Raw genomic sequence first — 121896 nt, 5'->3', positions numbered from 1 at the left:
CTACAATGTAACTAACTTAAGGATACAACAGCGTCTAGCTTATAACATATACAAATCTAATTTAAATTAGGGTGATCACTTAAATTCATTCTCTGCAGTTCCTTCCTTTTTACCGATCTAGAATCGAACATTAGATTATATGCATTTTAATTCTACTTGCAGCATCGCACTTACTAAATTGGTTTTAGCACTATTGCTTTGCTGATTGCTATGAATCCTACCGTGTTCTTTCCTTTAGTCATGGTAAAAACACGATCTTTTTGTTTTTCCACCCTTACTGGTAATTGTTAATTACTAGTAATTGTTAATTAGTGGTAATTGAGAATTCGTGGTAATTGTTAATTAGTTGTAATTGTTAATTAGTGGTAATTGAGAATTAATGGTAATTGTTAATTAGTGGTAATTGTTAATTAGTGGTAATTGAGAATTAGTTGTAATTGAGAATTAGTGGCAATTGAGAATTAGTGGTAATTGAGAATTAGTGGTAATTGTTAATAAATTGTAATTGAGAATTAGTTGTAATTGCTAATTAGTGGTAATTGTTAATTAGTAGTAATTGAGAATTAGTGGTAATTGAGAATTAGTGGTAATTGAGAATTAGTGGTAATTGAGAATTAGTGGTAAGTGTTAATTAGTTGTAATTGAGAATTAGTGGTAATTGTTAATTAGTTGCAATTGAGAATTAGTTGCAATTGAGAATTAGTGGTAATTGTTAATTAGTTGTAATTGTTAATTAGTTGTAATTGAGAATTAGTGGTAATTGTTAATTGTAATTGAGAATTAGTTGTAATTGAGAATTAGTGGTAATTGTTAAGTAGTGGTAATTGAGAATTAGTGGTAATTGTTAATTAGTGGTAAATGAGAATTAGTGGTAATTGTTAATTAGTAGTAATTGAGAATTAGTGGTAATTGAGAATTAGTGGTAATTGTTAATTAGTTGTAATTGAGTATTAGTGGTAATTGAGAATTAGTGGTAATTGTTAATTAGTGGTAATTGAGAATTAGTGGTAATTGAGAATTAGTGGTAATTGTTAATTAGTTGTAATTGAGAATTAGTGGTAATTGTTAATTAGTTGTTAATCAAAGTGTGCTAACTAAAGCTGACAGATCCATTACATCCGACACACCAGCATGGAATGGAAGTCAGTGCTGCAATATAATGAGTGTTGCTTTTCCCATAGTCTCATTGCCAGGTTTCTTTCTTATTTGTAGGAGGCTTGAATCATGGCTTGTGTGCAGGTAACAATAGAGATTGATACACCATAGTCAACATCATAGTCGGGGCAGTTAATGGAAATATGGCAGCAAATGGTTGCACTAGATGTGCCACAATACAAGCTATATTAGTTTTTGGAACTGATTACTGCTGTCACTCTACTTTAATATCAACAAGTCCTGTAGAAATAAATGTGACATTTTGTTTCTTATTCTTCAGAGTTCGATATTGTTGGAATGGCAGAATATAGATGGTTTGCCATGTTGTCTGACTACGTGGGCTCATTTTCTTCTTTCTGGTCAAATGGTCCAAAAACTGCTCGCAAAACGTTTCAGTTGCACTAAAATTCAGATTTACCTGAACATTTTGTTGATTGCCAATTCCAAATGTACGCTGAATTATCTCATTAAATTTGCATATTACCAAGAAAATTAGGCTTTCTTCAGCACGGGCAATTACCGGCAGAACAAATTAGAGTTATCATATACTATAAGCCCACTAAATTTAAACTGAAGAGTATGACGTATTCATATATAATTATGGCAATGCAATTTCTTTATAACATATATCCGAAGTAAAATTGTATATAAACAATTTCAGGTAAACGACCATAATAACGCACAACGTGGGATTCGAACTCGCACATATGACGTGGCGCCTCTCCAATGTAGGTCACCGAGAGAATCACTAAACTATATGAATACCAAAAATCAGCGTATAAATAAAAAAGAAATACAGTCTCTTATTATGGATTATGTTATACTAAACATTTGTTATAAAATTATATCATATATATAATTGAAAATTGCGAATTTATTGCGAATGATTTTATTAAAATAACATGACAATGTATTTGTTTATGATAAATCACTTATTTATTTAATTATTTTGAACCACACTTATATTACGTACATATAATATTCTAAATCAATAAATTACTTGTAGATTAATTAGAGGTAATTGAAAGTGTGACGCAAAAGCATAAATATAATTGTTGTTTACGCCTTGTCGATGAGCTATTTGTCTTTGAGACTTGTTAGATTTTCACATTGATGGACGACCTTTATATTGCTAGCAATTTTGGAGAACGAGTATACGAATATTCTCGTTATAACATAATTCAGGGTGACTGCGAATAACGAATATAATTGTTGATAACCCTGTATTATAATGTAATTTGAGTAGTCAGCGTAGCGATCTTTCACCAGATGTGAGCCTGTCACCTCCGCGAACAAATGCATCTGTTGGAAGGAGCTTGACTGTATGGGAAACTCTGCATACATTGAATAGCACTAAGTGTAAGTATAGTTAAGTGTAGTCAAACTGAGAATTAATTAGGAAAAAGTGAAAAAAGGAGACTTAAGCTGGAGGCGACTTAAGTTAGACTTTTTGCGACACTTCAGATTAATAGCAGTTTATGAGTAGTTCTTGTATTTGTGTATGTTACAATTCCATTGACTTAAAGACTCACTTAAAGTTAGACTGTTCTACCGTTGGTGAAAGTAACATAGCAATGCTGTGGATATCCCTGGGAACAATTCACTACGAGCTATCAAACAGCAAGAAGGAAGGAAGGAAGAAAGAAAGAAAGAAAGAAGAGAGAAGGCCATAAAACCATTATGGACCAGTAACGACAGAAGTGAACTCTGCGTTGGATCTATACAGTGGACATTGACGCTCATTGATCTGAGACTTGTATTGTAAATAAAATACACGTTTTGTTATAGAAACAGAATGCCATTATGTGTTATGTAGGTGATACAACCATTGACATTGATTATATTGTCTCATCATTAAAAGTGTTTATACATATGTTTACTTTATTACGAGTATATCGCTTGAATGACCTTACAATATCGGATTTATAAAACGAGTGTAATATTTTTCATTTGTTTTGAGCCTTTGACCCTATAAAATCAAAGATGGCGCTCATGATAGCCATATAACCTATACACACCCTTGTACCTACCCAATACTTTTTATATTGATTAAAGTATAACATATGTGTTATTAAATCAATTAACATTTTACAATTTATATTGAATAACAAAATTATATTTGGCAAAAATACAAAATAAATACTATATAAAACTAACTAGACAAACATGTTTCAACAAACAGCTGAAATTAAACAGCTGAAGTTAAATCAGCTTTATTTTGATATATAACACTCTGTGCTCCTATTACAAACTAAAGGTTTAAACCAATAATACAGACACCATGTTTCTGTGAGTGCAGAACACATATGCCAGTTTGCTTGACAATCAAACATGTGTATTATTTTCAGGTGTTTGTACGTGTTGTCTGGCAGCAATTTCACCAAAGCCAGAGCGGTCTATCTGGGTGCAGTATCTCGGTGCGCCGTCTTTCAAAAGTGTCCTATTTCTGCGATTTGCATAGTCAATGACGTACCTTCCTTTATCTAAACACTCCAAAAGCACTTTCTGTAACATATCTCGAAATATCTTCAAGTCTTCATAAAAATTATCACCGTACGCCTTAACCTTATGCCAGAATGTTTCGTTGAAGTGTTGATACAGTTTATAATCAGCGCTGTTTATTTCTAATATTCGTTGTCGTTTCCAGTCGTCAATTTTAAATCGTAGTTTGTCGCTTCTCGTATTCTGATGTACATATAAAATGTCTCCAAATTCCCAGCATAAAAGCTGCTTCAACAAAATTAGAGATTCATCAAAATACTCAGCAATCATCACCAAATCAAAATCCTTTGCTGCTTGTTGTATCACGTGATCCACGAGTGTTTCATTGTCATAGTTTTTAGGTTCAAGTCCGATGTCAAACATTTGTCTATTTTTCAGTAATGTCATGTAGTATGGATTCTTAGTAAGTTTAACATACATGTCTGTATCTGACAGAAACATTTTGAATGGATCTTCATTGGCAGCGTAATGTATGTGAAGAATGCGAGGAATTTTAAAAAATCCAAAAATAGACTCATATGCAGCTACAGGATGACGTAATATTGTTATAAACGTAGCATTTGGAATCACGTTGTTGATTGCCGTTTTGTTGAATGGAACATGGCTAACTAACATACTGTATCGGGAGCCTGGAAGTGGTGGGGACAGGTGTTTTTGCATTTCACTGTTGAAGCGTTCTGTTCTCGAGAAATAACCTGGATTATGGTGTGCGGGAATGACAAACGACAGGTTGTGACTGAGTCCAAAACGTATTAATATTGATGAAACTGTTGTACTCCCTGTCTTGTATGTCTTCAAGAATACCACCTTTGTTATAGGGGCTTTACACGCTTCATACTTCTGGCAACTGGACACTCGGGAGCCTTCTATTGAAGTGGTGTTGATATTTAACCTGTGTACAAAATGAAAGAAATTCACCAATATATAATATCTTTTTATATGACGACTTCACTTAAAGCATAAACGCTATGTAGGTGTCTAGAGGGTTCCGTCTATTGAAATCTAATTTTGTCAACTAAACCTCGTGTTTATAGAATAAGATGAAAACTTATCGGATACCAAGGGTGAAATCATGTAAAGTATCGGCTTCTCACCGACGATTTTATGTGTCACTTGCCATGATAGTGTACGATGGCGACTACTAGACCGTTAGTTTTCACACCGCATTGTATCTGATATAGCCCTGTATAGGGTCTATTTTGTTCAAGCGTCAGAAGGGAAGATGTATCAGGTGAAGACATCCATACATGGCATTCTCCCTAAACCAAATACAAAAACAAAATGATTGACATTTCCTAAAGTTTAATAGGCTAGTAGACTGAATGAGTAAAAGTTGAAAATAGTTATTTTAGTCGTATCGCCATCACTGAAACCAGCAAAAGTGAAAAAATGCACCCCCAAAATAGTTACTCTTATTATGCAGGTATATAATACAATTCTGCTATACCTCCATGCTTGCATTGACAAATAGAAAATTAATTAGATGATGTTACATTTACTTTCTTTTTTTAATACCTAATATTTGTAATCAGTTACCCCTGGAAAACGTAGATTACGTTATCTCAGTGGTGTTTGAAACCTTTTTGTTAACAAAACTTTGGAAAACTATTATAACATTGGTGGAGGCATGCATGTACGTATGTGGCTAGTCCCTGGGACAGACAGTGGTGGTTATTATCTAAGTATGTGATACGCTCATTGTATATTAGATACTAACGAAAAACTCAACACTGTAACACAATTGTAAACATTCAATTCACTTGTATTCTGTTAAACATATTCCTACACAGATTACACGTGTGTTGTTGATTTGAAGATAGTTCTTTTCAAGTTTACTTCCTCTGCCCCACGAAAAAAAATTAACGATAAAGTCTGTAAAACATGATTTTTTATGACAATAAGTATATATTAATAATTGAATTGGGCGGTTTATTGTATCACCGTAATATAATATTTCCATAAATAAATTTGTAGCTAGTACTGCGGGTACCTTATTACAAACAGCTACCCACGGCATACGAGTTATTATCAGTTTGTTGTAAAACCGGCTGTATGCACAAAAGAAAGTGAGTGAACAACTGTTTCTATCTACACGAATTGTCTGGATGCGTCTTATCGGAGGCGATTCCAGGCATACGTATGCCTATTCATGCCCGGGCAGTAGTCAAATTGTCCAGAAAGTACCAGAGGCAATACCTGCGTCGATGTTACTTGTACAGTTTCACTTCAAGTCGTTGAGACGTATACGTGCACCAGTTAGTGTATTGTTAGGCAATTAAACAGGTGGTAGAAATGTAAAAAAATATTTACTATATACTCACCGAAAATTGGTCGAGTTAGTCGCCTCCAATTTTGCCCAACCCTTTATAGGATATGTTTCGATTAAGTTTCCATATTTCAAAACTGTTACAACTAAAACAAAAACAAAAACAGTAGATATTACGTGACATAATCGTTTCATAGTTGAGTTTGCCACATCGACTGCCAGTGTATGTAGCTGTTAAGGTGTACATGAATGCATGTGCTAATAATAGTCAAACACGTGAGAACAAAAGTGTTCAATAGCGGGCGTGTTCCAAACCATCGTGTAACTTGCAACTTTGTTTTTGAGACAGCAAACTGTGTTGAAAGTAACTATACGTTTTTTCTTTAACGTGGATAATGTAGAGGCACGTTGATATTTAACTATATTACTATTGCTCAAAATTGTACGAGAAGTCTGGTAGGCGGTGTGTCAGAAAAAATGCACTGTGTCATACCCGTCTTTTTTATAGTTCTTTAGCGAAATTTCTCATTTATAGCGGAAAAAACGCAACCGTGAAGCGGAAACGCAATCATTTTTCGTCGGTGGTGGCGTTGTTAAATATTTCTTACAAATCCAATGTTTACGTATCTTATTTTATTAATTATTATTACTAATATCTAGTTACAGATAGTAAAGCGGGCGTGTAACTTGCACATTTATATCACATTTACATTATTTCACAAATTTTCAAAGCAGAATTTATACCTGATGTAACAGTTTTGCCTAACGCCCTCAATCGATCGCAATAGCAGTTCAAATAGAAAATATAACAACGAAGTAGACAATAGTATTCTTTCTTTCAAATATCATCTGCATATTATGAAAATATGGTAGTTTCTAATTGGTTTAGTCTGGTTATTGCAGAAATAGATCCTAGTTACGCGAATTAAGTCACTGGTTAGTCCATGAGCATGCAAGGAATACAAGTATTTTTTTTCCGATCTACACATTATTTCCTATTTTTGGCTATTTTCAGTCATTTTTTTTATTTTTATTTAATTTAACTTTATTCATTTTTTTTATTTTCAAATAAACCAAAAAAAGGCTTGTAAGCAAATTCATATCATGAATTACCTGTAAAAGGAAACCATACTTGAGTTTAAAAAACGAAATACTTTTACGCAACGACCTACTTTCCTCTGAGGGCGCTTTACCTTACAAAACAGCTGATGGGACAACGCTCAGGGCATGGGATCCTATCATATATGATAGGTATCTAGACTCTCCGATAATGGGACACGATCAAACATAGATCTGTGGACCAAAGTGCAAACGCAGTGCACGTTGTCTACAACCGGTAACACCTTTGTGGACAACATCAGACAGGAGCAATGATTTCCGTGGACGCGATGGAGTGGTTTGCGCTAATCGAACACGTTATTTTGACGGTGTTTATGATCAGTCTAGTCAGTGTATTTGTATCCGAAGGATGGCCAGGAATTGCGAGAATAACGTTGATATTTCTGAAGACCTTACCTGGCTTTCAACACACGGTCGACATGTTTGTTAAGCGCGAAGTGAATGATTTCGTTAAGCAGTTACGCGAAGAAGGCGGCAAGTCAAAAAAAGAACTCGAGAAGACACCGCCAAGAGTTACTCTGCCCGAGAAAGGTACGTGTTGAACTGTACAAGGTGGACAGTTTTCAGAGATCGTGTAAAGAAACAGAAACGTATCTTCCGGCATTGTTGCGTTACGATAGTTTGTTAACAGGTCGGTTGGCTGCCGAAGTCCACCAGGAAATGATGACATAAATGGTTACATATGTGAGTTTGCTACTACGATTCATGAAATTAACCTGACACAGTTTCAACAATATTTCCTGCCACGTCGGCAGCCAACCGAATACTTGAAACGTTAAGTCTCTATAGCCCTTGCCGTTTCCTAGTAGAACACGTTCGTTGACCTCCATTTTGATTATCATTCAGTCATCGTCTGACGTGTTGCTTACTTGGACTCGTGGGCAAGGTCAATCACAGCAGGAATGTACATGACTGTTATCTCTGGATGGGATATACCAATCAGCGAAATAGGAGCTTGACTCGTTGACCTTTGAACCCTAGTCGACTTACATTAAAAAAAATCGAGGTGGTGAGGAAAATTGCAGCAGGAAGAATTGGGAACAAAATTGTTAATTAAATAGCAAAATATAATAAAATAGAAGACCATTTTTTATTGCCCCACTGTAACATCTTTAAGGGACGACGTCAAAAGATCGATGTCGGATAAAAAACTTATTTCCTTTAGTTTGGGGGTGGGGGGTTTTAACCTCAAAAAGTTTCCATCCTACAAAAACGATTTTATTTTTTAATGAAGTGTAAAAAATCTTGGAGTATTTGTAGTTCGTTTTTTTTTTTCTATCCAATCATTGACAGAAATAACCGAAAAGGGAAAAAATGGTTTGGTTCGAGTGTAAATCTGTGCGCCAAATGAGGTGCATTTGTAAAATCTTTTTACACCCACCCGACAACCAACTGCTATGCAATACTACTGTCAGATTATCAATTTGTATTTAGTGGTGAATGTAGTCTGACGCCATGACCAATATTTATCAATTAAGTTTCAGTGGGGGGTAGGGGGGTTTGGAAAAAAACTAAAGGAATTAAGTTTTTTATCCGACATCGATCTTTTGATATCGTCCCTAAATAAGTAAACCTTCATGACTGGACATTTTGAAATGCTATTATAGAAGGTATGTAATGGTAATCTTTAGTGTCAAACTGCTCAGCTCCAACCTAATTGGTTCAAAAGTTGTGACGATTCGATACTGGTAGTACATGTAGTGGTACATTGTGAAGTATAACATTTAGTTTTTGATGTTTTTTCTAAAGAAGTTTCTCTGTTAGCAGGTTGAACGCATATGTACCTTGCCAATCGATATATTTACCGGTACCACTATTTACGCAGTTTGTTTATTTCAGGGCTGCATACTTGACAATACATACGAGTCTCGTACGCCAAACAAATTCAAATTCAAACAGAGGTTGTTCAGAGATTTTGTCGATGTAGTACTAAAATAAAATTATTATGTGGTTGCCGAGTCCCCCGAAATACCATGCCAAGTGAATTCAAATAATATTAATATTGACGCAATAAATTCTAACTTATATCAAGGACTTGGCATAAACTGTTATGATCAATGATTATTACCTTCACAATATTTTTACAGGGTGACACTTATCTGACCTGATGTTACTTTGCATCATGGGGTTTGGCTGACATAAAGTGATAATATAGAAATTAAAGATCTGAAACCTGCATTTATAAATAAAACACAGAGCAGGATTGAATAGCGCCACCAATATCATGAGAAAATCTGTCTCCTATTACTGTAAAATACTTTATTTTAGCTGGAATTTATTTTCACTGAAAAGACTTTTTGTGTATTTTGTGCAGAATTTATTTTCACTGATTTTTGACAAGTTGATTGTAAAATAAAGGAAAAAAAGGTATATTCCCTGGATCTTATTTTCACTAAATTGATCCTTCAGCAAAAATAGTGAAAAATAATTCCAAGCGAAAATATGGTATTTTACAGTAACCTACTATCCCAACTAGATTGAGTGAGCAATAGAACTGAATTTTCAGAAGCCCTCCCCCATTTAATATCATTCACTAAAATTTTTATTTTACATTAATACAGGGCACTTGTTTTAGCTACTTTTTTAAAGTGGCCGATTCGACAGGCTGAACATGAAAAACGTTTATTGAGCGTAAACTACATAGGTGAATTATTGATGTACATTTTTGTGATTATTCCAGGTATCTCAGCTGATATACTTCGCGAGGAGATGACAAAAATAAACAAAAACAAAATAAAAACCGATGCAGGGAAAATATTTGCTTTGGTTTACACAATGGATGATGATAACTTCAAACTACAAAAAGACGCTTATGATATGTTTACTCAGAAGTCTGGTGTGTCGGTGAAGCACGATGCCTTAGTTAAGGAGTTCCACCATGCGTTCATGCATGAAAACGCACTTAATCCGATGATGTTTCCAAGTCTTAGGTAGGCAACACGACAGATTATTATTATTCATTTTTCCTTCAAATGAAATCCTGAATTTCATTTCAGCAATAATATCAACGAATATAGACTTGCTTGCAAAATAAATATAAATTGCGTAAACGAGGGGTGAACGCGAAAGTCATGTGACCACGAAATCCCAACAGACTTGCCATCAGTGTAAGGGCCCTCACATTACCGGCCAGATTGGGGCTTGTAATGATTTACATGTCTAATATGTTTCAACCAATTAGAAGACAGGCTAATTAACATATCAACTGAGACCCCGGAAACCATACACACTTTCTTGGATAAACTTAGATCCCGAAAACTTTACCTACTTTCTCATATCGGAATCGAATATGCCATTTTATTTTAGATTGAATTTGAAAAAAAAAACGTGCAATGTTATCAGGAGATGTCCGGTGTATGTTATGATCCGTGGTTCAGCTGCTCCACCCACCGTATGACGTATATGCAAATTTACAAGCCCGAATCTGGCCGGTAATATGAGGGGGCTCACACTGATGGCAAGTCTGTTGGGATTTCGCGGTCACATGACTTTCGCGTTCACCCCTAGTTTACACAATTTATATTTATTTTTCAAGAATTTGTCATCGAAATCGCAACAGACTGCAAGCAAGTCTACAATGAATATAAAATACATTGTTTATTTAACTGCAACCATTGCTCTTTAATACCAGTAATATATTGATTAATCAGAGTAGGAAATATACAACAACCTTGAACCCATTTTCATCATAGACGTTTTGAAACTGAAATCGTCAGTATGTGTGCGGATATGCTAAACGGTGATGAGAAAGTTGTGGGATCATTGACTTCTGGCGGGACTGAAAGTATTCTGATGGCAGTGAAAACTTACAGAGACAGAGCGAGAAAGTTGTATCCTGATATAGTACATCCTGAAATGGTTAGTATCATTTGCATATTGGTGAATTAGCCAATCAAGTAGGTGTTAATGCAGCATTTAAATATTATTAGCCAGTCTGAATTGTCTGATGAGGTCGTCTGGCGAATCAGAATATCTGTCATTGGCTCATTTGCATATTATTATATGAGGTCATCTGTCCAATAAAGAATAACTGTCATTGTCTCATTTGCATATTATTATATTATCATCTGCCCAAAAAGTATTGTTGGGGCAATCAGACTCATTATCAATTACCACACATGATAATTTGACACATTTTAATACACTCATGAAATTCACAAACATGTTTAAAATTAAACTTCTTTACAGAAACAGTAACAGTATTACAAATGTTACTCAGTACAAAAGGTTTATTATATTTCAAGTACATAATGTAGTCTGTATAATCTGAACTAACTAGTTGTTAATAAAAGGTAATTTTATATAAAAAAAACTGAATAATCCAAAAAAGTAGACAGATAAATACAAAATAATAATAAATAATAAATGGAAATGGTACCTATACCTACACAATCTAATTGTTCTTAGTGACATCATTGTATATTTCCAGGTTGCACCAATCACTATTCACCCAGCGTTTGAAAAAGCAGCGCATTACTTTAACTTGACGATTGTTCATGTACCAATTGATGATGATTTTAGAGTCAATGTAGATAAGTATAAGCAGGTAAGTTTATTTATGATGGATATAGGCCTTTGCACTTCTTAACGTTTTGTGTGCTTACATGTGCACAGTGACAGGTTAAGGATAATTCCTTTGCACTTGAAGATGAAATATCGATGTTGTTTGCTGCTGTTGTTATTACATATTACATATACATGTAATGCTACATTTACACGACAGCATTTTATTGGAGCCCTATGACTTGAGCTGGCTCAAGCTAAGTTTGGCTATAATAAGAGTGGGGTTGGGCCCCGACATGGCCCAGATCATGTATATGCATCAGGGCTAAACTATCGGGCCGAAATCACACCCTCAATCGTCTTCTTCAGGTAACCTCTCATTTCAATTATGGCGGAAACATCGTTTGTAATTTTGTGCAATTTCTGGCTTGACAAAGAGTTACAAGCCCTAATATCTATCTAAGAATAAAGAAATACTGCGATAGATTGATAGCTCAACAGCAAACAAAAAAAAACTTGAAAGAACAACTCAACAGATCCAATGAAAATTGAAGACATTTTTTAAAGACACCAAATAAAAATCGTAGAAGCAGTCACGGTACGGCGACGTGTTCCTACTAGGTTTAGGTTGACAATTGTTCATAATTACAAGATGGTAATTTTGCATGACAATTTAATAGCTTAAGCATATAGGCTGTAAAACATGTAGCGTATTTTAGCTGCAGTGTATTCTATTCATATCTAAAATATAACACTAATGCATTGTCTCAGACTCATGACTGTTTTTTCTCCCAGCTTAACAACATCGTGCCATGTGAAGAAACAACAACATAAGCATGACATGAAAATCGTTTTCATACTAAGTATTTGAGGGTGCTCTGATCGGCTGAATTGAACTCGGACAGATCTTGGCTTTGTTCACTCCCCAACCATGTAAATGCATTGGAGATAATTTCCTGTTAAGCGATGAGAGGAACAGTAGTTCGGCTCCGACAGTATACTGCCGTGTAAACGTAGCAAATGTTACTAAAACATTTTTATTAGCAATGTTGTCACAGCAGATCCTCTGTTAACTTGAGTGACATTCGCATGCTGATTGCCAACAACTGAATTCTGATATAATGATATGCTTTAATTGTTTTGCTGTAATGAAATAACAAATAAGCATACTAACATGATGCAAATAAATAAAATGAAGTGGTATAGGATTATTATTGCTTACTGAATGGGAGTCTACAAGGGTCACAAGTCCCTTGTTTATTTCATGCCATTTATACACTCCCATATTTTATTTTTAATTGAAAAAAACAACAACAAAATAAAAAAAGAGACTGCATGCAAGACTAGTACTGATTGTGAATGATGTTTATTTCTCACAGGCTGTTACAAAGAACACTGTAGCATTATTAGCCTCTGCAACCCAGTACTGTCATGGTGTTGTGGATCCTATAGAAGAAATTGCTGCCATAGCAACGGAAACGGGAATTCCCTTCCATGTGGATGCATGCTTTGGAGGATTCATGTTGCCATGGTAATGAGATTATATTAACTATTTTTTTTTTTTGAGTGACATATAGTTTAAGTTAGTGAGATTAAATATTTTTATTTAATACTTGTATTTACATCTGTATTTAATTTTTATTATTTTTATTCTAGAACTGTTTTATAGAAGTACATACTAGAATTTATGGTTGGCAAAACGGGAAAGATAAACTCAGATCAAACTGCATACAGTGTCTGAGTTACCATAGCAATTGGAAACTATCAGGGATTGTATAAAATAATTTATTTGATTTTCAACAGGGTAGAGAAACTTGGATATCCGGTTCCTAAGTTTGATTTCAGACTTGATGGGGTCACGTCTATGTCAGCTGATTTACATAAATATGGGTATACTTCTAAAGTAAGTTTAAACCGTCACAATCGGCATGAAGCACGTATTCAAATATTTTGTAAACAAACAATGTATTTTGGACATGTTTTATACAGTACAGTCTTATACTCCCATGCTGGTTATGCCTTTTCATAGAAACCTTCAGTTTGTAGTCCCCGTTCAGGCTTCGCCTGAACGGGGAATACTAGTTTTACTTTCTTTCTCATTTTCAAGTTGCTGCAAGTTATCTCTCACATTTTCTCAGAGACTCTGCAGCAGATGTCAATGAAACGTGGCAGGTTGATGAACAAGTCTGTGTTACATATGCACGTAATTTTTTTTTCCAGATCTGAAAATCCTAAGTGGGTCTTTTCCATGATTTTCATCCAAAATTACCTCTCTCTACTACACTGACAGAGCAACTGAGCATGCTCAGAATAATTGATTCTGTTAAATTCAGATTCAGATTCATAAAATCCTGATTTCTGATTCACAAGTTTTTAACCAAATGTATTTAATCGATAGTGTATACTTTTCAGAACTCAGAACCAACTTTGCAGAACCTCAGAACCCAATTTCTAAATAGCTTCCTTATCATCGGAAGTCATCTTTTAGGTTATTATTAATATGACCACACCCTACCAAAAAAATATGCAAATTAGCTAAATCCAGTTATTTCCTTTGATCTCAGCAACCATTGAGCCGATTTTGTTCATATTTGGTAGGATTGAGTAGATGTGCTTCTGACAGTAATGGCCACCCCCTCCCAAAAATATGCAAATTAGATCAATGCAGTTATTTGCTGCTACAAACCATGTTGATTTTATTTATATTTGGTATGGTTACACCTTGACACAAGTAGATGTGCTTCTGACAGTAATGACCACATCCTCCCAAAATTATGCAAATTAGATCAATGCAGTTATTTGCTCTTATCCCAGCAACCATTGGGCCAATTTATTTCATATGTTGTAGGATCTCACCTTGAAATGAGTAGATGTGCTTTTGGCACTAATGACCACTGCCTCCCAAAAATATGCAAATTAGATCAATGCAGTTATTTGCTGCTATCTCCACCACTATGCTGTCAATTTTATTCGTATTTGGTACATCTTATCCCAGCAACCATTGGGCCAATTTTGTTCATACTTGGTAGGATTACACCTTGGCACGAGTAGATGTGCTTTTAGCAATAATGACCACATCCTCCCAAAAATATGCAAATTAAAACAATGCAGTTATTTGATCATTGATTTGACCCAGGTCCTGGTAATATACTAAGACCTTAATTAACAAAGAAGTCATGTACATCAAGGTTCACTCAGATTTATGAATGCAGTTTCTTGAGCAAGTATATATGTATGACGAATAGTTTTGTTGCACTTAGTAGATTCTGAAAATGGGTCAGTGGAAGTTTTTAGTTGTCAGTACAAAACTAGATTATGGGAAATCACTTCATGATGAGTTGTACCCACATAGAGTACATATTCATTCATCTGTTTGCAGATGTCCCTTGTACTACTTTATAATCAAATAACGAGGACTGTGACATTCATGTCTTGTTAATAAGTATCATTGTCAAAAGTAATCATCAGTAAGCCTATGCTATTTAGCAGAAAGCTTATGCTAAGAACATTATAGTTCTGCTAATTCAGACTTTGAAACCTGGCTTTCTCTATAAATTTCCTATATGAAATTAATGCATTATTTCTGTGTTTATTAAATGTTTTGTTTAATTCATTAGGGATCTAGTGTTGTTCTGTATAGAAATGCAGAGATACGCAAGTACCAGATATTTGCATATGGTGGTTGGCCTGGGGGGCTTTTTGGTTCCCCTAGTATGGCAGGAACAAGACCAGGTAACTTTTAGCATCAGAATGATATGTTTAAAGTATATTTAAGCTGGTGTTAATGAATTGTCCTGTAATGTGATTTTTCACCAATTTTGTTTAGATATTTTTCCCGCCCAAATTTCATTGCATTATTTTTAAATATTTTTAATTTTTTGTAAAATTGTCACTAAATTTCATCATCATTTGAGTCCATAAGGACAGTTTCAGATATTGTTTTTAGTTTTTGACCAAAATATTTGTGAATTTATATCAACATTTTATATGGGGAGGAGAAGACTGTATACAAACATTTTGCCAAAAGTTGACAACGGCGCACAAAGGGTTAACTCAATTTGTTGTTTGTGTTGCCTAGGTGGAAACATTGCGGCATCCTGGGTTGCCTTGAGACATCTTGGCAAAGATGGTTATTTAAAGATGGCAAAATCTTTAATGAAGATTACAAAGAAACTAACGGATGGAATCAAAAAAATTCCAGTAAGATAATTTACCTTTCCAATGAGGTGACCTTTTTGTAAGAGACAAGTTTTGAGTTATAGCACCATCAGTTAATTTCCATGCAGGAATTGGGACCTGTTTTCTCAGTTTTCTGATGAGTTACTAAATCAACCCCCCCTATGCCGAAAACATTTTTTCACCAGAGCAGGAGAACTCAAAACTTGTCGTTTAATTAAAATGTTCCCAATTTGTTTCGACAGTAGTATAGAAGTGTCTAAAATTATTTATTAAACCGGTTAGATGGATTTTGAAATTTCCCATTGCAAGACTATTTTTTCCACACAAATTTGTAATTTAATTTTTTTTTTAAATTTACTGTTATTTTTGACATATAGGTTTCCAAGGGGTTGATGAACATATTTAATAATGTAGTAAACGTGATAATGTTCTCAAAATAGTAATTACTTGATTTGACTAAGGGTGGATTTTTTTTTACTACTGTAAAATACTTTATTTTTGCTGAAATGAATTTTTGCTGAGAAGACATTTTTGGTGCTTTGTATGGAATTTATTTTCACTGATTTTTGACATAGGAATGTAAAATATAGGAAAAAAGGTACCGGTATATTCGCAGGATTTTATTTTTACTGAATCATTCCTTCAGTAAAAATTAATTCCAAGCGAAAATAAAGTATTCTACAGTATTTACATAAATATATAAAATGGTATTTTATTTGTTGTGGACAACATATTATTAATTTTTCAAGAAATTGCAAACTATTTTGTTTATCACTAGGGTTTGAAAATTCTTGGCGACCCTTCTATGACGTGCTTTGCCATTGCTGCTTCTGATCCATCACTTGACCTTTTGGCCGTAGCTGATGTCATGGAAACCAAAGGTTAGTAAAACCAACAGAATATTAATTTATGTTATTATACATCTGTCACCGTAACACCATAAGTTACAGCATGTCGTAATTTTGCAGTATTTTACGAGGTATTTTCATCCTACCATATAAGGAAATGCAAATTCCAAATATGGAATGATTTGGCGCGTCGTCCTCCAATAAAAAAAGAAAGAAAAAACGGCTGCCACCAGGGTTTGACGGACTCCACACAAGGAAATTCACTGATTCTGTTCTAAACTTTTTGGATTTCGGCATTCCCATGATGTATCCTTTGAAGGATAAGATGTATATAATAAGACAGTACAGCAGAAGTATCGGCTGACGTGCAGTAGACGTCCATGCGATGGTGTACTGTCTGAGTGTATACTTTGAGGTATCCTCGTAATAGCCTCATATTCATACTAGTTTTAATGATGCACCGAGTACCTATATCTTCAGGTCTATCATACACAGAATATTTGAAGCTAATGCACGTTAGACGTAAATTGCCGCTGAGAACTTACTGAAAGCAAGAGAACAGTGCTGCTCAACTAACGTTTCATTTTCTTTCATCTTATCACCGCTGTTACCATGGTTACCCAAGACATTAAAACTGTAGTAATAAATGGGGGAGAATATTTGAGAGGCAAAAACAAGTCACTTGGCTTTCCTGCTTCCAACAAATCTTCGTAGATATTTCTGCGTCTATTATCGTTATGATTCAGTATTCAAAATTCCGAGGCAATCATTGTTATCATTGTAAAGGTAACATTTTGCACACCCACTTAAAGATTAGCATTTGCAATTCATCTGAGGTTCTCGCTGATTTGCACAACTCCTAATTAATGTCATCTCACCATGTCCTGTTTTGGCATGCTCCTTGTTGTACTTATCAAAACAGTCAAAGTGTTTCAGCCAATGACATACTAATTAAACCTCTCAATTTTTTTTAATGATGTATTTATACATAATCAGTTGCTAGGGGTTGCTGAGTACCACTTTGTGCATAGATTCCAATGTTATAAAACACTGTAATCATAGGCAAGTTTTATAGCAAATATTAAAGGTGAAGGGATCAGTGCTTAGACCTATATGTACTGAGACACCAGTGACTAAATTTACCATGCCATACATGTACACTACATTTTTTTTGTGACTGGTTAACTAGACTAGACTAGACTAGACTAGACTAGACTAGACTAGACTAGACTAGACTAGACTAGACTAGACTAGACTAGACTAGAATAGAATAGAATAGAATAGACTAGAATAGACTAGAATAGAATAGAATAGAATAGAATAGAATAGAATAGAATAGAATAGAATAGAATCACTTTGTACATGTTATTTGCATACAGGCTGGAAGATGGAGAGACAACAGTTTCCTACCAGTATACATTGTACAATTCTGCCACAACATTTATCGATAGCCGACCAACTATTGGCGGACTTTGCTGATGCAACTAAGAAGGTCTTGGTAAGATTATGTACATTGTTCGTACTGTCGCTTAGATTTTCAATTTCTTTTGTTTTACCTGGTGATGCCCTCTAGTAAAATTGTGCGTATTGTCTTTTGTTTTATCCGATCAAGTTGATAATGCCCTCCAGTGAAATTGTGCGTATTGTTTTTTGTTTTACCCGGTCAAGTTGATGATGCCCTCTAGTGAAATTCCGTGTATTTACTTTTGTTTTACCCGGTCAAGTTGATGATGCCCTTTAGTGAAATTGTCCGTATTGTTTTTTGTTTTACCCGGCCAAGTTGATGATGCCCTCTAGTGAAATTGTGCATATTGTCTTTTGTTTTACCCGGTCAAGTTGATGATGCCCTTTAGTGAAATTGTGTGTATTTACTTTTGTTTTACCCGGTCAAGTTGATGATGCCCTTTAGTGAAATTGTCCGTATTGTTTTTTGTTTTACCCGGTCAAGTTGATAATGCCCTCTAGTGAAATTGTGCTTATTGTCTTTTGTTTTACCCGGTCAAGTTGATAATGCCCTCTAGTGAAATTGTGCTTATTGTCTTTTGTTTTACCCGGTCAAGTTGATAATGCCCTCTAGTGAAATTGTGCTTATTGTCTTTTGTTTTACCCGGTCAAGTTGATAATGCCCTCTAGTGAAATTGTGCTTATTGTCTTTTGTTTTACCCGGTCAAGTTGATGATGCCCTCTAGTGAAATTGTGCGTATTGTCTTTTGTTTTACCCGGTCAAGTTGATAATGCCCTCTAGTGAAATTGTGCTTATTGTCTTTTGTTTTACCCGGTCAAGTTGATAATGCCCTCTAGTGAAATTGTGCTTATTGTCTTTTGTTTTACCCGGTCAAGTTGATAATGCCCTCTAGTGAAATTGCGCATATTGTTTTTTGTTTTACCCGGTCAAGTTGATAATGCCCTCTAGTGAAATTGTGCTTATTGTCTTTTGTTTTACCCGGTCAAGTTGATAATGCCCTCTAGTGAAATTGTGCTTATTGTCTTTTGTTTTACCCGGTCAAGTTGATAATGCCCTCTAGTGAAATTGTGCTTATTGTCTTTTGTTTTACCCGGTCAAGTTGATAATGCCCTCTAGTGAAATTGTGCTTATTGTCTTTTGTTTTACCCGGTCAAGTTGATAATGCCCTCTAGTGAAATTGCGCATATTGTCTTTTGTTTTACCCGGTCAAGTTGATGATGCCCTCTAGTGAAATTGTGTGTATTTACTTTTGTTTTTTCCGGCCAAGTTGATGATGCCCTCTAGTGAAATTGTCCATATTGTCTTTTGTTTTACCCGGTCAAGTTTATGTTGCCCTCTAGTGAAATTGTGCGTATTGTCTTTTGTTTTACTCAGTAAAGTTGATAATGCCCTCTAGTGAAATTGTGCTTATTGTCTTTTGTTTTACCCGGTCAAGTTGATAATGCCCTCTAGTGAAATTGCGCATATTGTCTTTTGTTTTACCCGGTCAAGTTGATGATGCCCTCTAGTGAAATTGTGTGTATTTACTTTTGTTTTTTCCGGCCAAGTTGATGATGCCCTCTAGTGAAATTGTCCATATTGTCTTTTGTTTTACCCGGTCAAGTTTATGTTGCCCTCTAGTGAAATTGTGCGTATTGTCTTTTGTTTTACTCAGTAAAGTTGATGATGCCCTCTAGTGAAATTGTGTGTATTTACTTTTGTTTTTTCCGGCCAAGTTGATGATGCCCTCTAGTGAAATTGTCCATATTGTCTTTTGTTTTACCCGGTCAAGTTTATGTTGCCCTCTAGTGAAATTGTGCGTATTGTCTTTTGTTTTTTCCGGCCAAGTTGATGATGCCCTCTAGTGAAATTGTCCATATTGTCTTTTGTTTTACCCGGTCAAGTTTATGTTGCCCTCTAGTGAAATTGTGCGTATTGTCTTTTGTTTTACTCAGTAAAGTTGATAATGTTCTCTAGTGAAATTGTGTATATTTTTTTGGTTCTACCAGGTCAACTGTATGTTTGCCTCTAGTGAAATCATGTCTGTTTACTTCTTAGAATATCATAGAAATGAATTTTGTTAACTGCTGATACACATGTTGACTCTTCAAATCGTTTTTCCAACCACTTTTTGTTTTCTAGAATGGAGAAGTTAAAAGCTTACCAAGTGCTTCTTCAATGTATGGTATGCTGGCTAAGATTCCTGATAAAGCCATCGTCAATGACGTCATTGTCGAATTCTTCAGTGAAATTTACAAGCAGTAGGTGGCAATGCCAGCAGCAGATGAAAGCTTCACACTAATTGGCCATTGACATTGCATGTTGACAACGAATAAACATACTCTTTGATTTATTTAGATATTCTCGTATACTGCTTTGCCATGGTACACTCTGGTCTAAGATTTAATTTCTTCCATTGAATCAGAATACGAGTAAGAACGCCATAGATGGGCTAAACTTTTCACCACCAGATTTTCCCATCCAAATTTGTCTGCACCGTTTTCTTATGTTCTTCAATATTTCTGGAAATGAACCATAATTTTTTTGAGCCAACAGACAAATTTTCAGTTTTTGGCTATTTTTGTCCCAATGTTCTGAAGGAAAGTCTGACTATTTTGTAAATTTGTTTTGAAAAGAAGGAACTGGTGGGGAAAAAGCTAAACTTATTCATGTTGTTTATATTTTCATTGACTTGGCTTACTACAAGTATAAACTATATTGTTGATAGAATTTTATGGGTGTGAACAAAAATATTGTTTTGAAAATAATTTGTTTGGACATAATAATTTTTTTGAGGGTGCAGTGTAATTAGAAATATTATAAATCTAACACCAAAAACAATAGAATTGACTGTATCTGACCTCCTAAAAACGTTCTTTTTTGTGTTTTTTATAAACTACGTCACCAACATGGTCATCTATGGAAATCAGATGAGCAGTACAATACCTACTCTAGTAATTTTTTCAAATTGAAAACTGGTCAAACTATGTACAACTAAGGTTAATTCAAGATCAAGTTCTGTTTCCAAATGTTTTTTTTTTTTTTTTCACTAATCACATGTAATAATGTTGTAAGGTTTCAGGAAATTCCTGCCAAGACTGATAGGCCCCACAGAGTTAGAATTTAGTTTCTCCTAAATGTAAAATCATAATCTTAAAATCCTGGGGCACATGTTAGTTATGATAAAGTGTGGCTCCATTGTAGCAATCTTACGAATTCACCAACCAATGCACCTCCTTTCCTTTACTTGGAACCGATCAATCTACTTGTAAAAGCAGACATCCCTCTTGTCCAAATCTGAGCGATGTTTTGACGACACTGTCTCGATTTCATGCATAATACGGAATCTCAAGAAGCTTGGAAAGTGGTGTATTGGCCATTTTTCACAACATTCACTGATTAACACTTTAAATCATAGTTCTACAGCCACTGTCGATGTACTGTAAAACATGTTGAAAAAGTGACATGCAATTTAAGCAAATTGTGGTGAAATGACGTAATAGCGAAATGTTGATTTAGCGAATATCTTGCCAAAACCAATACGCAATTATCACCTCCATACAAGCAAAGAAAAACTGTCAAGTGTAATAAGGAAGCGCTCAAGATTACGTTTTCTGTGTTGCTTACAAAGTGTGTGTGAAGAAAAAGAAGTTGTTTGGAGCCATTTTGAATTTTAATAAAGTCATTAGCAACATCTTGAATTAGCGAATCAGTTCTCTCACTAAAAAGAGGTGCTCACGAAAAAGACATGTTTTACTGTATTTTGCCAGAGTATGCAGCTGAACAAATGACTAGAATAATGCAATAGATAATATTTATTAATTGTTAACACAGATATTGTACAACAGAATAACACATTAAACCCTGACCCCCACTTTTGTTTCACTGTAAATGCTTTTACACTGAAGGGAATCATGCGACTGGAAGTTCGCTGTTAAGAACACCGAAAAGTTTCAAAATAACCACAGTAAACATTAAATTTAAAACAAAATAATTTTAGAAAAAAAAACACCATCGAAGGCATCATATTTTAAGTTATTGTACAATTACCAGTACAGAAGAAAAAAAACATGTATAAGCAAAAGTAAAAGTAAATTCAGAGAAAAATTATAAACGTAAAGTAAATCAGACTACAAGTTTTTTTTTGTATTTTTATCACAGGTAAAAAAAAGTCACCTGTACAGATTGCACGAAGCACCCATAAGACCAAATTTAGTCTTATTTGTTACGATAAAAAAATTGTCTTAACAGCTGATGACAGAAATGATTCAATGAAACACCATATTATTTCACTTATAAAACAATTTTATGAAAATTATGCATGTAAGCACACATGCTTCCAATTTTGAGACACAGAAAGACTTTCACCGAGTGCGCAGGAGTGCAAGAGAATGGATGTAAATTTCACATCATATTTGTAATCAACTGACGTCTGCTTAAAACAAAACAGATTAAATACATAAAGTTCTAATGATTTTGTTAAAATGAATTCCAGTGAAATGAGAATACCCCTTTGACGTAAAAAGCCGTCAAAATCATGCCAAGTGTGACGGCCACAGGACTTTTTTTTTACCCTTCAAATAATGTTCCCTCTCTGCGTCATCGCATCCACTTTTATTCGAAACGTTGCACGCGATGACAGGAAAGAATGGAACATGATTTGAATTGCAAAAACAAGTCTCGTGGATGACGCTCTTGACAAGATTTCATCGGCCAATTCATGCAGAGTCTCTTAATTTTATACTGTATTGATTCAAGTAAAGAAAAGATCATTTATATTTGCTGTATTAGAAGCACATCTCCAACATGCAACCTCAAGAATGCAGTTTTGGTTGAGTTTAAAGTTCAACGAACTCTTAGTCATGCATTCACCACCTGAAATTATGGTACTGTGTTTGCATGCACAATTGAGAAGTTCTATTGTAATGATGTAGCATACGATAAAGTTTTCGGCCATGCATGTTTCTATTAGAAATGCACTCAATAATAGAGAAAATATATTTTTGAAAATTTCAAGATGATAACTACTGATGAAAATTGCAAAACAAATAACTGGATAACTGTTTCGGCAAAAAATTACAATGGCCCAAATCACTAAGGAAACACGAAAGTGATCTTACCAAATTTCTAGAAAAAAAGTAAAATAAACGTGTAAACAATTCCACAACATTTGGTAGATAGACATATATATTAAGTTTGTTATAAAAACTTCAAATATTAAAGATATTTTGCTTGGTTGAAGCTCACTTTGGTCACAGACCAAATCAGACCCAAGGGACAAACGAATCTTCGTATTTTGGGAAGAAACTGTATTCATCGTAAGCTGAGAGGCACTGTGAAAAAAAAAAGCTCACAAACTGGACAATCACAACAACAAAATATATACAAGCAATGCAACAAAAGTTTTGTTTTGACCAAGACTATCATTTATATGTTTCATATCTTCAAAGATAGACATATCTTGGTTTTTTGGCACATTGGCGAATCAATCGCACAGCAAAGTATTTTGATTACCTTGAAATTAATAATCAGGAAAAGCAAATAACATGGTTCAATACCTATATGTATAATACTAATCTAAGGGTGTTGGGTGGAGAATATTTCAAATATTCGTTCTGTGGATACATATATAGGACCTTTAAATGATGCACAATACAACTGTAAAAAATATAGTCAATAAAAAACGAAAGATATCAAAATTCTGGTAACCATAGTGACCAGCTGTCTTAGTTTTCAACATAATTAATTTTAGGTGTGTGCAATTGAAAAATTAATTGTTGTACATGCCAGGTTAGGCAAAAAAAATGATGTGTGGCTGGGCAGTTCATGAATTGATTCAAAAGGTGCTGCTCACAACTTTTTTTCTTTGGTTTCTGCCTAAAATATTGTAAAAAAACGAAAAAAACTGCACCACTTGTGTTATCAGTAGTAAATAGAATCAAGGGTGGATAATGATAAGGGTTGTTGTTTGTCAACGATTGCATTGATCTCATGTGTATTGTTGAATACTACAATGTTTTGTTTTACTCTGATGCTGGCTGGCAGGCATGAGTGATTACCGCTAAAGTTAAGTGCCAATCTGAGTTGTCACAAATACTGTATGCCGTGTTTAATTTCAGTGTTTTTGATATTTTGAGCACATTCACTGGGTTTTGAAATTTATTGAATTGCAAAATAAGCTGCGAGTTATATTCTACATGTTCAAAGGAATTGAATTGAAGTGCTTCGATCATTTGAATTTCATGTAAACAAACCATGTTATGTACATTATGGGTTCTATATCAAACATGCGTTGCACGACGACTCAAACGATTTAAGTGCATGTATTAATTGGTAATATGATTTTGTGAGTTGGTGTTAGTGACTTTTGTGAAATCCTGTTTTGGTAACTGCCATAAAATCCTGAAATCGCAAAATTTCAATATCAAGAAGATGCACACAACGGTCATTTGCGTCCAATAGAACACAATCACGTGAACAAAATTTGCATACAAACAACATGCAAGATATATTTCAAATCTCTGGCAGTAATCACATATGCCCGGGTCAAGAAATATATTTGGTGGAACTCTCCAGCAGTAAATCATCACTGAGGTATACATGGGTACAGAAGCTGCCATTTTATAAATGGGACTTTGTCAATTGCTAAATACCGGTATCTTTATCCACAAACATGAAACAGTCAACTGTCCTAAAAAGACTTCAAAAGCAACAAAAATATATATTTTTTATAAGCTCACAAAAAAAATTAATATTAATAAGAGCAATCATGCTCAGTCAGGCACAGCCATCAAATCAAATATCACCCGCCCCCTCCTCCTCACCAACTTCCTCTAAGGAATTACTTTCATGAAAATGACAACACTATACATGTATTAACATTTGTGCCCAAGAAAGAAGAACATTAAACCCAACACACAAACGGGTAAATATGTTCTTTGAGCGATGGTGAATATTAACGCCCATATTTTGGATGTAATATTTTTATAACATGCCGCTCAACATGACATTAAAACAATCACTGCCATCAAGAGTTAACAACATACAAGCGAATACACCGCCATCTTGAACAACAAATTCACCGCGTAGCAACAGTTCATACAACAATCAATACAAGCAGTACTGGACGGCGATGTTCTAATAACCCATGCATCGAATTTGTGTGAAAGTGAAGGCATGTAAATCCATTGGTACATTAAGCATACTCCAGGCAGGTGTTAATTTGAAGTATTTATTTTTTATCTTTAGAAGCATTTAGTTTATTTTTCTTCGATTTACTGTTAGGTTGCATGGCACTTTGTGGGCGATCGTTTTCAACCTCCGTGAGTGAATTACTACCAGTTGTGCTGCTATCGCTGAAACTACGTATCGACGTACTGTCCCCACACGGCTTTCTCAGCGAGCCTTCGATTACGTGCTCATTAATCGTTACATTTCCTTTTCTTGAGAAACTAGTTTTCTTAAATAATCTGTTTGTATGTACTCTTGTTTCCTTGCTGCCTGTAGATTCCACACTGTTTTGGCGTTCCTCCTGTAGTTTATTTTCTTCTATATTGTGGTGTTGGGGTTCTACCACGCTACTAGTCCCACTGCTATGTCGAGATTTGCTTACAACATCAACGTTAACTTCTAATGGAGTAGGCACAATGTTTCCTTGACTACTAGCACCTGAAAAGAAAAAAGTGAAGTTACAGTATTTGCTTGAGAGTTTTCACCACCAGACTTTCTTGCTCAAATTTTTCTGCCCTTTTTTTCTTATATTCTTCAATATTTCTGGAAATGAACCCTAATTTTGGATCCAACAGACAAAATTTGAGTAAATTTTCAGGTTTCACTCAAAAAATTTGTCTGTTTTTTTCTCAATCGTCTGAAGGGAAGTGCAGACTATTCACCACCAGAATTTGGTGCTGAAATTTTTTAGCATTTTTTTTCTTATATTCTTCAATATTTCTGGAAATGAACCCTGATTTTGGAGCCAACAGACAAAATTTGAGTGAATTTTCAGGTTTCACTCAAAAAATTTGGCTTATTTTATCCCAATCTTCTGAAGGAAAGTGCAGACTATAAATGAGACTATTTTGTGAATTTCTGAGAAAAGAGAACTGATGGTGTAAAGGTTAAACAATTTTGTTAGGAAGGAAAATAATTTGTGACATAATTACTTCCTTTCGACTTGCAAGATAATTTCCTAACTTAAATTAGCTTAACGTATCTTGTACTAAATTTGACATATATCAGTAAGTTGATTGCTTTTGAGTGAAAAGCAACAATCCTATGGTATCAGGTTTGAATTTCATGAAAAATTATTCACATAATGAAGTACTGTCAATGATTTAATTATTCACTACCTTTTTAATTTCACTGTTGAGTGGAATTCCCTAAATTAAATTCATGCAAACATGTACAATAGCAATAGAATTTAGTGTTTCACTGTCAAATTCCTGAACCTAGTAACAACGCTGAAAATATAAAAAAGTGGAATTAAATAGTCATTAAAAATTAAAGCGAGGGAGTCATCACCTGCACCGGTGTCAGATGGCCATAGCGCGTTTATTGTTTACAAACAAGCATCTACCCATGAGCCTCTGCATTTTTAGCACGTGTTATCATCGCTTGGGACTCAGTGTGTGTGTGCAGGTGATGACCTTCTCGCTTTAATGCTTTTACAATAATTAGCGTGGTAAAATAAATACATAGTTATGGTAGTCATAAGAAATCCACATCAGAAGTGACTTGCTAATAGCTGGAAAGTACCAAGCATTTCCTTAGATTCACCAAATCGCAGGCATGATGCTTTGTTTCACAATCGAAGATGAACCAAATCACAAAACCAATATTCAATGTGAAGCAAATTCCATTAATGTTAGTCTAAGATGCACACCAGACTCTTGGATTGATTTCTGTACAGCCATTTGTCCCACCCCTCAGAATTACTGTATATAAAAGTACTGTACTTGTATTGCCAATGCATTTCAGTCAACTTCAAACTTTGAAGGTTAGTTATGTTTAAAGTGGAAGGGTCATCTGCGCATACTTTAAATGGTCGTAGCCTGTCATTGTTTACTAACAAGCGTCTACACATGAGCCTTCGTGGTTTAGCACGAGTTGCGCTTGGGACTCAGTTCCTGCGTGTGTGCAGGCGACGACGAACCCGCTTTTAAATACACACCCAACGCAGAAACGAAATAGCCATGCATAACAGAATTTATCATAGTGATGACAATAACTTGGTCAATAAGCAATGAAATACGTTAGATTTCAAACATAACTCACAAATGCCATGATAACTTTCAGATTGTTTTTTTGCAAAGTTACTAAAAATTAAAAAGGGGTTTCATTTCAAGTAAATTTTCCAAATACATGTAATGTCACAAGACAAATTTGTTGAGGTCAGGAATTTTTTAGCAGAGAACTAGGGAGTCTTTATTAACCCACTGGGTGGCATCATTTTTCAAACCAAAGTTAGTATGCAGCAGTTTACCTAATTGGTTTGATAATTTTGGATCAACTGGCATAAAATATTGTGAAATGTTGTTATACTATAATCTTAAAATCTTTCAAGATATGTAATAACTAAACTTCAGGATGTTGCATCACTCTTATTAAAAGGATCCGATGAAAAAGAGCTTGGCTGTTAATTAAGAAAGAGCTTTTTTGATTTTATAGAACCCCTAGGTATATCTTATTTTTCAATGAAAAATCATAAATTGAAGATACTTAAAAACAGTGGTCAAAATTAACAACATGCTATGTCATGATGACTCAATTTGCATATTTTCATTTTTTTAATCAATATATCACAGTCAAGTATGAAATAATTTTAGAACATCTTTAGATGCTTAATAGTCATCTACATAATACTGAACACCAAAATAATGGTCACAGAAGATTTCATGATCAATTAAATATTCAAAGCACCATATCATCTATTGATATGCAAATTAGTGTACATCTGACATCAAACTGATTAATCAAACTACTCAGGCACTCATCAGATCCTTTCACTTTTTTCAGAGATTGTAAATGTGGTATACATGGAAAATCAGTGATTTTTATTAAATTTATCCATTCTAAAGATTTCACTATCTGAATGTAAAACAACATTCTGGTGGAAATGCTGAAATAGACATTAAAAAAAAGTTTCTGTAAAATTACTAATTTTCACTGTATTAAAATTTTACTGGTTTAGCATTTCAGCCATATTTAGTGTGTTTTAAATTCATGGTTTTATCATTTAGATAATGTGTTCTATGCTTAATTTTACATATTCACTGGGTTTTAATTTAGCGCATTTTCCAGTCAGTGAAATAAGCAAAATTAAAACATAGTGAATATGTAAAATTAAGCATAGAACACATTATCTAAATGATAAAACCATGAATTTAAAACACACTAAATATGGCTGAAATGCTAAACCAGTAAAATTTAAACACAGTGAAAATTAGTAATTTTACAGTAACTTTTATTTTAATGTCTATTTCAGCATTTCCACCAGAATGTTGTTTTACATTGCACTGTTATATTTCTCATGTTTTATTCTACATTTTCCAAGAAAAGAAAATTGTAGTATCCCTTTTAATTTCTTCACAGTACTCATTTGAAATTTTTTTTTTAACCGGGGAACAGGGGCGCAGTACCCTGACACTCTCGGCTGGCGCCCTCTTACTGATTGAACTTTCAAGTCATAAATATATTTCTTGAGCACTTCCATACAACATGAAATCTTTCTCAAATATATTTTTCTCCATGAAAACTTCCCAGCAACACCAGCTGAAATACACTAAAATTACTCGAAAAATATTTCAATTGCGATAGATACACCATTAAAACAACGCAAAAAAATTCCGATTGCTTGGAATTTATTGTCACTGATTTTTCATGAGTTTAATGTGGAATATAAGGAAAAAAGTATATTCGCTGGATTTTATTTTCACAGAATCATCCCTTCAGCGAAAATAAATTCCAAGCGAAAATGAAGTATTTTACAGTATATAGATAACTAAGGAAATCCCCAGAACCTGGTTGTGTCGTTGAAGGAAATATGCATATTACCTATCAGGTAAGTAATTAAGTTGGTGGTTGGTGTCCCTTAAAGACTGGCATTCGTAGCCGTAGCAACCGTATAAATTGTCTTTTGATCATTCATTGCAAAACATACTTTTGAAAAACAAATACAGCAGGTTCAAAACTGTAAGCCAGTGAAAAATTCTGGGTAATTTACAGTATTGCGCACATCTCATGATGTGCTTTGTATGTGTGATTTTTATACAATTGGTCATAGTATGTTATATAGAGACATTTAAAAAAAAAAAGATATTGGACTTGAAGTGATGGTTGTCACATTGTCAGTTCTTTTAAACTTTCAAAGGTAATGTGCTTGTCAACAAAACAGAATCAATCTGCTCTGAAGTGAATAAATGTCAATCAACCAGTCAAAAAAAACAACAGTAAAGTCTATGCATAAAGTACAGTCCCATCCTAGGCAACCAAACAGACAAGTCTTTTGTATGTACACTTTTCTGTGTATCCACAGTAGATTTCAGCTTTATTGCTGTCCATGTCCATTTATTATAAACATGTTAAGATGTTTGTTTCATTGTCTCTTCCCAGTGAAAAAGAACAACACGAGTGTTTTAGTTTTGTTTTACTTCCACTGTCAAATGTATGACGGACAGCAAATCACAGTGGACGTCATTTATTATCTTTATTCAAGTTTATAAATATATTTCTTATTTCTTCTTAAGAGTTATTCAATTACAGTATTATTACACCTTGATATCTTGTTACCTCAAACCCCTGAGCACCACCGTCAACTCCAGCCACATAATAGTTTTAATTATTGGTATAGGCTGTTTGTTTTTTCCACAGAAAATGTTGACGAAAATTTTATTTTATTTTTATTGAAAACTGGAAGCAATGTGGTATTTTGGGTCCAAAATTAAGATTGAATTCTGTAAAAATTCTAAAAAATGAGAAATTTACTCAATTTTGAGCAGGGAAAAATTAGGCACTACAAGGTTGCATGTAATCACCATTAGTCCAGTAAACTAGTTTTAAATGTTTCAGCTCCAAACCCCCTCATAAATATAGTTTTATATTACAATTTATGCTTAAAAAAAGTAATAACATGTTATAATATTAGTTTATCATTTCTTTTATATAAAGCAATGCGATAAAGGGTTAATAATGGTGGTTTTACAACAACACAGCAACTTGGTAAAGAAACAAAGGTAGGACTATACATTGTTAAAATGAATTAGGTGCAGAAGGTGGCAACATTAAAGACTAAGAAAACTGGAAAAGTGCAGGATTTACATAATATATACAAACAATAGTAAAAAGGATATTACAATTTATCCAGACAAATGTACCATCACAATGAAGTTGACAAATTCTCACACGACCGTACTTGCTCTATTGGAAGGCATCTCCAAAAAAGTTCACAATCAATTTTTATCTTTTAAAGTTGCCCTCTTAGAGTATTCATAGGGATTTATTAGGGTTTAAAAAGTATATTGGGGGGGGGGGGGGGGTAGGATTCAACAGGATTCTATTTTTTTTTTAAATCAATACTACCAGGTAACAGTAATTTGGAACAGAAATAATTTAAAGTCAACTACATAAATTACTTTGTAAGTTCTCTTTATTTTTTTTTATTAAATTGGTAATTATATCAGACACAGTGAAAACATTTCAATTTGAAGGTTTATTTTATATTTCCCACAATTCGCACAATAAACACTCGCTGGCGAGCATTTCGGCCTTCTATTTGATTGTGGGCTCAAATATGTATTATTTTGCTAACACTTTTGAATTAGTGTTCAAACACATACAAATTCACAAAAATTCGTTTCTGTTCTGAATAACCACAAGGTAATAATTCAAAACAAGACATAATACATGTAGTGGTGAATCCTATTGTTTTCCCACTAATGATCCCTCATCCAATAATACTCTATGAATGCTTTCAGACTGCAACATTAACCTGTGACCCATTTTGACCATCGACGCAAGGGCAAGCACTACTAACAGAGAAAATATGGTAGATGAAACTTTTTCAACTAACTAAAACATGACAGCACACTTCACTTTCATTTCACCAAAAAACTTGATTTTGTTTTGATTCTTAAAAACCCAGTAGATAACCATTTGGACATTGCTGCTATGCCTTATGATACTTTGTGAATTGGAATTGTTTTCAATTCCAAATACTAATTGTTCAATCTATAAAGATTTAGAACGGTTTTCTTCAAACCCACTGCTGGTATCTGTATGAAAAATCTTTCCTAGAAGTATTTATGCTAGGGTTGCAGTTTATTTTGCTACAAAAGTAGATGCAAATGCAAATATGTGAATTGTCAAAATTGTTTACAATCAATCCTTGATATTAATTTGATATTACCGGTAATTAAAAAATTGATCATATAATTTATAAAAAAATATCCTTTGTGAAGTGTAGTATGATCTTAAACCAGGCCAAGCATAAAAAGGGGTCCCAAGTTGGGATATTAAAAGGCTAGGGAGTCAAGGTACATGAAGGATGGTATGCTAGGGAGTTTTTTGGGGTTCCAGACAAGCATAAGAGATTTAAAAAAGCAAACTTTACTGAGATTAGGATGAAGATAAAATTAGGGAAGTACAGCATGTCAGGGAATTGTGATGGTACAACTTTTACATCGTGCAAAAAAGGAGAAACTTCATGCATATTATAGAAACTGAATATTACACAAAAAAATACATAAGTTAATGACATAGATACAAAGCGGGAGAGTCTTTAACTGCAATTAGTTCTTTATTTCCTCATCAAAAGCGACAAATCATACAAAAGAGCATTGTAGTTATTGCACAGAACACAGAGTGCATAACAGAGCAGTGCATGGATTGGTGAAGGTGGTTTTAAACAGGATGGGGAGAAGGAACATGCTGTCTACGTTTGCGTCTCTTCCGTCTCAATCCCCACCTACCAGTAGTTGTACTTGTGTTATCACCAAGTGAGGCACATTCACTGCTCATGCTGTTACGATTGTTATCAATGTGGGCTTCCATCCTGAACAAAAGAAAAGAAAAATAAAGTTGATTTACAGGTAACTCAAATAGATTGATATGTGATTGATAAAGTGATGAAAGTCATACAGTGTCACGTTAAACTTGGATATGCATTATTTCTCTTCAGCTGACAAAACTGTATCACAGAAAGCAGCAATACAACTGCATCACAGAAAGCAGCGATACAACTGCATCACAGAAAGCAGCGATCCAACTGCATCACAGAAAGCAGCGATCCAACTGCATCACAGAAAGCGGCAATCCAACTGCATCACAGAAAGCGGCAATCCAACAGCATCACAGAAAGCAATGATCCAACTGCATCACAGAAAGCAGCAGTCCAACTGCATCTAAGAAAGCAGCAGTCCAACTGCATCACAGAAAGCAGCAGTCCAACTGCATCACAGAAAGCAGCAGTCCAACTGCATCACATAAAAGCAACAGTCCAACTGCATCACATAAAAGCAACAGTCCAACTGCATCACAGAAAGCGGCAATCCAACAGCATCACAGAAAGCAGTGATCCAACTGCATCACAGAAATCAGCAGTCCAACAGCATCACAGAAAGCAGCAATCCAGCTGCATCACAGAAAGCAGCGATCCAACTGCATCACAGAAATCAGCAGTCCAACAGCATCACAGAAATCAGCAGTCCAGCTGCATCACAGAAAGCAGCGATCCAACTGCATCACAGAAAGCACCAATCCAACTGCATCACAGAAAGCAATGATCCAACTGCATCACAGAAAGCAGCAGTCCAACTGCATCACAGAAAGCAGCAGTTCAACTGCATCACAGAAAGCAGCAGTCCAACTGCATCACAGAAAGCAGCAGTCCAACTGCATCACAGAAAGCAGCAGTCAAACTGCATCACAGAAAGCAGCAATCCAACAGCATTGAGTTAGCTATTACATTCGTGGTGGACATTTCAAACAGTTGCCGGGAAAGCCAAGAGACTTATTTTTGTCCATTAAATAGCGTTCCATTCTTAACTATGAGTGCATTCATGACATTAGGAACAGAGAACACAATGGCAGCAGAGAATGGAACACAATTTGAGAGACAAAAAACAAGTCTTGCAGCTCTCTCGCTCTGAATGAGATCTTTGACCATTTACGTCTATAAAGTCAATTCAATATTTTAAGTATGTAAATCAATCAGCACCTCAGAGCAAAAAACAATCAAACCAATAAATATTTCTAAAACAGATGACAAGAACTCACCTGTTCTGACCGATACCTGATGGACCAGCCACAACACTTCCAGAAAGACTACCAGTAATACTAGCACCAGCAATGGCTCTGGTGCTGGCGTTATCACTGACTGCATCGCTGTCACGTATAACACCAGCCCTATCAATGTGACTTCCACTAGCACTGAGGCCTCCGGTTAGACCACCCACACTAGCCTCGCCAATACTGGGGTTGACTACAGCCGAGTTCACCTCTGCAGCACTGGCATCACCTGTATATGTAAGAAGATAAGAAGGGTTTAGATATGAAACGAGTACATAATCTATGCTAGTATCGTATTTGTTCTATTAAGCTCACATGAATCAAAAACTGTATTTTAGGTACATACGAATAAAATATAACTCATTTTGATCCCAATGGTCATTTAAATACTATTATTAACAGGAAATATGGTAGGTTTCATTTGAGACCTCTAAAGGTGTGTGGTCTTTTTTTAAAGTGTTGTCTTAAAACAGCAATATTATACAATATATGGAGGCTAAAAAATGATTCTGGTCAATTTGTTTTTTAAAATTGATGCACACAGGTCTACTTAAATTTTCATAGAATTTCCGTTAAAAACTTGATGTTTTTTGTTATTGAATTTTTCAAAAATTCTTTTCACTTCACACACGAACAATGTGCCTTTAATGAACTCTACATAAATGGTGTGCTTTTAATAAACTCCACATAAATGAGGTACCTTGCCGTACACAAATATCATTAAGTTACATCATTTTTTTTTCATAAGAAAATTATTTCACCTGTAAATATTCCAGTGATTCCAACGGTAACATCAGTCTCGTCATCAAATTCGATTCTTACACCACCACCATCACTTGTAGTCACTCCGCATCCACCGCTGCGGCAGAGTGAAATTGGTACAACCCCATAGACATACGCTAACATGATTGGTACACCGATTCCTGTAGAATAAAAGTAGAAAACTTAGCGTTTGACTTTTTACTATTAGTATTGATATATGATTTTCTGTTTACTGCGAGATCTTGTGTATTGCGTGAAAAACGTGGACTCAACGTTTGTCGCAAAAATTGAACTTGAATTTCTTATTTTATAGCTCAGTGTTGAAATGTGGATCTTTCAACGAGGAATATGACGTCCAGATACAATTGTCTGTTATCACTCAGTATATAGCACATCCTTAAGCATGAAAGTTTGCTAAACTTTGCTAAATCCCACAGAATCTTTTACACCACTGCTATGCTATGACCTTTGCCCTGTTTTTTTTACGTTCCTTTTCATGCAGAATGCAGGATCTTGCAGTCAGGCAGTAAAACTATAATCGCTCATCTCAACAAAAGGCTCTGGCTGCATTAAATTAGCAGTCATCAGTGTAAGCCCCCCCCCCCCATGCGCAAGTGTACACTCCTACATTTGGCTAACTACCACTGTAAATCACATTTGGCAGCTCTCCTGTCTGCAAGTTTACCAACCAATTGGGATGTACATAATTAACAAGCAGCCTATCGGCTGAGATAGCTCCGCTGTTAGCAATGCACATTTCAATTAAAGAACTGAAGACATCATTAGAAAATGAACAATATGTATAGTATCAAAGCAATCGAACTTACAGTTTTTAACAAGAAGTCGAAAATATCACTTTCTACCAAAAATGACCAAAATACTCACCAAAATTAGAGAATTGAAGATATCATCACGAAATGAACAAATCTAAGAAAGGTCTACATGTAGTATCTATATAGTAATATCAAAGCAATTGAACTTTGGGTTTTTAACAAGTCGAAAATATCACTTTTTACCAAAAATTACAAAAATATTCACCAAAATTAGAGAATTGAAGATACCATCACAAAATGAACAAATGTGAGAGAGGTCCACATGTAGTACCTATATATGTAATATCAAAGCAATCAGACTATTGGTTTTTTACAAGAAGTCGAAAATATCACTTTTTACCAAAAATTACAAAAATATTCACCAAAATTAGAGAATTGAAGACATCATCACAAAATGAACAAATCTGAGAGAGGTCCACATGTAGTACCTATATATGTAATATCAAAGCAATCGGACTTGTGGTTTTTAACAAGAAATCGAAAATATCACTTTTTACCAAAAATTACAAAAATATTCACCAAAATTAGAGAATTGAAGATATCATCACGAAATGAACAAATCTGAGAGAGGTTCACATGTAGTACCTATATATGTAGTATCAAAGCAATTGGACTTGCGGTTTTTAACAAGAAGTCGAAAATATCACTTTTTACCAAAAATGATAAAAAATATTCACCAAAATTAGAGAATTAAAGATATCATTACAAAATGAACAAATCTGAGAGAGGTCCACATGTAGTACCTATATATGTAATATCAAAGCAATTGCACTTGCGGTTTTTAACAAGAAGTCGAAAATATCACTTTTTACCAAAAATGACAAAAATATTCACCAAAATTAGAGAATTGAAGATATCAACATGAAATGAACAAACCTAAGAGAGGTCTACCCAAGGTACATATACACCAAGTATCAAAGCATTCAGGCTTGTAGTTTTCAAGAAGAAGTCGAAAAAGTAAAACATTGACATGGACGACGACGACGGACAATCACTCATATGATAAGCTCTGCTCGACAAAGTGGACAGCGGAGCTAATAAACTTTACTCTTTGTTCTATTGGTATTGGTACTTGCAGATATGTCCAGGCTCTCTTTAATGCAACCAGAGACCCTCTATTTACATCAAACTGACGTCATGTGAGACCCGCATCAAACATGACAACACTACACCCGTGTCATTTTATCTCAAAATGGTATCATTCTCACTGATAAAGAAAGATACTCTCGATAAACTACACTTACCAACTGTGAGGGCAGCCAACACTGGAGAAACTATCACAGATAGAGTCACACCACCAGTGATTGCTAGATTACGTTTGTGTTTAGAAACTGATTTGCCTTCATACTTGCTGTGGATCTACAAAAACAAATAGTATTACATACATACATTCATTATTTGTGCTAGAAAAGGAAGCTATCAATTTTTTCACATTTTTCCAATTTACAGAACTGTTTAGGATGCATGTTATGACAGTACTGACGCAAAAAAGTCAACAACAAGACTAGTGGGTGTGTACCACAAATGCGATTCTGAAATAGAAATTCACATTTATTCAATGCAAGATGAAACACTAAACATGTAATTTCTCCACCATACACTAACCTTCCTTCCAACGTACACAGGAATACCTATAATCATAGCAGGGATGGCTATGCCAGCAACTAGGGCTATTCCAACGGGTGCACCAACTAAAGTTCCTAACTGCCATAAAATCTTTTTTTTACGACTCCATGGCTTCTTACCCCAGAAGGTACATCCAGATGGGCTGTTAGAAAAGAGAAAACAATCAGAATATCATTCCAAGATATCCCTTCTTCAACTCATTCTTCGTTTAAAAAAAAATTTCCTATCCCCCAGCTCACAAAATTTTAGACCTTTCTATGGACTTTTAAGACAATTTTGGGAGGATTTAAGAACTTCTTAAGGGAAAAACTGAATGACCTTTGCCAAGTATTACAAACTTAATTTCATTAAACAATGACTACCCACACTACCGGCAACCTACCGCTACTATGGCAACCAAGTATTATTGTAGTTACAAAAAAATGAGGACACAGCATAACAGCTTTAAGAGGCATGCAACTTAAAGCGTTGAAGACTTAGTGTCAGGAGAACAATGAGATTTGCTGAACTGGAGGGTGGGAGTGGTTTTTAGTGGTATTTATAAGCTCCAATAAACATTTGAAACAGACTCCATCATATATCAAAGTAAATATTTTATACATAGTAATAAATAATATCATATAGGCATTTATAGTAGGATATATCCAGAAAAAAAGCACTTCACAAAACAGTAGTTAACAGTAAGCTTGAGTAAAAAAAAAAAGAGTTTTCTATTTATTTTTTAAAGAGTCTACTGTAGTGTACGTCTTTAAATCTAGTGACAAACTGTTCCATAGTTGTGATGCAGTTTTTTTAAAAGCATGGTTTTTGTTTGTTTGGGTAACATAAGTTGATTTTGTGGATGGAGACTATGTTTTGGTTTATTTAATGTCACAAGATCACATATATATGACGATGCAGTATAATGAATAGCATGATGTGTAACAAGTGTTAAATGCAAGTTGTTTTATGGGCAACCAGTGGAGTTTGTGTGGAATGTTAGTGATGTAATCATGTTTTTTGATCTTATTTATCAGACGAGCAGCTGTGTTTTGTAGAAGTTGCAGTTTATTTATGTTGATATTAGTGACGCCACAGAGTAGACTGTTTGCATAATCAATTCTCGATGTAACAAAGGCATGAATAAGTATGTGAACACTTTGTTGCCAGTCAGTAAAGTAACATCTAAACCAACTCAGAACAATTCCACTAACACCCATAGTATTTGACATGTAGTTGAGTAGTAATGAATGATTAAGTTTAGTAGTGAATGGTTAAGTTTAGTAGTGAATGGTTAAATTTAGTAGTGAATGGTTAAGTGTAGTAGTGAATGATTAATGTCAGTAGTGATTGGGTAATTGTAGTTGTGAACGGTTAGGTGTAGTAGTAAATGGTTAAGCATAGTAGTGAATGGTTAAGTGTAGTAGTGAATAGTTAAGCGTGGTAGTGATTGATTAAGTGTAGTAGTGAATGGTTAAGTGTCATAGTGAATGGTTAAGCGTAGTAGTGATTGGTTAAGCGTAGTAGTGATTGGTTAAGTGTAATAGTGAATGGTTAAGTGTAGGAGAGAATGTTTAAGTAAAGTACATCACCATACTTTATCTGACACGTCAATGATGGTGCATAAAGGCAAAACATTTTTGCTACACTGAGAGATTCTATAGACTCGTATCATGTTGCCTAACTGCAAGACTATCTTTACTGTTAGCCCGGCATGTAAGCTGAACTAGTCTCCTGTTTTCTATTGAATTTTAAATCTTGAAAGTTTAACAGTTCGATATTCCATTTGGAAAATGACATGGCATCCAGATACGCCAAACTCACATTATAACTTATTTATGCTAATGGAATACTAGTTACAAGCATATGCACTTTTAAACTGTGGTACATAGGTACTTATTATAAGAAGATTATATCTAATGAGATATTCAACCTAGTTACATGTAAAAATTGTAAAGCTTCCAACCGATAAAAAGGACAGCTTCTGATCTGCTCTAAGCAATTATAACCTGATGCGTAGAATCCTTTATGCAAGTGCATGTCTACTTTCCACTCTGTTTTCCAAAATGTCAATGCATATCACGAATAATTATAATAGCAATGAACACGCCTCAGAATGGACCAGTCATTCTAATTTCGCATTGGACCACGATTTAGAAGAAGGACAAACATTATAAAAATGCCACGGCTGGGCCAGTTCAGATGATACTGAAAACTCAATTACAAATAAATTTACAGAAACATTCAGTACTGTAAAGAGATTAATTATTCACTTGGTTTTAATTTTGCTTATTTCACTGACTGGAAAATGCGCTAAATTAAAACCCAGTGAATATGTAAAATTCAGCATAAAACACATTATCTAAATGATAAAATCGTGAATTTAAATAATCAAAAAATCAGCAAAATTTAAACCAAGTGAAAATTAGTCATTTAACAGTAATTTGGATTCAGATATTTTGCAACTGCTACATTTATTATATTAAACATATTTCTCACGTGCCAGTGGCTTCAAATAGAATGTACATGCCAGAGTTAAAAACCAATGATAGTGATTTTAGCAATCAGAATAAATATTCTCTTACCTCAAGTAATGTAAATCAGATATTTCCTTCATACACAGCCAGCAAAACTCAGCACCGCACACTGCACAAGTCATGTGATTACATGATCCATCATCCATTTTCACAATAAATGCTGAGCATCGTGGACATGGTTTGATGTCATCACCTGTTAGTTAAAAAAAAAGAATGTAGTTATATATATATTTTTAAAAAAATACTTCCAATTTCACACACTAATATTAACCGGATGGCACTTGACAGTCTGATTGAGGCCATTTTATGATGTGTGTTGAGTGTGATGTGTTGTGTGTGTGTGTGTGTGTGTGTGTGTGTGTGTGTGTGTGTGTGTGTGTGTGTGTGTGTGTGTGTGTGTTGTGTGTTGTGTGTTGATAGTGCAATTCGTCATTATTGAAATCAAATAATATCGAGTTTGTCGAAAAACAAGACAGATGTTAAATTTTTACTTTCACATTTAAGGTAAAAATAAACAAAATTGTGAAATTAAAGTTTATGCATGAAGGACGAGATTTTGGAGTATAACAGAAATTGCAATTTCTGTAATTTTCACTGTTCATGCTGTCTATGAAAACTGGGTGCATAAATTAAACAAGATTATATGGTACACAAACATTAGTGTTCATGATGTATGATGTACGTCATGTAAATGCAAAATACAACAGAAATTTCAAAACGAGATTCAACTCCAACCTTGTCATAATAAAGCATCTTGTGAGGAGAAGTATAGATTATTTTTTAGATTTTTTTCTAGAAAAAAAAAACTGTAAGAGGGAGGAACTGCAATTCAGCAGCGCACGAAGTGGGAGAGATAGTTTTCTCCCTACCAGGGTGTGGAGTTTTTGATAATTCCAAGTTAAAATAGAGCATTCTATGGCTTCCATGGGGCCAAAATTACTATCAGACAGGTCACAGTTGAAGACTGTGGCCACATGTGATCCCTGGTCAATCAGAATTTTATGGTTGCCAGAGGATCTGTCCCCCAGTGTAAGGGGGCGCATGGCCATGGCATGAGGGCGCTGCACCCCTGTTCCCTTGTTTAAACAAATCCCTGATCAATTCACCCAATGATTGAACAAATTCAATACATGTCTGTTCCAATTGACAACCAACTTACCTAACCCGGAAGTGATGCTATGTCTAGCACTCATAGAAGTTCTGTTTTTAGATAACCGTTGTTGCCGTGCCATGTCACACGTTTGATTCGGATGCCATAACTGCTTACAATGGTAGCAAAAATCAGTTTCACATCCTGGTCTTTCACAGTGTAATTTAGGACAGCTTGCACAGCCTGAGGCTATCAAAACATACCTATGTGCAAATATACAAACAGTTGTCATTAATAATCAGGTTCTATTTTCTCTTTTGAAAGATCGATATTTCAAAACTGAACTATAAAATATGGCATTCAAGTTAAAAATCAAATCATTTTTGCAGCAGACACTCAGTCAACACTGTTCTTGTATAATGCAAGACGTCATAGAATCCCCTATTGTACATACGCTTAAGTGGCATACCAGAACAGATGAGATCACATGTACCAGAAATTCAGATATATACATGGTATTACCAGTAATAGATTATAGCTTGAACCAAAAATATTCTGAAGGCTGGATGAAGTGAACTTCTGAAGGCATGAAGTAAATACATAAAGTAAACTCATACGTGAAGTGAACTTACCCACAATCTGGCGCTGGGCACCATCTTACATCAGGGTCGGTAACTAACAATCTACGTAATGTGAACTCTTCATATTTTCCATACAAGGTACTATCATTGACTACCATGCGAATATCATTGGGATGGAAATGTTCCGCACACTCTGGACATGCGATGTTCACTCGACTTTCAGTGATTTCAATTTTTAAGTACTGACGAAGGCACTCTTGACATGATCGGTGGTGGCACGTCATTATATCGGGAAACTGGTCCTTAGGTCTTTCCATCAAACACAGTGGACATTCCATTTTCCCGTTCAGGGATTTCTTCTTAGATTTCTTTTCCACCTGGAAATTGGGCACAATTTCAGGTTCACCTCCACCGATGCTCCCAGCGATGGACATATCATCTTCCTTTGGCGTCTTTTTACGTTTCGGCCTGTGCAGCAGTCTTCGTATTGAGAAACGAGACTCTTGTTTAACAGATTTTTTAGGAGTCGCTGAAGGCAAGGAGGTCACTGAGCAGGCAGAATATGTTTCCATTTCTGCAGCTGCCATGGTTACTATAATTCCCTAAAAAGATACAAGAAAAGAAATTTACACACTGACCAATAAATAAACCTTTGAACTTGCACTACATGAATGTGAAATTGTACAACTGAAGCATCAGTGTTCTCCCTAGCACTTGACTTCCGAGATTTCAAGGCAAAATTTACTAATAAGTGTATACATGTGGGTACAGGGAAATCTGTATGGGGACACCAGGGAAACTCATTAGGCGTTGAGGCAATTGCTATTGATGTCTCAGTGAAGTTTTAGCCCTGAATTTTGATTAATACAATATGGCTAGTTTGCAACATGTTACAATATAAATAATATATCAGTGACTGCTATTGGTTTCTTGAAAGTTTAAACATGGCAATTCAGTGGCAAAGATTGGTAAAATTGCTGTGATGAGAGAACAAAACAAGGGAGGGAAGATTTATCAGCCATTTAAGCTCACGTCCGAATTCATATGGGACCTGTATTCCGAACAAGATGCGATGTGATGACTATGACACATTAACAGGTGCAAACCCTTTATAGATACGATAGAAAACACGTGGATTGCCAGTAAAGCTAACAAATGTCATACTCAATGTCAAATTAACAACGCTTCATAAATCATAATTTACATATTACATATATGCTATACCATAATACTGTGAAATACTTTATTTTAGCTGGAATTAATTTTCGCTGAAAAGAAACTTTTTGGGTGTTTTGTGTGAATTTTATTTTTACTGATTTTTGACGAGTTGAATGGGGGCTCGTCCGGGAGTTGTTTTGATCCCATCCATCCTGACCACATAACCATCATATTTATTGATACATTTGTTTGTTAAGGCTTTGTTCTTGATTATTTCCCTACAGTGCGAACTCCACATGCATAGCAAAGAGTTTATCTGGACATCTCGTCTGGTACATAGAAACAGATGATTTGGCGCCGAGTGGTAAGTTGAGCTCGTCCTATTTTGTGTGGTTTTTGCCAGATATCAATATCCCGTAATTTGGTCGACATACGGGGATGTAGGCACTACCTAGCTACTCCGTGGACTACAGCTTTATTTTAATCAGAAATTATATCGGCTATAAAGTCCTTTATTGGTACAGCTCGGTCTACTGTCATCACTTGTCATTTGGGTGAGCATGGCTGCCAGTCAATTAGAGCTCGAAAAATTAATTGAATTAGGTCAAAAGCTTGATTTAAGGGGACCCGAATTAAAGACATGGGTAGAGAAGGAGCAAATTGCTTTGCGGAAACAACGAGCAGAGGAGAGAGAACGGAGGGTTGAGGAAAGAGTAGAAACAGAAAAAGCCAGACAATTTGAGCTGGAATCTCGAAAAAAAATAGAAACAGAAAAAGCTAGACAACTCGAGCTCCAGCTTCAGATCGAACAGGCTAAGCAAGTTAAGGCAGAGAATAGAGTAGATGCCCAAAATTATTTAAATAAAGGTAAGGCTCCCAAACTACCCCCCTTTAATCAGGAAAGGGACGACATTGATGCATATCTCCATAGGTTTGAATTGTACGCTACTGCTCAAAACTGGGACAAGGTCACTGAATGGGGTACAAATTTAGGGGCTCTTTTGGAGGGAGAGGCATTATTCGAGTATTCTACTTTGTCGCTTGAAGATGCCTCTCACTATGACAAGGTTAAGAGAGCAGTGTTGGCTGCTTACCATCTTACAGGCGAAGGATTTCGACAGAAGTTTAGAAATATTAGACCAATGAAAAATGAAACTGGAACTAAATTTGTCACAAGGCTCGACAATTATTTACAAAGATGGTTAGAGATAGAACAGGTAAATGATTTTAAACAATTACAGGATATCATACTTCGGGAACAATTCGTACAGTGTTGCACTAAAGATCATGCTACTTTTTTGAAAGAGAGAAAGCCTACTAGCATCAAAGAGATGGCTAAATATGCCGATAGATATGTGGAAGCGCATGGGGGTTGGCATCCAGGGCATTTTAAAGGTACAAGTATTAAGGCCAAATCTCACAGTCATCAGAAAGGTGTAGATAAGCCCAAGCCACCGCAGAGTGATAAGGCAACACCGTCAAAAAGCTATGTGAACCAGAACAAAGGTAACTATAACTGTTATATATGTAACAAACGAGGTCACTTTGCACGAGATTGTAGACAGAAGAAAACTTATGCTTTTCTAGCAGGGATGGATCGAACACTAGGCAACATAGTCAAAATTGTTGGCATCTAGTATGCATGACAATTGTTTTTTTCAATGAATCATTCCTTCAGCAAAAATAGCAAAAATTAATTCCACGTGAAAATAAAGTATTTTACATTACAAAATAAGGGGTATATCATTAGAAACTTGATGGCAGATAAACTATGCAAAATGTGTTTTTACTTCACATTTGTGCTATTATTTTCAGTGATGAATTCACAGTATTTTTTTAATTCCTTTGAGTGTAATATCTTTTCCCTAATAAATAGGCATGCTGATGAATTTTTGCATGTGTTATTGATCCCTGCAGAATTGTTTTTCTATGAGTATTTCAAACACTGGATGAATTGCATACATCTGAATGTGTTTATACATAGATTCATCATTGTACTATTTCACAATGTGTGCTAATTACCAAATGCAAAATCATATTTTCATCAATATCTCCAATCAAATTTTTCAATAAAAATAATCCTAAATTTGAGGCTTATACACAATCCAAGACTCGCTATCACCTTGAGGACATGCAATAATTCATATTGTATGAATATATAAAAAATATACCATTATTAATAATAATGCATTCCAATTCGCAGAAAATCCTAGAGTCAATCAAGACAAGACGGACATCAATAAAAACATGGGCATGGACATTTTTGTAACTGAAATGTTTTGCAACTTGAGAGTTCATAACTTGATGTCCATAACTCAAAGAATTCAGAATCTTGTTCAAGACGGACATGTTTTTATCTACAGTATTGCACATATGTATTACTAGTACATGTGATAATGATGATGAAAGAAATAAGCCTAATGTTACAGATGGTAGCGGTGGCCATTTAATAATCATGTATAGAAAGTAGAAAACCAATTATCTGAATTTTTGATTATTTTCTCGTTGAATGGTTGAATCACTCAATCATCTCAACTATTAATTTCTTAACAAATTAGCCCTTGACAAAGAATTGAAATTGTAACAGATATTTTAATATTGTAATATAACAATCTCAATTGCCTTTGTAGGATTCAGCTGTTGCTTTTCAGTGAATTTTAAATCCTTAATTTTTAACTTAAACTTAGCATCTATCTCTTAAGTAAATTCGCTGAATCAAAAAAAAAATGGCCATTATGCCATTTCAATCATGTATTGGTAAACAAGCATGCTGTTGCAGATACAGACAAATAAAAGTGATCCAAACATCCTCTTAAAGTCACAAAGCATGCTGCATGTATTATTGGAAATTAAACTGGGGAGAAGGAGAAAACCTAAACTACCAGCAGTAGAAAGAGTTTGTAAAAAATGTGATCAAGGCGATATTGAAGATGAAAAACATTTTCTTTTGAGCTGCTCACATTTTGAAAACAAAAGAAAAATCTTATTGAAAAATTACCTCCAGTGAAGTTAACAAAGACGTAATTGTTCTTAAAAACTATGAAAAATAACATTGCTCTTTCACTATATCTAAAAAATACCATATACAAAGCACCGCCTGTGTAAACCCCCGGGTAGGGAAAACCTTTACTTTTTATTTACTGTATTTTTATTACTTTTCGATTTTTGATTTATTTGTAGTTATAAGACCGCTTACATTTTTAGTTGTACCGGTATGTCTTTTATTTTTATTTTACACCATTTTTAGCTCACTGTATCCACAGCCAATTACAGTTGCGTAATGAACTATTATTATTACAACCTACATACATCATCTGAAATCTTTGATATTTGCTATAACGGTAATGTATACGCTCTACAAATGTTTGTCCAACACCCAATTTCGCTATTGTGAACTACACGGTCGTTCATAACACTGTAGACTGGACCCTGCATCTCGTTTTTTTTTCTTTACATGTATCTGCCTATTTTCTAGCTATGACCAACTACCGACAATCAATTTTCAACTCAATGTTAATTTCTTATCATGTACTTTGTACAACGTGTATGCATGTACAACTGTACAGTACAGTACAGTACAGGTCAATGACCATCATGCATACATTAAAGTTTATGGTTTCCCACACTCTGTCATCACTATAATTACTTGTACATGTTAATATGTACCCAAGTTTCTTGTATTTTTCCAGAAAAATATTCAGTTAGTATATGTAAGTTGACTAATTATATACAAGTATCAATATTTATTTTTTCTCAGTAAATCCAAATACCTACTTGGGATAATTAAAAACAGATGTATTGAATTTCACTGAATAAACAGTGTACACATAATAGTATTTTTTCTGCATTTTGATTATATATATACATTTTATAGTGATCATATCACTTGCATGTACATGTATAACTGAAAATATATTACGTCTTTTCAAATATTTGTCAATAAGATAACAATAAATGTAAAGAATGCCGCTCTTCATAACATAAGCTGTGACGAAAATTCACTTTTAAAATGTCATTAATATATAATGGAACAGGTAAAGTATGTGAATTTGTTTCATGTTATATTTTTGGTACATGCAGACAGGGATTGAACTTTGGTATACTAGGGTCTGCCTGCACGTACTTATAGACAAAACACCTCTACTAAAATGCCGTAGACTATTGAAGTGAAATCGTGTAGGAAGCATCTGACTAGGAATTTTACATTGATGACAGTTCAGGGTTTGTGAAAATTGCCAAAAAAAATAAATCAATTTAAAGTGATTAAACTAGAGTAGGATGTGATTGGGAGGTCACCAGAATGTACTATTTGTGATGAGCAGCAAGTTTTACAGTTCTCTGGCTGGGTTGGAAATTAAATAATTTCCTTAAAAGCCTGGCTTGGTAAATTGGAAAGCCGTTTTTTTTTACCAAGTTTAATTTGTATTAAACAAAGTAAATACAGCCATGCGGAAAAAGTGGAGTAAATGTGATGCTACTTTACAAGGTTGTCCTTGATTGGCTACCTAACCCTAACACCTAACAGTCAGACCAATCAGAGAGCTGCTTATTTGTTGACTGGCTTTTTTTCAATATTTCAAATTCTGCCATACATACATGTTATGACAATTTGTCTAGGACAACCATAGCGTTGATGGTGCAGTACTCCAAGTTGCAAAGAAAGAACTATTTTTTTGCTTATTTTTTAGCAGTTCAGTTCAGTTCAGCTCAGCTACAACAATTTGAAAATGGTAGTTTGTAGTGAGTGCATCTCGAGCTGCTGTTGATTTGAAGCCATGTCTGTTGGTTTTTAACAACAACATCAAGCATACTAACGTTTCAGGTTCAATATACATGTACTAATAACATTTCATTTGGTAGGCCAAATTTCTACAAACCTGTCTATTTTTCATTGAAAAATTACCTGTAAATTACAAAATAAGCATAAATAATCACCAAAAAAATAGACTACAAGTCTACGACTACAGACTAGCAACTGTTTTATTCTGATAAAATTTTTAAACAAGCATTTTCAATTTTCTGGCTATAAATGTAACCCAGTCTAGCAAAAGCGACACATATACACATACTATAGCTCAGTAGTATCTAGTACTATCATCGATACCAATGACACTTGCACTAACCAAAGGCAAGCAAACAATTAGCTTTTTTTAAATGCTTTTTTGGAAATATACACAGTTTTTTGAGCAGTTGTTTGTTGGTGTGTATTATTGTGATTTCACTTTTTGAAAAAAAAGTATTGAATTGTTTTGCCGAATGAATGAATGAATAAATAAATAAATAAATAAATACAACGTAAACATTGAGTCAGTCTTTGCAAGTTTTCAACTCATAGTAAGAGTCGATACATTATTGATGAAGCACCTCAGGAGACGCATGTATTATGCAGATAGCAAATTGTATATACCGTACTTCTCGTCTTCTGACGTGATATACCGATACACTGCGTCAATTTGTGTGACATCATTGACGTCATACAACCTTACACGCAGTACTTGCTTATACAAGTGATGACGAAAAAAGGTTTAGCTGTCATCAACAGGAAGTAAACACTTGAATATACAGTGTATTTAAATAGATTAACGAGTTTACTTGATTTTTTGGACAAGGTACTTGGACATAAAATGAAAGTATTCATTTTCTATGTTAGATAATCACCTAATTTTATGAAACATTTAGAAAATACGAGAACTGAGTGTTAGTTGATTATTGGATAAAATACAATTTGTGACATATCCAAACACACGGATCGTATTTCAGGCATTTACAGAGCAGTGGTTGCCAATGAATATATAAATGTTGACAACAGTGGAGTTTCTTTACCTGGAAATCAAAATATGACATGCAAGAAAACTACTGTAAAATGCTTTAATTTCACGAGACAAATTGTTACAAACTCACGAATAAACTGCAAAATGCTTGTTACCAATATAACGTATCACCGATTTCCCTAATTTTACAATATAGTTTTACCTTACGCTGTTGGTCACAGAATCTAGATAAAAGACATTAAACTAATTTTTTTTAACAAAATTGGTTAAACATCAATGAAAATGGCCTTGTTGAGCCACTCACCATTGGTCTTTATGGGGGGAGGGGGGTTCCGTCATATCACAAAAGTTTTGTTTATACATGTATACATATGGTGTAGTTATGATGAAGATGATACATGTACGGTTTTTCTGAAATTTTGATAAATACTATTTATTTTTATAAAATAATCCTTAAACAGTTTTCCTCCATGAAATAATAGTTCAAAAAGCCTCTTGCCTAAACACTTTTAAAAAAAACACACGCCAGACCATTTGTTGCATTCAGTGTCGTATGAAATTCATTATTAACCAGACGAATCAATATGAATTAACACCTCTTTCGTATGCAAATTAGTCTTGATGCTGAAGCATGTTTTCTCAGAGAATACTGATTTACTGAAGAATCATTTTATTTCTTGAGTCGTTTATTTTGCAAGTTTGCATAGTTTCCCTGGTACATATTATATTTCATGCTTTTGCATTATCCTAAAAAAAAAACAAATAAATAATGGCCTAGACAACACAAACTGTTTGTATAAGGTTGAAATTAAAAAAGATGCAATTATTTAATAGTTTTACAGTAATTTTAAGCTTTTAACAGTTATTAATAACCAGGATCTAGAGTGAAGATGTATTTACACAGTTGAAATGGTTTGACACAATTAAGGTTATTTCCATGCACTGTGTATCAGGCATCCAGGTGCCTGAATTATGTGACATTAAATGAAGGGTGAACAGATGTTACAAAACTATACTCATATTACAGGCTTATATTAAGATACCGAGTATGAGTGGAGGAGATTCAAAACACAAGTTGAAATAAACACAGCTCACGCTCCTTGACACTGAAGTTTGATATTTGATTTTCCAAAAAGCCATAAAAAATGTGAAGAATAAATGCTTCTAATAATGGAGACAACATATGCTTAGTAATTTGCATAGTAATTACACATAGGCTTTTCTCTCAAGTAAATGATCATGCATGGTGGCTTATTTACATATAACAATGTCATTTGCATATTTAAGAAAACAGTGGTGCATATTATTCACAGTTGTTCAGTTTGGTGGGAAACATCTTTAAATGTCACAATATTCATGGATAAATGTCAGGTTAGGCACATTACAAGGATGAAAACAAACCAAGCAGCGATAATGCAGGAGTGCAATGATATTAACTCGTAATAATAGCGATAGATTTTAATAGAAGAAGAATATTTCAGTTGACTATCATTAAGCGTGCTGAGATTTAACGCCGTATCAGCTTATAATAGTATACGATTTATAAGCGCAATTATGATTACGACACTCAGTGTAGGTTATGTGATAAAAAGGTCATCACTGGATATATCATCACCTGATACATGTACCTATCAGGTGATAACCACATTAAATATTGTCAGAAATAAATCAACATATCTATAACCTTGTTTCTAGAAAGTTCAATCTTGGCATTTCAAATGACTAAGAGTGTACACACAGTGTACATGTATGGATCGTCAAGTTTAGACTTATACTGTTACACTCATGTACAGGGTTCTCCCCAGCAGTCAGAGAGTGCTGGACGGTATGAATATTCATGAGATCATTAATATGCACGATTAATTAATATTCAAAATGGCCACAGGGAATGGGTACTTCTTTCGACAGGAGTCAAAATACTAACAGAAGACAGGTCATATGTAATGATATATATTATACAGTATGGAAGATTACAACACAACACAGGATAAATAATACACAAACAAATCATCTTTGAAAACTTAAATCGTTTTTTAAAATTAATGTTTTATGAAGTCAGCCAAAATAAAATAATGTTTCAAAAAAGTACTATAACTTATTTTCTGTATTTTTGTTTTGAGAAAAGTCAATAGCTACTGGAAATTTAATGTTTCTATATTTTGTTTATTTGGACGTGGCAATATAAAATTTAGTTGTCGTAATGTATTGGTTCATTAAAAACTTGCATGAATGTGCATCATCGACGCCAAAAAGCAAGATGATATAAAACGAAATAAAATCTACACAATAGAAGATTTTCGATCTGCAGTTAACAGTTTCTAGCAAAAATAATAGCATTATGTATAAAAAAAAATACACAAAATACATACTTAAAAGAATAATTTTCATTCGAATCGAAAGTTTGTTGATGTCTGCTTCGTTGAAAACAGCTATGACTGCATGTACCCTGATACTATGTAACGATGCTTTTGATTGGACAAAGCCACGCATTGACGCGAAAAACAACCAATCAGAATATTTGATCCAATAAGAACACAAGTAAATTTATTTTCTCCACTTATGACGCGAGTTAAAAGCATGGCCGTTTTACTGGGGTTTTTAAATCGTGATTTAAAGAAAATTTAACTTTAAATAGTCCAAATATAAACATTTACATCTTTAATCAAGCATTTGTCTGCACCTTTTGGTGATCAACTATGTTTGTGATGGTACGTCAGCTGCGCTGGTCGTTTACCGATCATGCTGCTTTTGTTCCACTTGGCGGTGACGATGTTGCCGCTACAAGTTATGACGTGAACTGGGTTTTAACCATAGACCTTATGTTTTAACGAATGGTTTTACCGATATCGATTTTATATATTTGACGTCACCCTGACAGTAAAAATATGGGTACGGTAATCCTCTTTTCTATGCGTTACCGCCGTGCAAAGTAGGGTTTCAGGGTAGGGTTTCACCCACACTCGATTGCCACTGGGCCGCTTACGTCGCCAACCTGTTGAGTTGAGTTTCACGCCTATTGTTGTTTTTTTAATTGGTGACAACCCAAGCTTTGATTATCCACCCTCTCAAACATTCTTTTGTCTTCCAGCGCGTTCGTTGCATCATGGACAAAAACATTAGTGCCGGACGGCAGCCATATGTGCCGGTCACTAATTCTGAGTGCCGGACGGCGCCGTCCACCGGCGTCCAGCATGGGGAGAACCCTGCATGTACCTTAGAAAATTAGCATATTTTGAAAATCCCTTTATCTTCCACGAGTTAATCTCTAATCATATTTTCTCAGTAGATTTTTTTTTCATAAAGGTTCAAAATCAAACAGTGACCATTTAATTCAAACACAGTGCCATCATTGTCAGAAATTTGATGAAGAATGACTGCTTTGACAACTGTAAAATACTTAATTTTCGTATGTAAATTATTTTCGCTATTTTCGCTGAAGGGATTATTTAGTGAAAATAAAATCCAGCAAATATACATTTTTTCCTATATGTTACAATCAACTCATCAAAGTCAGAGAAATTAAATTCTATACAAAACACCCAAAAAGACTTTTCAGCGAAAATTAATTTCAGCTAAAATAAAGTATTTCACTTAGTTATCTATATGAACTGGACTCTACACCATATGCAATATAGAAGTGTACATCAGAAATTGCATTTCCTGGATCATTAAAATACAACACACCTGTTATTTGAGAAAGTGCATGCACTTTTAAATACAGAACATCAGGAGAAAACTCACCTACATGTTAACTTTTTTTATTGATTGCAGAAGTGAACATGAGAAAATAAAATAAAGAAACTGACCTTTGAAATACCCATGGCAATTTGTAGTATTAAACATTTTAAGGGTCGTGGATAATTAAAACAAGTGCACAGGCAATTTAATTTCTTCATTTAGGAGGTGGAGTATTGAACGTGATTTCAATTACTGGTACCGTGAAATACTTTATTTTCGCTTAGAACTAAATTTCGTTATTTTCAGTGAAAATAAAATACCTATACCATTTTTCCCTATATTTTACATCCAACTTGTCAAATGTCAGTCAAAATATATTCTATACAGACTGCGCAATAAACGCAATGAGTTGTTTTTGATGTGGCTGTTTTTGCGAGCGTGTGGGTGAGTTTATTGTTTGCTGTGCATGATGAAATTATCCTAATAACACAGTTTTCTGAGAACAACCCATCTCATAGTCACAAGGGTTTGACAAGTATTTCCTTTACTGGAGAATGCATACAACAAATCTCCTAAAAAAGAGATGCATGCACTTCTACAAAAACAAATATTGTTATTAAATCTAACAAAAATGCATTCATTGTATGCAGGAATAATGAAATCATCTTCTACGGCTTTATTCCAAGTTGCTGGGGTTGCCGGTACGAATAATATCTCCCGTCATATTTTGTGAGGCATGGGGTTTTACTGCCTGCCGGATGCCCTTACTGCTGCAAACCACTGTTATCGGCCATGAGCCTAGCCTTGCCTGAAGAGGCGGACTAGCTGCCAACCAAGGCTATGAGTCCAGTCAACTTTGCATTCGTTAATGAATGAATCTCGGCCAGTGGAATTAGCCTTCCCATTGAGTCTGTGGCACACTCACCCAGGGTAGGGGTCGACCCTTTCGATCCTGTCTAAGGTATCGGTAGGTAGGATTTGAACTTGTGTCTACCGGTCATGAGTCTGATTTGACAATCACTACGCTACAAGTGACTGGAATATTGAAATATATACTACTAGTCTTGTACCTGGTACTTATTTTGACCATACGCATGTAATAAATGTAAGCGCATGTGCTACTAATAGAGCAAATACAATGTTAGTAAATTGTAAACACTTACATGTAGTACATTACTAAAAAATGCAACATTTTAATGATTAATTATACAATACCTGTCATTTTTAGTTTATATGCACATACATATACCGTACACGATTCAAAATTGAGATTTTGGTGAACATCTTGACAAGTCCACATAACCACGAGGCCACAAAATGAAAGTCTTTCGAACATTTTCTGCTCATGTACACATCAGGAAAGTGTGAACTACAGAAAGGTAAATTTAATTGTCTAAGTGGAAATAGACCACAGACCACTTCCTGAATCTTTATCATCAAACAGTAGTTTCCCCAGACTAACTGAAGGAAGGAAGAATTTCCTGTAACCTTCATAGGTAATTTAATGATACAGCTATATATAATAAAACAAGTCCCAGTGGTTCTGAGCGAGGGCAGACTGTCTAATGAAGGATCATCTTTTACTGTAAACCCTTGTATTAAAAAGGTCTTCACTCCTAAAGAATTTCCTATTTTTATTTGTGCGATTCCAAATAACACACAGGTGTAATTGCATGAAATGCCGACGTGCGCTAATTAACAATTGAACTATTCACCAAATAAAATGTACATACAGTCAAACCGATGTTAGTGATCACCTCTATATAATGACCACCTATCTACAGTGACCATGTTTTGACAGTATCAAGGAACGTTTGAGCAACCTGTTCAAAAAGACTATCTGTCATCAGCATTATTTTTTGCATATTTACCTTTTCTAGAGACCAAAATAAAAATTAGTACTGCAAAATCTGTATTAGAAACCACGGCTTCTATTAAAATGGTACAATGCAATAGAGGGGATGGGGATGCGGCTTCTATTAGAGCACCTACACATTATGAGAAATGATGATTTTTTGGTTCTCAATTATTCAAAAAGAATGTGTGCGGCTTGTAATACGGATTTTACAATATTCTGTTTATATAACAATTTTGAATTTCCTTAGATAAACTTATTTAATTTTGATCAATTCAAATAAATGTGTTGTTGTTGCAACAATACAATCTCATTATGTTTTTGACAAATATTATGCAGGGTTTTTCCCAAGGCTTTTTAGCGCCGAGGTCCGCGGGGCTATACTTGTGAATCTTGGCGTTTTACTTGGGACCTCAACGCTATGTGTTCCGACCTCGGTGCTTGATTTCATATTTAACATGCCAATATCAGATGTGGATAAGCTTTGTTCGCCACGCTAGTCGGCCCGACCGTCACTCAAAATTAGTGAACACCACGGAAACGCTTCCGACCAGGACTATTGTCCGATTGTTATTATAATTACGTACCGACAGACACGCATCCTGCCAGTCGTGGATTATAATTTGTAAATAATAGTAGACCTAGTCACACGATACGTAGCGGCTAGTCAAATTTGTGAAATTAGCACCTCTTTGTTTGTAAGTAAATACATTCTGCGATAGACACAGTCTTTAGATTGAAGGCTAAAATTCTTTCAAAATCAATTCCACCTCGATATAACATGGTCAAAGCGGAGTTCACGATCAGTTTACGCTACTCAAGAAAAAAACGTGTTTATTGCGTGATTTGGTAAAATACATTTGAACTATTATCATCGCGAATCATGTAAAAACTCTTCTTTCAAGACCTATTTTACCTTTTAAAAATTGCAAATCACCACTTTCGAAAGCCATCATGCAGTTTTCTATTGAAATCGGTGCAAACACATCGTGCTATGACATCGCTTAACTTCCGCAATGTAATTTTAATGATCACTACCATTCGGAAAACTTCGGATTCAACCGATATTACCATTTTGATTGGTTAATGGCATTCTTGACCCATCGGGTCAAAGGACACATGCTAATGTTTCACAAACATCATGGCGGGTCTGTTTTTTATTACCGAAGCTATCGAGTGATCAAAAATAATCGCTGCCGATAAAAAATAAGTCGAATTTTACTTACATTTCATATCTAAATAAAAAGAAGTAACATTTGTTGAGGAATTATTGGTATAACCGGTGTATAACATCGCCAAGTACGTTATGTCACGTCTTAACTTTGATGATCGTTTTGAAGTTTTATTTGTTCGCTCATTACTGTAAATGTAAATGTTTTAGAAGTTGATGGTACGAATAATAAATTACAACAATACGGCAATTAACTACGTGATCGAATTTTTGAAGGAGAATGTTTTTGGAGTGAATAAAATTATGAGATTCGTGAACATAACTCTGGCTTAACGTTATGAATGCGTTTCATTCAACGTTTTACAATACAATTAAATTGCAACAATAATTTATTTGCGTTTGTTTTTTGTCTGCAGCATTTGTATTTCAAGAATGTTTCAAACTCTTCTAAATTGCGAAACATAATGTGTTGATTCCATTAAAAAAATATTTGCACTGTGACTGAGCTCACTAATATTCATAATTGTAAATGAATTATGTTAATCAATGAAAGAAAGTTATGTAAATGATATGCAAATTATTATGCAAATTAATATGCAAATTAGCTGCGGCTATGCGTTTTTTTGGGGGGAGAACCCTGTTATGTCAAATTCAACCTCCATATAAAGGCCACCTACCTATTTGATGTCTTTTTTAAGTGGTTTGACAAGTTGGACTTTATTATATACTGTGGAATACTTTATTTTCGCTGGAATTAATTTTCACCAAAAAGGCTTTTTGGGAGTTTTGCTTGTAATTTATTTTCACTGATTTTTGATGAGTTTAATGTGAAATATAGGGAAAAAAGTATATTCGCTGGATTTTATGTTCACGGTAATAAATTCCAAGCGAAAATAAAGTATTCTACATTACTATGAATAGGTGATTTTCCGTTCAACTGCGAGTTGCATGAAAGATGGACGGCGAACATCTGCCACAAAAAACGATTTGATTTTGAACCCGATTTTTTTTATTTTGTCGCTCACATGTAAAGGCCGATCCTTTGACAGGAGAATATTGCATTTGAATTCTCTTACTTCATTGAAATTGACCATCAACAAATATGTATACATGTAGCACATTTATAAAGCATAGAAATACCCCCCAAAATACAAAATGTTTATTAAATCCCATGCGATGTTTGTCCTAGTACAATGACCTTCGCTTGTCCTGTTTTTAAGTTCGATTAAACGCATAACACAGGATCTCGCAGTAACAGAAAATGGTCTATTGAATCTATGTATATATTATTGTTACAATGTTTAGTTAGAAGCACACAGCATTATATATTAAATTAAAAATTACATAATTGTTAATGCATCACTTTCAGTATCATGGATTGCAATGTCACACTGACTCAGTAAGGTACCCTGCCACAGTGATACAACAAGACTGATTTCTAATGTCTGGCTTTTCCTCTTTCTATATTTTACAGTAATTCCAAAATATGAAGCAACTTTTATGGTTACTCATGTAATGAACATGTAGAATGGAATGTACATTGTAGTTTGATTTAGTGACCAGTCAACACTTTTGTGATTTATTGAAAAGTCTATGCTTAATTGTACCATTTAACATGTACCTAAACTGACTTTCTACATAATCCAACTGGTCAACTGTTTCTATGAAATTGATCTTGACACTTTATTTTTTAATTTTTCTAGTTTTATTTTTTTAATTTGTGGTTATGACTGTTACCTCTGATAAATTTGACAACTGTTTATATTTATTGATTTCAATGTGAAACATACGCGATCTCAACACTACTACACAGCTACCACCATTGCCAGAGACTGCACACCTTGAGTTAAAAAAAAAGTTTATGTGACAAGATTTTCTGGATGCAAACATTAACAAGAAACATGATTTTAAATATTACCCGGTACTATGTCTTTTTAGCCATTCATGTTTGTGATCAATTTGCAAAATGTATCTTTTTTTATTTCAAATTTAGCAATCAGGCTGGAACAATAAATTGTCAAACAATTTCTAATGTAAAAATTAATCAATGTGCACCTATTAATAACATTTATTTATTATTACAATCGAGAGGATAACATAACATATTGTATGTACATGTACAGTGTGCTTGGACACGTTTGCAGGTTTGTGTCCCATATAAATTAGTTTTTCTAAGGTCTATTGGTCAAACTTTCATTCTGACTGTATAGAACCAAGGAAATAAAGGCACTCATCACTGTAACTAAGGCTAAATAAAAAATATGCTTGGCTTTGATAACTATACCCCACTAAAACTAAAAACTAATTTTTTAAAACTAATAAAACTAAATTTTACTGTTAACCGGTTTTGTTAGGTAAGTAACACATTTATCGGGGGGGGGGGGGGGGGGGGGGGGCTGAACAAATAATACTTTCGGATAAAAGAGCTCCATTAGTTTTCATTTTATAGATATTCAACTTTTGATCAGTATTATGTTGTCTACCATCTTGATTCTTCAGCAATGGATTATGGGTAAAGTATGATACAATAGCTACTGTTGTAAAAATTTGAGAAAATTGAACACCTGACATATTATGTTTCTGATTATATGTCAAAATTATTCTCAAAGACGGACCGGTCAGTGGAAGACAAACAAAGTTTTCGTAAGCATAGAGGAAATTTGGTTAGTGTGGGCGAAAATAGAGGTGTTAATCCAAAAATTCATCGTCTATTCTTGGCTGTGATTGTTCCTGGCAACATTTTGGGGATCGCGACGTGGCTCTGTCGGTGAGAATAGCTTGTCAAGACTTCTTCAAAAACTAATCATATTCAAGGGCAAAGAAGAAAAAAGGTCTTGTGGTGAATAAACTCTTGTCAATTAATGTTACATAACAGTGGCAGTCATCAGCCCCCCCCCCCCTCCCCTGTTATCAGGCCAAATAAAAAAAATGCATGCAATTCCAACAACCCAACCCTGCATAAGTTTTATGACCAGCTCACCTACTCTAAACTTTCTGGCCAAATAAGAAAAATTATGCAAACTACACAAAACAAGACTCCAACAAAGCTCTATTGTCAAAAATTTAGGTCAAATTGAAAGGTCTTTTACTGTAAACATCATTAGTATGGGATTTGTTAACCAAGCAGCAGGCTAGATCAAAGAAAATGATGGCATGATGGAGAAAGGAAGTTTAAATCCTACCCACCCTAGCTATTTTTAAAGTGCATGTTTATTTATGTTTGGTCTCCACAGGCTTTCTGTAGTTATACACAGTCTTGTCTCTTAAGCAGACAGTCAAGTTAACACCCTCGCTAAAACTGAATAGCCACCTTATAATACTGCCACAACAGCAGTTCATTTAAAGGCCAGTATTTTAACAATTGCCCAATAATTAACAGAGAATTACTGTCGAATGTAAAAGAGAAGCAGCTCTGTGTGTTTTTACTAGCAGAAGTGTTCATACTGTCAATTCATTTTACTATTTATTTAGAACATAAAGGGCAAAGTATCGTCCATCACAGAATAAGAAAATGTCAAGGATTCTTTGGCGTAAAAATTGAGCAAGCACGGGCAAAAACAGAATGTTAGTTAGCATCTTTAAACGATACCGGGTAGACCATCTTTACTCAACGAATTCTCGTTTTTAATTTTCAAGCAATTTTACCACAAAGTTATAAAAGTGAAAAATCTGTTCAATGTCTTTGACACTTGGGTCAACGGAAATCAAATTCTGCAAACTGCTGTAATTTAACGAGAGATAAATGTTTGTGAATTTTGGGGATCAGTGAATAAAAAAAAGTTTGTAGCAGTGAAATATTCTATGGGGTCCTACGCACAAAGGGAGAATTAATTTTTTATCCACAAACGCCATAAAATCATCAAATTAGAAAATTTTGAGGAGGGAAAATTAAAAAATTGACAGTATTCTATTCAGTTATCAAGATAATGTAGAGAATGGCTTACTGTAAAATACTTTATTTTAGCTGGAATTAATGTTTGCTGAAAAAACATTTTGGGCATTTTGTATGGAATTTATTTTTACTGATGTTTGACAAGTTGAATGTAAAATATAGGAAAAAAAGTATATTCGCTGGATGTTATTTTCACTGTATCATTCCTTCAGCGAAAATTAATTCCAAGAAAAAAATGAAACATTTTACAGTAGACAAGATTTTAACATGGGCAGAGTTGATTATATAACTCCATAAACGAAGTGAAAATACATTATACATGTAGGATTATTACAGATTTATCAGTAAATTGCAAAAAACCTACACGAACGTAGCCTTATGTTTATACCATGTCTAACAAGAGTATTAGTCATTAAAACAAAAAATCTAGTACGTCATCGTGCTTTTTTTTGTTTATTAATCATTAAAACGATAGACATGTTGGGACTGTTTATAGATTCTATAATTCGCCGATTTCTTCTTTGATTTTTGTGCTTTGACAGGAAGTCTGCGGGAGCAGGATGGCCTTCAGTCGAATATTAAATGTAGTCTTAGATTATTAACTGGTCAGAAATTGTGTACACTTGTTGTTTGAACAACTGAGAATACGTAATATTCTTGGTGGATTAAAGTCACTAATCAAGTTGCATTGAATACTAGTACGAAGCGAGAGTAAACTGTCACGATTTGGAATCAACCAAAACGTTCGACTAAAATAACACACAGTGAATCAGCGAATGATACAACACCGACTAGGTCTAAACGCCATATTATGGCAGTACACGAATTATTATAACTATGGATATCGATCGTATTCAAAGATCACAAATGAGGGATGACAATCAACAATAAACTAATTATTTTATTTATCATGGAGACGACGTTGTTTTTGACTCACCTGTGCCGTTGTGTTTGGCTTCCCCTAGCCAGCCGCGACAAATCACCGCTTCTAGGCGTAAAATTTGCCGCTATTTTCAGTACCAAATGTTCCACTGATACATTAACTATTAAAAATTTCCCCAAATTGTTGACAAGTATCCTTCGGTGTTGAGTAGAAACACCCTTTAAAGTCACGTTCGGGTGGAAATAGAACTGTATGTAACTCTGTTTCCGTTCTTCATTGATGACGCCACGAAAATACCCGGCATGCCCGCGGACTACACCACTTCTTCTTCCTGTGGAGGGGTGGCAGGGAGATCGACAGTGGATTTTTTAAACAGATCAACAACTTGGGGGAACACCTGATATCACTTGTTCATAAGGCTGGGAGATGTTTGTGACGTCGTAGCCTAGTATTTTAATATCCACGAACCAAATGTGAATTGGAAATCTGGGGTGGATAATTAACACATTAGCCCACATTACATATGAAGGTCATTCATTCGTTTGAATACAACTCTCCGAATCATGAATATAGTTTTCCATTCATATTCATTACGTAAAGTCTCGATATACTGGCAATATAAAGCATGTTTCCCTGCATGTGTTTGATGTCCATTTCGTCAATAATGCTTGGAAAAGGAAGACTCACTTCGAATCATTCCTTCATCGAATTTGAGGAAGTTGTTACCGTAAAAAAGAATCCAAGCAAAAGAGAATAAAGAACGAAGATATCAAATAAACGACCAAGTTTCGCCCAATATTCTGTGAATAAACCGCTTTAGTGACGAAATTTCTGTGAATGTGTGACGGGGTACATTTGAAAAATATATTTTGTATTTACGATAGGGACAACGGATAACCATAGTCCCTCTATCTTTGCATGACGGTAAATTTGTCGATTTAATGAATAATCATAAATATTCAGATGGTATAGTAAGCTATTTCCTGACTCCCTCGGGCCAGGTGTGAACGGTTTGTTTACTGGCAACGCGGTTCGAGACAAAAAAACGCTAGTCGTTTCCATACCGAGGATAGAGGGACTGTGGGATAGCGCTTATCTCGGGCCTTCTCAGCTGTATCTTGATAAAAACAGGTAGAATTTTGTCTTGGTAGCAGACATATCAGTATTCTTTAGATTGAATACGCGGATATATGACTGTTTGAAGTCGTTTGTGAAATAACTAGAATACTAGTAGTTACAGGCACAGATTGTTACTTTCATGACTATGAATCACAGTTTTAATGCTTTCCCCGGTCATAGGGGTGTTAAAGTTCCATCTTGGTATTATTTGCAGAGATTCATAGAGGTATCGGAACTATTATTTGAAATATTTGAAAGACTGAACCTGTGGCGAATTGCGGGAAATATTTTAATGATGATTCGAAAATATTGATGTGAATCAAAAGTGCTAACACAGAATCGAATAAGAAATCAAATCGATGGCCAACGCTCGGAATGGAAGCCAACTTATTAAATTTGCCGTGAAAATTTATTGTGTACAGGTAGTAAATTGTCGTACAAATTCTGGCCATCAATATTGTACACATATTTATAGTCCTAAGCGGGGTCCCAAGACCCCAAAAAGTAGGTAAACTCATAACGTTGAGGGCGTAAGTGCCAGACAGTTCTCGCATGATGTCTTTTTTTTGTTATTTAACGTACGCGTCGATACTATAAACAACAAAACAAACCCATTTTCTTTCATCGGCCAAGTAAAAACCTCTAGTTTCTGTTTAAATTGTGATATTTATAGAAATGAAAGGAATGGGTGTGTGTCGATCGGTTTGATGTAGACATGTTAATGCTGGCACTTTTATCCATAGATCAAAATAATCGATGACCGTCTCTAAGCAACCAGCCGTTAACCATGGCAGTACGTGACCAGACAATCGATCATACCTTCGCTTCAAAGTCGCTATAGGCTACATGTTGCTGGTTTTGATTCGATGAAATCAGAATAAAAAAGAAAGGAATTGCAAGATGACGTTGAACTCTAGTAGTTTAAGTTGGACTATAGGGACGACCATGAGGGCGCTGTTCATAATCGGATGCGATGACGTCATACGAACAGCGCCCTCATGGTCGTCCCTATAGTCCAGCTTTAGCATAAATAATGACGTCACAATGGGAATTCGTGCATAAATTAGCATAAATGAGGAGCAATGCCTTAAAGGGGATCATTTGAATGAGGATGACGTCACAATGGGATATTGTGAATACATTTGCATACATAAAATTGATGTGAATACGAGGTCGTGTCGAGGTCATCGTGAATACATTTGCATAAATTACCATCATTTTTTTTTAATTATTTTTTAATTATTTTTAATTATTTTTAATTATTTTTTAATTGGACAGGCGTGGACGAAATATTTTTCAAAATGTGTCGTAGAGGGCGCTCACACACACGCACACACACACACACACGCTAATAAATACACATCATTTTGAAAACTAACAGAGTTTATTACACAAAGAAGGGAAATCTACTAATGAGTAAATAATCAAAAAGAATGGATTAAAAACTGAGTAATTGAAATTGAGTATATAGAAAGTATACATTTTGTTTTTGTTTTGTTTTTGTTTTTTGTTTTTTTTTGTTTAAGTAAATAATCAAAAAGAATGGATTAAAAACTGAGTAATTGAAATTGAGTATATAGAAAGTATACATTTTGTTTTTGTTTTTTGTTTTTTTTGTTTAAGTAAATAATCAAAAAGAATGGATTAAAAACTGAGTAATTGAAATTGAGTATATAGAAAGTATACAATTTGTTTTTGTTTTGTTTTGTTTCTTGTTTGAGTAAATAAACAAAAAGAATGGATTAAAACAGTAATATAAGAAATATTCGATTATAATAAAAAACAAGAGAAAAACGAAAAACATCGAAAAGTCAATACACACTTTTTTTCTAATCAGAATCGCTCATCTGTGATAAAAAGAAAAAAATAATATGAAATCGATTTTTGTTTTGTTTTGTTTCTTGTTTGAGTAAATAAACAAAAAGAATGGATTAAAAACAGTAATATAAGAAATATTCGATTATAATAAAAACATCGAAAAGTCAATACACACTTTTTTCTAATCAGAATCGCTCATCTGTGATAAAAAGAAAAAATAATATGAAATCGATATATATATATATATATACATGTGAAATTTCAAAAGCATAAGTCATCTAGTAAAACTGCGTGGGAAAAATATTTGTCATAAATAGGGAGGTTGAGTCCGGTCACGTTTTCGATATATCTGTTCACATAAAGGTCATTCAAATGTCTATCACGCGTAAAAGAGTCGGCTACGGAGTTCACAGGTTTCCCCTCGTCATCTGCGCAACAAATAGGGTTAGGGATCAGTAGAAAACTCACCGAGTGTCTTTCACTGTACTACGGAGAATGATTGACATTCTTATTATTCTATATATGTTGTTGTATAATGTCAAGGAGTTGGGAATCCATTTCACGAGTTGATAGCGTAATTTCACAGGAATCTAAACACAGTTCAGGGTTAGATTTATACCTTTGAAACAGAATACGTGTATAACGCTTGGAAAATTTTCCAACCAAATCTGGGTAAATGCGTTGAAATGCGTCATAACACATGGAAATTTTACCAATATCAATCTCAGATAAAGCTTGGTCAATAAAAAACCGGATTTCACCGATCCGGCTATTTTTATCGACGAATCCATAGGATAGACACCAATGTTGACGTTGTGACGGGTGGTCTATTTCACATCCGAGACAATTAGTTTGGATGATGCTACGTACGTGTCTACAAATGAATTCAGCGATGAGTTTTTTGGAAACAAGTTTATCCAGTGGCTTCCTCAGACTGTTGGCTGTGAAAAAAAAAAAAAACAAAAAACAAACTGTAAATGACTATTTCTCTGATTTACCATTTTCAGGCATATTCAGTGGGTTTTAAATTCACGGTTTTATCGTTTTAATACATAAAATGTTCTATGCATTAGAAGTCGGGAAATGAGCAACGAATATTTGGATTTTTAAATGAAAACTAACATACCTGACAGCCCGGTTGATTTGCGGGATAATATCATTCAATATTCTGAACTGGTTAGCCCGTAAGGATACACCACGTTTTGTTGGATGACCATTATAGTGCTCGCGAATGTGAACATAAGTTTGTCCGCGAAAAGTATTCACTGTGACAAACAATTGCTTGACAGGGCAAAGCAAATATGTAAAAATGTCTGTCTCACCTCTTGGTGGAGCTGGTGACGGACGCATTGTGCCACTTATAGCTAGTGCATTCGTGACTTTGCGTCGTTTAATACGGCGAGTTGAATTTTCAGAAACATCGGGCTGTTCTGTAACCGGAGTGGACATTCCAGGAGTGGACATTCCTGCATTCGTGACTTTGCGTCGATTAATACGGCGAGTTGAATTTTCAGAAACATCGGGCTGTGCTGTAACTGGAGTGGACATTCCAGGAGTGGACATTCCAGCACTCGCGTCCTGTAGGAGACTGCCTGAGAATTCATTGAGGTAGGTGCTGAGCTGGTTCGAAGCCATGTTGCGAGTACGCTCGTCAGTGATAAAATGATTCGCAATACTATCGTCGCGTGTTAAAAAATTCCCTTTCTGTTACCCCGGATGTTTACATCATGTCAGCATTTTTCCCAACCAAGTCAAATATATTTATAGATTCATCACACACTCACACACACATGTTTATGGTAAAATAAACAGGTTTCTTCCGTTCAAAACAATTCATGAATCCAGGGGGGAAATCAAAGTCGAGTTCGCTATAGTGTTGAGCGATGAATGTCAGACCTATGTCGTCATAATCCATTTTTATCACACAAACCACGGTTACTAGTTTGTAACTGTGCACAAACGGGCCACACAGACACAAAGATGTTTATAGTAAAATAAACAAATTCACATCTGTTCCTGAATCCAGGGGGTAGGGGTTTATGAATGTCTGTTATCTAGGGCATTTCAGGGTGTCAGATCTGATATCAAAACACAAATCGTTGGAGTGTATTATCCCAGTGACTTCATAGCTTAGCCAGTATTTTTAATCGAGCCACACTCGTTACACGGAATGAAATGGCGTCCACAGATAATATAAGGTAGGGAATTCATTGTTTACTTTTTGTTTTCATGTTGTAAACACTACCTAATAATTCGGGATATGTGAAAAACTGTCAGTTGAAACCAGGGGAAAGCTTCTACCATGAGTCTTTACGTCTTTAAAGAATACTTATCTTTTTATGCTATGAGAGACATTGTTATAAATTGGCACAGAAAATAGAAAGTCTGAGTAGGTAGAAAATGTATAATTAATGAAGACTTGTTTACTAAAAACGAAAACTACAATATTTTCAAATGATGTCATACCGCGGTCATTCGCAAAGAATGCTTTGACACAGCGAATCAAGACTTGCTTGGACTCATTCATCGAGCATACCCCTCAGCTTTAAAACAATGATTATGTGCGGTATTTTCCCAATTAGTTAGGGTGTCTTTTCACTAGACTTGACCTTTTATTTTGTCATGAAGGTCAACATAATGTATAGCGTTACCCGCCAACATGTTTGAACATACCGGTAGCAACGTTATTTTCCAACCTTAGCTCGTTCAAAATCTTTTGTTTTTTAATCGGAGCATGAATGCACGCCCTCTATATCTGAGTAAGTTTTTTTGAACTGACCACAAAGTTGTAGCTGATTCAAAACTCTTGTCATTTTCAGACAAACAGAAGAAAGCGACAATTCAGATGAAGGGTGATTTATTTATTTATTTATTTATTTATTTATTTATTTATTTATTTATTTATTTATTTATTTATTTATTTATTTATTTATTTCAAATTTTACCTGAGGAAAAAATAAAACAGGATAAAACATGTTTTTAACTTTTTGAATTTACAGGGAAAGCAATTCACAGCTTAAAACTTTGTCAGACCTAGAACATGAATATGGTTTTATAAGCAGGTGTGTATTCGATATTATATAAATAACTCGTTCGATATGCGTATGAAGATTTAGTAAACAATATGAATAATAACAATAATATAACTCTTATTTTTTCAGTGAAGACGACGCATCTGAGAAATCACCTACGAAAGATAGTGTTTCGTAAGTTGTTTGTTTGTTTGTTTGTTTGTTTGTTTGTTTGTTTGTTTGTTTGTTTGTTTGTTTGTTTGTTTGTTTGTTTGTTTGTTTGTTTGTTTGTTTGTTTGTTTGTTTGTTTGTTTGTTTGTTTGTTTATTTATTTATTTATTTATTTATTTATACATAGTTCATGGTCTCCAGTCAGCAGTATAGATACTCCAGATTTCAATCAGAAGTTGAAATGTCTTATTAAATCTGGTTCCTGCTCACATGTAACGTAAGTATACAAAAAACAAAAACAAAAAAAACAAAAAACATGTGAGGTAAGTTGAAATTTGTTTTTTCGTCTTTAATCTTTGTTGTTGTTGTTGTTGTTTTTATAGTTCTACAAGTACTGGATTTGCAACACCCAAGTCCGCTAAGAAAAATTTGTACTCTATATATGGAGAAACGAACACGCCTTCCCACCCTCCGAGTCCAATAGGGCCTGTTAACCATCCATCTACCTCGGGATATCAACGTGGGGGTCGTAAAGACTATGTAAGGTATGTTTATTTATTTATTTATTTGTTTATTTATTTATTTGTTTATTTATATATTTGTTTGTTTGTTTGTTTATTTGATTATTTATTCATATATTTGTGTATTTATTTATTTAATTTGAAATTTTATTACAGTGATACTGACACAGATGATAGTGACGAGAATATCACCGACAAGATTAATTTCAATCTTGTCAGTAAGAGAAAACGTTTTGTCAAAAAATTTAAGGTGAGTGGAACGGACTGGGTTGTAAAAGTTTCGCATCCAAATGCCAATACGTTTGATGAAGTGCATAGCGTATTACACGCTACTTTTCATCAACTGCTCGAGCTGGTCACCTCTGACCTTGACGGACGTGACCAAATTCGCATTTCCATAAACGTACCCAACTTGAACAACGAAATTTGGTTACCATTTATACCGGTTGAGGACATGAATGTTGACAAGGTGATGTCAAAAGTGGAGAGGATTCTACAATCTTACCAAGATATATCCCTTGAGGAAAACATCACCATCAGGACAGTATCTGTTGAAATGCCTCTTGGTGCCGGCAAAACACGTGGGAGGAAGCGACAGTTTGATACAAAGATCGCAGACAGGTTGAGAAATTCCAAATCTGTCATTGAAATCGTTTCCGATGACCAGATGTGTTGCGCCAGAGCGATCGTGGTCGCCATGGCACATGCCACAAAAGAGGAAAATCCACCATCGGTGTGGGATTCTATAAAGAGGAAAAAAACGGCAAACTACTCTATGCAAACCGTCCGAGCTAGAGAACTTTTACGGAAGGCCAGAGTCGAACAGGGACCATGTGGCATCGAGGAGATTAAAAAATTCCAGAGCGTGTTACCCGATTTCAGAATACACGTATTGTCGCACGATCATTTTGACTCCATCATCTTTGTGGGCGATGCCGCAGAAGGTTCTAAAGACATATATCTGTTTCTGAAAGATAAACACTACAACGTCATCACAAAAATGACTGGTTTTCTGGGAAAGGACTACTATTGCACTCGATGTGACAAGTCTTATTCCAAACGTTACGAGCATGTGTGTCCTACTGGGTGTTTGAGTTGTGGAAATCAACTGGACTGCGTGGTTACACGATGGCAAAAATGCGGAAATTGTCACAGATTTTTCAAGAACGAAGAATGTTTCGAAAAGCATCAAAAGTCAGTTAATGGGAAAAAAACTCTTTGCCAGTCAGTTCAACGTTGCGAAAAATGTCACAAACTCCTCAAATATCGTGATGGGTCTCACAAATGTAACGAAGTTTACTGCAAAACCTGCAAGTCTTTTCAGACGTACGACCACCTGTGTTACATTCAACCACTCACCGATAGAAAAAAGAACCAAGAATCTGACGATTCGATGGAAGAATTGGAGGAGGATAACTCTGACAGCCATGGTAACTACGTCTTTTACGATTTTGAATGCACGACCGACGAACATTGCACTCATATTCCAGATCTGTGCGTAGCGCGAATTCCACCGAATACGGAGAAAGTGTTCAATGGTTCACGTACCTTGGAAGATTTCTGCGAGTGGGCATTAGAAAAAGAGCATAATGGGATGATTTTCATCGCGCATAATTCAAAGGGGTATGATGGAATTATGATTCTGAAATACTGTCACGATCACAAGATACTACCCGAAGTCATCATGAATGGTTCGAAAGTCATGCAACTATACATTCGTCGTGCAGATATCAAATTCATTGATAGCTTGAATTTCCTGCCCATGGCTCTATCTAAACTTCCTAAGACCTTCGGCATAGACGAGTTACACAAGGGTTTTTTTCCTCACCTGTTTCCGAGATCCACTGGAGACAATTACAGAGGACCGATACCCGGGGCTCGTTATTTTGACCCAGATGGTATGAAGGAGGTGGCTAGAAAGACATTCTACACATGGTACAATGGAGAAGTAGAAAAGAATTCCGTTTATGATTTACGTAAAGAACTGCTCAAGTACTGTCGGAGCGACGTGCGCATACTCGAGGAGTGTTGTTTGGCATTTAGATCGATGATGATGGATCTCACCAAAGTTGACCCCTTCAGCCATTGCATCACGATCGCTTCTGTGTGCAACGTCATATTTCGAAAGCATTTCCTGACTCCTGACACAATCGGGGTTGTGCCTGAGAAAGGATACCTCAGCGCCCAGAATCAATCTGCAGATGCTATAAGATGGATGGAATACGAGGCACACGTCAATAACACGCATATTCAACATGTTCGTAATTCCAGAAGGGAGATGAAAATTGGACCTTATTACGTAGACGGATATGATGCTTCTACCGAAACCTTGTATGAGTACTACGGTTGTTACTTCCACGGTTGTCCAAAGTGTTTTCCCAGAAGGAATGAGACGAATCGCAAGAATGAACTCAGTATGACATCCCTCTACGAAAGACTACTGGCGAGGGAAGAGTGGTTGAAATCGAAAGGATACTCGCTAGTCACCATGTGGGAATGCGATTTCAAAAACCTGATGAAGAACAATCACAAAGTCGAGAGGTTTGTCGGAAGCTTAGATATCTCAAAACCTATCAGAGGTAGGGAGGCTTTTCTCGGGGGTCGTACCAACGCCCTGAGTCTGTATTACGAGGTCAAGGAAGGCGAAAAGATAGAATATGTTGACTTTTGCAGCCTCTACCCGTACATCAATAAGACCTCGCGATATCCAGTTGGCCACCCGACAGTCGTAACTAAAGACTTTATCGCCAAACCCACAGACTATTTCGGTATTATCAAGTGCGATGTTTTACCTCCGAGGAGATTGTATATACCAGTTCTACCTTTCAGGGTGAACAACAAACTGATGTTCCCACTCTGTTCCAAATGCGCGGAAACCATGAATCAAGACGAATGTCACCATGGTGTCAATGAACGTCAGCTGACGGGTGTTTGGTGCACTCCGGAATTGGAAAAGGCTGAAGAAGTAGGGTATCGCATCACCAAGGTATACGAAGTTTGGCATTATGATGAGTCGGCAACATACAACCCTGAAACTGGAGAAGGAGGGCTGTTCACCGATTACATCAACATGTTTCTGAAAATTAAACAAGAGTCTTCCGGTTTTCCAGAGTGGTGTCGCACTGAGGAAGACCGAACCATGTACATCCAAAGGTACCGCGAAAGAGAAGGTATCGTCTTGGACAGAAGCAAGATAACCACCAATCCAGGTCTCAGAGCTCTCGCCAAGCTAAATCTCAACTCGTTCTGGGGAAAGCTGGGACAGAGATCAAACTTTGGACAGAGTACATATGTAGAAACATCCACCAAACTGTTGGAAATGTTGATGGATAATACAAAGGACGTCACAGATCTTTCTTTTGTCTCTGACGAAATGGTTCTTGTCCAGCACTGCGATAAAGAAGACAACATTACCGAAGCACCCAATACGAACGTTGTACTGGCTGCCATGACGACAAGCTATGCCCGACTTAAACTCTACAGTGTTCTGGAGAAATTAGGTAGTAGAGTCTTGTACTTTGACACAGATTCCATCATTTACATCCAACGAGCTGGAGAATGGGATCCACCGACAGGTGATTATCTCGGAGATTTGACGAGAGAAATAACTCCGACGGATAATTACATCACACATTTCGTATCGGGAGGACCGAAGAATTACGCGTACCGACTACACAAACCGGACAAAAGTGGGAACCAAACGGTGTGTAAAGTGAGAGGGTTCACCCTCAATTACAGAAATCAACTGGAAATTAATTTTGACTCCATGAATCGACTTGTTCGGAGAACAAGCGGTCCTCTACACGTCAAAGACCCTCGAAAAATAACGCGCAAGAGAGATAGAATATTCAATAGAGAAGAAGTTAAAACGTACAGTTTAGTGTATGACAAACGGGTGATACAAGATGATTACTGTACCCTCCCATACGGCTTCTAAAAACAAAGAATATATAAATAGAAGCTAGATCGTCGGTTACCCATCATTCATCCATTTGAACCTTGAACAATCACATTGGCATGGGCTCTACCAAATCGGACTTGGTTCTATCACTCGTCTATTCTGGCTTATGTACACTACCTTATTTTGTTTTAAACTGGATGTTGAAAAAGTACATTGAAGAACGTAAAAGGAGACGCGATAACCAGCGAGGTCCTATGATATCGTCATGGATGCAAGATTGAAACACCCATTTACCTCTCTCGTGTGCGGTCCCACGCAGTCTGGGAAGACGTTTTTAGTCAAACTGATATTAGAACAATGTGACAGCATCATATCTCCAACACCAGATGTTATCTATTGGTGCTACGGCGAGTTTCAGCCAGCCTATTTGGAAATGATGAAGACAGTGCCTCAAATTCGCTTTATCGAAGGGATACCTCCAGATATTGGTAGAATAATCGTCCCGGCTAAAAGAAACTTGTTGGTGATAGATGATCTGATGACAGAAACGGGTAACGATAAACAAATCGCCCAGTTCTTCACGAAGGGATCTCACCATCGAAATTTATCCGTGATACTGATTTTGCAAAATCTCTTTCATCAGGGCAGACAATCGAGAACCATCAGTCTCAACACGCACTACATTTTCCTGTTTAAAAATCCAAGGGACGCATCACAAGTCAACGTTCTGGCAAAGCAAATGTACCCCGGAAACATTAAGTTTCTTCAGGAGGCATTCACCGATGCCACCCAAGAACCTCACGGTTACCTCCTCGTGGATCTGATGCCAGACACCCCTGAGGAAATACGCATTCGAACGAACATACTTTCATCTCAAGTACCGATAGTGTATGTGAGAAAGGTATAAAAAAAGACAGTCTTTCATCGTCAGTCATTTCACCATGTCATCCCGCATGCGAAAGAACGCTGATTTTCTCTCTGTATTGCACAAGGCCAACTCGAAACAACAAAAGGGGATAATTGATGGAGCCTCTAGTGACTTGATACAGTGTCTGTGTGAATGCTCGCTCAATGTGTTGAAAGGGAACGTCCAGCTATCACCTAGTCAGAAAAGAAAATTGGCGTTGTACGTGAATCATCTCCGAGCACTGTCCAATAAGAAAACTCCAGTCAAGAAAAAGAAAAAAATTCTGGTTCAGAAAGGAGGTTTCCTGGCCGCCTTGATTGCTCCCTTAATTTCGAGCATACTCCCTCCCCTACTAGGTCTTAAATAGATGGAATCCGTGAAGAAGATGGCTTTAGTCCCTGCTGAGCTATTATCTACCATCCAAAGCCAGAATGCTCAAATGACGAGACCTGTGGTGAAATCATTGACTTCGCTGGATAGAGACATGAATGACATAACGCAAATGGAAGAGTTGCCTGAAGATGAAAAAGTCAAACTGTACCAACAGGTTCTACGCAAGTACTTGTTGTTGCGGGAGAAGAAAAACGAACCGATTCCAATCTCCGTTACGCAGCAATTACCCAACACTGATGCTGTAGCCGATCAGGAATCTCAACCCGACAAAGATGGTGTGCCAGATCAAATTACATCCGAAGTCTTACAAAGTGTTCCCAAGAGCATGCAGAGAAAAGCGAAGCTTCTACTACAGAAAGTTAAACAGAACCAACGGGTCGACTGGGGTGAAAATGGTGAATTAATCATTGATGGACAATCCGTGCCAGGCACGCACATCATCGATTTAGTCAATGATTTCTTGCGTAAAAGGAAGAATTTCACCCCCACAGGTTGGAGAGAATTTGCCGAAGTTATGAAAATGTCAAATGTACCTCAAGACCTTGTTGGCAATACAGATCGGTGGTCTTACATGCATACCAACACACTCAAGGGGAGAGTTCCGAAGAGACGTGGACCCCATGTGGTTTCCACTCCCATTCATCCTCGACACACGTGGGTGACGTATTAAATAGAACCTCATCGCAACCGCTAGATCTCACTTTGGTTCAGTCGGTCGTGATGGATCCACGCTGTCCTGCTTTGCTTTCGTTTATCGAACGTATCCACTGCCTCTGCGCGTGTGAAATAACCACACCCGTAAACAATGACGAAGAAGATGGACACCGTCCTAGACGAACTGTTTTACGATGTCCAAAGTCCTGGAAGTTACGGGGGTTTGAATTCCCTTTATGCTGCCGTAAAAAAAACAAAGAGAGGAAAAAAGATAACCAAGTCGGACGTGAAGAAGTGGTTGAGTAAACAGGATACATATACTCTGCACAAACCTTCTAGACGGTCCTTTAAAAGAAGGAGGGTGGTGGTTTTCCAAGTGGACGAGCAGTGGGAGGCTGATCTATGCGATCTCTCCTCGATATCCAGATACAACAGTGGATACAAGTTCTTATTGACGTGTATCGATGTTTTTTCAAAATATGCTTTCGTCGTACCTCTGAAAGACAAGAGAGGGGCGAGTTTGGTCGAGGCATTTCGGAAAATACTCGGGAAGGGGCGTCGCCCTGACGTTTTGCACACGGACAGAGGAACTGAATTCACCAACAGACTTTTTCAGAACTACCTCAAGAGCGAAGACATTAAGTTCTTTACTACAGGCAATGAGACTAAAGCCAGCATTGTGGAGAGATACAACAGAACCATCAAGGGAAAAATGTTCAGATATTTCACGAAGAACAACACGTTGACTTATCTACCTGTATTAGACGACATGGTACGTTCTTACAACAATACCCATCACAGAAGTATAAATACCAAACCCTCACTCGTTACCTACGCGAACCAGAAAAAGGTCAGAGACATATTGTACGGTGATCTAAACACAGAGAAAAATGGGGTGAAGAAGAGGAAGATTTATAAACTCGGTGACAGAGTCAGAATCAGTAAAACCAAACACGTTTTCAAAAAAGGTTACTTACCCAATTGGACCGAAGAGGTATTCACGATTGTTGGACGTCTCAACACACAACCACCTGTTTACAAAATTTCAGATTACAACGGCGAAATGTTGGAAGGTACTTTCTACGAAGAAGAACTTCAGAAAATAGTAAAAGACGACGATGCATTGTACATTGTGGAGAATGTGTTGCGCAAGAGAAAACGTAAAGGTCACGTGGAATATTTCGTTAAGTGGCGTGGGTATGATGATTCGTTTAATTCTTGGATCAGGGACTTGCAACGTTTATAAATACCATTCACACACACGATGACCCGATTCATTTCAAAAGATCATCATGTCTGGAAAGGATTTTTTTTTGACGCTCCCTAGTAATGCCTCGCTCGATGTGTTCCCGAACAACACATTGACAAAATACACTGTCAAACTACCGAGAACGCTTTCGCTAGATGGCGATTGGGAAGTAGCATTGGCCGACATCCACTACCCAAATTCGTGGTACAACGTCGTACATGACGAAAATAGGATCTTTTACGATGCCTCACCCAATATGAGAGATCACGGAGAACTGAAATTGAATCCGGGCTACTACAACTCGATCGAAATGATTTTAGATGCGATTCGAGAAAAAGGTCTACCAGATGAAATACTGATGACATATAATTCGAGGTCAAGGAGAGTGACCGTGGCGGTTGAAGAAGGAGCTCGTGTAATCTTGATGGGTGGATTGGCTGAACTGTTAGGATTTCCCTCAAATACAACAATTACAAACGAAAGACGCACTAGTCCCTACCTTGCCGACATTAGAAGTTTGTATTCCCTCTACGTGTATTGCAATATGGTCGAACACCAAATGGTCGGTGACGTTTCCGTACCTCTCTTGAGAATAGTCAATGTTGAAGGAACCCACGGTGATAGCGTCAATCACACTTACAACAAACCTTACTTCCTGCCGATTCGAACGTCAACATTTGAGACTGTGGAGATTGATATAAGGTCTGATACGGGGGAGAAGGTGCCATTTCAACGCGGACGAGTGATCGTGACGCTGAGTTTTCGCAAAGCTCGTCCTTCGCTAGTGTGAAGAAAAAATGAACAGACATCGACCTTACACTCCTCACGTGGGGGTTTATAGAAATTACTACATGAATCAGATTGGACGAGGATCTGTATTTTCTGGCACGAGACTGCAACGCGGATATGGAATCGGAAGTATGTTTTCTGGATTGGCGAGATCGGCCGCACCTCTGTTAACACAAGGTCTGAAAGCAGTGGCAAAACCAGCGCTCGATGCCGGTTTGGGTATTCTAGGTGATGTTGTACAAGGGAAAAACTTTAAAAAAGCGGCTTCGAGTAGAGCAAAGACTGCGGGTCGTCAAATTACTTCTTCGGTATTGAGCAATTTATTTGGAAGACCCTCTCAAACGGGGCGAGGACGCACCATCAAAAGAAAGAAGACAACAACGAGACGTGTCATTTCTTCCAAGGCTAAGAAGAGGAGAAGATCTCCGGATATATTCGACTGAACATCATGGCTTTTGTACACGAACACTCCTGTGAATGCGCAAAGACGGAACTCGATCTCTTTACTATTCCTCCGACACAGACAAGTATCGAAAAAGGAAGTTACGAAGAGGTAAACCCACTCACGAATATAGCCGATGGTCCGATCGAATTTGTAATACCTTCGGCCGGAAGTGACTACATCGATATTGGTTCTACGCTTTTGCACATCAAGGCTAAAATCACGAATGCAAATGGAAGTAATTTGGCTGCGGACGCCACTGTAGGGCCTGCAAACTTGTGGTTGCATTCCCTCTTCAATCAAATCGACGTGTACCTAAATGGAAAGCAGATTTCGGATGCATCTCCCACCTATTCTTACAGAGCCATGATCGAAACGCTATTGAATTATGGAGGCGATGCCAAATCAACGCAGATTGGTGCTGCGATATTTGAGAAGGACACCGCTGGAAAAATGAATGTTGCAAACCCAAGGGCTGATGATGGTGACGCTAACATGGGACTCAAACGTCGATACGCATATACATCACTCAGTAAGACGGTCGACATGATCGGACGAATACACGGGGACATATTTTTTCAACCAAAGTATTTACTCAATGGGGTGGAAGTTAGACTGAAATTACATCGAAGTAAAAATCAGTTCTGCTTGATCAGTTCAACCGAAAATCCAGCATTCAAAGTAGTCATCACCGATGCTACCCTCCTAGTGAGAAAAGTCAAGTTGAGCCCCAGCGTACAACTGGGACACGTTGAAGCGTTGAAACAGGGTACTGCAAAATACCCCATCGATCGATGCGTTATGAAAATCGCTTCCATCCCCGCTGGTACAATGTCATTAAACAAAGATTTGATCTTCCTCGGTCAGCTGCCCAAAAGGATCATCCTGTGTCTGGTTTCTAATACGTCTTTCAACGGATCCTACGAAACCAATCCATTCAACTTCCAGAATTACGGTATCACATCACTGGTTCTCAATGTTAGAGGCGAGCAAGTTCCCGCAAAGCCATTGAAGACAGACTTCACGGCAGCTGGTGGCAGAAGTTGCATCATGGCTTATTACACTCTATTTACCGGTACAAATAAAATGGGTCAAGACCAAGGCAACGGCATCACTCGAGACGAATATCCCGAAGGGTACACAATCTTCGCATTTGACCTCACTCCCGACGAATCGGCCAGCGATTATCACCTCAATTTGATACAAGAAGGAAAGATTGGTCTTGAGATTCAGTTCAGACAAGCATTGACTGAGACTGTGTCCGTTTTGATTTATGCTGAATACGATAACGTTATCGAGATTGACAGAGACAGAAACGTATTGACTGATTTCTAGCTGCGATGGACACGAATCAACTGAATCGTATTCTGTCGACTAATCCGTACACTAGAAACGTGTTCTTTGGCGTTTATGCTAGAGATCAACTGCCTAAGGCTAAAGTGTTGGAGTATCCCGCAGCGTTCGTATCAAACACCGATGATAGTAGCGGAGGTGGGACACATTGGGTGGCTTTTTATCTGAAGGATCCCTACCGTGGAGAATATTTTGACTCGTATGGTAGTCAACCCTACTACGTGGAATTTAAGAGATTTCTCGATAAAAACGTTTGTACATGGGTCTACAATCATCAAATACTACAAGCTCCGTTCTCTACAGTGTGTGGTCAATACGTCCTGTATTACTTGCTGCGCAGATGTCGAGGGGAACCTATGAAGTCCGTAGCCGACTCTTTTACGCGTGATAGACATTTGAATGACCTTTATGTGAACAGATATATCGAAAACGTGACCGGACTCAACCTCCCTATTTATGACAAATATTTTTTCCCACGCAGTTTTACTAGATGACTTATGCTTTTGAAATTTCACATGTATATATATATATATATATATATATATATATATATATATATATATATATATATATATATATATATATATATATATATATATATATATATATATATATATATATATATATATATATATCGATTTCATATTATTTCTCTTTTTTCTTTTTATCACAGATGAGCGATTCTGATTAGAAAAAAAGTGTGTATTGACTTTTCGGTGTTACTCGTGTTTTCTTGTTTTTATCATAATCGAATACTTATCCGCATTTGAAAATGTATACTTTCTATATACTCAAAATGTCATTTTTTATTCTTATATTACTCAGTTTTTAATCCATTCTTTTTGTTTATTTACTCAAACAAGAAACAAAACAAAACAAAAACAAATTGTATACTTTCTATATACTCAAAATGTCATTTTTTGTTCTTATATTACTCAGTTTTTAATCCATTCTTTTTGATTATTTACTTAAACAAAAAAAACAAAAAACAAAAACAAAACAAAAACAAAATGTATACTTTCTATATACTCAATTTCAATTACTCAGTTTTTAATCCATTCTTTTTGATTATTTACTCATTAGTAGATTTCCCTTCTTTGTGTAATAAACTCTGTTAGTTTTCAAAATGATGTGTATTTATTAGCGTGTGTGTGTGTGTGTGCGTGTGTGTGAGCGCCCTCTACGACACATTTTGAAAAATATTTCGTCCACGCCTGTCCAATTAAAAAATAATTAAAAATAATTAAAAATAATTAAAAAATAATTAAAAAAAAATGATGGTAATTTATGCAAATGTATTCACGATGACCTCGACACGACCTCGTATTCACATCAATTTTATGTATGCAAATGTATTCACAATACCCCATTGTGACGTCATCCTCATTCAAATGATCCCCTTTAAGGCATTGCTCCTCATTTATGCTAATTTATGCACGAATTCCCATTGTGACGTCATTATTTATGCTAAAGCTGGACTATAGGGACGACCATGAGGGCGCTGTTCGTATGACGTCATCGCATCCGATTATGAACAGCGCCCTCATGGTCGTCCCTATAGTCCAACTTAAACTACTAACTCTGAATACTTTTTGCTTACAGCAGTGTTATCTGAACCCATGACGATGCAGAGTGTGTGTACAGTTATTATATAAAGTCATTAGCCACCACTTGACATGTAATAAAGGACTTACATAATTAAACTGCTCTGCTTCTGCTGGGCAACTTCAGTTGAGTTCCAGTTAAAGCCCTTTACTTATGCGAAGCAAGCACACGTTAATATTGAGACCGATTCTCAATTTGAAAAGTTAGCGAAGGATACATAAATCGAGACAACTTTCTTCAATGTAGCTGAAGTGAGCGACAACACACGTATTTTATTCAACAGATTTAATTATAATTTTAATTATATTTTTTCCTGGAACCTGTTCACATATTTATATACAGTTCGAAAACACACATATATTATGTGAAGTACTTCCGTTCCAATAAGCACAAAATTGCCAAAGCATATTCTGCCGGTACGACCTTTGGATCAGCCATCAGAGAAACATGTAATTAGTGAAATTACATTTTCAAAATTTGTATTAAAGCAGGGAGACCATGAAGAAATATGTTACCTCTGGCGCCAAAGATTGCAGACTGAAAAAATATCAAACCCCTTTATAGACTCTGTTGCTCAAAACACGGACTATCACCCATTAAATACAACCAAATTCTCTTGCTTTATGATAAGATTTTAGTTCATTTGAAAAATTTACTTTATATAGTCTAGGGGCCCATTTACAGACTTGTGTACGAGGAAGAAACACTGAAGAACAAGACAAGAAACCTGTGTGAATCATCGTTTCTGACAAGTTGTTTATAGGCGCGATGGTCACCGCGCAGCGCGTGGTTGAATTACCCATAATAACATAGCGAAAGACTTTTTTTCATATAATGTATATGATAACACTTTTATGGACTGGATACGGCTTTTGCTATTACAGTCTCCTCGGGGGCGGACATCCGGGCAATTTCATCCTGGCAACCCTCGCGGTGAAAACAAAGACCAAAAACTCGCAGAAAACGGTACTTTGGAATGTTTGTTGAGACTCCCCTGAACAGTGTAACAAGATTAGCCCTGCGTGTGTAACATATATAAATTTGGTTGTTCAGGATTACTTCAAAGTTGAGTTTGTGTTGTTTTCTCGAGTTTTCACCGGCTCCACCGGCGTTCCACAGTAGCGCGCACAAAGCCCGTAGAAATACGTGGTACAGTGGTGCGCGTCTTAGCAACGTAGAACGTCCGGGACGTAGCTCCGCCCCCGAGGATAAAGAATAATATCGAACAGAATATGCCGCGATGAACATCGCTCTCAATATAAAATAAACACTTGAGATTCTTGTTGTCTGAAATAAATGTCTCATTGAACTTGAACTGTGAACTAGTTCACTGAATTAGAAATTACGTCATTGTCAGGCTGACTGCGTGGCCTAATGGATAAGGCGTCTGACTTCGAATCAGAAGATTGCGGGTTCGAGTCCCGTCGTGGTCGTATACAATTTTGCTAAAAGTTCGTATACAATGATTACGGTAGAATACAGTGAGTTTGTAGTGTTTGGAGTGCAGTACATATACTTTAGTTTACAGATATTTTTATGAAACTTTGTGAATACCGAACATTAGCATTCATTTGAATTCAAAGTGTCCGCAAATGCAGGAACAGGACTTTACAGCTGTGACCACCCACTACATTGCTTATTATATGATTATGATGAGTGACCGTGGTTGAACTAACTAAAATGGTGTCAAATGGAACAATATGACATATAGTATACCAACGTTGCCGTGGTATAATAATAATATAGAGGCAATATTGCACAATTCACCTCCGTTTGCCTGCAGCTCGTTCATCAAAACGTTGGTATAGCACATAGTTTCGTGATAAAGAGACTGTAATAATACGTCGCCTGTTTAGATGCACTTTTATATAGGCAGTCACAAAAGCGGCACAAAACTATCTAATATATAACTGTACTCAAGTGACAAAAATACAAAATTTGAAGGCCCCCCCCCGGTAAATTTGATGATTTGGCGAAGCGCCCTCGAGTGGTTAAATACTGTGGTATTAACTTCAAAATGGCGGTTGCCGACGGGAAAACCCGGAAGTAAGTGCTCGTTTATCAATTGTGGTTTTACTATATCCATAGACCATGTTTTAGTATCTACAGTATGCTATATCAAGTATACGTTGAAGACAATCAAACAAGCAATTTACAGTACTTTCCAACCTTGAAGCTGACTAACCAGACTCGGAAATGTCAGCGAGGCACTTGTATCTTAGTGTCCAGTAGCCCATGAGTAGCCTAGCCCTGCGTACAGTGCTGTGTGTACGCAAGGCTAAGTGTCCAGAGATTGCTCTCGTTCGGGTGAAAAACAAAACAAAACATGAATGTCAATCGATCGGACATTGTTTGAAAATTTAGAAATAAAACACTGCTATAGACACTAACTGAGAGAATGATTCCGATTCTATTTCGGATGAAAATAGTGCAAATTGCTGTATGTTTTTGATTTATTTTGAGAAGCCCACTCTGAATTTTTTTCATTTTGCAATACATGTTACTCTCGGGCAGTATAAGAACATTGCCTTTAAAATGTCGGGGGTCACCAGCCTAATTTTCAAGAAAATTATGGTTATATTTTAGTGCATTTTGTCAGTATTTTAACGCCTTTACCATACCGTTATGGCAGAGATATTGGCTCATCTCAAATTGTAGGCTGGTGATCGACATAGGCTGAAAAAATATATATTGTTACTGATGGGGTATTTTTGTTGTTTTTGGTTATTTCAAATATCTGGGTTTTAAAAAGTGTCAAAAGTGTTCTTTAACATTGTGTTCTTAGAATTTGTGAAAAAATATTAGTTTCTCAAATACATCATTGTAAACACACAAAAGAACGTATTTGATGGTGCCAGGAACGATAGCTGCATGATTCTACATAATAAACCAATGAATTTTGTCATGCGATTTACGGCCAACTATCTTGAAAATTATGAGTAGGCTTTGTATCTGAACTCAGATTCTAGATTCTAAAGGTATAAGCAATAAATGTATCAGAACAAGAAAACAAATATTCTGCATGTTTTCCAAATTAATATAATAAATATTACATACTAGTATCTTCACGATGAGTGGCTTTCGCGGTCAGTTGCTTTTGCAGTGAGTGTGGCTTTGTCGCAGTAATTGGTCATTTTATCAGAGTTGAGAATTAATTGTCTATTGTGTCATTAACAACTGGTGTTAATCTGCAAATACCATCCTGAGGAGATGTTAATTTGTCCTTATTGTTATAATATGTGTCCTTATATTCTGTGTGTTTTCCAGTATACTATAATAAATATTACATACTATACGTTTGTGTGAGTATATGTACTGGGAGTTGAGAGTTTTATAATTTATGTCAGTGAATTCGCAATTACCGGGGTAATATATCAAATTATATGGTCATACATATAAAGTATTTAGTACTCCTTACATACTACCGTATTTATCTGATTATAAGCCCAGGGTCCTGAACATGGAAAATTGCCAAAAAGAAGGGGTGGGCGTTTGCCAGGAGATCCCCGGCAAAAAAAAAAAAAAAAACGAAAATTCGCGAAAATTGACAACACGCAGATCGAACTGCGACAGGGAATAGAACGGCAAATGAAAACATGCAACGGAAATAAATGAACAATATGCAACACTAGAAGTAAAACAAAAATAATGTATTGCTTATAATGTGGCAAATAAACCAGAAATAATAAAAATCGACAGTGAGAAATCATTTGAATTAGGATTTTCCCGCCGACAAACACACCCAATACGCGTGAACTCAAAATGAATTAAAATGTCAATGGTTAAACTGCGTAAAATGATTTCCGGTCTCGACAAATTACAATAAACCGTCATACAAGATCAATAATAATTTACAAATTTACACAGTAAAAATTAATTCATAGCTGTTTGAAAAAACTTCTCAGATCTTTATTTGTGCGTTCATTGTCATCTTCGTCAAACTCAAAACCCTCAAAAGTCCAAGTCGGCGTCACTGTAGCTGTCAAACAAAATCCCTACAACTTATTCCTGAAGTTCGTCGATATCGTCCCACACAATTTGGACTTAGCACTTTTAATCCACGGATTTCGCAGTCTATCAGCTTGGCACTTTTCATTCATGTCTAATCATAATAAAGAGACAAGAAAAATGGGGTCGCTCTGCTGCGATGGCACGCAATGCTTTTGTTTACAGTCTAGCAATCATCTTTGACCTTTATGCATCTGCTTTACTGATTGGCTAAGAATGACATCACTACCAGTATTTCATCATAAAGGTCAAATCGTGACATTGCTTTCTTATCAGACTCGACGCTTATTAATCACGGTGAAAGTTATCATTCAGCAAGTTCCGGCGGTTTTAATGTTTTTTTTATCCAACGACAGAAGAATAGTTTTCATGACAGAAATGCAATAGCGGTGATAAAAGATGGTAAAAAAGTTGGCAATCTTCGGCGTGACATTGCAAAATTGCTGGCCCCAGTTATGGATTCGCAAGCTGCTACAAAATATTTATAAAGCCAAAATAACGTGATTTCAACCATTCGTTGAATCGTTTGTAAGGAAGCTTTAATATTTATTTTTATAGACTTGCTGACTGTTATGATTCTGAACAAAATCAGCGGTGAACGCGCTGCCATGAAAACAGAAAGCTGTCACAGCTATTTTGCGTTCACCCCTTGTTTTACGCAATTAACAATTTTATAAGTATCACGACAGACTTCAAGAAAGTCAACTGTTAATACAACCACAGTCAACGAATAGAAAATAGTTTTTTTTTGTTTTTTAATTTTGTGTAGAAAAAGACCCCCTGGGCGTGTGCCCGGATATGACCTCAACTTCTTTATTGTGTCAAAAGTGGGGGGTGGGCGTTTGTCCAGGCATGGGCTCTTACCCGGATAAGTACGGTAGAAGATTACTTCGGGAACAACCTATTCTAACATAATTTAAATGTTCATAGAACAGCAATACAAATATGATATTCTTAGTGATAAAGATTTGTAACCAATTGATTACATCCCTCTCTTCAGACATTCACTTCATACAGTGAAACATTATGTTTAACATCTGATTGGGCTTGTAATTGTGGCATTTAATCAATTTTTGTATTCCACCACCAGAATATCAAGACTATCAAGAAGAACCCAGCTGCGGAGGTAATGTTTTAGGACCAAAATCCCATGTTGCGCCCAACTACCCCAACCTTCCTCACACATACCCCCTCCCCACACACCCCAGGGGAAGATGCTTATTGGTTTATTATTAGACCATTTAAAATAAGTAAAATCAGTGAAATTATGCTTTTCATACAATATTTTATGAATGCAATATTAATTAATGATTAATATTTTATTTATTGCAGAAAGTATATAATGAAGACCTTTTTGTGGAGTAGTGAGCAGTCATACTGTGTGATGTTTTGCTGAATACAAATGGAGACTGATATACCTATACTGTCTAACTCTGACCAGATCAAAGTTCATCATTACATTTTGGATCTAATTCCTGATTTCAATCAAAGAGTTTTCCAAGCCACAATTTTGTTTTTCCTTGAACCAGCTGTTTTCAATGACAATACTGATCACTCGTCCTCGACCAAAACGATCAGTCAAAAGTATGTTGAAAGAGATGCTGATTATTGCCATAGCGATGGATGCAGGATTCAGGATTTTTTGCAACGTCGGCATGGTTGCAGTGAAATAGGACATGAAGGAAATAGCAATGTGGTTGGAGACCAAGAAAGCGTAAACATGTGTGGCCAAATATCAGCAGCATCAGTAAGTAGCAAGCTAATTAATTGTGAAGAAAAGTTTCAAGATAACAAAGAGCATTTTGAACTTGTACTTGATTGCCATCACCTCGATGTTGAAGATGTAGAAGAAGTATTTTTACCGTCATGGATAATAAACGGAAATTCAGGCAATGCAGATGAAAATGTAGATTACGGAAAACTGCCAACCTCTATAGAGAAGCTACTCAGGGTCACAAGTGGAGACTTTGAAGGGAGAAATAGCACTTATCTTCAATGTATAAAACTGACTGGACAGAGAGTCAAGTTTGTATCACAGGAATGGTGTATTCGAATCTGGAAAGACGGTGTTCATAATGCGAGGGATTTTCCAAGGCTTATAAGAGTGAAATACCGCACTACTACAAGAGGTTCCTCTGTCACATGGTCACATGACCAGGATGGAAAGTAAGCGAACTGATAATTATGTGTACTGTTATCCCTCTAGGCCAGAGAAATTTTATGTACAGTAATATGTGAGAAAAATCTTAGGAAATTTAGGAAAACTGGTCAAGACGAACGTCAACCAGTACTTTCACTCATTAGTACTGCTGGAATTATATTGTTATGTGATTTTGTGAGTCAGCTTGAATTCTTGTGAGATCTTCATTGCATACTGTGGAATACTTTATTTTCACTGGAATTAATTTTCGCTGAAAAAGCTTTTTGAGCATTTTGTGTAGAAATATTTTCACTGATTTTTGATGAGTTTAATGTGAAATATAGGAAAAAATGTATATTGGCTGGATTTTATTTTCACGAAAACATAGCGAAAATAGCGAAAATAAATTCCAAGCGAAAATAAAGTATTCTACAGTATTCTTATGCTATAACTCATTGGTTCATGCTGTGTTTTCTGATGTCATGTAATATGTACATTTCCTATCTCTCAGTTTGTGTGTGTTTTCACAAGGTTCAAGTGAGAATAACAGATCACTGTGTCCCTCACAAGAGACGGCTGGTTCCTTATCGACATGGCAAGCATTTGTACATGTACAGACGCAGTATACTGTGCTGATGAGTGGGGACCATGATCCTCTTGTTTCCATGGATACAAATGGTAAGATAGAGCTTCATTTTTGTTACGTATGATCAGGGTAGTTGCATGGTCTGCTCTGTGAATCAATTTTTTTCAATTTTTTTTTATTTTTATTTCAGGTTTGCAGTGTTTTTATTATGTTTTGGAAGTTCCATTTTACTGTGCAACATTGGTGTTAGCAATAGGGCAATGGAAGTCTATACACATATCCACAGAGATGCCATTGGATATGCGCCACCTTGCAACCTGGTAACATTTTTCAAATTGTTGAAAGAAATACACTAGAAAGAATAGGGTTGTTGTAATTGATTATTGTTCAAAAGAACAAAATAAGAAGAAGTTTTTTTTTTTTATTCTTTACAAAAATTCTTCTTTAATCTTTCGTAAAATTATGCCAAAAAACTTGCAATGCATACTTATTCAAGTGATGTACATTATGACTTAGAAACACAAATATCACAGCTGAGAGATTTATAAGACATGATTGCTTCATTGGATATCAAGTAACACATATATATCAGTAGATTTCTGATACTCCATTTTTTGACGCACCAATGATAATTAGCATCACATATTACACTGTTTAAAAATATTTTTTGGCACTGACGTAAACCTTTTCGTCACCAGACCTTCTTACCTGAATTTTTGTGAGTCAATTTTCAGTTTTTACTGAAGAAAAGTGCAGACTATAAACGGGATTATTTTGTGAATTTGTGATGGAAAGAGAAAACTGGTGGTGTAAAGGTCAATGTTTTTGTTTTCAGTGATTCTCATTCACCTGTGACATCATGTCAACATGCCGTCTTCCCATGTCGGATCAACTGCACCTACCAGCCCATAATTCCTTGTAAGATTTACTGTCCACCCAGTCTCCTTCCGGCTGCCATTCGTGAATTTCAGGGTGTTATTCCCAGATATTTGCTGGCAGCATTCCATCTTATGGGTGCACATCCATTTGAACGCTTGGATTTAGTTATCATGCCGACATGTTTTGCCAGTTTAGGATTTGCAAGGTAAGTTGGAGAAGGTCACAGGTCAACCCTGTCATCTTTCATATTTATGTCCATACAAAATATATTTACAATAAAACCGGTTTACTATTAAAACTATATGAACTGGAAAGTAGCGTAAATTAAATGTGTGTGACCTAAACATTCAATTTAGATGAACCTTTGGTAAACCAAAACTTCTGATGTACTGTAAAATATTTTATTTTTTGCATGGAATTAGTTTTTGAAATTTTTTGCTGAAAGAATGATTTAGTGAAAATAAAATCTAGTGAATATACCTTTTTTCCTATATTTCACATTCAACTCGTCAATAATCAGTGAAAATAAATTCCATACAAAAAATAGAATATTTTACAGTACATCAGGGAAAATTAATTCCATGTTTTAGTTATGCTTTTATAAATCCTTTACCATTTTAGCTTTAAAATTCACACAATTGTGATGTTTTTTTCCCTGATGTTCAATATTCAATATATGTTTAGTAAAATCATACCCTACAATATTTGACAACTTAGTGCACTGTGAAATGGAAAAATAAATACAAAAAAAATTGGCTTACATGTTTTTTGGTGGTGTGCACGCTGACCAGAAACTAGGATATTTTTTGTTTGTTTAGGCCAAACTGCTATACTACCTCATTGGCTGTGCATACATCCCATAGAATCATTTTTCTCATATGATTTGACACACTGATAAATATGATCAATAAACTATCATTGCAAATAATGATAATTTTTCTTACAGTCCCAGTGTTTCATTCCTGTCTGAGTCGTTATTATGCGGGGATGGCAGTATGTGTTGTAGATTGGCTCACGAGATTACCCATTCCTGGTTTGGTTTTTCAATTGGTGCTGCTGACTGGAATGAGGAATGGCAGAGTGAAGGATTTGCTACGTATATGGAAGACCATATCCAGGCATTAGCCAGGCAGGTCAGTAACTTACCTATATCATATTGGCATAGGCAGTAGGCCTTATTTATAATTCAATAGTGATGTGATGACCAGATATTTAAATATATTATGAGTTCAAGAGGAAATGTACTAATAAGACAATTTGGTGAATACTTATACAAAATATTTGAAATCAGAAATAACAATAACTGACGTTTTACTTTTACTTTAGTTTTATATGTATTGTACTTTATTACTAACATTTTATTGCTGTCAACCAATGGAAATTATTTCTAAGAATGCAATAAATTCATTATTATTATTATTATTATTATTATTATAAGCCTAAGATATGATATGGGGGGTACAAATTCACTATCAATGAGAATTTCTTAATAAACCTACCCCGAAAAAAGTAAGTGGTTGTGGTAGAATTTTAAAATCATCTTGTTTTTCAATTTACTCAGTGGTCTGTGGATGAGAAAAGCCAGCAATTAGATCTTCATGCCCGACTGAGGTACAACATACTGAAGTCAGATCTAGCAAATACAGATGACAACCTTCAAACTTTAAAACCAAGTAAACACATAGATGACGACGAACATATTGACTGCATACAAGATGGGTTAAATCCTGAGAAATGGTTGACGCAAATACACCATATAAAAGTAAGTATACAGTGTTCTCAGATTTAAAACACTGTGGCGGTAACATTTTACATACTAATTTGCATAACATTTACTAGTAAATAAGAGGATGGAGTTAGGGCGTAGTAAAATTTAGTGATTGACAATATAGTATTTCGAATCTGCAAGATGTATTAAAATTTGTAATTATTGTTTTTTTTAACTAAAATATTTTTGTTTCTGCTTGATGTTTTCAGGGATACTTTCTTTTAAGATACCTGTCAAAATTGGTTGGAGAAGAGATATTCTTTCAAGTGCTACAAACATACATCAAAAATTTCCATGGCAACCTGGTACCCTCGAAGAAGTTCTTTGACACATTATTCAACATATGTCCTTTTTTACAGTATGTATATTTGATATTGGATAAATAAATGTAAAAGTGTTCTTTCAGAAACAAAAAGTATTACAGTGTTTATCGTTGTAAAAGTACAAAAGAAATCTATTATTATTAATTTGTTTTCATTTTCTATTTCAGCGATGAAGGTTTCACTATAGATGCTATATACAAAGATTGGTTAGATTTTCCTGGGATGCCTTTCATTCTACAGAATCAGTTACCATGGAAACAGGACAATCCACTCATTAATGAAGTGTACACTGAGGTATTTTAGTCAGAACAAGCTGACATAATCTTGTAATTAATTACATCATCTATATATATCTGTGTTAGAAGTTGATTTGATGGAAAGGAATATAAAATATCCATTATTTTAAATTATTAATATACCTCTTCCGGCCGACTGGCAAAGGAGAAGTAACTAAATATAAAAGTCATCTAACATGCATTGTACCTGATCTAATTTAATAACAAAAAAACATCTAAAAATAAAATGGATATGTTACATTTCAAAGATTAATTATATTAATTTAAGTGATTACTATATTAGTTAAAGAGCAACAGTTGTCATACTTTGTTTGATGTGAAACCCATAACGATGTATACAATGCATATAAAATTACAACACTACAACAATCATTGCAATAACCGTACAAGGATGCTGTCACATAGTCACATATGCTCACTGCATTAATTTGTATCAATTTAAATATGGTTTCAAGACAACCAAATTCAAACTAGCATTAAAGGATATATATATATATAAGTAACAAAGTTTTAGATGACACAGAAGGCGAATTGTACTTGGAATAGCAAGAATAACTTGGACAATTAAACAGTCAATTGGTTGGGTCAACAAAGCAGTGGAAAAATATTCTTGCATATGCATTCATTCTCACTAATGTGGTACGAAAAAAAGGTTGCAATAGACATAAAAACATAGCAATGATACTAAATGCATTAAATTTGTTGAGCCAAGTGGGGTTTCCACTGTTAATCACTCTATTGGTTGACAGTACATAGTAGGTACCATCACAGCAAGACACTGATGCTCTCTTAGTAATATAGCAACCAAGTACAATGTGACAGTCACAGGAGAAAATGTATAAAATGGGACCTTTAACAAAGTTACATACCACTCTTTTTTTATACCGATATATATATATGATGTACCGGTAGGTGTATCTCTCCCCAGAATCAATAAATAACTTTATTTAAATTTAGTTTAAAATAAAGACAAATGATATATAATCCTAAAAAAAACACACACACAATAGTGATGAAGAAAAGGATGCTCATTAGAATACCTCAGAATAAGTGAAAATAATATATATAAGTAGATAAATTTAAGTATTTTAAGGTACTTTACTATATTTTATTTTGTATTGAATTATCATAAAATTTGTTTATTCTACATAACTGTAAATGCTCTGTATGTGTGCATACAATTCTATATAATTTAGGTTGAAAAATGGAAATGCAGAGACAAAGCTTTGAGAAGAAAAAGAAAGCGTAAAAGGGCAAAAGTGGGACATTTGAAGACAACACAGGTGTGAATAACATTCTTTTATTGATTCAGTATATATTGAGGTTTTTCTTCTTTGTAAAAGTATTTTCCATTATTTTTTTTTAGATTAAAGTGAGCATGTGTGTCTGTATTGAGTTTATTCACGAATTGAAGAATGTATAATCACTTTCATCTTCCATCAAGTTTAGATTGCACTTGCTCAATTATTCTCAAAACATTTGTGCAGAAATCAGATCAAAATGATATCATCTTTACTTGATTTCAGTTATCTCCTGCTCAACTTGTTCTGTTCCTTGACACACTATTAGAATTGAATGTTATATCAACACACACTTTAAAAGAACTAGATGCCATTTATGGTTTTTGTCACCAGAATGCAGAAATACAGCATCGTTGGTGTGAACTGATTGTCAAATTTCAATTTCTGCAGAAGTATGATGATATCAAATCTTTTTTAATCAACCACCAGGTAATAATTTGAATACCATCATCAATATAATGTCATCACACTTATGTGTGACCTGTCATTGGATAATAACATGAATTCATGCTAATGTAATGCATTTTAGTCAGGTAATATTTTGAATATCGTCGTCAGTATGATGTAACATCATGTATGACCTGTCATTGGATAATAATTTAAATTCATGCTGATGTCATACATTTTAGCCATTCAACAGATAATATTTTAATTATCGTCATCAGTATGATGTAACATTATGTATGACCTGTCATTGGATAATAATTTAAATTCATGCTTATGACTTTATTTCAACCAATCACCAGTTACTAATTTCCTCATTGCTTAGGCAACTTCAACACCATTGGATATATTGTATTTGATGATCTATGATTACATTTTGTCCTGTATCATAACTTTTATTTACCTTCTATGTTGAGACAAATGATCGTCATTAATATTTCACCACCACCACACAAACTATATATCACCATGATATAAATCTCCCCACCAGTTGTTTTTCTAATGTTCTGTCACATACATGTATATGTACAATTTAAAACTGTTATAAGTGATTGTCTGTCGTTGTCCGTTATCCATCGTCTACATCAAATTTTACTCTTTCAACTTCTTCTTGAAAACTACAAGCCTGATAGCTTTGATACTTAGTGTATATGTACCTTGGGTAGACCACTCCTAGATTGTTCATTTTATGATATCTTCAATTCTTTAATTGAAATGTGCATTTCTAACAGCAGAGCTATCCCAGCTGAGAGACTGCTTGTTTGTGGATTCAAGCGGGGGAGTCGTCACCTGCGTATGCGTCAGATGGCCATAGCGTGTCATTGTTTACAAACAAGAGTCTACCCATGAGCCTTTGCGTTTTTTAGCATGTGTTGTTATCATTGCTTGGGACTCAATTCTAGCACGTGCGCAGGTGACGACCATCCTTGTTTTAAAATTGATCTGTACACATGTACATTATAGTCTTGACATTATTTATTAGTGACACAGCCATATGTCACTCGAATTACAAATAAGATATTTTGTACATAAATAATAAATAATAGTACTCAAATTTAGTAGTCACTGGCCATATTGTAACAATGAAAAAACATGTTGCCATAACAATTGAAATCAAAATGGAAATCAAAGACATTTACTTTTAAAAACAACATAATCCAATGAAATTATGATAGAGCCATTTTTGCTATAAATAAATGGAAAAGAATTTAATATTAATATATTTTTTGTTCTAATTTGTACTAATATTTCATTGTGCAGTCAATGGGTGTATATTTATATGGAGAACTGACTCTATCAGGAAATACTCATCAAAGACAACTTGCCGAGGAGTGTTTTAGCAGAGTGAAGGATGACATGGATCAAGTGTGTTATAAAGCTGTTTGGAATATGATATATGGATAATAACATTACCATGTTGCTATTGTTGTATTAATGTAAGTATGTATTTCATTAAACAATTGGTCTTATTCCCAGAGCTTTAAATCATTTGAAAACACATTTATTCAACAACACAATGTTCTTTGAAACTAAAATGATGTAACACATGATGAATTGCTGAAAATGTATATTTATATTTTGTATATTTATGTATTCATTCATTTCTAAGATCATCATGTGTTTTATGGAGAACTTGTTATTTATTTATTCATTTATTTGTTTTTTTGTTTGTTTTTGACTCCCATGTGCGAAGCACATAATGGGAGTCTTTGCAGTTAGTGTGTCTGTGTGTATGTGTGTCTGACTGTTCCACTGCTATCTCAAGAACCATACATCGGTTTTTGATGAAACTTGATGCATAGATGCTCTGGGCCAATGCCCAGATTTGATTAGGTTTTGGTAAAAATCCATGCTCGTTAATTACCTAATTTAAATGATAATTAGCTAATTTTTAGCTGTTCTATGACTGTTCCACTGATATCTAAAGAACCACTCATTGGATTTTGATGAAACTTGGTACATAGATGCTCTGAACATATGCGCAGATTTGATTAGTTTTTGGTAAAAATCCGTGCATATTAATTAACTAATTTGCATGATAATTAGCTGATTTTTAGCTGTTCCATGATTGTTCCACTGATATCTAAACAATCACTCATTGGATTTTGATGAAACTTTATACATACATGCTCTGAACTAATGCTAAGTTTTGATTAGTTTTTGGTAATAATCCGTGGATACTAATTACCTAATTTGCATAATGATTAGTCAATTATCGGTTTTTCCACTGATATCTCAAGTACTAATCATCACATTTCAATGAAACTTGGTACATAGATGTCATATGACACTGCACAGACCTGATAGTTTTTATGGTAATATCAGTACATATTAATCACCTAATTTGCATAATTAATTAATTTTCAGCATTTGATATAAGTACTAATCATCACATTTCAATGAAACTTGGTACATAGATGTCATATGACACTGCACAGACCTGATAGTTTTTATGGTAATATCAGTACATATTAATTACCTAATTTGCATAATTAATTAATTTTTAGCATTTGATATAAGTAGTGAGCATTACATTTCAATGAAACTTGGTACTTACATACTCAAGGATTATGCAGAGATTGATTGTTTCCGATAAATATTTGTGCATATTAATCACCTAATTTGCATAATGATTAGTCAATTTTCGGTTTTTCTACTGATATCTCAAGTGCTAATCATCACATTTCAATGAAACTTGGTACATAGATGTCATATGACACTGCACAGACCTGATAGCTTTTATGGTAATATCAGTACATATTAATTACCTAATTTGCATAATTAATTAATTTTCAGCATTTGATATAAGTACTAATCATCACATTTCAATGAAACTTGGTACATAGATGTCATATGACACTGCACAGACCTGATAGTTTTTATGGTAATATCAGTACATATTAATTACCTAATTTGCATAATTAATTAATTTTCAGCATTTGATATAAGTAGTGAGCATTACATTTCAATGAAACTTGGTACTTACATACTCAAGGACTATGCAGAGATTGATTGTTTCCGATAAATATTTGTGCATATTAATCACCTAATTTGCATAATTAGTTAATTTTCAGCTTTTCCACGGGTATCTCAAGTACTAATCATCGCATTTCAATGAAACTTGGTACATAGATCCTTTAGGACTATGCAGAGACCTGATTAGTTTTAGGGCAAATAATTGTGCATATTAATTAACTAATTTGCATAATTAATTTTCAGCTTTTCTACTGATATCTAAAGTACTAATCATCACATTTCAATGAATCTAGAATTATGCAGACCCAATTAGTTTCCGGTAAATATTTGTGCATATTAATCACCTAATTTGCATAATTAACCAACTTTCACACTGATATCTCAGGTACTAAATATCACATATCAATGAATGTACATGGATGCTGTTGGACAATAGACAGACCTGGATAATTGTGGGTTAAAATCTGTACATATTAATTACCTAATTTGCATAATTAACCAATTTTATGCTTTCACACTGATATCTAAAGTACTAATTATTCCATTTCAATGAAACTTAGTACAAAGATGCTCTAGGACAATGTACAAACCTAATTAGTTTGGGGTTCATATTAATTCCCTAATAAGCATAATAATTCATAATTTTTTGGTTCTAATCACATTTCAATTAAACTTGGAAACATAGATTTTCTGTTACATTGCGCAGACCTCATTAGTTTTACACTCAAATCTGTTCATATTAATTTTCTGATTTGCATAATTAGTTTTCAGCTAAGTAATTTCGAATTATATTTAATGTGTCTCCAATACTCTCAGAACATGGGAGTTCTTTCTAAGCTTTCTTTGATTGTTTGTTTGTTTTTTGTTTGTTTATTTGTTTGTTGATTTATTTATTCATTTATTCATTCATTCATTCATTCATTCATTCATTCATTTCTCATATCAACAGGTAAAGATCCTTAGAGTTATTGATAGATCAAAGATGTCAAGATCAGGCAATGAATCATATTAAGTGTTAGTTCTAGTGACTAAATTGCAGATCTGTTGACGACACACTGCCTTCCTGATGCGTACTGTATCATCCTAGGTATTGAATATATACAGGAAGCTATGAAAGTAGGCTCCAAGGCATCAATGACATTCTGGAAGCAAATACTAATTGCCGAATTTACACAATGTGCATAATCATCACATTTCATTGAAATTTGGTTCATGGATGCTCTGGGGTGATCCACAGACGTTATTAATAATGGAAAACATACATATTGACTATCTAAGTAATCTAATTAGCTAATTCCTGGCATCTCAAAAAATCTGATTTAAATTGAACTTGTAGCAGTAGAGGTGCTCTGGAATAAATTAGACTGAAAACCACAGATGTCAAATCAAATATATTTTCCGTAACTTCAATAATGTGGATCACATTGTTTTTACATTTTATATTCCAAATAGCAGCCAAATATTAGTTGCCAAGATTCTTGCTTCGAAGGCTAATTCATTTTAATATGTCTCTAATATTTGCAGCACATGGGAGTTCTTTCTAAGCTTTCCTTGGTACCCAGTGCTGTACCTCAATACAGTACAAGAATATATGCCATCCAGCAAGAAAGTACTGTAATATGGCTGCTACTGAGTAAGATTTCTGACCCTGGCAAATGAATCTGCATTCGACCATCAATTAAAGTCAACTACCATGCCCTTCGTCAAGCATAATCAACCACGTTTTGTTAAATGACTCAATACCATGGTCAACTATGGTAGTTTATGGTTGCTATACTATGCTCAGCCATCAAATGCAGTGCTCATTATGAAAAAGTAATTTCCTGGATGCTTTTTCCTGGACTATCATGAACAATCTCATGTAAATGGTTTCTGTAATACCTCTCAAAACAAGCATGACGATCATCACAGATGCTTTTGGAAAAGAATGCGAAGGCAAATATTGGAAAATATGGTGCACGCCATCTCTGGCATACTTGCCATATCAGAAGATCACGGTGCTTATAAATTCAGTAAGTGCTCACAGCCTTCACATTCTGAAAGGTTGAAAAAAGATGCTTCTGTGTAATTACATGACAGCGATTGGCTACCGAACTAGTAAGCCTATGTACTATTTCAAATTCGCCGAGTGCAAAAAGACCCATGTTCATATCAAAGCTCAATATTTATATCACCTTGTTTATGACTCAAAACAGCAGCAAACATAAAAATTGCTACTAACTCTGTTGTAAAAATCTCCATGGGCCTGGATTTTTCAACAGATCCAACACTTAATGTTAACATCGGAGACAGCAGAGAAGCTTGTTGCAAATAACTGACTACTTCTAGTTTGCATTTCTTGAAGAGCCCCTATAATGATAAAAGGCTAGGCAGTGTGCTTGATTTTCACTCGGTCTCAAAAAAACTTGCGTTTGTCACCTACGCCACAGACAGACATTATAGTGATAGTAAAGCCCAGCATTTTATCTACGCTATTAGCGTTTCACTCAAAGTCAAAGAACCTGCATGCTCTTCACAGACGAAACATGTCGAGTAAAGTATCTGAAAATACATCTAAGAACCTACCCCATTGTCATCCCATCCCCATTGGTCTTGTTAGGCTTGAGCACTTACGTTGGCCAAGTTTTTTGTGGTTAATGCACAGGTTTTATTTTTGTCTAGCACTGACCAGTTGGTTCTAACAGAATAGAATAGTAACACAGAATGCATTGATGCGTTATTTCTTAAACGTCTCTATTTGTTAGTTTGACGTTCTTCAGTATTATGTAAATTCACGAGTTTAACTTATTAAACTTGAGAGATGTTTGACGAGTTTTCAACCACGGTTCATCTGTCTGATGAAGTAGTCAGTTATTTGTAACCTATGGGAAACGAACCCCCTCTAGCGGCCGGATTGAAAGATGTGCTCAAGCAGTCACATGTCATGTTTAATGATGGTATTTGGATTTATTGTATGTTACGTCAAATGACATATCTCTCATTAATTGACATTTAAGGATAACCAACACTGTCACAAGCATCAAGGTGCACTGCAGATGACGGCAATATGTCAACATAACCGTTGATAAATCTAAAAAATAAAACATAGTAGGCATGTCACCTTAAATTCAGGCTTTGCAGACAACTTTTACAAGTTTACATTTATACTGATGAATTCACATATATCGAATAAAATGTCATCATTTAGTACAAAGAAAACAACAAAGCGTAAGAACTATTGGTCAAGTAATTATGCGCATGTATAGCGTGCTTACATCTGTATTTTAATAGTACATTTTTTACGTCGGCGCAAAAACGGTACTAGTAATTATGATTCTCCAGCACCGTATACATGTGTAAGTATACACAGGTTAATATCACAATGAATGTCGTAGAGTGTTACCATTAGAGGACGCTTACGCGCGTAATCATTCCATATTTGGAATTTCCTAATATGGTAGGATGAAAATACCGCAAAATTACAACACGCTGTAACTTATGGCGTTACGGTGACAGATGTATAATAATAGTATTTATTTTCAGAAAGTGTGTAAAGGATGGTGAAGCTTCGCCATGTCACCGTTACACAAAGAGTGTAGGTAATATTTTCCTCATAATATGCTTCTGTGACCAAGTCTGCTAAATGGGAACATCTATGCAATGCTTTGTTATCTCGAATACAACTGCGTTATGTATGTCCACAACAAATAGTCGAGATAGCTATGACAACATCAATTCATTATGCATTTCAACATTTGCATGGTACCTTCAAGTGAGGCACTGTTATAATGCACTGATATCAACTACGATGAGCATGCATGAGATGTACATGTGGAATGCACTTAGTCTAGTAGTTGTCTGGGCGCAGCCGCGTTGGAATAGAGCCAACGACTACCTATACTGTGGCGTTATATATATATATATATATATATATATATATATATATATATATATATATATATATATACACATGCATACACGCACACCCACACGCCTCTATTTAAATTTCTCTCAAACCTTGAATGGCGGCGATCAACGTTCAATTCGACAAGCAATGCATTTTACACGTGTTGTATATCACATGCTGCCCATATCGACAATAGCCCATTGCGAAGACCACCTCCCTCTAATTGCAGTATATATATACTCGATGTATGCTTTTCTCATTACCTTGAACAGTATTCAAAAATTAATTGATTTCATAACATACTTAGTAGTAGAACTAGTAGTTTTCCAAAACTCGCCGGGCAGTGGAAAACTCAACGGCCCTTCTCTGCATTTAAACTATTACACAGAATTCATAAAGCTAACAGTCTCGAGTATATATTTTTTTTATTTCACTGTAAAAATGAAAAAAAGTGTAAATATTTATATTCTTGAATAAAATGCAATGTATGTTAGTCAAAGAACAGTGAGAAATGAAATTGACTTTTCAGTAAATGACAATAACGTAAATAATGTACAAAACAATGGAATTATAATAATCTAATGAAGCACAAGACGAGAAGCATTTGTTTCGACATCCTGTGAAGTGGACATTTTTGACGAATACAGAGAAAATACAGTATAATCGACTTTCACTTTTCGTTTGAGAAATAAATGTTTAAGTAACTCTTGAAACTGCTTTTTACGACGCAACGCATCACACCCGCTTGCATTGAACTCGGCAAACTCTCATCGTGGTCCTGTCACTGTATCTCGTATAATAAGAAAACACGTACACGTTCTTGTGGATTGAGAAGTTACGGCTCACACTGCTGTACCAACTGATCCTGTTTCTGACATAGGTTTTGTGATTTTCTTCGCTGAAAAGAAAATCATAAAATACAATAACATTTAGTATGAAGGTAACCATGACGACAATGAAAGTGGCATACTCGCACTTGGGTTCCGATCCAAACCGTTAAAACGAACGCATAATATAATCATGACATCACTGTCTAGATCCGATCTGTACACACAGACCATACAAAGGATTTATATACCTTTCATTGATCGAAATTTAAGAACCACGAGCACTGTCACAAGTATCAGTATGGCACTGCAGATGGCTGCTACCACTGTCATCATAATCACTGGTAGAACATCGTGTTCACTTGACAACCCTACAGAAAATACAAAAACACAATGAAGATATAACATGACAACAATTTCAAACTTGGAATTTGATTGCAAATATAACCCCCATACAAACTTCTAATCGCCATCTGAAGCGCGAGTCTAAGTGAACTGTCCCACAAATTGGGATCGCGCATCAAAGCTGATCTAGACAAAAACACACTCCCACCTTGAAAAACCACAGAGTATTGTTACGCACGGTTAGTAACCGTGGGTTACGTGACATCACTGTAGTGCACACACTGTGATAATTGGAATTTTCCACTGCATATATCACGCGAGTTTACCAGGGCATATTGACGATGTTATGCAAATTGCCGCCCACGTGACTCTGGGCAGTGTCGTACCCTTGAATGTATACGACCGTGTTTCACACGTATGGCAATTTGAACCCGGTAGTTGATCGCCCAAACGGCATCGCTGACATTCACCGGTTGGAAGTCACACATAAAATCATTGCCAGCAGTGAAAGTAACGCAATATGCCAGGATAGTCGTTGCCGGTATACACAGACTCGTAAACTGAACCATAGTAACTCAAAATGCAGCAGAGCAATGAATACTAGTGTAAACTGGTAGTGTATATATACGGCATTCCAGTACTCCTAAACACTTCCAACTATTCAGGTACTTGGTAGGTATTGCTGATACAAGACAAGTGACGCTGTCAGTTTAGTGTGCCGTCATGGTGTCCACATGGGCACCCAGTGTATGTGGGTCAACTACCTCACTATTGCAGGGGAATCCCCTTGTTTGGTATATGTGACAACATTGCAAACTAAATCATTAAATTATGGTTGCTCACAAAGTAATCGATTTACGCGTTCACTGTTTGTATATCATATTTTCCAGGAAATGTGAAAACTACTATTATATTTATTAAATAAATTACACTAGTGATCCATAATCACGGACCTTGACTAACATGACTTGGCAATCTCATTATAACTGATTGGATTGACCTCCTTTTTAGACTTTAGCATGTTTTTCTTTCACTCGATTTTGTAACCATTACTCTTTCGCTGTGGAACGAGTAAATGTTTTTAAAAACTATTCAAGACTCTTTGTTATGTGAAACAGATATGCAAATCAAAGTCCATTGTCTTTAGTTCGAAATAAAATACGTATGTAGTAGGACTGTCACCTTAAATTCAGACTTTCCACTGATATATGCTAATATACATATTTTTTACAAGTTTACATTTATACAATAAAATCCACATATATCGCATAACATGTCAACGCCGAGTATAAATACCACAGCAAAGCCCACTAAAAAATTATGGTATGAAACAGTGGACAATCAGTGTACATATATTGCGTATCTACGTTTGTATTGTGTGCCCCCTCACACTGGCGTAAAGAAATGAAAACCACGAACCTTGAGTCCATAGCCATATATACACAGACAGAGATTAATATCACAGTGAATGTCATGAAGTGTTACGTCAATGTTCAGAGCTCTTTGCGGGACTATATCTTACCTGTTACGCTGCTATCTGTTTCGCATACTTCACACCCAGGGTCCGGTAGCTCGTCACAAATGTCGCACGGCTGGCATTCCTGGGCTATTGAATCGCAAAACTGTCCAAGTTCACAGTCACAATTATAATCTTCGGCGACAGTGAACGCGGACGTCATAATGATCGTCAGTAAGGCAACATACCGAAGTTGAATCATTTCAAGTCTTGCGTAAGGCGGCGAGTTAAATCACTAAACTAATTACTTTTACACCCAAGGAATATCGACGACCATCTACCTGCTCTGATGATGTGACGCAGCTACCAGTTTAGTCTTGTTGCATTCGTATACATACAGAGAATTGCACTATTTAAATGCACGGGCTTAAATACACCGCGAAATGCATGAGCATATGCTGTCCACATGTACATCCACGTGTGAAACAAAACTACCAAAACAATGTAGTATATGGCGTAGAGCCAAGCCGGAAACTCATTTCCATACACATGTCAAGATATTACAAATCGCAATACTGTTGAGTGGCAATTACTCTTATTACGCCATTTTCATACTGACGCTCTCATATATGTATGTAAACTAATATTTATTTTCACAAAGTGTGTTATGTTTTATGTTTTTTTATTGTATAATTAATGAGCTAGGTAAGTGTAAGTTGACCTATTTATGTAGATTAGACTTCACAGTGATTTCCAAGCCGTGACGTCATGTAGTCACGAGACAGCTTAATCAATCGGACTGTTTTTAAACGTGAGAGTTTCGCAGCCTCCCATATACTCGTCACCATCCTAAAATAACGCGTTGATGCATGAGCTGTACATGTGGACTGTACTACGGATTGTCGGGCATATCCGTGTTGGAACAGATCCAAAGTTTACCTGTAATATAGCGTACATGCCGTTAAATATAGGCGTTTCAAACCTTAAATGGCGGCAATCACCGTGCAGCGCATTAGAATTCCGTGTTAACAAATAATGTATTTTAGACGTGTTGTATATAATAGCACATGGTACGCACAACCCGTCGTCACGTGAAAACCACCTTCCAATAATTTCAGTATTTATAAATGCTCTAGGTGACATATATTCTTCGGAATTGGCGTTTCGATGTCGCTTCATAACTTTGAACAAGAAGAATTCATACAAAAATTGATAACATTCTGTGCAGTAGGACTACTATGATTGCCCACAACTCATCGGGCCAACCCACAGATTATATTAATAAGAAGAAAATTCTTCTATTGACCGCTAGTGAATCAGTGGTCACGGTTGGTTGACCTTTGACCCAATATGAGAAATGCCCTCTCATGATCGGAAATGAGATATTTCATCTGCCATTCCAAAATGAGTACTAGGTAAATCGACGGCCCGTCTTTGCATTTAAACTATTCCCCAGAATTCATGAAGCTAACAGTTTCTAGTTTTCTTCGAGTGTATTTTTTATTTCACCGCGAACATCAAATATAAATGCAAATAATGTAAATATTCTTGAATAAAATGTAACATATGTTAGTCAAAGAACAGTAAGTAATGAAATTGACTTTTCAGTATATGATAAATGACTGCGTTTCATACATATGACAGTCATATGACATATGATCCTGTAGTTGACTGACAAGGCAAATAGGCATAAGGCAAATGGCGCTGTCAGTGTTGCGTGTCGCGGACATAGTGGTGTCCACATGGACACCCAGTGCACGTGGGTCAACGACCTCACTACAGCAGGGGGAATCCCCTTGTTTGGTATACGTGACAACATTGAAATCTAAATGATTAAATTATGGTTGCTCACAAGTTAATCGATTCCGCTTTCTCTGTATGTTAAATGTACGGTAAAATGAAATTATGCACCAAATGCATGGAGCTCAGTAAATTTCGACCAATGATACTAGTAAATACAAAATTCAATTTTAAAGTGCGGTGGTCGTCGCGCAGTGCATGTGCTAAATGTGTGTAACCAAATTAATAATGTATTTTCACGCATTGTGTACGTCGCTATGACGACCATATTGATCAGGACTTGGCGCAATGACCACCGCCCTTTAAATATATGCTTGTTAGCAGACACTGCTTAATAATATCCTTAAATTATTTTAGTGGTCTGAGATTTATCCAACCCTGATATTAACTCTATATGTGTATCTTTGTGTATTTTTCCGTTTGCAGTTGAACAATTGAAGCGGGAGGGTTGTCACCTGCGCACGCGCGGGAATTGAGTCCCAAGTGATGATTACAACACACGTTAGCAACGCAAAGGCTCATGGGTAGACGCTTGTTTGTAAACAATGACACGCTATGGCCACCTGACGCATGCGCAGGCGACGACTCCCCCCGCTTTATATATAGCAAATTGCTATGTGACGTAACTAACATGAAACATCTGCGCGATTTTGATATCACGGTTGCGTGAGTTCCATAAACAAATCGAATATGGGCTTCTTGTATTATGGACCAGATGTAGTCCACTGTGCCTTAATTATTCAACAGTTTATTTAAATGTAAACACAGTCTGACATGACAGGCGTGGGTTACTGCGCCCTCGCCGACGGATTCACTTGGATGCAACTACTAGTATATGTCCAACTAAATCCGATAGAGAGGGCGCTATATACTGTTAATACGACCACTTCCAACAAGGGTTTTGGATTGGGTTGAGGTTTATATAACCCCAGTATGACATGATAGGAAAATATATGCAACTTTCGTATAGTGGATCGCTGTACACACACCAAATATGGCTTGTTTCTGAATAAAATAAGACAATACATGCACGAAAAATAGCGACCCACTTGATTATTAGACTCATAATTCCAGTTTAAAGATTCCCAGTTTAAGTAGTTATAAACAGTTCAACTTAAAAACAATCTTACAACTTAATAATTGTCGACATATTAAAACCAAAGTCACGCAATTATTTCTTGGTTCATAGAGATTAGCCTTTACGTCATTTCCCATTATAAGCATTGCCTTATGCTGATTGGTTATACTAGAGGGCGCTGTTTAAGACAACTGAAGCATTACTGCATTAAACTACCATAACGTCTATTTACTTTGTGAAAGTGTTTTTCAAAGCAAAATTGTAATAAATTAGTGAGACAGATGTAATAAAGTTTTGTTTTCTTCAAAAAACGCTGCACAAAAAAATGTATACCACTGTGGTAGCATTGCACGCAGTGGCTCTTTTGTTAACCACTGGGGTATATGATATAACTTGGTACTCGCTGGAAGACATTTGTATAGCCCCAAATAAAGACACATTAGCATGTACCTAGTATTGAGAACTTCCGCTGACATATTTGTTAGCAAATTGACGTAATTGGTTCTCCAGTTTGCTGAACTGTGTGTGTGTGTGTGTGTGTGTGTGAAAGGGGGGGGGTGCAAAAATGCTAATTTGCAACGAAATATCAGAATTTGCTTTTATGTGAAATATAAGTTGGGGAAAAACAAGGGTATCATCTTTAGGGCATTTTAATAGGTGGTAAATTAGTTAACCCAGCAAACATTTATTAGGTAAATCATTTATTGAATGGACACCGTATTGTATTATACCTTTTCTTTATAAATTGTGCCCTCTAGTGGCAGAACGAGTAATGACGTAAATGACACTAATACCTTTCAAAGCGTCGATATCGTTTCGATCTGTAGTCGCTCATCAATGAAGGTTATGTTTTGAGATTTCACTAAATTCTAAATGCCGAACACCTGAACAACCAATCACAGTGGTCGATTTGAACGACATTGACTCCACCCTGATATACGTCATTTTAACGTCACAGAAGTTCAGTTCCGTCATTAGAAGGGCGCACAAACGTATTTACTATTGGATGCATGTATGTCACATCAATGACTATGCACATGGCTATGGTGGGCTGCCATCAAGTCACAATGTAAATATCACCTAAAACAGTCATGCACCCAAGATATGCGCCGTTCTTACATGCAATGGTCTTTGTTGTGATACGATGAATGTATGTCATTAAACAAACAGGACGATATCATTAACTCACATACTTTAGCAATGCTGTTTTCAAATTTGGAAACGACGTTTTTTCTTTGTATCTCAATACATATATTCTTTTACTTTGAGCTTCTTGTCTTAATTTAAAATTACCATAATTAAACGTCTACATGTCCACCTAGTAACTGTAGACCCATGTTCATTACACGCTTTTCGAGCCGTCTGCATTGGGGTGGGTAGTGCAGGGTAGTGAGGTGCGCGTCTATTACAGGACACTTGAACATGGCCGTGATTTCGATACTCGTGTTGTGTGCTACTTTACCTTCGTAAGCCCCCCTAATTATTCGACAATTTGCCGTTTTCCCGGAGGGGTTTATACTCGGACAACTACGGTATATCTATAGTTTATCTCGCTTTTGTGCTTTATAAATGTCGATATTGACAACTTTAATGTGATGCCATACATAGTTTATAGATAACCTGTTTAGGGTTTAAGTAAATGTGGTAACGTCTAAATCATACATACATATAAATACAAAATTAAAGTAAGCATCTGAGATTCTAAACTACATTTTGAAACAAATAACATGTAAAAGCACTAGTATAATTTATTGCATTACATGTCGTTATATGTGGTAATACAGCGGGTAAAACTACCAATGCAGACTTTCTGAATTATATTGTATTCATTATTATTTAAGACACAAAAGAAATGCACTTGTAGCCATACATTTCAAATGGAAACAACGTAATTTAACACAAACGACGTATCCACCATAAGCTAAAACAATTTTCAATTATATTATCCAAATTGAAAGTTAGCGAATACTTTATTTTATGAATACAACATCCACGGTTGTGCTCATTTAGCAATTTCACAAAGAACTGGCTCTGGCATGCTTTTTCTAACAATGTCCACGTTTTTCAATCATGTGCTCTTTCGCGCAGTCTTTATTTGACAATTCAGCACGACTCTTGGTTCATGCGAATCCTTGTTGTCTTACGACTAATTCCTCTAGCTTCCAACTCATTATTTTGGTGCAGTAACTGGGTGCGTTGTTTTCAAAACTGTCATATTTCTTCGACTCCCATAGTCAATAACGTACTTCCCTTCATCCAAACATTCTAAAAGCACTTTCTGTAACATACCTCGAAATTTCTTCATAAAAACTATCACCGTAAGCCAAAACCCTGCGCCAGAAGGTTTTTTTGAAGTGTTGATACAGTTTGAAATCAGCGCTGTTAATTTCCAAAATTTGCTTCCGCTTCCAGTCGTTAATTCCAGACCGCAGATTGTCGCTTCTTGTATTTTGTTGTACATACAGAATGTCTTCGAATTTCCAGCATAAAAGCTTTTTTAACAGAATAAGCGATTCATCAAAATACTCAGCAATCATCACCAAATCAAAATCACTTGTTGCTTGTTGTATCACGTGATCCACGTGTGATTCATTACCGTAGTATTTAAGGTCAAGTCCGATATCAAACATTTGTCTATTTCGCAGTAATGTTTTGTAGTATGAATCGCTAATGCGGCTAATATACAGATCTGTATTTGACAGAAACTTTTCAAATGGGTCTTCATTGGCAGTGTAATTCATGTGAAGAACAAGAGGAATTTGGAAAAATGCAAAACCGGACTCGTACGCAGCTACAGGATGACGTAATATTGTTATATACGTGGCATTTTGAATCACTTTGTTCATAGCTGTTTTGTTGAATGGAACATGGCTAACTAACATACTGTATCGGGAACCTGGAAGAGGTGGCAACAGGTGTTTCTCCATTTCACTGTTGAAGCGTACTGTTCTCGAAAAATAACCAGGATTATGATCATATGGTAATGCAAATGACAAGTTGTGACTGAATCCAAAACGTGCGAGTATTGATGAAATTTTCGTACTAGCTGTCTTGTATGTCTTTGAGAATACCACTTTTGTTATGGGGGAATCACACCCCGCATCTCGCTGGTAACTGGACATCTGAGATATTCCTATTACGGAGGTATTGGAATATAACCTGTGTGTAAAAAACGAAAGAGAAGCATACACTGTATGATATTGTAATTGCCATGGTAATATAACATACGAGTGGGTGTACCAGAGCTGAACCAGAGAAGACATTTATATACACATACAGAGTACAGTATCTAACTTTGTGTACTGGAATACTGTGACACAAAACGTTCACTTACTGATCAAGAAAGGAAAACAAAGTTTTCGTGTTTATCAAACATACTGTAACTGTATGGACATGTAAAACTACAACAGAACTCAGGCAAATTCGTGAATTCATGCTTTTACAAATTACAAGCACATGCACAGAACTATTAAGGTGAAGTAAAACAAAGACATTAGGGGTGAGTTGTCAACAAACGTTTTGTTTGGTAATTATCGAATTTCTATTTAAAAAATTTAGTTTATATATGTTAATTATTATGCTAATTAATAGGCAAATTGGTTTGCAAATTAGCCACAACCCTAAAGCATTTTAATGGAACAACACTGACCAACTCATGACCTCCCTCTCACATACTCATGCAGTGGCGTTGAAAAATGTATTCAATTTGTTTTTGTATAATATAAAAAAAATCATTAACTTAGTCTGGCGATTTTAAAGTTTGGAACCCCCCCCCCATAAGAAAATCCCGCATCTGCCACTGTTATGAATGTGTATGGTGATCTCTAGATGTATCTTACTTTCAAGACTTGCTACCCAAGCACCATTTGAGGTAGAAGCTTAGATTATTCATTTACATTCCTACACATTGCGTGCAACAATATCAGATCTGAAAGAGGGCTACACCGCATCAGATGATGAATGTTCTCTGTTAGTGCTTCAGTGCTACATCTAACCTTACAACTCTTCAGTTCCATTCCTGCTACTACACTAGTCGTGGAGTGCTCTTACAGCTGCATGTGAGTCCAGAAACAATGTTTCCCAGCTCCTCAGTGAATCTAATTCCAAGCCAACATATACTAGTAGTCTCAGCCTGTTTTGTCAACAAACGAACATGTCATCTGGGCGCGCACAAGGTCCACTCCACATCCAAGCATGTTGATGAATGCACTGAATCAGCATGGTGCTTACCTGCTCATTCTGGTTTGCATTCAAGAGGATAGCGCATGATTTCATGGTTCTCCGCTTCAGCTTGTCCACAACACTTTGGATTTCTTATTTGCCGAGGAATTATTTATAACCTACACACACACCTGAGCTTGTATTTCCAACAGAAGTGTTGGACTTGGCTTAGGAGGTTCACTTGACGCTCCAGGGACTGTTAGTCTGACCACAACCATGGTTGTATTAATAGTTTGGTAATTTCTGGCGATCTTTTGAAGTTTTTATTCGTAACAGATAGTTCCTGCTCACGTTTGATAATGAACCTGATAAACATATGACCTACCTCTTCCCATACAAAACATTACTCATGTGCTGTTATATCGAGGGAGATCATAACAGTGTAAACAACTCGTTTTCACAGATGTGCAACTGGATTGATGACATGGAGTGACAAATCGTACCAGGATCACTGTACTATTGTTCATATTTTAGGTTGGAAGGCATGCCTTCGTGTGAAATATCCCACATGCACTATCGATCAATTGGAAAAACCTTGATGTGCCATTTGTCTTACAATGCTTTCAATCAACTTCAAAATGAACTTGGTAGCTCGATAACAGCAGATCATCAGGTATATCACACTACTGATGGGGGGGGGGAGTATGTACGGTGGTTGTCCCATGATCAGGACCTACCAGACTAGTAGTGGGAAGTTCATATTTTTGTTGGAAAATTGTGGTCTCTTGAAAACCAAAATACCAGTTTCTGGAAGCCAAGCCTTGCGTGGAATGCTCCACATGGGATGCACTGTCGATCTGTTGGGAAAACCCTGATGTGCCCATTTGTCTTACAGTGCTTTCAATATCAATAATATCAACTTCGTAATGACCTTGGTAGCTCAATACAAGCACATCATCAGGTATATATAAACGTCGATCCCACTGCTGATGAGGCGGGGGAGATGTACGGTGGTTGTCCCATAATCAGACCTACCAGACCTACCATGCTCACAAGACCAGTGCATTGATTCTATCGAACTAAACAGTAGTTCTTATGCTATCATATGGAATAAGAAAGTTTCCAAAAGTTTCTGTATCATGACTGTGATTTAAATCATGTTAAAGGTCAGTCTATGTAAAATCATCTCCAAGGACGCACGGCACAGTTGGGGGCGTGGCCTGTTCAGCATTTGTCAACAACCAATCACAAGACTGGTTACGAACCAGTTGAGCAAGGCTAACCGAGTCGTGACCTCGATGTGGTTCCTCACCAGTCTTGTGATTGGTTGTTGACAAATGCTAAACAGGCAACGCCCCCAACTGTGCCGTGCGTTCGGGCTAACCGTTAGGAATTCCTAAATGGAGTCAATTTGTGTAGTTTTCTTGATTTATTCTGCAGATATCGGTAAAATGTAGGTAAGGCTTTGGAGAAATTTGAAGGAGCAACTAATATTCTTCAACCTGGTATTTTTTTTAGATTTTATTTTTCATTGTTTTCGTCTGTTTTTTTTTTTTAGTTTAAAAAATGTGAGCTGGCTGGAGCCTTCATCCCTTGTCTATTTCTTACACTAGATACCAGCCGATACCCCCGCTCATAGAGACTGCGTACTACAGTTGATTATAGTTCCTGGGTTCCCTGTGATAATATTGTTAAAATACAAATCAATGGATGATCCATACACTAAGTTCGACTGTATGTTTTGATCAACATATCGTCTTAACAGCACCAAAGAAAAAAATCAATATGCGATCAATATAACGCCACTCAATATAGGGTTGCTATTCAATTGGAGTTTAATCAAACTCAATTACACTACAATTCACCATGGAATGCAATTATATTCATATTAATATAAACTGTACCATACATTACCCGTGTACTAACCCTAAGCTACGCAAAACAATGGATGTTGTTTTTCTTGGTACTGTGCTTTGATGTAAATTAGAGTTTTCGGTTAATGCATGAACGACGGTATTTCATACAAATGGGCCAGGGTACCCAGAGCGCTCAAGAATGTCTATTCACACTTTATGATCACTGAGTGTTTAGCTCCAAGAAGCTGCAAGACTAATGGTTTAAACAGAATATCAGATTCGTTAACCTAATATATTGTATTTATTAAACATGTGTAATATTCATTCAAGTGTCATGAATTTGTTTTCGCGTATCTCTTGACCGACTTAATTAGTTGATTATTAGCTGAATTGCTGTGTTATGTCTGTCGTCTAGGCCTAATTGAAGTTTTGGACGGAACTTGGCTCAGTGATTTGGAACTAATTACCAGATAACCGTCGAGATTCTGACAGTTGGTATTCCATAGTTATTAATGTAGTGAACGATTAATCAAAAGATATGACGTATTCAGTACTTAGTGTGATTAGCTTTATGATTGAAGGTTACGCCCTAGAGTTTTTTACTGTTTTGTAATTGGTCAGAGTTTTGAAAATGAATAAAGAGAGTTTGAGTTGGTCTTGGCGAATACTCCACGACAGACGCAGACGAGAGTCCAGTCCAGGGGAGAGCCTTGAGGCAGTCCAGTCTTGGGCGAGTCTTGGTTCAGCCTTGTGAGAGTCTTGGGGACTTTTCCCCAGGGCGCTGTGTCTTATAGAGTGCTCCAAAAGATCGACTAAGACGAGAGCTGAAACGTATTTCGTTGTGTGTGTCTTATTTGACTGTAAAGTATAAGTGACTTTCCCGATCCTGTACCTCAAGGGGACGCGATAGAGAGACGAGACGAGATTCCCCCCTGGCAAGTGTGGAGAACCCCAGAGAGAAGAGATTTATTCCCCCTGATACAAGACTCGAAATTGCTTCGTTTTAAAGTTTTCATATTGGAGGGTTACTCATAAATGAAATCTCTCTAGTGCTAGCGGACATTTTAAATTGATAGCAGCTATCATTTCACAGGGAGATTAAATACCAGACAAACATCACTTGATTGTCTTAGTTGACTATTTGGCTATACACAGTTGTCATCGGCTGAACTATCTTGCCATCTAAGCAGTTTTAATTATTTTTTTGAGAAGCCCTCCCCCCCCCGGGTGCAGTGAAAGGTGAACAGACTAACCGGACTTACTAAGCTACAAGAATCAATGAATAAAACACTTACCAGACACGAAATACAAAAAACAGCCCCGCAATTCATCCTTCAGGCGTGGTGTAAATTTCCAGACGTCGTTACTCAGCTTGATTTCGTTCGTACATCGACCTATTGACTCCAAGGAATGAGGTCACTAGTGTATGGTTGACAGCAGTATACTACTACTATAACGATATCTACAGTTATCAATACATTTACATTAAAAAGAAACCTACCTTTAAGTTAAAAATACGGATATTCTACAAATATTAAGATATTCACAGTCTTTGTATAACAAGCTACTAACAGTTGTGCTATGTTGCGTTTTACAACCACGGTTAAAGACATATATCTACATTACACTTAATACGACAACTCGAGTTAAATGAACTGCTATAAAGGCAACACGTCGGTGATCGGAAATAAAAATCGACATACAGATAAAAACACACACATCGTCTAAAGCGATGGCACTGTTTCCTTGACGCCCTTTGGTGTCAAGAAACGGCTATCGACATAGACATTTAAATAAGAGGATGGAGTTAGGACGTTACAACATACATACATTACCTGATACCTCAAAGAAACTGAAAATATGTTACATGTATAGTGTGTCATTATGAATATAGTAAAAAATATGTTGTTATGAAGATATTTCCTCCGAACTTGGACAGAATGTGTAGTTTTGAAACACAGTCTGAGAAACAAAAACAAGTCTCGTGGCTGTCATCAAGACAAAATTGGTCACATATCGCATGACAATGTTCATTTGTTTATTATGTATAATCATGAAGCTAATGTTCCATGGTATAATGAAATAGCATTATTTTGTGTGTTACAGTTAAGCTTTTTGAGAAACGTGTCCTAATATTTTTTGAAAATCGCTATTTTTAGAATAATTCCATAGTGACCCACAATGTTAAAGAAAAATTGCATTTTCTGACACTTTTTAAACCCCAGATTTTTTAAATAATTCAGAACAAGAAAAAGTACTCCATTATTACCAAAATATGATTTTTTCAGTCAATGTCACCAGGTTAGATTTTGAGATATTGCATAATATCTCTCCCATAGGAATCTATAGTAAAGCATTATATATTAGTGCCAAAATGGCGACTTTCCACTAAAATGCAAACATCAATTTATCGAAATTAAGAACCCCAACTTTTTTTAAAGTCAATATTCTTATATTGCCTTAGAGGACAATTTACAACAGAATGAATAAATTCTGGGTATCTGAATTTATGAATAGGCTTCAATAAACACCATTTGTCCTTGACCTTCTTTATAATTCATTGATTCTCTTACACATATATAACCTTGAAGTTTGGGGAAATATCTACCACATAACTCCTACCAGAATGCAACATAATACAATTGTCCACATTATTTTATTATCAAAGACAAATATACTCGTAGTAGTTCCTTATATTCTTGAGGTTTATAGTCAAGTAAAATATCAAAACAGACTCCTGTGGAATATTTTCTAAGCATTCATATTCCACCAGATGATCTACCAACTCAAACATCTCTATCCTTCCTTCCCAATTTGGCCACTTACCCTAAGTGTACAATAGAACAAAATGGCAGAATGACCTGCCCCAGTCTGTAAAATCCATACCCAGTGGAATCATATTTAGAAAACATATTTAGCCGTAAGTAGCCTGTATTTCAGTGCGAGGTAGAGGTCTTTACCACAAATAACGTATTCTTAATTTCGTCGGATTAACACCAAATTTGCAAAGCTTTAAGGTGATATTGAAAGGACAGTAAATGCTTCCAGGAAAACTATTTCAAATATTTTTATTCAACGTGTGATAGGTGGGGGTAATGTGACTAAAATGAATCTTGAGATTCAGCACGTTACTTTTTAAAACGTGGCGCACGGGTACAATTGCTGGGACGCATTCAAATTAACAAACTACTGAACTATTGGTATACGTGACAAACAGCTTTATTTACTTTAAGAAAGGGTGATATTTAGACACAGACATGAAAAACACATTTTTAAGTTTGAACCCTGGTTTAAACATATTATACTTAGACATTATACACAATCGGAAGTTGAAAACAAGCATGCAAATAATATTCTCGCTACCTGATTTAAATATGAATATAAATGAATTTCAATTACAAAATAGAGGCCGGTAACTAGTAATGATTACAGTATTCTGATTGGTCCATCACGTTCTCGTTCCTTGTTCTATTTCCCTTAGTTGCCTGACGTCAGCGCTTACCCTCGCGGGTATAAAGCAGGGGTTTCCCAGCTCTCGAATATTACACTTTTTTTATCGCTTTGCACAAAAACAGCGAGAAATGTTAGGACCACCTCAAATATGAAGTCTAAGCAGGCGGACGCGACGTTATTGTAGTATTGCAGACACGTTTACGCAGAACGGAACTTGGCATGCTTTCAAATTACGTCACTTAGTCACCTTTGGGCCGTCTGGTTGTATTCGCGATGGGGCTTCAGCATCATTTATTTTGTGTATATTTCCATACCTGTAATAAACGCGTGTGGCTCCTGGGTACTGCAACCACCTCATTTCATGCTTGTTGTGTAATTTGTAGGAAGTTGAAGTTGAGTATATATTCCTAGTTACCGTACTTGTCATACGCAAGGGACGCCGGGAACCAGCGAATCACATGTTTGAACAATGAGCGGCTTTGTCAAACAAACAATGCATTGAAAGAGAACTATTTATAAAGTATAACCCTTCACCTTGGCTCATTTCAGTCCGTCTCACCCGAAAAAAAGTGTACAGGTAAACGCCATAGTCATGCCAGCCTTGGCAGGGAAATCGGTGACATTGACCGTGTTTGCTGTTTTATGTTTAATATTAGTTCTGGAATATGGAGTTATCATGGGAATATTTCCCTTTGACCAATGGACGAACGTACAGAAGAAGTTATTGTACACATACAGGTAAGTAGCACTACCATCTTCGTTTGGTTGAGCTATCCCGGACCGTCGTGACCCGAGAACACGGCCCTGCATCAGAATCGGTAGGTCTTTTGGGAGTCATCCGGTATCTGTGCCTAGTTGGTCAATATGTTTTAATATTCTTGTATAAAATTAAGTGGTTTTGCTTTATTCCAAACAATTGTACACGGTCAATTGCTTTACACTAAATGTCCTACAGTAACGCTATTTTGCACTGGCAAAGGACATGATTCTACAAACATAGGTGAAACGTGAAACACTTTGTCTATTAGCCGATGGATATTGCTTTCAGAAATCATGTGTTGGAAATGTTTGTATAACCTTGGTGCTTTGTGTGGTTTCAATGATCAACAAAACAAAATACCGTGAATTTGTGTCAAAACAATTTGTATGATGTACAATCAAATACCCATAATGACAACATCGTAACCATACATGGAACAGTAGAATATAAAATGTAAAATATTATTAGACACATACTCGACGCTAAAAATGTTTTGACAACTGACCCCCTGAATTTACTTTGAGAGTACTAAATTTTCACTTGTTTGCACTTGAACTCATTGTTCGTTGTGCATGAAATGAGATCATTATACAAGAAAACTGCCGTTACCGTGGGTAATACGTTCCCCTAAAAACTGTTTACCAAGCCCCATAGTGTACTCATGCTAGTGAAAATTCAACTTTATATTCAACTGTATATGCCCCTCTAGAAAACTACAGGTGTCCTTAGGAGAGGCACAGAAGGACTGGTTCCAGACTGACGATTCTACCACATGTCAAACGAATTTGTGTCGCGGTCTGTTTGTTCATTTTAACAAACGGGTCAGAATTAAACAAGATCAGCCCCGTAAGGCACTATCGATTTCAAAAGACACAGCTCGGCTTCTAACATCACAGTCTTCCCGAATATGAGTCGACTGTAGTTGCTGTTTTATGTTACTGAAAACGGAGTTTTCATGAAAATAACGTGCGTCTAGGAATGTACAAACATGCAGAATAATGCAGTACATGAAACTGTATTTTGCCAAAACAAGTTGATTCGATAACCAATATTTATGGAATTTTTTCAAACTTAAATTAAGGATAAACTCGACAGAAAAGACCACATTCAATATAAATTTGTATTAATTGATTTATGTCTTTGACTTCACTATAACTGTTATCGTGTTCACGTTTCGATGTTTTGCAGACGCCGTGTTGAATATACTAATTAAATTATATGGATATGTTTCAGTATGCTTAAAATGTTTCACATGATAGTAATATATTATAAAATTTCGCGTAGCTTGGTTAAAAGCTATTACAACGCCAGTCCATCAAATCGATAGTCTCTCTGACGTCAACAGGTGGATATCTGTCTTTCACTACAAGTGAAATATTCAGCAAAGTTCTCGGTTTAGTATAGTGATGCAGAAAAGGCCAAAGGTCATTCACACAATGTGTTACTACAACAACCAGATGGGTTACTCCAAATACACCTATAGTACAGTTCAGCCCTATATTTATGAATAAACTCATTTCATATGTCGACAACACAATATGTTTAGATGTTTACATTGACAAATCTGTTATGTAAAGTCCCATTTCATTTTAGTAGAAACAACATGAACATAGCATAATTTTAGCTGCTACGTTTGTATATAAGTGCACGAACGTGCACAGAATTATACAGATAAATCACAGTAGATATCCTATAAATGAAATGTCAAAAAAATAAATAAATTAAACACATACTGTGTCTTTAAGTGAAGGAAAGATCACGGATCTGATCATCAGAGGAGTGCTGTGGGCGTAACCCAAAACAAGTCTCCGATGTATGGTTGGTACAAGGTGGGGGGACACTCTATTGTATCAAGGTTCAAAGTAACGGATTGTGCTTTTTTAAATCTGTCATGGCGATGAATCGCAACGCCAAAACTATGTACTTACCGCTAGAACATATTAATTGAGTACTTGAGTATTTAATTTATAAAGGCCTTGGCAAGACTCCAGTTCCCTCTCCATGACCTTGACATAGAAATGAAGCAAGAATACAAAACAAAATTGTTCCTGTACGTTTTTGCTAAAGGCCTGATCCAGTATATATAAAAGATGTATGTAATTTTCGTTTGATTAGTGCATCATATTTAATTTGGAAAACATAAGTGCTAACACAACGATTATATATTCCCCTAACATAGGGTACTATTACTATTAGTTTCCATTTAATTTACTGTCAAATTTATCGACGATTGTCCTCATTTTGTTATAATTATTATTTATATTTATTATTTTGTTATTATGAGAGTAATAAGCAGTACGACAGTTGCAGTTGTTTTAGTTCTTCCCTAATTTTTATTATCAGAAATTGCGTGTCTGTTTGCATGTATATGTTTACAATATATGATATGATTGAATTGGTTTGGAATTATTCTTCATTTCAACACGAAGACGGGCACGTGGGCACGTGCACCTATTATCGTGGAGGTCGAACATCTAAACAATATTACAAAATACGTCACAAAAATATGGCTATACATAAGATAAAATTCTACTGTTTCTCTACAGAACGTTTGTGCAGCATAGTTTGGCTTTTGGTATTAATATTGTTATTAATAATTGCTTTTGATCGGAAAGAATGTAAAGACCTAGCTTGAACATACCTATGGTACACGCAAGTTTTAAATCGAAAGATAACCATAGAAGCTGTTTTATATATATCATGAGTGAAAAGGGTAGTACAATATCACTAATAATTCCTATGTAAAGGCTGGTAGTATAACTCCATATATGACGTGCGCATATAAAGCAAAAATAAAACAGTTTATGTGATTGGGTTTTCTAATACGTGACTATCTATAAAAGCAACACGATTAAAGCAATAAAGATCCATTGTTGACGGCAGTGACCCGTAGTCGCTTTTCAGACGTCACCGGGGCAATGACCTTTCAAACCATAACAAGTTCAAAATTAATAATATGCCGAGGTGGTTTTCTCGACCCTTTGCCTACTTTTACTGCGTGATTGTGTGTGCAGATATGCGGTTCTTTACTAAATACATTTCGCAAAAATGTGGGTAAAATCCGTAATTTGCATAAATCCAAGATGGCTACCAATGTTTGAATAGTCAAACTATTCTGACCAATTCTCGACTCGAGATGTATTTAATGAGCTACTATGGGGTTGTGTAATGCAACTAAACACTTTCTGCTTAGGCTCATTATCGATTAACGTGACGTTTTTCATGACGTTACATCATATGATAACGTATTTGAACGCCACACCAAACTCGTCATGTACATTCATTTGTCACTCGACAACATTTATTTGTTCATGTATCCAGTATTATGTTTTTATAACCCTTTTGAAAAAGTGTGTGTCTTGACGTACTCCAGATTATGCGTTAGTTGAACGTTAACCTTACGGTTTTACTCGTCATTGTATAAGTCAAATATAGCGGCCCGCTTTTCACAAAATTATATTTCCATTATTAGAATGAATTGAAGAAATTGGTAGAATTATCTTGTCAACAGCAGTTTTGCAAAAGATTTTCGCAATGTCGAAAACGGAATATCTTATCGTAGTGTTACTCACATTGAATTAATTTCTAAGATACGAAACATTCACTGGATTTGAATAAAACAATCATTATATACTATAAATTATACAAGAGCATGACCTTTTCCATGAGTAACAAAAAAGACGAAATGGAGATTTTCACACATCGCATCAGTCATACATCTTTTATAGTTCAACCTGGTCTGCCCGCCCGAGGAAAACACACTGTTTACGAAGCTCCTTTGTATAGCCACTGTATTACATGTATCACGTGACCAGTCTGTGTTTACAATTGCTCATTTAGTACATCGATTTATACTATATAGTTATATACAACGTGTTCACTGACTTGGTTGACCCGCCCATTATTGTTCACATCACTCGATTATGTTTGACCGTTGGGGGTAAGCGTAAGTGAATAGGTGAGTTCAATGAAGTCCTGCTGGGAACTGTGGATTTATGACTGTAACACCTGTCTGACACTTTGCAAAACTTTTCAAGCAAAACTACCACCTCAAATATGCTGTCGGAAAAAAATTGCTAATGCCTTTGATAATCCATTTAATTTTTTTTTACACAGGATGCATCCCAACACATCTATAATGCAAGTGTCGCCGATGCCAATTTACCATCAAAAAGCTAGGTGTGTTTCCCCTACGACAACGGTGGCATTCTTGAAGACATACAAGACAGCTAGTACAACAGTTTCATCAATATTAATACGTTTTGGACTCAGTCACAACTTGACGTTCGTCATTCCCGCACACCATAATCCAGGTTATTTTTCAAGAACAGTACGGTTCAACAGTGAAATGCAAAAACACCTGTGCCCACCACTTCCAGGCTCCCGATACAGTATGTTAGTTAGCCATGTTCCATTCAATAAAACGGCAATCAACAACGTGATTCCAAATGCTACATTTATAACAATATTACGTCATCCTGTAGCTACATATGAGTCAATTTTTGGATTTTTTAAAATTTCTCGCATCCTGCACTTACCGAGCAGTGGTAGACAAGATCTATTCAGAATGTTTTTATCCAATACAAGCTTGTATTACAAACGCCTTGGGAGCATGTACTACAAAACATTATTGAGAAATAGACAAATGTTTGATGTCGGACTTGACCCACAAAACAATGACAATGAAACACTCGTGAATCACGTGATACAACAAGCAGCAAAGGATTTTGATTTTGTGATGATTGCTGAGTATTTTGATGAATCTCTAATTTTGTTGAAGCAGCGTTTATGCTGGGAATTTGAAGACATTTTATATATACAGCAGAATACGAGAAACGACGGACTAAGATGGGGAATTGACGATTGGAAACGACAACGAATATTGGAAATAAACAGCGCTGATTATAAACTGTATCAACACTTCAACAAAACATTCTGGCAAAAGGTCCGGGCGTACGGTGACAGTTTTTACCAAGACTTGGCAACATTTCGAGATATGTTACAGAAGATGCGTTTGGAGTGCTTTGATGAAGGTCGATACGTTATTGACTATTCGAATCGCAGAAATAGAACACTTTTGAAAAGCAACGCACCGGCCATGCTGTGTGGCGCGTATCGCGTGGACGGGTTTCACGTTCTCTGCACGTAATAAGCTCGGTTATTAAGCATCCTTTTTTGGGGATGCCCGGTGGCCGAGGGGAAGACGTGTATGGCGTGAAGCTAGGCGATTAGGTGCCGTACGCGAGCGCCGGTTCGAGTCACGCACGCAGTACGTATTTACTTTAATTAGACATAGTCTTTACCTTGCCGTTTATTCGGTGTTATTTGCTTACTTTACTTCCTATGTCGACAGCAACTATGAGTTTAAAAATTATTTCTCAGTACTTATTCACTGTTAAAATGCTGTACCATTACTTTCACCATCCTACTACAGCCAGATCTGAAGGCCTTTGCCGCATTCTGGCCATGCTGTGTGGCGCGTATCGCGTGGACGGGTTTCACGTTCTCTGCACGTAATAAGCTCGGTTATTAAGCATCCTTTTTTGGGGATGCCCGGTGGCCGAGGGGAAGACGTGTAGTGGCGTGAAGCTAGGCGATTAGGTGCCGTACGCGAGCGCCGGTTCGAGTCACGCACGCAGTACGTATTTACTATAATTAGACATAGTCTTTACCTTGCCGTTTATTCGGTGTTATTTGCTTACTTTACTTCCTATGTCGACAGCAACTATGAGTTTAAAAATTATTTCTCAGTACTTATTCACTGTTAAAATGCTGTACCATTACTTTCACCATCCTACTACAGCCAGATCTGAAGGCCTTTGCCGCATTCTGGCCATGCTGTGTGGCGCGTATCGCGTGGACGGGTTTCACGTTCTCTGCACGTAATAAGCTCGGTTATTAAGCATCCTTTTTTGGGGATGCCCGGTGGCCGAGGGGAAGACGTGTAGTGGCGTGAAGCTAGGCGATTAGGTGCCGTACGCGAGCGCCGGTTCGAGTCACGCACGCAGTACTTATTTACTATAATTAGACATAGTCTTTACCTTGCCGTTTATTCGGTGTTATTTGCTTACTTAACGCACCGGATTACTGCTTCAAGATGGAGAGCACGAGTTTTGGTAAAATCGCTGCACGACAGCAGAGAAGAGAACCTAGTAAAAAAAAAACGCCAAATGAATAAAACACGTGTCCATACTTTTAAAGTTCAATAAAGCGAGAATAGCTGTAAATATCGATCTTTTTTCTGCGATTTTTATTTTCAATAAAACATTACCTGTGTTATCATTTGTAACGACTATTGCCGAAATGTGGACACTGAAAGCATAGCATATATCCTCTATACCGACGTTGTACATTAAATCACTTGCAAGTGAAAAAAAGCTTCGACAAGGCGTCGTGTATTGAAATCAAATTGTGTCAAGCGAACCTTGGAAATTATGTTAAAAGTTAACAATTTACTGGAACCCTTGGGCGCAATGTCGAATACGTTGTCATCGTGAGCGTCTGAGACTCTCTCTCTGAAGGCCTTTCACAGACACTTTTCATACAATCAATACATGTTGACACAGAGATTCTAAAATTAAAGCTTTGACATTAGTCTCACGCTGCGTTCCTGTTTAAATGACTTTCTCCTTATTAAAAGATGCTCCGGGATTAACAGGGAGTCTATATATTTTATGCATGTGATCAGCATTCTGGGTATACCACACAGGGTTTACCATTAAATTGCACTTGTTGTTAAGAGCACTATATGGCTATTCAATCAATATACCAGGTAAAGTTTTTATTTTAGTTTATTGATCCGCAACGTATGAGTATATATATATGTAATGTCACTTTACCAATAAAGCGATGTATTTAATTATCACTATGAGCACTACGGTAAATTACGGTGGGGCATTGTTAATATGTACATGTTTTATGTGTTCATTCACAGACCTTATAACAAGACTTTCAGCTATGTTACGATCAGTACTGACTCAATTAAGGTAGAAGCCTAGTCATAATTTTTGACATAATTGGTCAAAAATCGCATGACAATGTTCATTAGTTTATTATGTAAAATCATGAAGCTAATGTCCATGGTACAATGAAATAGCATTATTTTGTGTGTTACAGTTAAGCGTTTTGAGAAACGTGTCCTAATATTCTTGAAAAGTGCTATTTTCAGAACAATTACATAGAACACAATGTTAAAGAAAAATTATATTTTTTACAAAAGTACAAAAAGTACTCCATAATTAACATGATATGATTTTTTCAGCCTATGTCACCAGGCTAGATTTTGAGATATTGCATAATATCTCTGCACTTTAATTCACCACGGAGCGTATATTCCTAAGACTTTCAAGTAGGTGAGAACAATGTGTGGCCAAAGCTTTTTATTTGCCCATATGTGGAGAGCACCACAAGCTCGCTGTGTTCAATTTCGCTATGTTCAAATTTTGAAATATGATAATTTAAAATTTGCAATGTCGAAAACGGAATGTCTTATCGCATTGTTACTCGCATTGAATTATTTTATGAGATACGAAACATTCACTGGATTTGGCTAAAAAAAAATATGGGGGAGAAAAGACCGTGAAAAAACTGCTTTTGACAAGATAATTCAGAAATTTATATCAAGTATAGTTCATAACGAAATGTATTTCCTATGCACCCATAGATAATTTTCATAATTACCGATTACACAAGAATATTACAGAAAAACGATAATTTGCTATATTCTCTATATTTGTCTTACATTCTGACTTAAAGATGCTGAATAAAATTACAAACTATGTAGTGCGTTCAACAACTGATGAACAAACAATAACTTTAATAAATATGATTTTCCTTGATAAAAATACTGTATTTTCCTGCATAAAAACGAAAGAATTTCACGATGTCGACAACGGAGACACTTTATCCGAGTGATTGTTTAAAAAAAAAAGGTAAAGGGGTCAGTTGCCGAATCATTCTTTGCGCTGAGCATATGCGTATACTATTGTTTCTACTGTACCATTTATCTTGAAGGTTTTGTCATTATACGTGGTTTAATTGAACGCATCTATATCAATTATTTTGACACAAATTCAATTCAAAATCACAAAAAGCATGAATGCTCACGAGATGCCTCGTGGGAATGTCGAACATAGAAACTTATGATATACACGCCATTTTCTTGTTGACTGAGAATAACCTCTTTATCGTACATACAACAGCTTATATAAAGCGTTGAATTTAAAATAATTATTAGACTCTCGACTGGAAAGTTGTGATTATTTGATTGATATAAAATGCGCTCATGACATGGAAATTGCTGTCATTGTAAATACGTATTACTATTGAATAGCAATTAGGTGTTATTCGAGACAGGCGAATTCAAAATACTAAATATTATTCATGCATAATGAATGAGTAGTTGAATATTCAAATTATTCATTAATGCGACACTATTTTATCTAAGACAAAAATACCTGAATACAAATGGTATGTACTCAATTCACACGGCGTTTCCTGTTGTACGGCGCGAAAGCCATTACACTTTTTTTTAAACATTAAAAAACGAACTTTTATTTACATTATCATAATTAAAAAAAATCAAATAATTTAATGTAAATATATAAAAAAAAAATCGCTTCTTGAAGTTTTTATTTCAAAAGATAAACGCAATCAGTCGGTGTTCAGTCAGAAATAACGTAAAAGCGTATACGCCTTCTCTCGCTCAGACTTATTTTTCCATTAAGAACACTGCTGTAACGTGTAACATTTTTCCTCTTATAACAATAGAAATCGGTGCCGAACACACTAACATGTATGATAATTGTTTATACGTCGATACTTTAAACATCCTAGTAATCTGATTGGTTCATGAAAGCAGCTGTGGTCCTCATAACTAGGTGTATATGTAGAGGGGGTGCGCTTGCCGTGTATTTCAGTATGTATTGCTAACTATCGAGTTAATTTGTGTATACACATCTTAACTAAAGATAACAGCTCGAAATTACAGCAAAGTGCACATAAGCCATGTCATCTTTGGCTTAAATTATGTCATCAATGCTTTGAATAGTCTTTTTATCACTCATTTACGTCATAGAAGGAGACCATTATAGATCACTTGTGTCAAATAATAAAACAACTTGTGTAGCCTCTAAATATCAACAATCAATAACCTTAAGCAACTTTTGTACGGCCACGTTTTCGAATCTTGTGGAGTGTTTTTTTAGGTTCTTTTCTGTTCTGTCTTGGAGCGATTTCATCAAAACCCCAGCTCTCTATCTTGGAGCAGTAACTCGGTGCGTTGCTTTTCAAAAGTGTTCTATTTCTGCGATTTCCATAGTCAATAACATATCTACCTTCATCAAAACACTCCACACCCACCTTCTGTAACATATCTCGAAATGTTGCCAAGTCTTGGTAAAAACTGTCACCGTATGCCCTAACCTTTTGCCAGAATGTTTTGTTGAAGTGTTGACACAGTTTATAATCAGCGCTGTTTATTTCCAATATTCGTTGTCGTTTCCAATCATTAATTTCCCATCTTAGTCCGTCGTTTCTCGTATTCTGCTGTATATATAAAATGTCTTCAAATTCCCAGCATAAACGCTGCTTCAACAAAATTAGAGATTCATCAAAATACTCAGCAATCATCACCAAATCAAAATCCTTTGCTGCTTGTTGTATCACGCGATTCACGAGTGTTTCATTGTCATTGTTTTGTGGGTCAAGTCCGACATCAAACATTTGTCTATTTCTCAATAATGTTTTGTAGTACATGCTCCCAAGGCGTTTGTAATATAGGCTTGTATTGGATAAAAACATTCTGAATGGATCTTGTCTACCATTGGTCCGTAAGTGAAGGATGCGAGGAATTTTAAAAAATCCAAAAATTGACTCATATGTAGCTACAGGATGACGTAATATTGTTATAAATGTAGCATTTGGAATCACATTGTTGATTGCCGTTTTATTGAATGGAACATGGCTAACTAACATACTGTATCGGGAGCCTGGAAGTGGTGGGGACAGGTGTTTTTGCATTTCACTGTTGAACCGTACTGTTCTTGAAAAATAACCTGGATTATGGTGTGCGGGAATGACGAACGACAGGTTGTGACTGAGTCCAAAACGTATTAATATTGATGAAATTGTTGTACTCCCTGTCTTGTATGTCTTCAAGAATGCCACCGTTGTCGTAGGGGAAACACACCTAGCTTGTTGCTGGTAAATTGGCATCGGCGACACTTGCATTATAGATGTGTTGTGATGCATCCTGTGTACAAAACAAAGAAATTAAATTAAATCTTAGGTATTATCCTAGGCAATTTTTTTTCTTATTTTCCAGACAGCATATTGCAGGTGGTAGTTTTGCTTGATTGTTTTTGCAAAGCCATTGAAATAATGCCACGGATAATTCAATCGGTTTTTGATTTACAGCCCACACCAATTTACATAACAAACACACTGAAATGTCCTGACATTATGTATGCACAAATAAATACACGGCGATTCAATACCTCGGCATAA

General features: G+C 35.8%; 10 protein-coding genes and 1 non-coding gene across 11 annotated transcripts in view; 5 read left to right on the top strand and 6 right to left on the bottom strand.

Annotated features, from left to right (window-relative positions):
* Nucleotides 1-3480: 3480 nt before the first annotated feature.
* Nucleotides 3481-4272, bottom strand: LOC100370485 (galactosylceramide sulfotransferase-like). The gene has a single exon (XM_002741863.2). It carries the CDS (start codon nt 4270-4272, stop codon nt 3481-3483), a length of 792 nt encoding a protein of 263 aa, XP_002741909.2.
* Nucleotides 4273-7109: 2837 nt separating this feature from the next.
* Nucleotides 7110-21717, top strand: LOC100370334 (sphingosine-1-phosphate lyase-like). Its single transcript, XM_006825392.3, has 11 exons — nt 7110-7573; nt 9723-9972; nt 10735-10900; nt 11472-11588; nt 12925-13076; nt 13349-13448; nt 15163-15277; nt 15624-15745; nt 16503-16605; nt 17952-18070; nt 20159-21717. Exons 1-11 carry the CDS (start codon nt 7294-7296, stop codon nt 20279-20281), a joined length of 1647 nt encoding a protein of 548 aa, XP_006825455.1. The 5' UTR covers nt 7110-7293; the 3' UTR covers nt 20282-21717.
* Nucleotides 21718-21816: 99 nt separating this feature from the next.
* LOC102808206 (E3 ubiquitin-protein ligase RNF19A-like) lies at nt 21817-59411 on the bottom strand. The gene is made up of 10 exons (XM_085508043.1): nt 59169-59411; nt 40758-41308; nt 40195-40388; nt 39084-39228; nt 36499-36661; nt 36138-36252; nt 34060-34221; nt 33287-33527; nt 31981-32063; nt 21817-25684 (listed from the first exon to the last, which is right to left on the bottom strand). Exons 2-10 carry the CDS (start codon nt 41291-41293, stop codon nt 25248-25250), a joined length of 2076 nt encoding a protein of 691 aa, XP_085364169.1. The 5' UTR covers nt 41294-41308; nt 59169-59411; the 3' UTR covers nt 21817-25247.
* Nucleotides 59412-62152: 2741 nt separating this feature from the next.
* On the bottom strand, nt 62153-63644 carry LOC146734594 (uncharacterized). Its single transcript, XM_085507702.1, has 2 exons — nt 63374-63644; nt 62153-62992 (listed from the first exon to the last, which is right to left on the bottom strand). Exons 1-2 carry the CDS (start codon nt 63612-63614, stop codon nt 62568-62570), a joined length of 666 nt encoding a protein of 221 aa, XP_085363828.1. The 5' UTR covers nt 63615-63644; the 3' UTR covers nt 62153-62567.
* Nucleotides 63645-64226: 582 nt separating this feature from the next.
* LOC146734593 (uncharacterized) lies at nt 64227-69691 on the top strand. Its single transcript, XM_085507548.1, has 6 exons — nt 64227-64249; nt 65051-65113; nt 65213-65257; nt 65421-65510; nt 65617-65778; nt 65911-69691. Exons 1-6 carry the CDS (start codon nt 64227-64229, stop codon nt 69689-69691), a joined length of 4164 nt encoding a protein of 1387 aa, XP_085363674.1.
* Nucleotides 69692-74095: 4404 nt separating this feature from the next.
* On the top strand, nt 74096-75424 carry LOC146734592 (uncharacterized protein F54H12.2-like). The gene has a single exon (XM_085507547.1). It carries the CDS (start codon nt 74096-74098, stop codon nt 75422-75424), a length of 1329 nt encoding a protein of 442 aa, XP_085363673.1.
* Nucleotides 75425-78407: 2983 nt separating this feature from the next.
* Nucleotides 78408-78480, top strand: TRNAR-UCG (transfer RNA arginine (anticodon UCG)). The gene has a single exon. It is a non-coding gene; the product is annotated as a tRNA-Arg (tRNA).
* Nucleotides 78481-79055: 575 nt separating this feature from the next.
* LOC100376488 (aminopeptidase O-like) lies at nt 79056-93185 on the top strand. Its single transcript, XM_085507546.1, has 14 exons — nt 79056-79093; nt 82146-82181; nt 82388-83221; nt 83707-83873; nt 83972-84101; nt 84617-84865; nt 85607-85793; nt 86222-86422; nt 86638-86786; nt 86919-87045; nt 88244-88330; nt 88574-88777; nt 90053-90228; nt 92718-93185. Exons 3-13 carry the CDS (start codon nt 82458-82460, stop codon nt 90194-90196), a joined length of 2409 nt encoding a protein of 802 aa, XP_085363672.1. The 5' UTR covers nt 79056-79093; nt 82146-82181; nt 82388-82457; the 3' UTR covers nt 90197-90228; nt 92718-93185.
* A 2877-nt stretch (nt 93186-96062) lies between these two features.
* On the bottom strand, nt 96063-98660 carry LOC144360357 (uncharacterized). Its single transcript, XM_085507701.1, has 3 exons — nt 98349-98660; nt 96733-96852; nt 96063-96552 (listed from the first exon to the last, which is right to left on the bottom strand). The coding sequence occupies exons 1-3, from the start codon at nt 98542-98544 to the stop codon at nt 96497-96499; spliced, it is 372 nt and encodes a 123-aa protein (XP_085363827.1). The 5' UTR covers nt 98545-98660; the 3' UTR covers nt 96063-96496.
* Nucleotides 98661-103412: 4752 nt separating this feature from the next.
* On the bottom strand, nt 103413-105599 carry LOC100376641 (galactosylceramide sulfotransferase-like). The gene is made up of 2 exons (XM_002739341.1): nt 105505-105599; nt 103413-104319 (listed from the first exon to the last, which is right to left on the bottom strand). The coding sequence occupies exons 1-2, from the start codon at nt 105597-105599 to the stop codon at nt 103413-103415; spliced, it is 1002 nt and encodes a 333-aa protein (XP_002739387.1).
* A 13504-nt stretch (nt 105600-119103) lies between these two features.
* LOC102810026 (galactosylceramide sulfotransferase-like) overlaps nt 119104-121896 on the bottom strand; it is a 9869-nt gene continuing 7076 nt past the window's right edge. The window contains exon 2 of the mRNA XM_085508042.1: nt 119104-121642. Within this exon, the coding sequence (XP_085364168.1) occupies nt 120544-121642 (1099 nt within the window). The 3' untranslated portion in view covers nt 119104-120543. The remainder of the gene's footprint in view (nt 121643-121896) is intronic.

The sequence above is a fragment of the Saccoglossus kowalevskii genome, chromosome 14, assembly GCF_978046115.1.
Source record: "Saccoglossus kowalevskii chromosome 14, keSacKowa6.1, whole genome shotgun sequence".
Lineage (NCBI taxonomy): Eukaryota > Metazoa > Hemichordata > Enteropneusta > Harrimaniidae > Saccoglossus > Saccoglossus kowalevskii.
The sequence above is the reverse complement of the archived record's forward strand: the minus strand, read 5'-3'. Positions and strand labels throughout refer to the sequence as shown.

Excerpts from the sequence above, each read along its gene's own strand:
- LOC146734592 (XM_085507547.1), top strand. The coding sequence starts at position 74,096 with ATGGCTTTTGTACACGAACACTCCTGTGAATGCGCAAAGACGGAACTC.
- LOC100370334 (XM_006825392.3), top strand. The coding sequence starts at position 7,294 with ATGATTTCCGTGGACGCGATGGAGTGGTTTGCGCTAATCGAACACGTT. Across the intron at positions 11,589-12,924 it reads ATGTAGATAAGTATAAGCAG|GCTGTTACAAAGAACACTGT; the intron begins GTAAGTTTATTT and ends TATTTCTCACAG. Across the intron at positions 16,606-17,951 it reads TGATGTCATGGAAACCAAAG|GCTGGAAGATGGAGAGACAA; the intron begins GTTAGTAAAACC and ends ATTTGCATACAG.
- LOC146734593 (XM_085507548.1), top strand. The coding sequence starts at position 64,227 with ATGGCGTCCACAGATAATATAAG. Across the intron at positions 65,258-65,420 it reads CCTACGAAAGATAGTGTTTC|TTCATGGTCTCCAGTCAGCA; the intron begins GTAAGTTGTTTG and ends ATTTATACATAG. Across the intron at positions 65,511-65,616 it reads GGTTCCTGCTCACATGTAAC|TTCTACAAGTACTGGATTTG; the intron begins GTAAGTATACAA and ends TTGTTTTTATAG.
- LOC100376488 (XM_085507546.1), top strand. The coding sequence starts at position 82,458 with ATGGAGACTGATATACCTATACTGTCTAACTCTGACCAGATCAAAGTT. Across the intron at positions 84,102-84,616 it reads ATGCGCCACCTTGCAACCTG|TGATTCTCATTCACCTGTGA; the intron begins GTAACATTTTTC and ends TTTTGTTTTCAG. Across the intron at positions 88,778-90,052 it reads CTTTTTTAATCAACCACCAG|TCAATGGGTGTATATTTATA; the intron begins GTAATAATTTGA and ends TTCATTGTGCAG.
- LOC100376641 (XM_002739341.1), bottom strand. The coding sequence starts at position 105,599 with ATGGTTGTGGTCAGACTAACAGTCCCTGGAGCGTCAAGTGAACCTCCT. Across the intron at positions 104,320-105,504 it reads ATACAAGCTCAGGTGTGTGT|GTTATATTCCAATACCTCCG; the intron begins GTAGGTTATAAA and ends TTTTACACACAG.
- LOC102808206 (XM_085508043.1), bottom strand. The coding sequence starts at position 41,293 with ATGGCAGCTGCAGAAATGGAAACATATTCTGCCTGCTCAGTGACCTCC. Across the intron at positions 36,253-36,498 it reads CTGTGTACGTTGGAAGGAAG|ATCCACAGCAAGTATGAAGG; the intron begins GTTAGTGTATGG and ends TTGTTTTTGTAG. Across the intron at positions 34,222-36,137 it reads GTTGGCTGCCCTCACAGTTG|GAATCGGTGTACCAATCATG; the intron begins GTAAGTGTAGTT and ends TTTATTCTACAG.
- LOC100370485 (XM_002741863.2), bottom strand. The coding sequence starts at position 4,272 with ATGTTAGTTAGCCATGTTCCATTCAACAAAACGGCAATCAACAACGTG.
- LOC146734594 (XM_085507702.1), bottom strand. The coding sequence starts at position 63,614 with ATGTCCACTCCTGGAATGTCCACTCCAGTTACAGCACAGCCCGATGTT. Across the intron at positions 62,993-63,373 it reads GTCACCAGCTCCACCAAGAG|CCAACAGTCTGAGGAAGCCA; the intron begins GTGAGACAGACA and ends TTTTTTTCACAG.
- LOC144360357 (XM_085507701.1), bottom strand. The coding sequence starts at position 98,544 with ATGATTCAACTTCGGTATGTTGCCTTACTGACGATCATTATGACGTCC. Across the intron at positions 96,853-98,348 it reads AACAGATAGCAGCGTAACAG|GGTTGTCAAGTGAACACGAT; the intron begins GTAAGATATAGT and ends TATTTTCTGTAG. Across the intron at positions 96,553-96,732 it reads TAAATTTCGATCAATGAAAG|CGAAGAAAATCACAAAACCT; the intron begins GTATATAAATCC and ends TTTTCTTTTCAG.